The sequence below is a fragment of the Crassostrea angulata genome, chromosome 9, assembly GCF_025612915.1.
Source record: "Crassostrea angulata isolate pt1a10 chromosome 9, ASM2561291v2, whole genome shotgun sequence".
Taxonomy (NCBI): domain Eukaryota; kingdom Metazoa; phylum Mollusca; class Bivalvia; order Ostreida; family Ostreidae; genus Magallana; species Magallana angulata.
This window is the reverse complement of record NC_069119.1, coordinates 22,561,532-22,666,204: the sequence shown is the minus strand read 5'-3', so window position 1 is coordinate 22,666,204 and position 104,673 is coordinate 22,561,532. Positions and strand designations below refer to the sequence as shown.

Sequence of the window (104,673 nt, the reverse complement as noted above, 5' to 3'; positions counted from 1 at the left end):
AAAAAATCAACATTTTATGTCAAACCAATATCTTCCTTTTCCTAGCTGTGTTGTTACGCCTGATTATAAAAACCAAGAGTGTTACGTTAGAAGTCACATAACCCCGTTTTTAGTACATGTAATCAAATAATCATTTTCAAGTCGTTTACATTAAGGATAAAGAATCAATCCTCTTGTAATAAATGATTTTTCATCATTCTGAACAGAAATAATTGATAAATACACGGATAAACAAATAAAAGTTAGTGATAAATCAATATAAGTTCATAACACAGGAGTCGGATGTAACATGTGCAGTCATCACGGGGAATCGCCTCCATTACAACGCTCAAAACACTCAGATAATTGCATTTTAGCGACTTTATTTAAGTTAAGTAATTATAATTCGAAATCCTGTATCATGAAATATGGAATATATATATTTAATCGAATATGCATATTTCTATCACAAAATCATCGATATTTTAATAATTTTTCAAAACCTTACTCTCATGCTAAAAAGCAATGTCCTAGTATTCATTATTGCACTACACTGTCACCTTTTCTCGAAATAATTTTTTCTAACTAATGAGCAAGTTGGGGCGCAATGCTGCACCAGAATTTTATTTTTTAGGGATTCTTTAAACTATCATTTCTGAAACATTATTTTGTTGTTCAAAGAAGGATATATGCCATTCATTATTTTATACGATTTTCTTTGGTGTTTTTATGAGAAAGTAAAAAGTCTGTTGTGGGTGCAAGTAACACAATGTAGAGTTTAAAATTCAAATTTTCAATACAAAAATATTTTGCCAAATTGATTCAAATTCTTTTTTAAAAAATTATTGTCTTATATTTCTCTTTTACAAAACACGTCTCATTAAAAGATTTCATCCGTATGTTAGTAAAAAGCAGGAACAAAAGAGATTTTTAAAATTTCATTTTAATTTGACTTTATTGGACACCATATTCACACCAAATATAAATGTTATCCTTCTTTAAACAACGAAATGGTGTTGAAGAAATGATACTTTCACGATCCACGACACAAATTGTTGGCGTAGAACTCTACCTTAAATGATGTCATTTAATATTTTGTTTCATTGACCAATTCTGCGTCAAAACTCAGGAAACGCGTGTATTTTCAAAATGACCAATCAATTTGTTAGTTTAATTGACAGTGTTATCTCACATAGTTAAATTAAATGTAATTTTGATTTTACTAATTAAAATAAAACTCCAAGTATACATACAGACATAAAGATCGTATAGATTTCAATACTCTCAATACTTTACTTCATCATAGATAGCGTTTTGACGAAGTATCCCGTTGTGCAATATATTTGGTTACACGTCAATAAGCATTTAATGTAGAAGTTAAGAAAAGAAAATGGCGGCCAGTGTTAATCCCACCAAAATATCGAGGCATTGGTTTTATTTAAAAAATTGTTTATTTCTATTTCCTACTGACATTTTCCTCCAGTATTTTCATGGAAGTGAAAGCATGACTTCAAACAACATTTCAAGTTATTCACAATAATCATACTAGATAAAGAAAAGAAAAAAAATAATCTGAATAAAGCTATACGCATTTTATTATTTTGTCTTAATTTCTTTACACCTAAACGTTGCTAATTTTTAAGCAATAACAACAGTTGTGTTATAACAAAAATATTTTAAAATTTTTAGAGCATTGTTTATAATCAGATTCTCATAATAAACATTGAGTCAAAGACTTAATTCTTTGGAAGAGGGGTTCAATGGTAGGAACAATTGACTCAAAATTGTACAGACTTTTCCCATCAAATTGCATGATTAACGCTGAAACCTACGAAACTCAAAAGTTGAACTGTACCTTCTGAACATGTTCCATGCATCTTACTAAAAAGTTTGCTTGCATTGAATAGTAAAATGTATTGTGCATTGAATTTTGCTTTAAAATGCATGAATATAATCAATTTCCATTATTTATTCTTCAGAAAACCTTTGGCTCGAAAAGGAATTCATTGAATTGCTTGTTTACGAACGCCGATCCGTAGCAATGTTCGATAACTCTAAATTGTCCGGATTGGTTTTTTTTTTCGTATCATAAATCTGCCTGTCACATAGACAAATTCTATTAGCATTGAACTGTTGATATTGCGCAAATCTTTATAACATAAACTGATAGTTTCAAATTTTTTTACACAAATGGTAGACTGTCAAGCCAACATGTTGTCCTCACTAGCATCCTCCTGCATTATTTGGTACATGTGTTTTAATGAAAGGGGTACTTACATGTATGATTTATCAATATTCCAATATTGACAAGTTTATCTATGAAAAAACTTCCATGCTTTTTATTTGTTCTTATATATATATATATATATATATATATATATATATATATATATATATATATATATATATATATATATACAAAATTATTTTTATAATTGTATATGCCTCATAGTTCACACAACGTGGACCTTGTATTTTGTTCTTCCTTGTTCATGACCAAATTGCTTCTTAAACAACATTTGTGTATAAAAATACCTGATGTCAAGAGTGTTAATATGTATACATTACTTAATATCTCATCAAATGAATGAATTTTGTTGTCTCATATTGATTAGAACTGGTGCCATAACACGTTTTATAAAAAAAAAAAGCACGTGCAGCCCAATGAACTATGTGAATGGTAGACATAGAATCTTCACTAATTTAAAAGTGAACAGGTCTTTAAACATTTTAATCGATATTTACAAGACAATCTCAGGTTAACAAATAAAACGTTTTTTAAGCTTAAGGACACGCGCGACGTTCCTTAGATTACTTCTTCTTTAAGCCATCAAACCTGTTAATGCCCAAAAATATAGGTTGCATCACCATAATTTTTGGGGAGTTAGAATATTATAATATATTTTTTTTATAGCATGCAAAATTATATATTTTCATTGGAAACTACGGTATATATCCAAATAGAAAAAGATCATAATACATGAAATCATTAAGACAGTTTTAAGAAGATTTAAATATATATATACATTTCAATTGAAACTTTATATCAAAAGAGAAAATATTACATCATATTACATGAAAAAAAAAAGATATAAAAAAAATAGAACATGAACATATAATAAATAACATTAGAGGTTGATTTAATTAATGAAAAATATAGAAATTTAGGAACAGCTATTCTACCATGTCGTCCAACTGGCATTATTATTTCCGGAAAAAAGACTAAAGGACAACGACGTACAACGAACGATAAACCATAGAATATTGGTATGTGTATGAGTTAAGAAGTTATACGCTCATAGTAAAACTTCCTTTTAAGTTATTAATATTTTAAAGATGCTGGCGGGCTTAGTGGTAGACAAACAAGCTACCCTAAAATACACAGCAAGAAATTGTTCATTTCAAAGGAATATTTCTGGGTTTGTTTTGTTGTTAATTTGTCAGTGTGATTACAATGTTTTCGTATCCCAAATACTGCCACGCTGACTACGTAAGTGACGCCTTTGACATACAGTAAGATGTGCTTTTTTTGTCCGGTTAATGCATTTTGAAATATGTTCATAATTTTGAGATCTCAGTCAAATTTAGTTTTAAATTACACAATAAACAAAAAAGGTAGTTTATAATAAAAATAATCAAGGCGTTGACTAGAACACTCATCTGCACAACTTATAGTAAGTTTTCATCTAACCTTGAATTTAATGCAAATGAATATGAATGTAGAGTTATAAGATTCCATGGAATTTAAGCAATGCGGATATAACTGCAACAATTCTATATATAGAATATAATTGGTATCAGATTTGAAGATTTCTCATAAGAGTTGACAATGATCATTATATCGGTGGATTTCTCATTGAGCCTTTGAAAATAATCTTAGAGTATTAAAAGGTAGCAAGGGACAGTTTCGAATAATTTCGTCAATTTTTTTGTAAAATTGAGAGTTGCTGTACTTGAAGGCTTATGAGTGTTGCTAAAATTCATGAAATGATTTTTAATGATTATCATTAGTTAGAGGGGTGTCTCTTGTTGAAATTGATATGCAATATGTAGGCCCCTTATGTTAGGTACATGAGAATCAGAAGTAAAATGCGAAACCTGCGGCTATGACTGTCGTGCTTACTTTACACAGTGAAATTGCAAGTTACAGACGGGAGGTAAAATAACACGAAAAGTAGGTGGATGGGACATTGAAAACTATACACCGGTAAGTTTGTGACATGTGATAGTGCAACATGCACGCGGTACGGAAGGTCAACCCTCTGCAGGGAATTAGCTGGGGGAGGTCTAAAAAGCTGAAAAATCATGAAAAATTAGCAAAATATGAAAGGGTCAAAATCTCATAAAAACCAGTATGTAGAGAATTTTACAGGTTTTGATTAGTAATTTTTCTTCAGAAATTGGTGATTGGCCTTATAAAGAATTAAAGGTATTTGTGCTGAATGGGAACTGAGGAAATTCTAGTTACAGAGTTCCGAAGACATGCATCCCTTGGCTACAATGAATTGTATAAAAAAAACTGTCCCTTGCCAAAGATATTTGTATATTTTTAGTGAATAACAAAAATAAGGTCCGATTATTTGCTTCCTTACTTTATTTAAAGATATGACTGTCACATAAATTACGCTGTCAAAGTCAATCGTATAGCAAAGATAAACGAAATAAAAAAAAATTACGTGCCGTAAAAAATGCAAAAGATTTAAATAACCCCACATACAATGGGTCACGTGACATTCATCTCTGTCTATCAACAACATAAGCGACGACAAGAAAGAGGGATAGACCGTTAAGTGTGACAGGTTTGGCAAGGAAAGAAAAAAAAAGGTTGACAAGGGTAGGAACAATAGGGAGATAGACCACGTAGATTAATGGAATAGGTAATAATGCTGAATAGGACTTAAATTTTGTAATCTTTCAGTACATGGATCCCTCGGGGGAGGGTATCTACTCCGTTTATCGTGTTGATGATGCTAAAATCGTGTTTCACCTTTATTACGCATAATTTACAATTTAAATAGTTATTAATTCATGAATATCGGATTAATAACGATTCGAGTATCATCTGATATAAAAATTATCTAATTCAAGACATGGAAAACGTGATTCCAAGTTGTAAACAAACTGTTCTTCCATCGTGTTTTCAATGCTGGGTTTTCTTGCACTCGTGGGGTTATAAATGGCGGGTCACATTAATATTCATCAGACGTGTAGAAAAGTTTAGAGACTAATAACTAAAGACAGAACATGTTTTATGGGCCTAGAGTTGGTAAAACGCATCATTAAGAGAAGCACGATTTCGACTTTTCCATCGTCAACTTTCTTTACTTATGTAGCAATATACAATCATCACCTGCTTACGGGGTTTATGTCTCTAAGCTTATTCGTTATGTAAGAGCATGCTCTACATACGGACAGTTATTAAAAGAGTCATGCTACTTACCAAGCATGTTATACATACAAACAATTATTAAAAAGGGCATGGTACTTACTAACAAGTTGTTGGAACAGAAATATCAAGAACCTCGATTAAAATAATCTTTTCGCAAGTTTTATTGTCGACACAATGAACTTGCTGGTTCATTAGGACACATGCTTACTGACGTTTTTCATACTTGTTAGACCATTATTTTTACATCGGACTGATTACGGACAATGAGCACACGGCGGTTGCGACCTGTCGGCAGGGGTTGCTTACTCCTGCACCTGATCCCACCTCAATCTATTCAGACGTCCGTGTTGCTCTGCTTTAAATTTGTATTTCGCTTTATGGATTTTTGAGATGGTTGACAGTTTGTTATTGTCATTTTGCATCTATATTTTCACTCAGACTCATAACAAAAATCTTACCCGAATTACACCACATATACCATTAAAGATTGCATAAAAAACTATTCGTTTTTTTTTTCTTTTGTTAAGGAGACAGATGAGAGTTACATATGATACTTAATTTGGTTATCTATATCTAAATGCTCATCAAAATTAAACTGCCTGAACTTCTTAATAATATCATATTGAAATATACACTAAAACTGATTGAATTTGATGAACGGACAAAATTTTAAAACAAAAAAAGATGAAAAATATAAAGCATTTTGAATAAACATCTGCACGAAATTTAGGATAATAATGATAATTAAGAATGATAAATAAAGAGTAAAAGTGAATATAAAATATCTGATTGAATACAATTTTGATTTTTTTGAAGATTTGTTTGAAGAAATTATAATTTCCATTTATATTGACGCAATTCATTTCCTCACTTTTTTATAGGTATTTACATATAAAATATCTTTTCATGGCATGCTCTCTCTCTCTCTCTCTCTCTCTCTCTCTCTCTCTCTCTCTCTCTGCGTGCAGATTTTCAAAATCATATTATAAATCTTATCTTTACAATATAAGGAGCATGACTCATTCATATATGTTATGTCTAATTGCAGACAGTATGCTTACAAAACAAACCAGAATTTTAATATAAAAAAATATACTCTATTTTTGGATAAGAAATTGGAAGCCGATATCAAAGTTACGTCAGCTATTTCAAATGTAAACATCGATAACTTTTCCTTATGCGGAGGATTATCTCCAAATTTTTCAGCAATATAAAATATTTAATATATAAAACAGTGTTGTGAGAGGTTTGATTCTTTTTATACGACTTTCAAAAACAACAATCACTGGATTTCTGCAATTCAAATGTATACATATGTATCATGAAATATTTCCGTGTTCATTTTATACATATTTATGTAACAGTTAGTCATTTACAATTATAAAAAAGAGGCCCAGGGACCACATCGCTCACCTGAGCCTTAACTCTGATCAAATTACCATTACAGTATCGAAATCAAAATATCTTTACAATTAAGTACAGTAGATCTATTTTTTTTGGGAAAATCTGCCAATTTTTATCCACATCTTTTTTTAGTAAATACCAAGTCCCTTTTGTCGTTGTACCTCTAAGAAAATTTTTCTCTAAACCTATATACCCCCTCCCCATTTTGTGGCCCCACTTTTCTCTAGGGAATCATGGTTTCATCAAACTTAAATCTGCATAACCTGAGGTTTCAAACAAAGTACTGAGTTTTGGACTAAAAACTTTCCAAGAATATTTTAAAAGATTTTCTCTATAAATTCCTATGTAAAAATTCAACCCGCCATTGCCGCCCCGCCCTACCCCAAGGGACTATGATTTTGCAAACTTGAATTTATACACTACCCGAGGATGCCTCTACACAAGTCTAAGCTTTTCTGGCCAAATAGTTTTTAAAAAGAAGATTTCTAAAGATTTTCTCTATATATTCCTATGTAAAAATTCATCCCCCATTGTGGCCTCACTGTACCCCGGGACTATGATTTAAACAAACTTGAATCTATACGACCTTGAATGCTTTCACTCGAATTTGGACTTTCCTGGCCTAATAGTTTTCAGAAGAAGATGTTTAATGATTTTCTCTATATATAAACATTTATCCCCCATTGTGGCCCCGCCCTACCCCCAGGGACCATGATTTGAACAAACTTGAATCTACACTATCTAAGGATGCTTATCACCAATTTGGGCTTTCCTAGCCTAATAGTTTAAAAAAAATTTAAAAGATTTTCTCTATATATATTCCTGTATAAAAATTCATACCCCAATTGTGGTCTCACCCTACCCCCGTGGACCATGATTTGAACAAACTTGAATTTACATTATCTGAGGATGCTTCCAGCAAATTTGAGCTTTTCTGGCCAGATAGTTTTTGAGAAAAAGATTTATAAAGATTTTTTCTATATATTCCTATATAAAAATCCATTCCCCCATTGTGGCCCCACCATACCCCCGGGGACCATGATTTGAACAAACTTGACTCTTTACTACCTGAGGATGCTTCCACTCGTATTTGAGCTTTCCTGGCCTAAAGGTTTCTGAAAAGAAGATTTTTAAAGATATTCTCTATATATTCCTATGTAAAAATCCATTCCCCCATTGTGGCCCCGCCATACCCCAAGGGACTATGATTTGAACAAACTTGAATCTACTCTACCTGAGGATGCTTCCATTTTAATTTGAGCTTTTCTGGCCAGATAGTTTTTGAGAAGAAGATTTTTAAAGATTTTCTCTATATATTCCTATGTAAAACTTGATCCCCCTATTGTGGCCCCACCCTACCCCCGGGGCCCATGATTTGAACAACCAGGATTCTACACTTCCTGATGATGCTTCCATTTTAATTTGAGCTTTTCTGGCCTAATAGTTTTTGAGAAGAAGATTTTTTTAAAGATTTTATCTATATATTCCTATGTAAAACTTGATCCCCTTATTGTGGCCCCCCTACCCATGGGGACCATAATTTGAACAAACTTGAATCTACACTTCCTGAGGATGCTTCCATTTTAATTTGAGCTTTTCTGGCCTAATAGTTTTTGAGAAGAAGATTTTTAAAGATTTTATCTATATATTCCTGTGTAAAACTTGATCCCCTTATTGTGGCCCCCCCTACCCATGGGGACCATGATTTGAACAAACTTGAATCTACACTACCTGAGGATGCCTCCACACAAGTTAAAGCTTTTCTGGCCAAATAATTTTTGAGAAGAAGATTTTTGAAAACTACCAACAAATTTTCAATAATTCTCAAGTATCTCCCCTTTAAAGAGAGCGTGGTCCTTCCTTTGAAGAAACTTGAATTCCCTTCACCCAGTGATGCTTTGTGCCAAATTTGGTTGAAATCTGCCCAGTGGTTCTGGAGAAGAAGAAGAAAATGTGAAAAGTTTACAATGACAACGTCGCCAACGACAACGCCAACGCCAACGCCAACGCAAACGCTGACGACAGACAACGGACAAATTTTGATCAGAAAAGCTCACTTGAGCTTTCAGCTCAGGTGAGCTAAAAAAAATCACACAATAATACATGTACAACATACATGATTGAAATGTAAAATAAAATATGTGTAAATACAAAATTTCAGAAAACATATTTACTGTTACATATTAACACTTAATCATTTTATTTTTCAGATTTAGTTTTTGTCTTATTTAAAATATCCAGCATCGCAAAGTGTGTAGTTTAGATGGTATATGTAAAGTTTGATATAAAGATTTGAAATTAGATATTTGAATGGTGTACCAAGGTGCACAAATTACTTTAACTTAACTAACATATGCCTACTACATCTTCTAAAATTTAACTACTTATAATTTTATGAGATCAATGGATACTAAATATGTAATTCATGAAAATCAAACTCGTCAAACAACATTCTCTTGTATATCAACTGACGAATTTGTACATTCTGATGAATATGAAAACATAAATTCCTATGCATCTAGTACTTAAATTCCAAGCTAATTCTTCAGAAATTCTATTCATGTAAGTAAGTAAATTTAAGGGAATTTTCTTGTACTGTGCGAATCTACTTTTCGTCTTGTTTTCGCATGAGTTGCGTGTTGTAAAATTTAACTCAAATAACAAGAACTGTCAAGGATTTGTTTTACTTTTTTAAAATCATTTTCCATGGAAAAGAATCTTAAAATGCCAAAAAAAAACCTTAATTAAGTGAAGTTTGAAAAAGATATGTACTTTCTAAAAATAATGATAAGATAAAAATCTAATATCCAGATACTTGAGTTTGCATACATTTGCATCTAATCTCATTCATTGTTCTATTTGTAAATTGTGGAGACCTTATTTCCTCCTTCAATTATTACTCCTTGTCTTGTTTCCACACTGCAAAAAACAATTAAAAACAAATAAGTTATATATTATCACAACATAATGCAATTTAATTAAAAAAGCTCTTTTTCAGTTATTCAAAGTAAATGTTCTAAATTTTTGGAGTTTAAACATTATCTAATTCTAGCACTGGGTTCGACAGACAGACATATAGCTACACTGTAGCTAGCTAGATATCTATCTGTCTGTCTGTCGAACCCAGATAGATAGATAGATAGATAGATAGATAGATAGATAGATAGATAGATAGATAGATAGATAGATAGATAGATATCTCCTATAAACGGGTCTTTGCACATTTGTCTTATCAATTGGAATTAGAGTCTTTTTTATCTATCTTTTTAATAAGTTTAATACTTTCTATCCTGGTATTGTACTCGTCCATCTGTTCTTCCCTCACCGTCCTTGCTCTGTAGTCTGTGTCACATCTCGCCCCATTAGCACTCTCTGCCGACCCATCGAATGCTGAGAATTATAATTAAAAGCAACGTTTTATTCAGTGTGTGCTAGGAATATATCACATTAAGATGAAAATAAATTGACTTTACCATATCAATTTGTCGAATAAATATCTTAACTTTTCTCATTCTCCAAGCAGAGAACAAAATGTTTTAAAAAGTAAAAAGTGAAGCAGTACTCGTTTAAAAAATAAATATTACCCCTTTCATGTGTTGTGAAGTCTATCAAGGAGTATGGATGCACTGGTAGTATCGAATTAAAAAACTGCCTTTTGAGTTGAGCTTAAACAAAACGTGAATGAAGATGAACCTCAGAACAAACACATTTATAAATCATTAATTATTTCACAGAATAATTACATCTGATATTTTAGCAGGTACGTGTACAATGTAGTTCCAATTATTTTTTTTTCAAAAGATTTGATGTTTTTAGGTGTATATTGAAGCAACTACAATGAAATTCAAAATAATTAATAGTTCAGCTTACTGAATAAAAATCCATGCTGTATATATTGGATTTCTTCTGTAGTTATTTCTGTCTGACAAGCTTTCTCGGACGTCTCAGGGAATGGTGAATAGTTGTCTTAAAACCAAAATAAACAAGTCAATTTAATGTAATGTGCACATGATTCAATAATATTCATAATTTTTTCTCCATGCAGCTGTTAAGAAAAGTTGCGCCTTCGAACTTTTTCAATACTTGATTCATTATATATATGGCCAAAATTTAAATTTTAAAAGTTATGAAAAGGATGAAAATATGTAAAAAATGTGAACCAAACCTCGACATTGTTGTTGTAATAATCATTGTAATCAGCATACAGAGACAAAATACTCACTTAATCCAGGTCTTTTATATAAAGCTGAGAGATCTAAAGGATATCTAACAATATAAGACAGATACAGCATGATTTGCTTTCATAGTTCTAACTTATTTATAATAATTATTATCATTATGGAACATATAAAAGATTTCCTTGAAAATGGTAATTTTTTGGTAAACCTTGGTAAACCAGCACCCCCTGTAAACCAGACGTTTCACTGTACACCTTTTGTTCTAGTCAAAGTAATTGTATTTCAACAAAAATCGTTTAAAATAAAGCATAAACAACAGACCGCTTGCCTAAATTTGATTAATCGCATTCTGATATAATTGCAAAATAGAAAATACAGCTGATTGTAAATTGTAAAAAAGCAGGTATGTGGTTAAGCTATTTAACAAAATAAATCTACTGTTTCTTTAGTTAATTTGGAAATATTTGTAAAATATTGTGAATATACATGTAGTATAAAACTTTAACATCCTGTATTATACGGTCATATTTATAACATTTAAATCTGATATTTATTTACTGTATACAGGGTTAATTTCGTCCCGTGTAATTTTCGCATGATTACACTTGCAAACAGTTTCGCCCCGTCTTGAATTTGCCCAGACATAGTTGTGTTTAAAGAAAAATAATTGAAGACATCGGAATTCGCCCAGTCTTAAATTCGCCCGCTAACAACGAGGGTGAATGGGGGCGAAAATAAAACGGGAGCGAATATTTCCCCGTATAAAATACTTATAAATTACTGCATGTAGGAAATTTCAACATGTTTCATTCGCCAATCTCGGTTTTTAAATTCTGGATCGTTGAGTATGGAAATGTAGTTGATTTTTATTCACAATTGCATGCATAAATATATTTTTCATTTTTTAAATTTGCAACAACAGCTTATGAGTTTAAAAAAAAAGCCGATGACATTTTTTGTAGGGTATTAATATCTTTAATTCAGTTGATCGGGAATTCCCAAGTAATTTCATTGAGGCAATAGTGAAAACAAATTAAAAATGATTTTAGCGTGACCTTAATAAACTTACTGCTGCTGTAGACTCAAACCGTCTTGTTGAACAGAGGCAGTGGAACCACGATATCTTGGACTCTTGCTTGCTCCGGATTGGGTCTTCATTCTAAAGACATTTGATGTAATAACACTATCAGCAAATTATCATGTACACAAAATATTAATTAAATGATGGTTAGAAGTAGTTGATCCCTAAATAGTTCCTTTTGTTAGTGATTTTTCCATTCATAAATTGGGTATCAAATTTGTCATTAGATTAAGAAAAGAAACGTTGACAAATTTTTGCTTTTGTTTTAAACATACAGATCGACAGGTTTACATATATATTTGAAATTCACGTTAAATAGTTATTTTTCCTTTTTTGGTAAAACATTTCCACAATAAATTACAATGATATTTGACTATGTTCGATTTATATAAGTCGATCTGAGAATTTAATGCAACGGTTTTTGAAACATACATGTAATACCAAAATTCAGATAAAAAAATAGGCTAAATGAAATTATATGATTAGACATTTGACATTACCTTTTCACTTGATTTCTGAAGGCCTTAGAATAAGGGTTACTGCTGATTTTTAGACCAACTACTTCTCTATTGTTATAAGCGGTCACTGCAATAAAAGACGTCGAATGGAGAGGGAATTGGGTCGTTGACACAGTGTTTTCTTTGTCATATTTGACAATGGAGATCTGAACCACGTACATCTGATACGAATGCAGTGAGAACTATTAAATACAAAAAGAGTACTATAGTATATTAGACCAACATTCCTCCAACTGGCCAAATTTAGGCTAAAATTAGAATGATTGGATTGTCGAGTCCATTTTTAGACTATATTGAAGAGGTTTGTTTAGATCTGTAAGAAACTGTTCAAAATTTACAGCTAACATATTAATATATCAAATTTTTCTTTACAAAAAGTAGTTTAAAATAATAAACTAAAATTAATAACAATTTATCTGATAGCTAGTTTGTTGAACACTAGCCTCCTTGAGGTAATGTGTTATTTATGTGACTTACGGTTCCAGCTTTGGAATCAGGCTTATTTGTCAGCCTTATTTTCTGGAAGGAGATTTTCCTCGTCATCCAATCACACCCCATGCTGGGAGAGTCGGGATGCTTAAAGGGGCGATTGGTGAATTCATGTCCCTTAATGCCAAATGGAATCCACTTGTGTTTTATAAATCTGAAACAGCTATTGCTTGCTGGAATGATGTCAAAAACAACGTCATACATTCCAATTGGATCCATTCCTCGCAAGAAAAATTCGACGTATGGAAACATTCTCCTAAAATATGTATTAAACTTCTATAAAATGATGAAACGAATATCACTATTTTTTTGTTTGATTGTAAAATATTTGATGTTATTTGATATATTGAAAAATAAATTGAAAAAAACCACACACACAAAACCCCCCCAAAACTTCGGACCTTTACAACGGCAAGTAGGAATTTTCGTGAAACTTTATAGGTACAGGCGTATTTAAGTCATACCTCCCCTTCCGACTAATTATCATTTCTGTGCCGGTCTCCAAAAACCTGTTCCAAAGCCTTGCTCCAGTCAACGCCAGGATCAAGTCACCATTCTTCTCCGATAAACAGTCGTCATCAACTGAATCTTCTTTTGACCTTGTGTTTTCTGACGTACTACTATCCGAAAATCCGGATGTACTTGAGCCAGAGAACGCCTGAAACTCCCCATCAACAGAACAAGACTCCCTTTCTGAAGTGGATAATGAGGAAGTACTGGTTGCATTCGTTTTTATATGACTCTGGTTCATTGCTTTATGTATCGAGTGTAGGTTAGGCTTCCTATCTGCTTGATCCATCCGCTCTGTACAATCGTTTTAACACTTTCTACAATCAACAATGAACGTATCTAGTAAAGGAGTTAACTTACTTTGCAAAAAAAAAAAACAGACAAATTACAATAACTATACTAGCGTGCGACTAGTTATCGCCGAGTACCATTTCTCGCCAGCGCATGGATTGTTACGTCATTTTTCATATAATAATTAAACTGGGTCACATTATTTTAAGGGTCGAATTCAACCAGTGTGTACTTCGCAAAAGAAAATATTTACATTTGCAAATCAGATGCTTCCTTATATGAACCTATACAATATCGAAAACGTTCCATCATTAATCAGAAGCTTAGCATGACATAAGGTATAATAATAGAAGGTTTTTTTTTCTAACAAAATGATGTTTGGCATGATACGATACTCGAAAAATACAAATTAATTGCAAGAGATTGCAAACCTTACCTTAATAATTCTAAACGGTTTGTATTTCTCAAACGTAAATATAAAAAAATAAACAGCAATATTATCTTTTGAGAAGCCAGGATTTGATCACGTGACCAAACAAGTTTATATCCCTGTGAACTTTTTAACTTGGTGTTTATTTTTAATCAAACTTTTCACTATTCTTTCATTTCTACAGCACTCAATGATCGGGGTCTTATTTCAGATAGGCGTGGGTTTTTTTTAAAGCTAAGATACTTTTTCCATGATTGAATTCGCAACATTAAATAAATTCATTTTTATTTTCAAAAAAAAATCTACCAACAACCAGTTGAAATTTTATTTGATTCTTTTCCTCTTATTAAATACATGTTAGTAGGGACTTCCTATGATTTATGATAACATTCGGTAATTGAAATTTAGACTTACTGTTTTTTTCCTGTCCTTTCCTTGAAATAAAGATCCAGTATCTTCTTACTGCGACGATTTCGTTCACTAGTTTAAGCTACTTTAAATAGTCTTTCTTGATATTCTTTTCCTTTAAAAACTTGATTTTCATATTAGAACTGTCTACATCTTGTAAATTCAAAATGAAAGAAAATTTCTGTCTTATATATAACGATTTCGGGGAAAGGTAAGCAATGCGTAATTTCTTATTATCGGAAAACAGAAAACTGATTAATGATTTGCTAATTCAAAGTATTTTATTAAAAGCGATAACTCCCATTATCACAGCCGTTGTTTCAACATATACACCCGTTCAAACGTCTATTAAAAGACACGACCAATCAATTGAGGTGGCACAAACTATTGGCTGCAATACTACAGCTATTTAAGATATTTGTTGCTTTTTAATAAAAATGAAATGACCTTTCTGAAACCTTTGGAAATAGAATCACCATCTTAACATTGCTCCTGTTTATTTTGTTTCATTTCAATGAGCAAAATTTAATTTATAATGATAATGCCTGTGAAACATATTACCTCCAAGAAATGGCTTTATGAAATAAATTTATTTTATTATCTTATTATTGTCTCGTGAAGTACGTATATAACCCATCTTACATAACCCATATATACCAGCCATCTCTGTTTTACACGTGTTCAAAAACTGACGACATCAATATGAGCGTCTGACAAGTCACAAACACATGGTGTGCATTATAAGTGACAAACGTATTAATTGTACGATAATGATAAGATATCAAAGTATATTCTTTATGATATTTGTTCATTATAGAATTTTTACAGTAATTGCCAGAAGTCATTTGCTTCAATATAAATAGAAAAACAGAAAGAAAGGAAACACAGAATAATTTCAGAAAAGAATAGCATTAATGAAAAATGTTTACTTATAAACAATGTTTGTCGCACAACTGATACGCACATAGCCCACACATTGTTACAATTGCTCTAAATGAACACAAGGGTAAGTAATATTGTTCTTTCATGTGGTTGTTGACATCGTAATCTTGCAATGGTAAACGTGAGTAAAACATAATTAACAATAAAGTAGAAAATTAAATATAAGTGACAGCTCAATTTTCGTGAATGTTGTGAGCACTGCTTGTCTGCCTTTCACTTCTTTGTTTCAAAATTCAATTTATAGTGTCTGTGAAACATATCACTCAAAAAATGGTTTTATGAATTAAAACCCAATAAATTCTTACACCCAATATTTTTTTTACGCCATTTTGCATTGTTTGATTAACTATAAAATTTTAGGGTATTCTGATTTATGTAATACTGCATAATATCTTCTTTACTTCATATTTTGATAAAGAAGATATTGTCTTGTTTTCAGTTCTCAGAGCAAAATACGTTCATTGGATCGGATAATATTCAATTGATTGTTAATTCATGTCAATTATTCGAAACTATATATATCTTAAATAAATATTCTTTTTCCTATCCAGTTGATATTTATTTAATAAATTTAGTTTTGAAAAATGGTTACATTAAAATCTAAAACATATCCATAATAACGCCATGCGCATTTGTAAAGAAAATATGACTACACAATCCACATCAAGTTTCCTCGAGAAGTACAAGCCATCTCTATTTTACACGTGTTCAACACCTGACGACCTCAATATGAGCGGCTGACAATTCACAAACACATTGAGTGATTTATAATTAAAAAAGGTGTTAAATGTAAAAATATTTACTTAAAAATGAACAAAACTTGTCGCACAACAGATATGCGTATAGGCCACACAATATTACAATTTCACTAAATGAACGTGGGTAAGTGATGTTTTTTTCATGTGGTTATTCACATCTTAATCTTCCCACGTTAAATGTTACTAAGAACATGATTTTACGGATTCTTCATTATTTACATTTGGAAATATGTTCCCTTATATAAACCTACACGGGTACAGAATAGCGAAAAAGTACAATTCTCTGTGAACTTTTTCATGACGTCACAATGATCACAGCATGCGCTTATCGGTTGTTGGTTGGATACATTAACATAAAACCTTCGGGCTTCACAGGATTAACATGCAACATTAAAAGGACCCCCTCGAATTTTTTTAAAACAATTTAACACTGGTTAAAGGGCTCCACGTTATAATGCCAACATTTCTATCTAATAAGTATATAATTATGCATAGCAAATTAATGGTACTAAGCGGGCTGGTTGGTCGCTGCAATATTCAGTTCGTATTTATCTTTGAGAAGAAGAGCTCTATTTACAAATATAAGACAACAATCACATTTTTAACCAAGCATATTAGGATTTTGACTAAATACAGCACAACTTCATGTATATACTATAGATAAGATTTTTAATCCAGACCTGATGGACAATTTGTTGACCAACTTTAACTTAAGAAAAACAACTTTCTGTTTAACAAATATTTTTTCGCGTGTACTAGTATGATGGACTGAGTGTCAAAACAACAAATTTACAGTTTAATTATCTGTTTATAACATAATCTAAAATGATATCATTTTTTCGTCCTGATCGGCAGATACTTTTATATCATAGAATAATATTCAATTCAATTGATTATCAATTCATATCGATTTTTTTTACTTTACTACGAATTCTTGTTTAAAACTAAAACTCAATTTTCATTTGATAAAGATTTGTTTTTGAAAAGAAAATAATTGTTCAGTCATTCTGATTTATAAAATCCCGGCTTCTCCATTATGCGTCACTGTTTTGCACGTGTTCAACACCTTTCAGGTAGTAAACGACATTTGATAAAGATTTGTTTTTGAAAAGAAAATAATTGTTCAGCCATTCTGATTAATAAAATCCCGGCTTCTCCATTATGTGTCACTGTTTTTCACGTATTCAACACCTTTCAGGTAGTAGACGACATTTAATATCTTGAGCGACTGGTATTTAATTAATTTCATGGAGACAACTAATAGAACAAGGAGTGTTTATTATTAAAACATGATAATTGTTATTTCAAAGATAAATTATCGGAGGTGATAGTAAATTAGGTGCATTTACTGTAACTAAAAGGTCATTTTTTTTTAGAGAGAGAGATAGAGAGAGAGAGACAGACAGACAGACAGACTGACAGACAATAATGTTCACCTTTAAAAGAACATAGTTGTCGCCTGATCAAATCAAAAGATGTCCGCGAATTTTAAAAGAATTGTCCACGTTCCAGCCTAGTTCATTATTAGTTTTTTGTATAAACATATCTGTAAACTTTTATTTCACCTTGGGTGTTTATTGTCATAGACAAGAAAGAGTGATCGATTGCATACATGATCGAAATAAATGCAGTATATCTAATCTAATCTAATAAGCACAAAGTTTTCGTGAATTCCATTTCAAAATTATCTACATGTACATAGAGGGAAATTTAGATAAAGGAGACAGATATCCAGCCTCTATCAAACCCTCATTCCACTAAATACATGTAATAGAAGATTTCACTGTTACATCATACACATTAGTTTATATTAGCATACATTTATTTGATGATGTTCATTATTTACAGTGAAGCAGTCAATATAACTTCTTGCTAATTTGAAGAACAAATAGTTTTTTTTCAATTTTTTGCAAAAAATGCAAATATGCTGAACTTACTAGTATATAAAACTTGTTCAAGTACATAAAAAGATGTCATACTAAAGGAAATAGTTTATATAAGGAACGTTTCCCGTTACCCAAGTATTTTTTCTTTTTTTCAACATGGAGTTATCGAACATTGATTAGAAGTTTAGTTTAAAATAAAGCAAGAGCAGAAAAAATGAATTAAAGAGTCGAAACCGAGGATAAAAAAATGTTTAATTAAACATAAGCAATGATTGTCGAATTGTGCCAATACGACCGTTACAAGTCAACTATAAATGTAACATCTACATTATGATAGGTTACACATAGTGTAATAAGAGTGTAAAATCTATAGGCATTCAGACAAAGCAGAGATGACAAATCCCTTCAAAACTGTATCATTAACGATTTGAACAACAGGTACATGCATTATAACGTGATGGTCAAATATGTTTTAGTGCATTCGAATTCTTATTGAACAAATATGGTCATGAGTTCTTAGACTATGCAAATAATTATAAGGACTTGAGAGAAAGAGCAAATCAGAAATGAAATCTAACATGATACGAATAGTAATTTGGTGTTTACACAAACAAAATGTGATAAGTAAATAAACTTTATTTCTTTAAAGGAAGTGAACATGAAAAAAATAATTGTTGCTTATTAAATTATAAAAGCCTTTTGAAACTTAAAAATGAGGTCTGTTACCTATTTGTTTATTTCTATCAAGAGATTTTATCAATTTAACACTCTCAGTGAAAGGTTTATGGAGGTAATCCATTATTCCCCAGCATGCATCTGTTCTCTGACGTAGATAAGCCACATTGCTGCTGGTGACTGGGTCAATGTTGGAACTAGGCCAGTGTTTATGTACAGAGTTGATAAAAGTTGAGGAGAAAAATTATGCCTTGATGTGAAAAAAAATGTTGTGTACTGTCACGAGAAGACAAGGATTTAGTACATTTCTATAAATGAACCTCAGATAACTACATGTATTTATGATTTGTACAAAAAATGAATATAGATAAATTAATTTGTGAAATATAAGACCATCACATTCCAGATGTTTGTACGCAGATGCATGTGGCAGTCAGTGTTTACATAAATAAAATGCTGTTTTTAGATTTCAAATTAAATTAATATAAAATTGTAATTCCATTTTCCATGTGGGGTTTCTTACCGTTACTTTTTATTTAAATGCCCTGGAAATTTTTCTGATTTTTTTTTTTATACATAAGATCTTGATGATATGTACGCCGGTTCTGTTTATGCTGTCAGAAGAATAACAGGACTAAGACACTTTTTTAAAAGTCAGGATGCTGTGCAATGCACCTTGTGTGCTCATTTATGTAGCACACATAATGTTCAAACTCATAAACAAGAAATTCCCGAGTGCAAGAAAAAATAGGTCACAATAACACTGATCCACGGACATTCCATTCTAGTTACATGTCACATTAACTGCTGGTGGGAATGCATCATTCTGAGATCCAAAATCTTCCTCCATAAACACTGTTTAAAATGACAACTCTTTACATTCCTTTCAAGTTTCCATTCACATTTTGATGATGGCATTTTATCCCTGTTACTACACGTGTGTAAAAATGCAATGTGTCTCACTGACGGCAGCATCAGTGCTGCCCTCTCTTAGATGCTTAGAGATAACCCAGCAGGGAGGTAATGATTTCAACAATATGGCAGCGCTCATGGATTGCAAGAATTAGTTATTCTAAGTGGTATATCTTTTTACTGAGGAAAGCTCTGTCTAAACGGTTTTCAGATATCATTATACACATCAAACAGACAAATTTGAGCCCTTGATAATTTTTTCATGTTCACTTCCTTTAAAAAAAAAAACAAGATTTTTAACATAATTGTTGATCGACTTAATTTTCAAATGTGAAAACTTGGCAAAATTTGGCAAACTATACACCACTGAATTCTACATTGAATGTAGTTAAATTGAAAGTACACAAATTTAATTTTGTAGACTTATAATGATTTATGCGTTTACACGGTTGTTATTCTAAATAAATATTATTATAATGGTTTAGAATGGAAAAAATGGTGAACATACACGAAACATATAGTTATATTCTTCCTAACAAAAGAGTTTACATGTAAATAAGGTATTTACTTATTACCCAAGTATTTTTTTTTTCGATTTTCCAGCATGAAGTTATCGAACATTGGTTGGAGTTTTAGTTTAAGTAACACATGAAAAACAAAATTTATAGGTTTTTTTTTTTCATATTGACAAGGTTCCTTTACTAAGAATTCTGAGTCAAAATCAGTGGGAAGAAAATTATTGAAAAGATTACAAATGTAAAATCTGCATAATGATAAGTTCCACGTAATGTAGTTATCAACAAATCAACAGTGTTAAATCCAATGGCATTTGGTGCATAATACAGGTGACAAAACAGTACAGAAAAGGTATAATAAACAGTTTAATTAAGCGATCCATACATACTACGGGATGGTCAGGTGTAATAAGTAAAGTCGACCTTTTCATTGAGGGTAAACAAATATGGCCATAACTTCTTATTAATAAGGTAGAGGTTTTCATACACATTCTTTAGCTGCACTCAGATTGCCTACTAGATACCCAGAAGAGAAGCCGATTTTTAAATAATTCATGCATTTTCACGTTATGACGCAGGACCCACACCCGGTTGTGATATAGGCCTCCCCGGTCACATTTATTTTAGAGTTTGAGAGTTATGTCGATTTTCTTTCAAAAATAGCTCGTGTGTATAATATCATACCTCAGTTATTGATTAACTGTATATGTAATATATACAGTATTCATCTATTGATAAACTGTATAAACAGCATCCAGTTATTGAACAACTGTAAATGCAAAACTTTAAACATTAACTGCTTATGCAATATTCAGTTATTGACTTAATGAATATACAGTATTTAATCATTGATAAACTGTATATACTGTATTTAGTTATTGACTAACTGTATATACATTATTCAGTCATTGATTAACTGTTTTTACAATATTTAGTTATTGACTAACTTAAATACAGTATTGAATCATTGATTAACTGTATATACAATAATCAGATTTGAATAACTGCATATACAGTATTCATTATTGATTAATTGTAAATACAGTATTCAGTTATTGACTAACTGTTTATAAATATTCAGTTATTGACTAAATGTATATTCAGTATTTTGTCATTAATAAACTGTATATACAATATTCAGTTATGGGTTAACTATATTCAAAGTTTTTAGTTCTTAAGTAACTGTTTATACAATATCCAGTCATTAATTAACTGTATATACAGTATTCAGTTATTGATAAACTGTAAATACATTATTCAGTCATTGATTAAATCTTTATACAATATTCAGTCATTGACTAACTATATATATTTATATATATATATATATATATATATATATATATATATATATATATATATATATATATATATATATATATATATATATATATATATATATATATATATATATAGTTTTTAATCATTGATATACTGTATATACTGTATTTAGTTATTGATTAACTGTTTATACAATATGCAGTTATTGACTAACTGTATAAACATTATTCATTCATTGATTAAAAGTTTATACTGTATTGTTATTGATTGAGTGTAATGTATATACAGTATTCAGTCATTGATTCACTGTGTATACAATATTCAGATATTGAATAACTACATATACAGTATTCATTAATGATAAACTGTAGATACAGTATCAAGTTATTGACTAACTGTATATACAGTATTCAGTTATTAATTAACTGTTTATAAAATATTAAGTCATTGGTTAACTGTACTTAGAGTATTTAGTTCTTTAATAACTATTTATACAATTTATTTTTATGTATAAACAGTATTCAGTCATTAGATAACTGTATATACAATATTCAGTGATTGATTTCCTGTATATACTTACTCATTATTTAACTGTTTATACAATATTAAGTTATTGACTAACTGTATATACAGTATTTAGTTATTGATAAACTGTATATACTGTATCAAATCATTGATTAACTCTTTATACAGTATTTAGTTATTGATCAAATGTATATACAGTTTTCAGCAATTGATTAACTGCTTATACAATAGTATGTTATTGATTTAATATATATACAGTATTCTGTCATTTATTAACTGTATATACAAAATTCAGAAATTGAAAAACTGTTTATACAGTATTCAATTATTTATAAACTGTATATACAGTATTCAGTCATTGAATATCTGTTGATACAGTATTTAGTGGTGATTAACTGTGCATACAGTATCCAGTTATTGATTAAATGTACATTCAGTATCCAGTTATTGATTAACTGTGCATACAGTATCCAGTTATTGATTAACTGTGCATACATTATCCAGTTATTGATTAACTGTGCATACAGTATCCAGTTATTGATTAAATGTACATTCAGTATCCAGTTATTGATTATCTGTACATTCAGTATACAGCCATTGATTGACTGTATATACAGTATCTAGTTATTGATTAACTGTACATTCAGTATCCAGTTATTGATTAACTGTACATTCAGTATCCAGTTATTGATTAACTGTACATTCAGTATACAGCCATTGATTGACTGTACATTCAGTATTCAGTTATACTGATAACACACTATTCGCTCATTGTTGTAATATAACATATTATTTATTCACTGGTTACTAATATATCTCATTATTCAGCCGATGACTTAGTAATACATTAAATGGGCATGGTCACGATTTTGTTCAAATTTTATTTTCCTTCTTTTATTGATTACAATGCTTCATTAGTTATGCATTTCGATAGATCAAACAATATTTGAGTGTTAGTTGTTGAGTTAAAAGCAAGATTCAGAGCTTACAACTCTTTTATACTTATTTAAACAAGGCGCCACGACTTTGTTTACATTAATTCAATCTACAGGTATGAGTTGTTTTAAAATAGATTCTTTATTACTTATATCTTTATAATTTTCAGCAAGTGTACGGTTAGATATTGAACTAGTCACTGGTGAAAGCAGAGAAAGACACTAGAAAAAGTAAATACACTTTAAAAGAAGTTAGAATTCATATTGGTACATTTGCTTCTATGGTCAGAATTATTCATACCAATGGAAGAATATTTAGTCATGATTTATATAACTTCTCTGTAAAAGAAAACGAGACAAAAACTCATCTTCCTTTCTTGCCTAGGATTAGGAAGAAAATCGTAATTCACTTTGTATTTTGAAATGATGCATGATGAAGTCGATAGTGTACTTAAATTTATGCAACACATTTTTCTAGATATAGTTTTCAAGGATAAGGTTTATCATTAGCAAGTTTATATGAATATTATACATGGAAATTCCCTGAATTGCTTCTGTGCATGCATCGGTTGATGTTTTTGATGATTACTTTTTTTTTTAACTTATTTTATTTTTCTGCTCATTTTGAAATGTTTTTATGATCTTGTTTTTTTTTATATCTAATAATGATAAAAAAAAATCAAAAGTATTTTTTCTTGATTATTTTAGAAATCAAATCATGTAATTGCTTGTATTGATACATTGCCTTGTCGTACTATTTCTTTTTTATACTACATGAGTTGTACTAGTAATTCGAGCAATTTTGTTCTTGCAATTAGAATAAGATTTACATAATATAAATATTGCTAAATTTCTCTGACATTTCTATAAATGTGATAAAAAAATCTCATAACGAAGGGGACTAGTAATTTGTATTTGTAAAATCCTAAACTGTGTTTGACTTTGGTTTACTTTGCAGTGACGTAGCTAGAACAGAAACGAAGTGCATGCTTAAAATGGCAGGGTCTGGGGGCCGCCAAGAGGCCCCCAGTGGGTCCAGGGCGAAGCCTGGTGGGGCCCCAGCGGGCGAAGGCTCCGGAAGCTCATGGAATCTGACGATTTTTAGCACTTAAAATCATTGCAGAAATTGAAAGGAATGCTCACCATTTAAGCATATTTTTAGGCAGTTAAAATTATTTCGGTTATGTAGTTTAGGCATAAAATAAAATCACAAAAATTATAAAAAACTAAAAGAAGAAAAAACTTTTGACGTTTGTGTTTGACCCACTCAAAGTTTTTATTCTAAAGTTCATTTTCACCTAGTTTATGGCAATGGATATCTGAATAAAGCTGTGATATTCCACTGGAGAAATTTAAAATGATGTTCAAAACTGTGTTCAAATGCAAAATAAATCTTTGCTTTATTAGGTACATGCATTGTGTACTGTTTCATAAATATGGTACTGTAAGACCACATTGCGTGTCTATATTAAGACGTTTTTGTTTAACATTGATAAATTTGTCGATGACCGCTGGGATATCGATACAAAGATTCCGGATAAAGGAGGATCGGGTGACGGAAACGGGTTGATGGAATAACTAAGTATGGATTTTAATACTTTAAATCTTTTTTTCTTTTTTTTTCTTTATTTAATTTTTTACTTAGTTTCTTCCTTTTTTCCCCAAATAATGTGCATGCTCAAGCATGTTAGCATACATGGTAGCTACGCCACTGCTTGGTGCTGTTATTTTGTCATTTTGTCAGTTGGAGTAGATACATAATTTTGTTGCTGTCTTGGCAATAAAACCAGCATAGGAGTGAAGGAATACATTGACTGTATAACATGACAAACACAAGCTGTTATTGTTTCTATAGCTAGTACCGCTGCTTAATGCTGTAGAGGAAGTGAACATCCCGCCTTAGCCTCATTTAACTATCTGCAATTCAATACAATTCGTTTTAACTGCCTTTAGTTATTTTACCTGCAGGGTCTTGATTTTATTAATGAATCTGTAATGAATATGGTATGAATTAGAATATGACCTCGGCGTTTCTTTGTTGTTTTCAAGTTTTCAAACCACTGTCAGGTCTGCTAGTATAGCCGCTTGTGACGAGTACTGCCACAATGCTAAATCGACGCTAGCACTGCCACAATGCTGAAAACTTGACGTGTTAAAACGAAAGGGGTCCGTCCACTTGCAAAAATAATTGAGTTCTGGTTACAAGCATATTTTAAGGTTAACAAGGACACTGCCATGCAGAGCACTACTACGCTAAATTACTAGATCGCAACATTAAGATGTCCTCTACATAATATATTATTTTTGCAGCCACTTCTTTGCCTTGCAAGGGAGGTACTCATATTTTGTTATAAATTAATCAATTTTCTACCATTTTGAGTTTTTTTAATGACATTTTCAATTTCCTGAAGTAGTGATCAATGGGTGATAGAATTTATTTGCAAATAACTTTAAATATTATATAATGATATATTCTGATTTTGTAACATCTTCATTTCTTTATTTCAAAACAAAAAAAAATTCCATCAACGTACGTACTTTTGATTAAGAATTCTATAATATCAGTCACGTATTCAACAAAAGCCATGTGATAAAAAAAAAGTCACGTGAACAACTTCCTGTCTCACTCTTATACACTAATAAACGATGCCATATCCCCTTACCCCTGGCAAAAAGGGTGTTACCAATTCCTATTAGGCATGAAATAGATTACATTTACATGCCCAAAAGGAAAAAAATAACAGAATTGAGCATGTTGGCAAAATTACTTTGTTTTTGTTTGGACTGAATAATATAAAATTTACTGGACAGCATCAGATATATCCGCCTCCTACACATTAGACTGATTTATTTCAGAAAGTGTCACAGTTTGACAAACCTTTATCACCTGGGTCCTGTAAGTAGTTCACGTACTGGAGTATCTACATTATTTTGTTAACCTTTTCTAACCTTCATTTGTGATTGGTAATTCTTTATTCAGTGTGATGAACTCGTTTTGTAGGAGCTTTGACTGACTTATCCATGATATTAGTCATCTTTAATCGGTCATCTTGCAAATCAATCTGGAGCGAACTTCTAATATGTTTATATCAATTAAACAAATAGCCACAAGGAAACACAACAGCGATAGCCGAGTAAAGTGGGGAATTTGTCAGACATATACCCCACAACGACTGTTAGGTGAGGCAGATAGCCAACAATTTTCCGGAAAGCTGTCATACAAATGACGTGTAACATCTAAATCATTTTGCTTATTCATGTTTTCCGTAAAAACACGTTAATATATCTTATTAAACGCCCTAACGTTTGATACATGAAATTGGGTTAAAACATTTTTTATCCATATGATTCCATACTTCTATTATGTTTGTCTCAGAGTTGTTTTTGTACATGACTACTATAAGCTTAAGTTAATAAGCTAGAAAAATACAGATTTTATTTCATGTGAAAATTAATCTTGACACACAAATTCCATTTACTGATTTAAAGAAGAGACTGGATTATGCAACATCTATAGACAACCAACTATTAGTTGCGTTAACTGCAAGCTGTCAGTTTTAACTCCTAAATATCAGTTTGTCTCCCGTCTTCTTGTTTTTGCGCATGTAAAAATCCCATTCAAATCAAGGCAACAGCTTTAGGATTAAAACAATGAGGATGTATCAGAAATAGTTGTATATATAAGTTTCATGTGCATGTATTTAAATTACTTTCAACATTAAAATCAACACACATTTTTATTAATGGGCAATAGTTACGGGATTAAAAGTTGAATCGAATAAAAACCCCGTTCAATTTAAATAAGTACAATAGAAGGAAAATGAGAGGTTTGATACCCACTACCGAGTTTTAGTAAAAGAAGCGTTTGCAAATTCATGAAAACAAATCTAAAATAATAAAACGATAAGAACTTTTTTCTCTAAGGCAGATCTCTGTATAACAGTTCTTAATTAATTTTTATGGCATTTTTAGGCATCTTCGCACCTTGTAGAACAACCATAGATATGGAAGTAAGCACATTTTACTCAGTAAGCGGGGACATTTTACAGTTGGCTGTCGTAACATTCATTATCAATACAGGTCAAATTACTTGATACAATTAAATTCACACTTCTTCGTTGACTTGCATCTTATAACGGAGATGGAACTCCAGGCCATAAGCAAATTTAATATAATATTTTGCGTGGTAGAATTCTCCAAAGGTTTTTATCAAAGAAGTTTTTTTTATCAATATGTGATAGCTTTGTACAAGCATCGATGTATTTTTAGCCGGGCTCTGCTAAAAGCAGAGTTCTGGCTGTAGGCGGGCAAATCGCCAGTGTTACTATAAATACATGTAGCACAACTTCAAAAGTAAACAAAAAACCAAACAGCGTCAAACTAAAAGCTTCCGCTACACCAAATAGTTATACAAAGAACTATGGTTTGTCAAAAGTGTTAGCATTTTGTTTCTTTTTTTAATTTCAAGAGAATTGTAGAGAGAGAGAGAGAGAGAGAGAGAGAGAGAGAGAGAGAGAGAGAGAGAGAGAGAGAGAGAGAGAGAGAGAGAGATATTTTCAGTCTTTACTACACAATATACATAAAGACACACAAAAAGAGCCCAGCTTTCAGTACTTTGATATATGATATTTCTTCAACTTTGTTCAAAAGTAACGCCCAAATCCCGAAGTGCTTAACAAAGGAATATATTTGGTTAATTCTTTTCAAGAAGTATCTGCTGCTTCTATTTGTAGCAGCAATGTCCTAATATTTCATTTAATATTTCTAAACCTTAACCTTATTTTCAATAAAGAGGCCTCATGAATGATCAAATATTCTAAAGTAAATTAATTGGAAAAATGTGTATGATGTATTTTCTTTAAAAAAAAAAAACAACGTTGCCGAAATTTGTGATAGTACTAATTTTATATAACATTTCGGCGTGAGCAGTACAGTGCAGCTTTCAACATTACAGTATACGAAGGGGTGTATTTATTTTAATTAAAAAATAGCAAAATATTTATCTTGGCTACAATTTGCTACTTATACTAAAGTTGGCATCCTAATATACTGTGTATACATGTATTTTAAGTTATTCATATAATGATGGGGCGATGTGAAGGGTTCTTAAGAACATCAAGAATTATTTTTAGAATTATTTCAAATGACAAAAATGTATATATTAGATTCAAACTTATGTACTATCGTGTGTATGATAAAGAATGAAGACGTTAAACCGTTACTCCCAGAGGCAAGGTGCTGCCACAATTGAAGATTCAAAGCTTTATATGGCATTTATTACTAAATTTTGTTACTGATTGTCTCAATAATATGTAGGGTTGTTGGAGATAAAAAAAAACGATGTTTTGTACAGTTTGTTAAAAAAAGAAAAACAATGAAAAAGACCATATATTTTGCTGCCCGTCGTCCAAAGAATATAAAAGGGCAACCAAGTTACGCGTTTATCTAATGCAGTGCGTTTTTCTATTCCAAGACAAAAATTTGTTGGCGGTGAGGTATATTGCTTATATTACTACTCTTTAATTGTTATTAGTATATTCGTCTTCCTAATTCGTTGAATGAAGAAGTAGTTTTAAAAACAAAGACACATTCACAAATAAATGAAAATCAAAGTGAAGAAAACTTTAATCTTAATCTGTTACATTCGTAAAATGAAGAAGCAATTTTCAAACCTAGGGGACCCGACTATAGAACAACGAAATGAAGACAAAATTAACTCCAATGACTTATCAAGAAGAATTCATAATGCGCTTTCGTCACTGGTTAACCCAGTGGCTACCTAAGGCAAGAAAAAAATGGACATTATTCTCTACAAAGACAGTGATTATCCATAAATTATGCCTTTTCCTTAAGAAAAGAGAACATTAGTTCCCTCTTTATATTTTTGGTTTGCCATATGTAAAAACAAAATAAATTTCGTCAAAAAGTTTACTTATTCATGCATTGTATTCCGCTTTCATCATTCACTCACATCTTTAAATACAGCGCTAGAGGCTGAATATATTTTAGAACGGTTCAACCCGTCTGTAGTTCTTCTTAATCATTAATGTGTATCAAAAATATCGTTTTGTTAACGGTAAACCAGTGCTTTAATATTCAAGACTCATTTGTTAACTATTTGCTTTATACCCTCACCCTTTTACGTTGACTTGATAGAAGCATTGATAGTTTATAATTGACGAATTTTAAATGAAATGTATTACTGATCAAAAGACTGAATATACAGAAGTTTAAGATAGGAACATAATCATTTTCAGCACTTGTGTGTATAAGTTTTTACAGCATTCAAGTATAAAGCGATTTTTAAAATAAATTTATTATCCACAGAAAATGAGTTAAATAAACATGGGTTATTCTACAAAAATTATATTCAAATGTATGAAGATGCTAAAGAATTACACTAAGTGCCATAAAATTCTTTGTAGTTAATGAATATTTAGTTGACAGACATTGTTACGTGATATGTCTTGAGTGTTATTTTTTTGTAAATTAAGTTTTATGTTTATAGTTTGGGGTGTTGTGGACAGGGATAGATAAGGGGGGCTGTGAGGCCTTTTTTCAGCCCGTCGTCTTTCATTTTACTCTTTCTGGATAGTTTCTAGATATGCAGTCGATCATGCTTGACCGCGAATGAGAATGGGATTATCATTCAATAATACTCATCAAAAGGACAAGGATAAGCTCGAGTTTTTCTAACAACAACCCTATTGGATTGGACCAAACACAACGGCATGGTGCCACAAAGACTGTTTGGAGTCAACAACTCGTGAAAAGCGATAATGCACAAAATAATGACTTTATAAATATAATCGATATATAGCTTTCGGTCATACTGATAACCTCAAGATAATCACCAAGGTGTTTTCTATGTGCTTTACAAATTGTCAAATGATAAGTGTACCTACACTCCGTCCTGCTCCGTTACTTGCACTGTCCGTTTTCAAATATCTTTATCATGTCTCTGTTGCAGTTTATTGTTCATGAAAAGCATCCGAACTTTTTAACATGCTGCCATTGGTAATTTTTCATAATCATAAGAATATTCATTATGATATAAAACTTACTCAGTTTTAATATTTTATTACTTCCTTCATGTGTCTTCTACGTTAGCCTTATTTTTCTAAAGCAAATCTTAACTATGTAAACTTAAACCGATATTGCAGCTTAAATTTTCTCAGTTTTAGAAGTAAATCTTTTATTCTGTCTGTATATAATAAAAATGTTTTACGGCAGTTGTGCATTACTTTATCTTTTACTCACACAGATAATAAATATTGAAGATCTGCTCTGCTCAAATTATACAGGGCCACCATCATAAAAATCACAAAAAGATATGATAGCTTTATTATTTTCAACCAAATTATCGAACGTCGGTAAGTTTGATTTCCGAGAATTTTGTGCATTATTCAAAACGTGTATGAAATATGAAAGGTTGTGCTGTTTATACTGCTATCAGAGATGTAATGAAACGGAATTGAGATAGGCAATGGCCTTTGGCTACTGAGCCAGAACAGTGCTGTCTGCTATGCAAAGAGAACAGAGCGGGAAAAACCACAACCTCTGACGACGTGGACGGTGACTTACTAAGTTATAGAATACCATTGATGCTTTTAACCTAAATCTTGCAAACCACTTTTTTAAGAAAAAAGGTCATAATGATATGTTCACTGGTTCGTTTTGGACTGACGTCATTAGCTGTTTTCGGGACATTACAATTGGCGAGTGGACACCTATGTAATCTTTATGACGTCACAAGCAGTCACTTGACCTCACTAACGACCTTGACGACCTCAGAGTGCGGCTTTAACTGCGGAGTGACTTCCGGGTGCATGAATTTTGGTGTGTGCCATGACTCATCTTCTGATAATTGTACATTTTACAAAACGGTTTCCAAGACGAGCTGTGGACCTTCATCTTCTGTTCTCTGTTTTCTTTTTACCAAGGTAAGTTTAAAACATTACATGTTCTTTGTCATTTTTAATATGCTTTTGTCTGCTTTCTTGTTTCTGTACAACCTAACTGTATATTTTTTCCTTATATAATTCTGCTTGTTTTTGTTTTACGTACATATTTCTTAATTTTTTTTAAAGATATTTGTGTCATTCGCAGATAAATAAATGCCATTATACAAGTAAATAAAAACTGGCTTTCTGGTCCTTTTTTTTTATAAACATTAAAATCATAATATAGTCATCTATTTGACAATGGTTTGTTTTGTAATGGCACGTTTCAGGATATGTGTGAATCATCGCCCTGCACAACGGTGGCACAAATCTCTACCGCTGTAACAGAAGGGGCTGTTACAACAACAACAACAACAACCACCCCAGCTCCAACAACCACTGCATCTCCCACAACAACAACTGTAGCTCCTACAACAACAACTGTCGCTCCTACAACAACAACTGTAGCTCCTACAACAACAACTGTCGCTCCTACAACAACAACTGTAGCTCCTACAACAACAACTGCTTCTACCACAACAACAACAACTGAGGATCCCATATGTGTTGCAAACCCAGGTCTTTGTCAAAGAAAGTGAATAAATTTTCACCAAGAAAAAGACAATTATAGGAAAAAGTTCAGTACAATTAGTTTCATGTAAATGATGCAATCGCGACTTCTCGGGCATTTACGGCAGAGCTCGGAAAAAGATCTCGAATGTATGACATAGGCACCCATGACAACCCCCTTTTTATAAAACTTGATATTTATACAACACATTTTACGATCTGTTGAGATGTGGGTTAGACTTCACTAAAGTCAATGATATACCCTAAAATATTCCAAAGAAAAGTTATGTCTAGCTGATACTAATTATAGTAGAAAGAGACTCCAGTTTGTATAAAATTCTACCATCCGGAAATGTTAATACATTCGATGCATTTTGCCGACCTCTGCCGGAAAGGCCCGAGAAGTTGCGATTGGTACATGATGTTATATTTATATCGATTTTTTTAAAACATAACTACATGTATTTAAAATAAAACAAAAAACTATTCATTTTCAGTTTTTGCAATGAAAAATGTGTTTTGTGCGTTCAAAATATGTTCAACAAAACAGTATAATAAACGTTTTGACTGATCGTCAATTTTGACTAGCTCCTGATCGTTGTTAGGTTACCGATGTTTAGTTTTATAGATAGCCGAGAATTCGTCTTATCTATTGAAATTTACATACTTGAAATATTGGACGCACATACAAATCGGAATCCGTTTCGTAGATTCAATAAATACATGCTAGATTGGAGAATAAAAAATGAAGCTCTTATGAACATAATTAAATTCAAACATGACCTTTGTAAAGTTTTTGTAAATTGATTTTGCTTGCAGGCATGACAACACTTTATATTTCTGTTGTTAACAGTTTGTCCAAAACTATTGTTGCATTCAATATTTTCAAGTTTTTCTGTACAGCAATTAATTGACAGATAATAAAATGTAATGTGCTGAAATATTAAATAAAAAAGAGGAACTGTTATAGCGTTAAAAAAAACGAAAGTGAATCTCAATTACTCATTTAAAAGCGTGTGTTTATTCAAAGTTCTGGCTTAATACCATTAATTCACGTTGAAATAAACTTAGAGGCTTTGCGGAATAAATGAATAACGAATTAAGGTGAAGCAAGGGTATATTCTTTTAATGCTCAAACGAAATAGAGTCATATTTACGTGAGATGCGAAACAAAAACGACAATCTCGGAAAACAAACATTAACTAAATCAAATAAAATCGCAGCATTATTAGTTTTGAAAACATGGAAAAAAGATAGGTGCCTTTAATCAAAATAATGACTATGTGCATTGATTTTTACTTGTAATTGATCCCTTAACAACCTCTGAAATTTTTCGATTGCCCATTAAATTGTGATAAGTACCGTAAATACTTCCTGCGTCCATTTGAGTGATAATTTCCCATTAAATTATCATCACAGTGTTATCTTGCGCCATTGATTGCAGTTCTTCAGTGTTAGAGGTACGATTGGCCTATGATCTCCAAGAGGAGCATTAAAATTGTCCTAGAACACAAGATGTAATTGATCTTGTGATGTGCCTGTCAACATCTGGTATTAAGATACGACACCAGCTATTACATTAAAATGAGAGATTAGTTCATCTCGAGTTAAAACCTATCAAGCAACGATTATTTTAACCGTTTTTATTGGAATATAAATTGGATTATGTCATGAATTGATTGCTAAGTTTCAGCAATGCGTGTTAAATTACAACGTGAATTACATAATATAAGTGCGCTCTGAGCATTTTAAAAGAACTGATTTGTTGGAAGAAAGGGTTTTAATAAGACACTACGAAGAACACTACAGTCAAAATCATTGCAGAATTCAAATCAAACCATCATCTAATTTTGTCGCTATAAATGATTAAGAGTTTAACTTACGATATGCAGTTGATAAAAAAGGTGGTGCGACAATTATTTATTGTCTATTATTTCCTTCGTCATATCCATATTTTTGTATATTTTAGTAAATCAATAGGCCCGTGGGCCTTATCAGTCACCAGAGTAACGGCAGTGTGGCTTTTGCAATGTATTGTAGAGTTTTGGTTTTTATCTTTAAATAGGTCAAAATATGTGTTTTGACACTTCCCCTCCTCCTGTATCTTTTGCCATGTGAATTTGTGTGAATAGTGTTTATAAAATGATTATAATTAGATTACATATACAGGTGAATCTCGATAACTCGAACTTCAGGGAACCAGGATTTAAACTTCGAGAGATCGAAAGTTCGAGTATGTGATCTGGAAGAGTTGAATCCTATATTTAGGGTTGGTACAAAATCACTTGTTATTCATGCATTATTGTTATAAATTGTTACCGTGTTTACAGAACAGAGGAAATTCGAAATCATATTATGTTATACGTTTTCAGCCTATGTGTTTGTTTTTTCAAAGGCTATTTATGTACTTACGGGGTTGTAATTAAACTCTAACTCAGTTCGTTTAATATGAAAAATTCTGAGAGATCTAAATCTCAACATGTTGTGCAGTTTTGATGTATCTATTTCGTAAATGTCTGACGAAATATACAATGTCAACCCGTTCACGCACGGGTCAAAGTCTAGTTAAATTTGAAACAAGCAGCCGAATTTCGTGAAAATTTTTGACAACAATCGCAAATATACCATCAGAAATCTGATACTTTGGGATGACATACGACGTGCCAACTCCATCAGAGCACACTGCAGATCGCTAGATCTTTAACTACGTTTCATTATGAAATATTAATTTGCTTACTTACACGAATCGTTTATGTACAACCACGTAATTGTAACCCCCCTCCCTCCTTCCCAATGTTTTCACCAAGAAGCTTGGGGATAAAGATAAAATAGATGTTATGAATTTAAATATGAATAAGTGTCATATTTACTCTGATCTAGGTTATCTGTATAAATGCTTAATATATGCCCCAAATTTCCACAAATCAATTAGGTCTCCTCAATTACATGTACATGAATATAATAAAATAATTCATTTCAGTTGTGTAGCAAGGTATTGGTCCGCTTAGCGATGCCCTTTGTTTTACTAGCTTCATATTTTGTCTGTTAAAAACGGTAGAAGATGAGCAAAAATTGTGACAAAAAAGAACTTTTGATGACGTGGGTGCAAAATGGCCCATAAATGAACACCATCGTTTTACATTCATTCTTTGTTTTCTTTGTTAAAATATACAGGTGATGTTTTTTTATTTTCATTTTCCAAATGCAATTCAGAAATATGATATCGCAAAGTTGTCCATTTCCCGCTATCTTTGCTTTTTTTTTTTATCATAAGACGCTGTTTTTAAACAGTTTTTCTTTCATTGAGCGCATGCTTTAACAAACAAAACATTTTCACCAGAGACGTATCTATCCAAGACTTAGAAGTGACAAAGTTATTCCATGTCTATAGTGTTGATTTATTATTTTCCATTCAAAATAAGATTTTTATTTTTATTGAATTATAAAAAAAAGCGTCACTTCTGACATCATATACTGCAAATAAGTGAATAGGTGAAAAAGATATTTAATATCAATTCTTTTAAAAAATAACATAATAATTTTATGTTCCTGAAACACTTCAAAAGGCATATATAATTATTGGGTCCAATTGCAAATTTGACTCACATTATATAAATAGGGCCTGTTTAGGAGGGTGACAATTGAAATTGACACCCCGAGAAAACCATTGTCCACCGACGCGAAGCGGAGGTTGACAATGGTTTTCTCGGGGTGTCAATTTCAACTGTTATCCTCCCAAACAGGCACTATCTATTTTATTATACTGAATGTCTTCATTTTAGAGAAAATTTTACTGCTTTTGTATAGAAATGACGTGAATTCTACGGCGAACCGTACGTGCATGATTTACGCGTAGTAACACTTCGTTGTGTTACCCAATGCCAAGTGTGTTGCTAACGCTGAGGGTAATAGAACCGATTGTCAACTGCGTCTAAACCAGTCAGAATTGAGTATTTAACATAAAAGAATTATAACATATATTGTTCTTGACAGTTATTAAATTTTTTATTACATTTACAGGTATTTGATTATCAGAAAAGGAATTAACACAGTGTTATATAGTTTACATGTAATTTGAATGATAAAAAAGAAACAGAGAAAAAAATGTACATGTAGTTTAATTTAGAATGGTACGGTTTCGCTTCATTAAAGTTTGCAATTGAAAAAAATCGCTATCTATCATGGCGTATCCAAACCTTGTTTCGGTCAAATAATTAATTCATTCCACGAATGACCCCCACCGCCTGTTTTGTCGTACGTACGCGTTTTCCTGTGAAAGCAATAATTCCATAAAATCTCCGTAATGGTAAAAACCACTTGGTTTATCTCTTTTGATTTTCAATACAATTCTCTACATGAAAATATTCTTAATAATCCTTTGTATGAGACTGCATTTATTCTTCACAGTAGTTACACCATTATAATAGCAAAGCTTTATCAACGGTATAGAATTGTGAGAATTGGGTTATCATTTTTTTTTTTTATGAAAAGCCAATAATTGTAAGTATTATAGGTTAACAAAACATAACTTCTGTTTTGTGACCCTTGTAAACCAATAAACTGTACATAATTGTCAAAGTTTGAAGAGATTATATTTATCTGATTGATAATACAAAGGCTTATCTTTATGACATTTAATTGTAGTTGTACAAGTAGCATTCGATTGGTACATTAATATTGTTGAATCTGATCACTCTATTTGTAATACACGCCTAGATCTAGATCTGAAGGTAATTTAGAAGATTGTTTTGACGGACAATTGCTTCGAAAAAGGGTAAAAACTAAAAATGATATTAACTTTTTATAAGCGATTTCTATAAATTACATATAAAAAAGAATATATCACATTTGTATGCGATATGATTTCTTTGGGGCAAAAAGCTTTTATGGGGGGAGATTTTTGATGGAAAAATTAGATTCAGTTGAGATAACAATTAACCTGCACTCAGCCACACATAGGTCGTTTTACTTATGTATCTCCCACTCAGCCACAGTTAGGTCGTTTTACTTATGTACACATAGGTCGTATTACTTATGTATCACCCACGCCGACGTCCAGGATAATAGGGTCACGACACCCTGAATTTGGAGTGCATGTACGTTCTGGCATATAAGTTCAACTGTTAAAAAACAAAACAAAGAACATATTAATTTTTCGGTCCTTTCCGGAACTGCTCGGAAAAAAAGTCTTAATTTCACTTACCAGATCTTAGAATACTATACAAAATCGAGTTCCTTCCCAACAGAAATGCTTTGGCAGCATCTGACTTATCCTTTGCAGAGCGTATCTTATGTACATGTATATAAATAAATTTGAAGAAAAAGATCAAATCTCAACAGATAAATCTCTGCATTTTATAATATATCTTATGTTTTGATAAAAATGTGTGATCGACATTGGGTCGTCATGGTCTTAAAGGTTGTTTTTCCGCTTGTCAGAAATACCCGAAAAGTCGCTTCTGTTAAGAAAGCGTAAAACAAAACTGAACAAAGACGAACCAATATTCAACCAATTCAAAATAAATATTATAATAATTAACAGTAAATATTTTTTTTATTTACCTAAATATCTCACTAGAATCTTATGGTAAAAATGTGTTCTTACCGCAACACTTAAGTTTGAATTAAAATAAATTTTATTTATTTATTGATCCTCTTTCATTAATACACACCAAATAAAAAAGAACGTACAGCTGTAAATTGAGCGAGCGCGACAGTGACCGTAGGTATCACGTGTTCTATGCGCAATCGGTGTCGTGCACCACAACAGCAACCACATGGAACTATGATGCCTTGTTTGCGAAAAAAAAACAACAAAGGACAACATAGCCTAATATACAGGCGACTGTAGATTTGTTTATCAAAGTCTTTAAATAACCATATTAAAACATGATTCCAGAAGATCAAATTGTTTTAACCTTTCGTCAACATTGACATTTTGAGGATGACATAAAAGTGAAGAATAGCTCAGTCCATCTCTGGTTTTAATGAATGCCTGCTTTTGGCCTTAGAACCAGTGCACCAAATTAAGAGAGCAGAATTTTCACATGTTTTTGGGTTGTATTTTATCTAAGAGGCATTTTTCAAACGATTGCATTTCATTGAATTAATGCAAAGTATTTATGTATATTTTTTCTGCACCTAGGATAGTTTTTCTTTCGTCTAACTCAGTGCAAACGCACCTGGCATACAGTGCATTTATCTTTATTTCCGATTTTCTCATGCACAATAAAATGACATGGACATATTTTAAATTAAATAACTATTGATTTAAACAAAAGTACAGGATAATCCATAAATTCTGATAATATTTTGAATGTCAGTTTCACTTTGGAACAGCGAAATAAGATTAAATTACACATACTGTAAATTCCTAATTAAACGCGAGGAATTAATATCCACGTAAAATCGCGAGAAGCCCGTTTCGCAAATTCTAAAATCTCGCTTTTAATTTTCGGACACCTGTAAACTACATGAAACTATGATAAAATTTCGGCATTAGCGATTTTATGTTCTCGCGATTTGATGGAAAATCGTTGAATCGCGGAATTAAGTACTCGCAACCTACAATCTACAGTACATGTATCAGATGAATACTAGTATACAAGGAGCACTGTTTAATAAGTTTGTTGGTAAAGTGACATTTGCCTGTCTGAAGGTGTGGTCACACGATGCGATTTTGCAAAGCAGAGCATGGAAACTAAACATTTACATCACATATACATGTATATACATAATCTACCGTACATCTATGGTTAATTTGACGTTTTTCTTTTTGAAGTAAAAATATGATTATGAATGCTTTGGGATTGCATTTTGTCACTTTTGTTTGGTAACTTTCTATATTTTAAGGTAGATCGCAGGATTGCTTTTGTCATCAAGTTCTGTACACAACTTAGATTGAGTGACCGTTTTGTGCACATTTGTTTATGCCGTCATAACGGAGACATTTTTCACTCTCTACTGTATTCGAAATTATAATAAAATTATCATTTATCTATCTACTTCCTTCTTCATGAGTCGTGGTGATTTGTGATCCCCTTTACATTTTTGCTGCATGCGGATACTAAGCCTTATTGGTATCTTAGGCCATCCATCTACTGTAGTGAAACACCCTATAAAGTACAGATAATGTCAGTTTTATTAGGTAGCGATTAGACCGATACAGGAAATATGCAAACGGCCCAACGTCATGCGGCCATGTTTGAATACCCAGCGAGCAATTAAAGGATTTGTACATAATGAAACGCATTAACAGTGAAATGTAAATTGTTTGTTTTATTTAATATCTAGCAGTAAAACCTTGGACTTTTATCCTCCAAGGATATAGCCTTTTCTGTACACCCACAACGTGTAGAAAATTGCAAATCATTAAAGAGAACATTAAAACAAGTTGGAATGGTAGAAATGTACTTGTAAAATGTCTATAGGTTGAAATATGTTTTTTGAAGAGTCTTTAATATGTTCAAGGTCCGCATTCATAAAAATGAAAAGCCACTGTTTGCAAAACAAATCTCATTTTATTGTGAAAGCCTCTTTAATTGAATTAAGGATGAACTTTTACTTATACAAAAAATAAAAATATCTTTAAGCATCAAAGTACTACAATTCATAATAAAAACATTATAAAATAGTTTCTGTAAATATCCTTTTGTTGAACGAACTTCTGGCTTCCGCATTTGCATAAGTTAAATCGCTGTACTTTGTTTTGTTCCGGATATCCTCTTTACTTCAGTTTTTTTAATGAAGAAAATTCAATATTAAACGAACGTACGTCGGCGTCTTGAATAGGTTTGTCTCGAGGTCTACTGAATTTCTACCTACAGAAATAAGCACTATTTTACACCAAGAAAGTTGCATAACTATGATCTTAAAATACAGAGAGGCCTATTAAATCCCAGTGCTCCAGCTGACTAAGATTTACATGATTGTGATATATCTTGGTGGGTTTCAAACATTTTGTGTGGGTGTTGCTAGCTGATATTGTGTAATAATTACATGTTCTAATAGAAAAATAATCGAAAGCTTCAATTCTTTTGTCTAAAATGTGAAAAGAAAAATCTTGCACATTTTAACGTAAAAATTTTTTAAACTGGAAAAGCATATTGATTGAAATCACAAACCATGTATTAATAAAGTTTAAAAACAATACACGCTATCCCATTCTTTTTTTCCCTTTTATTGTTTCTATTCATTGATAACTCTTAGTTGGATTATTAAGTTTATGAACAAAAACAACATTGTATGAAAAATAAAAAAGCCAAGTGTACTTTGTCACACAGTAATTAAGAACGATATATGAACAGATTGCGTGTTATAGTAAAATACGAACGTGAAATGGTAGTAAAACAAAACTACGGGCGTCGAGTTTTGGGGTGTGTCTTTCTCATTTTCATTATTTTTAATAACTGATATCTCATTTTATAAACATTATATACTAGTGCGTTATGAAGCGAAAAATCTAACACAAAGTTATTCTGTGCATAAGGATTCACGATTTAAAATAAAATGAAAACTCATTAGTTAATTACCTTATTGCGTGTAAATTGTTAGAACTGCTCTTTCTGACCTTATTACCATGATAACTAATTACAGGGAATGGGGGAGGACTAATATCAGTTATAACAATGAGATGAGGTCATAATGATCCCATTATAAAAATCTGTCCATCATAATATTTCATAACTTTAAAGAATTCGATTTCTGGCGAAGAATACATAAAACCATACGAACAATGCCTTAGTGGAGGAACAACTGCACCCAAAAATGATAAATCACACGTATCAGCATTTAATTAAAGGGTTGCCCCCGTGAAATCCGATTGAATACGACTGCATCAAAATATGCACACACAGATAAAGAGTTTTTTGTGTTTTTAGAGAAAAATGCAGTGGACGACCTTAACAATGACTTTTTGAAACGTTATTTGATGTTTTAACACATTCAACCCCATCCGGTGATATCCAATGCTAGTCTCAGTAATCACATGTATTGTTTTCTTCACTTATTCCATCAGAACGAGCATCGACTGGGCTTTTTTGTTTACTTGAAAAAATATTCCACTTTCACATCTGGCCAGTGGTTAAAGGGGGTTCGTGTTTTCCAAGTATAACTGAATTTAAAAACTTGATCTAAATAACTTCAGTTGCTCTCAAAAACGTGTTGAAAATATAGATTCGTTTATTTAACCAGTAAGCTTTTCGCTAGTTTTGTGTACATTTTTCTTATGTACATTTAAATTTTAATATCACAAATCTTGAAATCTGTAAAACTTTGATAAGATAGAGACAATTAATTAAGGATAATAACTTATTATATTTAATGAAGTTGCGAATTGACTTTCATATTATTATTACACATCAGATGAAACGTCCATTGTCTTTAAGACCTTGTTTACTTTCGTATTTTTTAGTGCAAGAAAAAAGTGAAAGCAATATGAGCTGTATTTCTTAGAATTTTATTTTGCTGCAAAACCCTGCTAGAATGCTAAGTCTGCATGTAACTTACACTTTTATGAAAAATAAGATTTTAAAAAATCATTTATTTTTGTCAGAAGAAAGATTTCTCTTTTAAGGAATATGTAGCAGTTCAATTTTTGTACAGGACGTCAATAATTCAAGTTTTCTTCAATTAAGGCATCATAACAGCTTTTCTAACAAAAATAAGACTTATGGAAATTAAAAAATCATGATATCTTTTGTCATTTTAGTACAAAATAACATTTTTGTGAGAAAAAAAATTCAGTATAAAAATTGCAGCTCATATTGCTTGAAATAAAAGAAAAAGATGAAATTATTACGAATATATAGTCAACGTAACAGATATTATCAATAAACTTAAGGTTTGATTTTTCGGGGAAAATAAATGGCAGACGAGTAAATGAATAATCAAAGAATAATAATGATTAAATGAGACAAAATCACAGTTTAGCACACAAGATTCAATTTAATTTAAAAAATTATTGTTTATAGCCTCGCTGAAGCAAAAGTAATTGAAAGAGAGTGTTCTAAAATGCATATATATGAATTTTCCTAAATTCCTAATATTTGAAGTATTAAAAGACTCCTTCCTTAAGATTAGCTGGGATACTACGAGAGTACTACGATATACCTTGTCAAATTTACTGTTACAATAGTTATTAGCATAATGTTATAAATTAGAATGGACAGTCAAGAGCATACCTTTCAACACTCGGAGATGAGGTTATACAGGTTTTTTTATTAAATGACGAGTGTTTGCAAATCGTTTCCGACGAAAGAGTTTGTAGAGAACGTTTGAAATGAGTCTTACACTTTATCAAAAAGTGTTGTGAAATGAAACCTTACGTTTGCATTTCTGGTGGTCTTTTTGCGTTTATTTTTACATGTGCTTGTATATAGAAAACACACTGGTTCTATCCCTGTAAGACTTCACGATCTCTTTGAAAACTAATTAATAACCTGTTTTGGGTGAAATGCGTTTAAGGAGGCTGGGGGGTCAAAATATAATATAATATAAAACCATCAGATTTATTTGAAAATTTTATGTATGTATTTTAAATATGCGATTTCTAAAGCTATCAACTACTATTTGATAAAGAAAAATTTCCTATATTTTAATATAAAATTTCATAACTTCCCATTATCTTTATATGGAGCTCTTCTTTTAAATGAGATCAATATTGTCTAAAATGGCAGCCACCCCCAGCCCCCTTAAATCCCTGCTATGTGCACAGACCGGTCAATCTAGTAGCAAACAATCAATAAGGACAGTACTTGTTTAAAATTGCATTACTTATACATATGCTTTTTTTTTCTTTTCAAGAAAATACAATAAGTTCATGTATTACAAATATAATACTCTTTATTAAAACAACTCTATCTACAACAAAGTAATCTCTATGTATCACAGTTTCATAAGATGTCTTTACAGTTCTGTACTTTGAGAGGCAAGAACAAGAATAATCACAAATACAATTTATAAACAATTTGCTCTAAATTTTTGTAGTTGAATATTTCGTCTAAGTCTACTAAGTTGTCACATGGAAAAGATCAACAGTTTTTAGCGTTTAGACAAGTTAAATTTCTATCTGAATAATCAAAACTAAAAATTTAAGACAATTTAGTGTTCTGTCGATTTTTAACATTGTACGGTGTAATGTCTTGGAATTCTTAACCTTCAACTTATCGAAGAATCAACGCCCATTGACGGTGAACAGCAATAATCTAGACCTTGCTAAATGTCTAGATGAAACGTCAATATCTGATCATAGCTTTAGTCAACTTAAAAATTATGATCTTCCACTGTTCAATTTTGCGACAGAACAAAGGACCAGACAAAAAACGAATCGCCTTGGTGGTCACGCAAAAGTTTCTATGACGTCTGGCCTGACGTCATTTATTCACGTACGTTGGCATAATTCGTCCGGTATATGTCCCGGGCAACCATTTGTTGTGGAAGACTTTTCTGCGGTCGTTGATTCTACATTAGTTGATGAGTGAGCAATTGGTGTCGTGTTTGAAACGTCAGACGTGGTGAAATCATTTTGCAAGGAAGATGGGGAACTGAGGCCTAACGTTTGGGCTAAGATGGTAGCACCTGTGGTTTTCTCTAAAGGTAATTCAGAAGTAGCAGTGGTAATGTTTTCGCTAGCATCTGTTGTTGGTTCTTGAGAGGTTGTTTCCGTCCGTTCGTCTGTTCTTGATGACGTTACCGGATATGTCGTTATGGACGTTGTTGTGATTGTTTTAAGGATTGTGGTCGTCGTCTTGGTTATCGGTGATGCAATCAAACTTTCAGACTGAACTGATTGCAAGATTTCGTCGGAATCTGAAGGAACTGTTTTCTGTAATGGCAAAATATGTGGTCAATAATATGAATAACTCTGTCTTGCTTTGTAATTTCAACAAATTATGCATAACAAATATTATATAGGAAAAAAACAGTTAATTACCTGTACAAAATATGAGCAGAGGACTCCTTCCTGGCCACACGTTTCTTTGGAAGAAATCTTGTAGATGGTGCAGGTTTTGGAGTAAGCTAGGTCACAGGTAATGAATGTTAAGCACCCAGCCTTGGTTCCACATTTAGTTCCACACTCACCAGAAGTGATGACCCGAGAAGGTCCAGTGGTTATGTCTGTGAGATAACACAACTTAGAGATTGGCAACATGGCGATTTGGCTTACACAGAATGCAAGTACGCTGCAAATGATGTTTGATATACAAGACATCTTCATATTTGTGTGAAATTCGATGGATTATCTTGAATCTTGAGCTTCTCTTCCTCTGTAGACTTTTCAAGCTGTTAAGTTTTTTTTCCCTTGGTCAGTGTCCCTTTCAATTCATCTGGTTTTGACAGCAAGGTCCTTATTTCGTCCAAAGGAAAATACTATCAGGTTATTGTGTCACTTTCCCCTCTCGTCGTATCAGCGTCGGTATCCGAGATCCAATTATTTGACTGAGTATGCTGCTTGCGAGCCTGGTATTTATAGTGATAAGACCAGTGTGGGAAACTATCAGTCATGGCCGTGGGCCAATGCTGCCAAACGAGGAATCGACCATTAAAGAGGATTAGGAAATCGTTTTGATCTCATCCTAGATGCAAATTTCATTCCTCGGATATTATCAGTTATTTTCAGATTTGTACTTATCAATGTAGCAGACCCTCTCTTTTAAAGGTCAGACCCTGGTTTTGTGGGTCATCTGAGGTGGTTACAGATATTATAGGGGTCAGTGAGGTGTATACTTAGTTAAACTTTCACCGTGGATGAATCTTCTTGTTTTTGTAGATGAATAACTATAATAGCTTTAAAGTTGCAACATATATCTATGCTAATTATCAGTTGACTTTTAAGACATGAATAAGTATTGAAACTTTTATCTTCAAATGCAGCAATGGATGTAAAATACTTATAATCACATTATACTGATTTAACTTAATTAAAACCATAAAACTTGTGATAAGAAATATATATATATATATATATATATATATATATATATATATATATATATATATATATATATATATATATATATATATATATATATATATATATTTTACATACATTCAGATAATAATGATAATGTTTACGCTAAAAGTTTGTTTTATGTGTCCTCTCTAAATGTAAGTAATGGTTGAATTTGCATGTCACAAAACTAATTGTTAGTCTCTATTGGTATCCACTAATGAAATGAGGTTGCACTAGTGATTTTATAATATAATTTTATTTAAAAAGTACCTAGCCTTCAATTAATGACACATTTTCATCGTAATACAACTAGTGGTCAAAATTTATACCAACTATTGATATAATGTAAAACGCAAAAACATATCGTTAACCACTAAATACAATGCCTTATTTTGTGGGGTTTTTTTTATATCAACGGTGGACGTAGATTTTGATCATTATTAAATAATGAATAATTTTGATATAAAAAATGGGTTGGTAGTTGTACGTTAATGCCGGCATAATGAATTCTTTATTATTTGTCAGGATTCTGACCACGAGAGTAGCTTTATATCATAGGTAGATACTGCGTCATTACAGGTTACTACAAAGCAAAATATCTAAGAGTGATAGAAAATTGAAGACAATTAAACAATATAATAAAAGTCGGTCGTCGTTGCAATGTTTTTTTGTTGTTTTGGTTTTGAACCTTTGTTTATTCTAAGCTATGTCTGCACAATTTTAATGACATCTAATAAACCGACACAAGAATTTCTTTTATCTTCAAACAAAACTCTTGTTTAACATAAGCAAAGTGGCCTTGGGATCAGCAATAATTAACCGCATTTCATTTAAACAAAATAATTGTACCAATTTTCTAATTATTCAAATGAATTAGAACGTTTCCATTGGCCATTTTCCTATGTATTTTCATATTATTGATAGCTAAGCAAGTTTCCAGCAGATGTTTGATATAATGTGTAATTGTCGACCAATATATCGTTTTCATGATGAACGACTTCAATTTTATTGGTTAATAATACTTTGTATATTTAGGATAGGATCCCTATAACTATGTGCCATTTGTCCTTTGTGACATCATAATTGGTTTATACCCGGATACTCACATTGAAAGTTTCAAATGCACCCTTGTAAGTGTATCAATCCTGTTATAGTTTTGTATAATTATTATGCAGCAATTTGGTTTCTAAACGGTTAATGGGTGTATATGACCTTAATGCAACGGTAAACTTCTAGGTTTTTCCAAAAAACCCAAAAATTAATATTTATACACATTAATGATGGATAAGATCATTATCAACTTTATCTAAAATCTTGGCCTGCTTCAAATCTTTTTAAATCTCACAAGGGAGTAAGGCTTTAACCTACTACTCTAACTAACTAAATAAAATGCACTTCAATAAAAAGCAACTCTTCGTCGCTCTTAGACTTGAAACCCCCATTATAAACGGAAATTTTTTTCTTTTCACAATGAAATGAAAGAATTGTATTTTCAGTAAATTTTCTGTCGACAGAATTACCAAGATTTAACCATTTAAATGCAAAATAAGTAAATTTTTTAAAAGTTTAAATATATATAATGATTTGTATACTTATAAATTGCTAATTAATTTCAGTGAATAGTTCTGAGTTAACGCTTAAAGAAAAACTGTAAAATTACATAATGATCATATGTCATTTATTTAACGTATAAATATTAAATATTAGGGTTAGGGGGAGAAGTTGTTAAAAAGTCCGTACATGTCATTTTAACTTTGAATTATTCACTGAAATTATTTACCAAATAATAAGTATACAGGTAGATTAAAATATTTATAAAATAAAAGTTAGGAGAAATTGTATCTGGCAATTATAAGGTGAACGCAATACTACGTCATTCAGTCAACTTAAAGTTAACTGACAAGAAAACCTTGAAAAGTGACTGAATGATAATTATTTGATATATTAATTACCTTTTCAGTCATATTTCAGTTAAAAAAATGACAGATATTTATCCTGTGTTGTCATTGTAAAAAGAAAAAAGAAAGAAATTTTATATTTTCTTTCAAACTTCATGTTAAACTAAACCCAATTGAGACCAAACCAGAAGCTATTGTGTCATTTCTCCGAATTGAATACACTCAGTCATGTAAATTTTATGAATTGCTGTTAATTTTAGTACTGTATTTAATATCAAGGTATATGAGCTGTTGTCACGTAATAATGTAACTAATAAAATAGGTTTAACAAACATTTAGTTTCTAAGCTACATTTAAAGATAGAAAGTTGATGAATCATATTCTTCTGAATTAGATTCTTAACTCATACTTTTGTTTTAGTTCATGGGTTTTATTGCATTAATGCTGCCATTTTGTAATGTTAATGTTAAAACGCCGGTGCATATTGGACCTAATGTTTTAGAATGCTGGAGAAAACGTACCCTGGAGAAAACGTACCCAGGAGAAAACGTACCCAATTTATAGGGTACGTTTTCTCCAGGAGAAAACGTACCCAGGTACCCTAGAGATTGGGTACGTTTTCTCCTGGGTACGTTTTCTCTTGGGTACGTTTTCTCCTGGGTACGTTTTCTCTTGGGTACGTTTTCTCCTGATACCATGTTTTACTATTAAAAAATGTATGACATAAACTGAATGATTTGAATTTGTATTACTGAGCATTCTAATATTAATAAAAGAAAAGTGCATTTTTTTTACAAGCAAGTCTGACTAAACCATTTCTAAATATATATCTAAAATGTGTCTTGGTTTTTTTTTTTTTTAAATACATTCCCCCCTGGTCAAATGAATAATTAAATCTGCAAGTGAATTAGAAGTGGCACCTTAGACTTGTAAAAAATAAAACAATTGGCGAAAGAATACAACATCATTTTGTAGAAAAATGTACCATCCTAACACCATTACAAATCTTGGAAGCAAAGCCAAACCGGAAGTGACGTATCCCGTAAATCAGAATCGACCCTTAGCGCGTTTCCTTTATTATACTCTGGAGTCCATTACTAGAAAAAAGTTACACATTTATCCGAACATCGAGTGCCGTCTTTCATCAAGACAAATGAATGTGTTTCCGCTGGACGCTCCTTTGGGCTCTGTCAAATGTCCTTGAAATGGCGCTTAGTGTTTAGAGTACGGATACTTTGTTCCGCAGATTGTATTTATCTTATAAACATCTTGTTAACACTTTGCTTTTTGTATTTTATTTTTGAAATTTTGTGCCATTTCAAGTTGAAACATTTTTTGTCGTTCGGAAAATGATATAGAATTATGTGTGACCCTGAATTGTGCATGTTCTATACTTATTGAACTTAATGACACGTCATTCGTTCTCTGAGTCCCGTTGTTGCCTTGTTAATTGAATGTGCATGCAATATTCATGTCACAATGGTGGGTGTTGATCAGTGCCGTAGAGGAGTTTAAATTAAGCCATTGAAAGCTTATTTTTTCTGGACATTTTAAGAAACAAAAGGACCAATACTATGTAAAAAATAATTAATATATCATTACATATGATAACTACAAGTAATTAATTTATTATCAATAATAATATAAACCCCTATGATGATAATATATAGAAACCGTAGCTCTACCGTGAATACGGAAAACCTCCACCTTGATTCATATCAGCTCTAATGTTTGTCATTAAATGTAGATATTTATACTTTGAATGAGTATAATGATTTTTTTAATAAAATTAATAAATCTTTCGAATACATTTTTTTGAATTCCCGCCAAAAATTTTGACGGGGGCACTTTGCATAGGTGTCCGAGGGAGTAATAAACGACAACTCTGCATAGAATATTGGTACTGTATGTCACCACAATATTTTTTACTTCCGTTGCAGTCACTGAAGTCGTAGAAGAAAAAATAACAATGATTATCACTTTCTCGACAGACGTTACAAATGAGCATGGTTTTTTTTTTAAATTATTAGATAGTGATGAATACATTGCTAAACATCATTTGTTGTGAGATAACATTTTTGTTCTGAAATGCGTAATGTAATAAGAAATTCTAAGTTACGAAAATGGCATGCATATTTTTTTTTCCTTTTTTGGTTAGGGCAATAAATGATCTGTTTTTAATCGACCCAAGGATCCTTCTGTTCATACGCACCTATTATTTAAACACGCTCTAAGAGATAAATATATGGCATTGCTTTATTTCTTCAGTAAATGATATGAACTACAAACAGGTAAACAGTTTATAAGGCATTTATACTTTCAAATTGTTATTTGATATGTTTGAATGTTAGTGACGTCTCTTCATTCCAATTATTTCTGACAAAGTTCTGGATGATGTTCACAAGACGAAGAACCCGTGACGTCATTTAATACAGGTGTCAGTGTGGTCTCCCGGGTTGAATATGACGTCAGCGGCATTGTCTCGGAGGGCTTTGAAGTGAAAGTCGGTGGTTGTATCGATACGTTGGTTGACAGCATCTGAACATTAAGACAGACATGTTAGATAGAGGATGAAACAACAACCGTGTTATGAATAAAAGTCATGGTCTGATGTATCTTCTGTATCTTCGCTTTTTGATTAATTTATTATCTTATAGAGTGGCTCTTGTTCTGTGTTGTCTATCTTTTCCTCGTGTTATCGCCTTTTAATATTGAAAACGTTTACTGTTCTGATTTATCATTATTCCTAAGTTCATGAATGATGTTAGTCTACTTACACTAGTCTATTAAATAACATTTTTTGGTATGCCACCTACATTTAAATTAATCTATTAATAATGATTTATAATCAAAATTAGTCACATATTTAAACCCAATTTAAGAAACAGTAAAAAGCATTATTCAAAATAAAGAAGAAAAGCGATTTTGCCTATAGCTAATTCATAATGTAATATATCAGTATGCAGCATCACATTTGCATGTTACTCCAAGATGTGTCATTATCTTATCAAGTTACTTTTTTTATATTGAAATTAAAATGAAAATATGTTCAGGAACATATCAGCATTTAAAACAGAGTAACCATAGGGCAAACAACACTCGGCAGCTCAGAAAACAACTAGTCCATGTTTTGTTTAACGTAAGCTGAATGCTAATTAAGTTCATCGGTCTATTGTTTCATAAATCATCAATAATAGCTCTTATCAACACTGGATGCCGTCATACAATTTTAGTTATGAAATCTGCATGACATTTTTTTTAAATAACAAAGTATGAAAGAAATGCCCTTCCAATTTCGATCATAACTCTCAACAATTTAATATCTTCCCCTTCTATACATTTTCAAACACTTAATTGCTTTCAATTTGTACATGATGTTTTACTGTAACCCATTACTTTACCTTTGAAAAATTCACGGATTGCATCATTGAAGATTGGTTTGCGCATGCGTTGTGTTGAAACTTCGTATACGTTACGCAGTACATAAACTCTTTGTTTCTACAAAAGGTAAAATCACGACATGGAGAAAGAAACTCGCAGAGGACGGCACATTCCGGAACACTCCGAACCAGGCGTGGGAGAGACCCGGACAAAACGCAGTATCTCCTCCCGTCCACAAAATAACAACAGACGAACAAAATGGTCACCCGCCACATCCTATCTCTACAGAGTCAGTGAATACCTTCCTTTGAAGTCTTTAACGGGCTAGCAATGGTGTAATCTTCCATAATTACCGGTGTATCAAAATACTGACATTCAAGTGCTGCCCCCTGTAGCCATTTTTGCATCTAGTCCATGGCTGTGATACTGTATTTAAACTATTATCTAGTTCTAAGCCATCAAAAATTGCCAACCTTTACTCTATTGATAGTTGAGGACAGTTCTTTCGAGAAAAGAGTTTGAATTGACGTAATATTTCAGACGCATATATTTATAACTAACATGATATAATATTGAATTTCTGTGTAAGACAAGGTTAAATTCAATTGTTTTTAAACCCCATAGCATCGTTTTTGAAAGTTGTTTTAAGCACGTTTCTTTTTCATAAAAGAATCCTTGACGGGTTCTTTCTACTAGAAGTCATGTTTTCAATCGTCTTCACACTCCTCAAGGCGCTAGAAACTTGGTCAGCGATAATAACAATATCTCAAACAATATTAGTACCTTAATGTATCATATTATAATAATATACGCTACAGGCAAACTGGCAACAGAGTTAATTTTGACGATTCCCATATACGGCGAAAAATAATACATAGAAAGTGATTACCAAGTTTGTCCTGAATGGAGTGGATATCAAGACGATAACAGTACTATTTAGATCCTTTAATCGATTAATACTTAGAAACGAATAAAATTGCACCCACATAACTTTGTAATAGCTTGGCTTTAAAGATTAAGAATTTCTATGAATGGATGTATATTATGATTTATGATTACACTGCCACATTTCTGTAGAGATTTCATTGACTGAATGTCAGTTTGGGAAAAAGCCTTAAAATACAAGTTTTTGCTTTTCTTAATATCCTTTAGGGTTTTTGTCAAAAGTTGGCATATTTACAGGAACATATTTTTTTTATCAATGAAGTCTAAAACCCCAACAGAACATACAGATTAACGTAATGCCTTATTTTACCGAGCTTTCCATAGAGGGTATGCACAGTAAAGTGACAGTTACAGCCTTAAGGGGGCTAGTTGGCCGTGGTAAGTTTTGGACTATATGAATTTCCTTACGAAGAAGAGCTTAGTATAAAGATAAAGCGAAAAAGTTCAAACTTTAAAGTTAAAACATATTGAATTTTACTTTACTTGATAAAATGTCAGGATTATTTTTTAAAAAATCATTTTGAAGATCTTCAGGTAAAGATGAGAGTTACCCAGTTTACTTTATAAATCTGTATTTTTTAAATTTTGTTCTTTGTTTGTAAAACTCGGTATGATATTTTTTTTCCACCTGATTGCTTCATTAAGTATATTTTAAATAAAAGGATTACTGATGCACCTGCGTGTTTAATTGTCAATAATTTTGCGCCCCGAAAGATAACACAATTTCCATGATGTCATTTCAAAGATAATATTATTCGAACAAACTGTTCAATGGCTGTTTTGTTTTATCAGAATTTAATTCCTTGGGTAGTTAAGTGCAGATTCTCTGTCTGCACCAATCTCAACACGAGTTTCTGTAATCATGACTTAATTGCAGCACGTTTTTAAACAAGCTTATCAACAGTTAGATGTTTATTCCTCATACAATAAAATCTGTCATCTATACGTCTAGTCATCTTGATGAAAAATAAAATATTGTTGTTCGAGTTTCATTGGAAGTTTTGTATTAAAACTTTGTTGACGTCATTAAATTAAAGTAATTTGAATTATCAGATCGCGTGTCTTTAATACGAGATTGTAACGCATATTTGTTAGATATTACATCATTTGTTTGGTGATTAGTTTTGGTGTCCCTAAGTGTAATTACCAATGATTACCTTTACCACGTGACGTCACTTCAAACGTATGAATAGGTAAAACAAAACATGCTATAAAACAGTCCATGTTTTATGAATGGAGGACTTTTTATTGCTCTTAATTACTTTTCAAAAATAGTGCTTATTTACTTTTTTTCAAAATGGAGATTATTTGGATATCTTTTCAACTTAACACTGAGAGATGATTGTCTGACAAAAGTTTCATTTCTTATTCAAAATTCTTCGTTTGAAAAATCAGTACATATTTTTGTGAAATGAAGCACGAAATCTATTTCAGCTCTCATTTATTATGTAACCTAATCCATAGGCTGTCTGGTCATACTTTTAGAAGAAATTACATACAGCGTAGATGCAGAAAAGCACATCTGTTGATCAATAAAACGAAAAAGAAAAGATCACAAACCCACTCTTACGTGTACATCGTTTGACAATGGTTATGTGCGCATTACATACAACAAATACATGTAATCAAAAGGGGTGTTAACAATAACACCCTGAAAATAATGGAATTAAGATTCGAGAAGATGAGAGTGGTGGAGGGGGAGGGGAGGGGGTCAGAGCATTTGGGCAGACAAAACAGGATTTGCCTGGGACAAAGTTATAAGTTCAAATATGAATATGAGGAAAACTTAAGAATTTCCTGGAAATTTTATAAACCTTCTTAGTATAACTTAGATATGTACCTTTCAGTTCTACCCATTTTATTATTATCTAATTTATCACACCATAAACTAATATTAAGTAAAGAAATATTCCAAATATTTTAGCTGTTTATATTTTCATATATATCTTCAGTTTATACAAAGCTCTCCTTTTAAAGGAAATTAATATAGTCCACATGTAAAAGGCCCACAACCATCAAACTCTCTTAATATACAACGTTTAAGAGAAGTCGGGGCGACAAACAGGTTTAGAAGTCAATTTTACTTGAAAGTTTGAAAGGTTAACATCTTCCAAAAATATCGAATAGGAACTTTCTTTGAATAGATTCGGTGGAGAAAATCTATCGTCAATGGTGTATTTTCAAAATTTCAAAACTGTAAGAGCACTTTTTATTTTATCTGGTGAAACAAAGTTATTGGAATTAATTAATCGTATTGACAATGAAAATAATCTTAAACACAGGTGCCAAGTTAATTTTGTTAATATCAGGAATTAAATGGTCTTGTATCATTTATTCATTTGTTTTAAGTGGGCTCTTTTAAAAAGCAAAGCAAACAGAATGGCACTTGAATGTCAAATATTTTTCAGTATTACTTACGAAATTTCAGTATAGTCTGTGTACTCGGGCAGTTATTTAATTTTAGGAATGATGATATCTTAGAAATGATATAAAGTTGAAAAACCTTGCCATACGGTTTATAGCGAAATTATATAGTTCAGGTTCTGTAGTAGGTTTAATGGTGGCTCTGACCTTTTCATTTCCGGTGGAACTGCCCCAGTACTGGGAGCATTGTTCTTAGTTACCCATAAATCATATTCCACCTTCAACTTATTTTGATCGGGAAACCCAAGCTAACATGATAATTCTGATTCTTGTTCGTTAAAGAAAATGTCACCTGATGAAAATCATAAGACTTTCATTAAATATCGTATTACTGAAATAACAACTTTTAATCTTAATGTCCTAAATTTTAATACAAATGTAGGCCTGTTTTCATAAACCTGACATTTTCTGAACAGTATGATTAAGAACGTTTGCTCTATTTATGGTAACAACAATTTCTCTTACGCTTAACTTTAAATATGTTAGCTATATAAAAATTGATAGACGATCAGTTTTACCACATTTCGTATGAACCGAAAGAAGTATAAACGTTCTTGATGCTAGAAGGTTTTTATTTTGGAAATCGGAAAATAAATACAATGAGTAGCATATATTGTATTCATTAAATTTTGGCCCTGAATTTTGTTTCAATGAATTACACTTTCTTACAATTATCATACCATAGTTCATTTTATGAAAACGAACACCCCCCCCCCCCCCCCCCCCACACACACACACACTCACAAATCCAAAAACAAAGACCTTGGCACTTGACCTACAAACATCAAGCTTTGAACATTGGCACTCTGTGAGCCAGATTGGACCAAGGGGAGAGAAGATAGTATATACTAGGCTTCGGACAAAAATTTTCACATAATTCTGCTATGACCTATGAATATGACATATTCTGCAAAGACCTAGAAACATGGTTCAAGGTCACTGCACATCATTTACCCAAAGACACTCTGTGGGTGAAGTATGAGCCAGATTGTGCCATGGGGAGAGGAGATATACTTCGGACTAGAGATCTCGGAAGAAGATTGACGAAATGACGGATGGACGAACGGACAGACTGATCACTATAGAGCCCCCGCAGAGCGGGCCCCTTATGATAATTATAGATGTCAAACACCCAAGGGGTTTTTCTTGTTTTGAGTGAAAAACTTGAAGTTTATGTCCTTCTATTTCCAAAACAGATAAATGCGATAAAAAAAATATTGGAAAGGCAGTTAAAGCAAACTTAAAGCTTCGTTCCTTACATATTAAATAATCCATTTACTATAATGACATGATTATTTTTTCTTTAACCATTGTGTAAATCATGTGACTTGCCATTAACATGTAAGAATTTCTGCATGTACCCCAACCGACGTCCGTTTAGACCTTCGGGTTTTTTTTAAATAATTTATATGGGAACTAATCACAACATTGATGATGATGTTAAAGCTAACAAAATAATTAAGGAATTCGAATCACAATTTTTGGATGATAAGCATCTGTGTATATGCATAATAGTCTAATAGCGCTTTCCTAACACAAAGAACAAACAATAGTGAACCTGTCACTCTGATTATTACACCCGTCGTGTTAAAGAAAATAATAGAATTCGATTAACGTATTAAACGCTCCTCACTTAGAATTGATGGCAATTTACGGTTTCCTTGGATAGCCTCGGCTGTATCACATTTCCATACATCTAGCGATCATTACACCGTGCAGCGTCTAATACAGCTTTCCTTTCGGGCATACTCTTTCTATTGACTGCATAATTTTTCTTTTGAGCTGGAAAAAAACCTTAATTCAATTAAATGTCCGATTGTAGTTACAACCATTAAACAGCAGATACTGTTACTGTATTAATTGAAAGTCTACGTTTGATTTTAATTGTATAATTTGCAGAAACTTTATAACTTTTGTACATAGCTTAATTGAAAAACGCAAACATTTCTTTCTTTTAAAGAAGATGGGGGAACAAGATAGCGCAAATGCCCATTTGGCTTTGTCGTAAAAACAATTTGAAATTAATTTTTTTCTAACTAAATATACTAGATGATGTTATATTACAAGTTTACAAAAGCACAATTTCTAACAAATAAGCAATATTCAGTTTTGAATATTTTAATAAAAAAGATAAGAAAAAGGAATAAATTCTAAAGTTTTGGTGGGATCGAACCCACAACCTGAAAACCCTAGCTCTATAATGTTACCAAATGTCTGGTGCTCTAACCACTTAGCCATTTCAGTCACAACAAGCTTCATTGTTGAATGCTAAATGCAACTTCAACCACGAATTTACGGACTTGTTGTATTTCTCTAAAACGTTCAATTGTTGGGATACAAAATGACATTTTTAAACTATAGTTGGTCATCTCTTCACGTTTTTGTTGACTAAAATCGGTTTGATTTCCTATAAACCTTATATAGACTATGAAAAAAATATGGAGTCTAGCTAGCCCACTCTATAAAAGAAAAGGCATTGATGTTCTAAAAATGACACTATTAGGAGGTTTTGACACGCATACGCCAGTTTAAATCAACCTGCAGTTCCAAATATTTAACATAATTAAAGGTTATAAATCGATGTTATGGTAAATATACATTGTTTTCAATAATTTAGAAATTATGAGATTTGTTCATGTTTCAATTTTATGGTATCTTATCTATCCTCATATAGGCAGTTTACACGCCTTATTCACCCTTTTTTTTCATTCCAAACGCAATATATACCTTTGAAGTTTCTTATTCTTCATCGAAATGATTGAAAACAATTTTACATTTTGTATCAATGGTAAAATTGGTTGAACGAAAATGTACTAGTTTGCCTATATAACTATACAAGATAGTGATTAATGTTAATCGAATTTGTTTAAAATCATTCTCGGTCTTGATATTTGCTTTTATGTAGACTGAGGTTCTGTTTTTATAATAATAATATTATACAAATCGCATCTGGTGATTTTGCTCAGCATTTTAGGGAGAAGAAGCCACGTGCATTCGAGCAACATCGCGATCAGTGAACAAAGATCCTTTCAACATACCTTTGAGAAAACTTTTACAAAAGCCTCTAGAAGTCAAGTATTTTTAAGCTATACTCTGTTCCGGTTTTTTTGCTTCCACCACTTTTTGCTTGATATTTCGATAATCATAAACACCTTTGTGCTCAAACTACATTCATCCACTAATATGAAAAATGTCCAGATTATGTTTTGAAACGCCCCCTCTACCGCTTCAGGTTCCTATATACATCCCAAAATAGAAAGTCTACGAGGATTCTGCATTGTATCAGCCATTAGAAAGCCCGGATAATAACACTGAAAAATTGCGCGAGGTGTTCCGAGTACTTTCGAATGGAGAAAAGATGTAAACATTTCCCATTATAAATCTCCGTAAGAAATTTGTTTTGGTTCCTGTAAACTTTTATGAGTGTAAAGGGATAATTTGTCAATGAAGATATCTTGGATATTTTCCCTTTCATCGATTTCAACTGTATTTCTTTCACAGGTATGGGTATTTTTATTAAAAATCATCAAAAAGTGATGAAAGCAATAACTTGGGACAGACTATGATAAAAATTTGAATAAATCATTGAAAATGATCAAATAAAAGATAGTTTTCCTGAGTACAACAGAAAATGGTATAGGTTAACCATTGGTTCATTTTATTTGATTACTTACAAAAGAGTTCAATTGAAAAAGATATAAATTGTGTATATGAAAATATTTATTTTTGTGTACAATAGAAAATAGGTTGTTCCGATGATATTAGTATACAATGTTTTATATTTTCTTATACATCTTATTTCCGCGATTTTTTAAATATCGGAGTTAGTGAAAGGAAAGACAACTCGAGTGCATTAGAAACGAATCTTTCAATGCATGCATCAGAAGTACAGAAAATGAACATAACAATGAAAATATTTTATTTGTAAAAAACAAATATAAAATAAAGAAAGGATTTGGCATTCTTAAATCTACGAATACTGAGAGAGTTCAACGGTTCCAGGTAATTAGTTGCATCTATATATAAAAAAAAATTGAGAAAAGAAAAACATGAGCAATCATAACAAATCTTGAACAGTTGCACCAATGTTTAATGTATATCATAGAGTATCTAATACAGAGTGTTGAAATAAATGAGGGTCCCTGATATTAGGTGCTATAGATTCATCTATGTTTGGCACTTTATAAGTAAAACCTGTCACAAAATCATATGATTTTATTTTTCTAAATCCGTCCTTATTCCTTTTCTTTTAAGGGCGGTGAATTTACAATGTTTGTCTTTTTATTCTAGAAGTTGGCCTCGATCAGTCGACAGCTGTTGTCCTGCACTGGTCTAAAATTGCCGTACCTGGAGATCCGCTCCCCGTGTTTGTTTAACAGTAAAAACAGGAGTCGATGAGACTGCAAAATAAAATGGCGTTCGCAAAATTAGTAAAAGTATGAAGTAGAGACAATTCTTTGGTTGTTTTACAAGAAGATATCGCCAATTTATTCGTGTGGTACCATTTTCGTCGAGCTTTATAATCATTGAAAATAATAAACTTGTGATACGTTATGATAAATTTAGTGCCTTTTCAAATGTGTTACGTCCAGTCACAGAGGCATCGTATCCGCTCTACACTCTACGACATATAAATAATTATACATAGAGTGTAGAACGTATACGATGCCCCGGTGGTCCAGTCTCAAAGTTTCAATTTTCGTTTTTTTTAATCAAACAATATTTATGTTATATATAATGAATTTATTAATCGCTTTAAATTATATACCACGAGCAAGTATAACAAGGTTAATTGACTAGCTTGACTGGCTGTTTCCATAAGATTCTTTGATGCGTACCTTTCTAGTGATGGTTCTGTGTTGCTTCAGGATGATCCACCTGGTGTTGAATTCACACGGAGGGGTGGTCTTAGTACCGTAGTAAGTGTAGAACTCCCTGTTGTAGGGTAGCACTCCGGACAGGTCGATCAAAGCCTGCACCCCCTCGTCTGTCAAAATTATAAAATCCAAAATCGTGTCACTAAAACGTTTGGTCTTCTAACATAAGCCTTTTTTTTTAAGTTCAACCAATTACGAGGGTTGATCCAAAATTTCAACTGTTATCCTCCCAAACAGGCACTATTTATTTTGTTATACTGAATGTCTTTTTTAAAATTTTAAAGAAAATTTTACTGCTTTTATATAGGAATAACGTGAATTCTACAGCGAACCGTACGCGCATAATTTTCGCGCATGTAACATTTTTCAATGTTACCCGTTGCCAAGTGCGTTGCTAACGCTGAGGGTAATAGTAAATATTATTAACTGCGTCTTAACCAATCAGATTTCAGTATTTAACATGAAAGTATAACAAATGCTTTTATCAGATATTGGAACCACGTTACGGGAACCCTGTTCACTCGCTCTTAATTTTAGGTTGATATATCAATTCCAGTGTATCTTCTAGTGATTTCTATTCATCAAAGCAAAAAATGCTTCTTATCACTATTCGCATGTCCAACCTTTTTATTCCCTGGTCTGGAGTCAAAAAGCATTGTGTAGAAATCCGAAATGGACGGTAACGTTCCCTATTTTTTTTTAAAACAGTTAGAAAGTGTGTATGGTATATCTGTTTCAAAATATTGTGTAGTTTAGGTCTTTTCAAATTTTGAAATTATGTTATTTATACACAAATACAAACCCTAAAAAAGACGTAAATTCATAACGCGGCGATGTCACGTACATGTATATACATGTATCAGGCTATAAACATCAATATCTTGTTAAGTGTTCAACGAAATTTATTCAAAATTTTACTCCAAATTAGAATTTTGATAAGAAAAATCTTGATCAATCATTTTATACAATACAGCGCCAGTGTTAAACGCGGTGCATATTGTGACATTACTTTTGGATCAACCCTTGTACGTATGAGATATCGCAAATGCGATTTGATTAAATTCATTTTGAAAAGAATATAAAGAGGGGGAAATCAAATCATGAATTGTTTTGCTATTCACAAAGAACTTACGACTTGGATTTCGAACTTTAGGGACGTAGTTTTGTATAAATGTGTCTACCTCTCCTGGTCCATTGTGTCCTATCTAAAATTATGAAGAAAAAAAAATTACAAAATCAAGACGATCTTCGCTCTCTGTTTGATATGATTTAAAATGAAAATGACAGTTTAAACGTGTAGAAAGTTTTACAAAGTGACATTGAAAGGTGAACATATTACGTAACCAAATCATGAGATCATCAAACAAGTTGAATGTCGACCTTATGAATCAGACTACAAATTAATTACAAGGCCATTAATTGAGATACCTCAAACAGAATGGACAAGGCCACCGTCCCGTCCATGTATTTCGATGCGTTTTTTGCGTCTCCATATTTTGCGTTGTAATGCACCATATGCAACTGTTCACAAAGAAAGAAGAAAACAGATATTACGAAATCATGTTGGACCTGAAGATAGGAAACGGTGCTAGATTGTTCAAATTTAACATTAAAATAGGTAGAGCAGATGGAAATTATATTGGGCATTACCAAATTGCGAAACAATAACACACCGTAACCTTATCGAAGGCCAAATGAAATTGGAGACTTTAGGTTTTTTTGTATCATTTGTAGTGCTTTCCTGTTGCTGTTTTTATGGATTTCGATATGTATCTGAATATTTTCATTTTACAAAAAAATAAATGTATTGATTGCCAAGGACATTTCCGCATACTTAATCCATGATGATTACATGTTTGTTTAGAAAAAAAAGAATCTCTAGAATTGCTTTGTACTCACTTAACTATATAATTACTTATAATCATGCAATGCACAACAATTACATTTTATATGCTTCTTTTTTCCGAATTTTAAAAATCTCATAAAAACAGCTAACGATCCCAATAGTTACCACATTCCGTCCCACATCAATGGTTTAATTGATATGTACTCACCTCAATGGGGAAGAATTTGCCGTCCATGGAGTGTTCGGAGCCGTGCTCAAGGTCATTGCCAAAGTGAAAGTGGATCTGATCAAAGACGTAGATGTCTTTCTCGTGGTGGGGCACTCCGTACAGCACGCGTAGTTTCTTGTCGGGGTAGAACGCACAGGAATGGCCTGAAAGAGGCAACCATTGCAGCATGCAACAAATGAGTCATGCATCCCATGGGGATTTAATTTTAGAGAGAAATAAACAAAAATACATTAACGTTGTCCTTTATGAATAAGGACTAGACTATTTTAGTTGCAAATCTAATATAGGAATAAATACATGTGTGATGAATCAACGTATAACGTCATTCTGAAACTATTTTCTTGAAGTCTTTTTCTTGTATATTATGTAATACGTCCTGACAATAATTCAGTATAATCAATGTAATTAATTGACAATAGACTTCATGAAAAAGCAAAAACACAGTGAAAAGTCGTGACTGAATATAATGTCTTCGTCATGGTTATTGTCTGGCCTCTCGATGATTTGTTTAATAAATGTAAATCATTTTATCCCTATCATTCACCTTACAAATAAATCTCTTAATTCCACTGTAACTATCTTAAATACATTTTAAGTTAAAACTATGATGGTCATAAAAATGTGTAAAATACTTTATAGTTTTTTTAATACATTGGAATTGCATCCAGTTGATATGCAACGCATAAAATAGAACCGAGTCTTAGAGGGTAGTTTATGACTTGCGCAATGTTACACAACTTTATCTTCTCATGGGAATTATATGCAAATGGAAAACATAGTGCCGAAATATTAACAGGCTTTATTTTACATATTTCTTATCAAAAAATTATTAAACAATTTACTTAAAAGTGTTTTAGTTTTTTTTTTTATTATTATACCTGTATTTCTACATTTACTTTTAAACAGTGTAAAGGTTTACTGAATTTAACTTTTACATGATGTAGATTTCAGTGGATCGACTTGTAGACCATCCAGCCACCTTAAAGATTAAGGATCTTTAATTTAACACTGAAGGGTTTATGTGTAAGCAATAATTTGTAATTCATATATTCTTGAAAAAATTGATCAATATATTTTGTAACTAAGTACTTAGTTAGAATGTATTTTTAACTTTTGCGAAAGCAAGATATTTCTGTTTAGCATTAATTGTAGTATTTTTGCTTACATTTCTTGAAGAGAAAAGGCGTGAACCTTTTATTGAAAATGATTTTTTGTTACTCATCATGTACTTCTTTTATTACGACATCATTTCATCTAGACCAAATATACATTGCAAAGAGCATTCTAAAGATTAATTATGATTCTGTTCATAAAGCATCATAAATAGAAATAGAAGTGTACCATTATTGACAAACGTGCCGCTGGTTCTGATGTTCTCTAGGTTATAATGGATGGTGTAGCCCATTTTATGGAGAACACTCTGTGTGTTTATGTTTATCGGAGATTGTCCTCGGGCTCGGCATTCCTTCCACAAATAGTTCCACATAATAGGACCTGTAGTGAAAAAAACTTCATTTAACGCTGATTCTAGCATCATTTCTTGTGGAATAGACAATTTTTAGTAATCGTTTTTGGTCTAAAAATAAGCATTTGATTGGTGAAATACTTTGTAGGTGTAAAACCTTGTGAAGAATTGTCTACATACAATTTCAACTATTCTTTTGTCCTACATAAAACAAAATTAGTTCAAACGATCATCAAACATAACCTATTTAAATAAACCTATAAGTACACTATGTGTAGTAAGTAAGACATTCCGTATCAAAGACATGCAAATAAATGCAATTTACTCTGAGGCAAACGTTTTCTTTCAGCAAAAATAAACCCAGCAAAAGGCGCAGCGAAAGAAGCAGTTCGGATTATTCTTGGTTAATACATACGACCTATAAAACTTGAACATTTCGTAAAAAATAAGGTTAAAATCTTCTTTTTTGAGGAATATAAATCTTTATGCCAACTGATCTTCATATATTTTTTTTTCATTCAAAACGACGAACGGTGAATTCCTCACAAAAAAATTCAGTTCCTCGTTTAGCAAAAAAATAAATAATATTAACATTTTATGTTAGAATTATGATCATAAAAACTGTCGGATTTGCAAAGTAATGATTTAAAATGATCGTCTTTAAGTACCATTGAGGAAATGTTATGTATCAAGTAAAATCTTATCGAGTGCTAATTAAAGGTCCTTTAAACGATAGGTCTAAAGAAAATTTGCTCGAAATCGATGATTTAGCAAGAAACACAATAAGCTGACGCCTTGCCTTGGAAAGTGGGACGTTACTTGATGTTTCAGCTCCTTTTAACACAGTAATTACTGTGTCAGCGAAGGTGTTCCTGGCCGATTAATAGAGTTGTATATGTGTATTTAGATAAAAGGTGCAATCAAATTTAGTGACTTTGTATTTGATTGCATGTACACGTATTTAGACTTATGTCTTGGTAGTTGTTTGAATAAAGAAACTCTGAAATTTCAAATGCACCTAATCGTTTTTTACAGCTTATATTATTTTCGATATATAGTCTTTCGCCCTATTGGATGCAATTTATAAATTTCGTAGCTCGAAAAGTTTGTCTTGAGTTTAAAATTATTTGCTTTTGAATGAATGTTTAGATTCCATTTTCTGCATTTCATAAATTTATTAAATGTTGAAAAAAAAATTCCTTGAATTTAAATGATAATCTATATTTTATGGAAATATTGTTTTAAAAAATCGTTTTATATGCAATAAAATAGAGGAACACAATACCCGTAGGTTTTAGAATTTTTTTCATTGCATTTTTAACCGATTTATCAGAAATTTTTGTCACCAAATAATACCAAAAAACTTCTCATTTATCAATCGAGGGTTTTGTATTTGAAAAGTAGAATTTGAATAATTAGGTAAACATCTGTAATAATGTAAATGTCATTCAATAAATTTGACAGTATTAATGAAAATGGGACGAAATTACACGTTTGCAAAGGTTGTTTTACAAGTTACACACAATCAGTGCCCATGAAAAGGACTTTTAAAGGACTTACCCCTCATGGAGTTAGGGTTGTAGTTAAACTGTGAGTTCGACTCAATTTCAGCCATCCCGGGGTCCTCCTCTCGGATCAGGGTGCTTCCCTTGACCGGAACTAACTGAAACAAAATCAGCAGCCAATGTATTCTACAGGTCAGAAACATTTTGCCGTTGACATTTGTGAGCAGGGATAACATTTTTGTAGGGGGAAAAATTATTTGTCTTAGAAAATGGCTGTAGCCCTATGATCCACTAGGAGGAGGGGCGTTTTGGCTCCGATCTGACTATTGTGGACAAGGTTCGGTAGTTTTCTCTCTGATTTATAGACTTTACAAACAACTTCCGGTACAGTTGCGTGTTTATGTCAGCGCGGTGATGTTGGCGGTGTAACCGAGTGTTGAAAGTTGTTCACATTTGACACCTTGCTCAGATCGACATCGACTCTTTCACGTCCAGTGTGTTGCTTTCTGGGATTTCGTGAGGTTTACGGATCGTGTTTATTTAGTTGTTAATTTCCAGCGCTCACTAATTCCTCCATGTAGTTTTATGTTCGGTGTTAATGATTCTACATTTTACCGAGACCCTCCATGTCGTGTAATACATGAACAAAAAATCTTCAAAACATGGTTTACATCATCTTCAACAATTGAGGCAAACCATTTTGTTTACATTTTGATAAATGCATTTTTGTCAACAAATACAAGTCATGTACATAAGCCCGTGAAAACCACGTGACTGATAAACCGTTTACTTTCTCAAATTTCGGACACTTTTTTGCAAATATATTAGACATTGTACACAATGACATGTACCAGAAATCATGCATACCATCACTGCGTATCTAAAATCTGCTTTATCTTGTAATGACGTGTACATTTTAACTAAAGAATACAACATGCAAAACAAAACTTATCAAGTTGGTGTGCGATGGTTGTAATGGTGATATCAATGCAGAAAATGTTAAAAGTTGTCAATTTAAGAAGCCATCATCGCAAGCATGCACGTACACTATGACTCATTAAAATTAAACACGACCATGTCCTCACTTCCTGTATATTTTCGATGACCTCTGAACCTTTGCGCCTTCCTGTGTTGCATAATCAAACCTCAAATAGGTCGTCATTTTAGTACTTTGTCGGGAATGAATAGTAGTCAGTTCCATATTTATCTACTGAAAGCCAAAAATAACAAATAAATCTGTTTTCGTACACTACAGGGAGCGTTTGCGATAATTTGTAGTATGTTTGGCTACCAATTTAACGCCTAATGTCTTAACGATAACTCTGCGCGGTTTTTCACGATGTGCACATTTTGTTGAACATTAATTATGTGCATAGTGTACACGTGTGTGTATGAAATTTAGAAATTTCATTAAACTGGTTTCTTCCGAAGTCTAAAATTTAGCGCAAGAAAAAAATTGATGATTTAATAAAAAAAAAAAAAACAGGGTTTGTAATGATGAAGTGCGCAAAGTACACATAATAAACCTCTTCTAGAAGAATTTAATACTGACAAATAAAGGTATTGATAAACGATGGAAAACTCAACAGTAAATTAAAGACAGCACGTTGAAACTGTTAAAGAAGAATATGAGGGTTCTTATTAAGAATATATACACGTGTAGATAGGACCAAGCGATATACTAAGTGAAAAAATACAACAGAATCTCAAAATTCAAAAAAAAGAGATCATGTTTCATTTGAAGAATAAAAAGGGAGTAAATTTAAAAAAAACAATTGTTATTTTATTGTTCTTCAAAGGAAGCTATTGCAATCAATTAATTTTGAAAATAAGTTACATTCTATAAAACGGATAGGGCTCAATTTTATTTACGAATGGTTTAGTTATTTACGAATTTATTTACGAATGGTTCAGTATATCGTCAAAGGATCAGGTAAACTTTTCTGATCCAAATCTGTCAGGCCTCTGTCATCCTTGCTGTCGGTCTTTGTAAACTTCTGACATACCCATCGTTTTCTTTGGAACCACTGGACCAATGGCACATAATACTCATGCATGGGTAAAAGGATTTCAAGTTTATTCAATAAAGAGCCAGATTTCCTTGAAAATGGAAAATATATTTTAAACTTTCCTTAAAAAAAAAATCGTCATCATGAAATCTAATATCTTTGAGAAGCCTTTCAAAATGTAGATTCACATTTATTCGAACCATTACCTCCAGATCAATAATGGGGCTCGAATTCAACGTAAGCATATACAGGAGATTTCTTGAAAAGATTTTCTCAAGCTTAAGATCCATAATGCTTTAATCTATGAATGTTCACTGCAGGCATATCCAGAATCAAGTTGTTTCCCGTTTTAACATCCTTTACTGATTAGATAAAAGTTTCTTCAACATATGTATGTTAGAGGAAATTTTAATTCCAATGGCTACATTTCTACATTTTTATGTAACCATCATGGCGCAGGCTTCCTGATCTATTGCATATATTTAAAGTTGAACTTCTTAAATTCTCAGCACTAGTGTTCTTTTAGTTATGAATGTAGTTCTAACACATTAAAACAGTACAATATTGTACATATTGTAACGTTTATCTCTCAAAAGTTATAAAAAAAATAAAGGTTATTATTGAAAGAAGATTTCGTTAAGAAAGTAGCAAAGCATTAGAAAGGCACGGATATATTCAAAATTGCACTTTATAAGCTATAAGATGTGAAACTTTGATCTAAATTTAGAAAAAGTTCCAGATGTCACACATCTAAACGTCTCACTATTTTGGTGTTCCATCTTGTCATCTGTCAACCTCCCTTGTTTCCCAGAATGCATCTTGATAAATGTAGAGGAAACAAAATCAAAACACTAGCAGCCTGTCAACACTACATCAAGGGTGCTTTATTTCCGATATCAAAACAATATTTTTATGTAAATTATTATTCAAGTACGTATTGTGCTTACACAGAAAAAAAAATAATTTTTAGTCATTTAATTTTAATTTTATCCATTCAAAGTACGACTCAAAGGTGAATCCACTGGATTGAAGGACATTTTAAATGAACACAATCTTTTTTTTTAAATTGGAGGGTAAAGTTTTTGTTTTCTCAAAATTGTTTCGATTTTCATTTTCAATGCATAAGCAGAATTAAAAAAAAAATGTTACATTGTTTCATTGAAATGTAATACAAACTTAAAATTTGGAACAATAAATCATATAAATTAGTTGCTCCAACAACCATGGCAATTCTTATGTTGAATTCAAAATCTGAAATGTCATAAAAATTCAAGTTCCTCATTAGTTTATACAAAAAGTTTATAGAATGAGGAGGTTTTTGGGACATAGAATGGCATTTAAGATCTATATTTATTTACTAAAACTCTTTCTTTTTGTATAGAAATAGGATAAGAAAATTATACAAAAACAGTCCCCTACAATTTTAAAGTGATTTCCTTTGAATTTTTTGGAATTTTCTGATGATTTATTTTGCTGAAAATATGAATATTTTAAAGAATAAAAATGCAATAATAATACTCTGTAGATTAAATAATTGGATTTCATTAGAAATGTTAGATTTTTGTTATTTTATTCATAACTTGATTCAAATTCCATCATAAAAAGAGGTAAGAATTCTGATTAATTTAAAAGATTCATTAACATCAAGTAGCATGGCTCGAAACAGAATGTTGACAGAGATACCAGGAGAGAGGGGTAATCTAGGGACATCGCAGAGGGATAAAACACGTGACCCCAACACAGAAAACAGGCTTAAGTCGGTCCGAGAAAGAAAGAACAGGAAAAGACTACAGTCACAGAGTCTAAATAGCGAAGCGCCGAGTCATTCTGATGAAATAGTTCTACAAACAATCTCTCTCTCTCTCTCTCTCTCTCTCTCTCTCTCTCTCTCTCTCTTTCTCTCTCTCTCTCTCTCAAGGTATGTACTGAGAGACATAAACTATGAAACTGCATTTTTAGTCTAAAATATCTTGCCTATCAAAAACGACTTTTTGGGTTAAATTGTGTCTATGTAAAAATATAAGAATTAAATAAACATGTAATTAGGTTGTATTTATTTTAATTCCTTTATTTGTATGCAAAAGTCATTTTTAAATTCGAAAAAATATTCTCAATGGATAAAAAGATATAAATAACACACAAGAAAATAAAACTAAATTAAAAAAATTCCTTTTCAAACAAAAAAATATACTATTTCAGGGATTTTTTGGCATTCCCTTTCCAAAAATATCTGCAAATATCAATTACATGTACATTATGTAGCAATGATGTTCCAATAGGACAGAATTATCTGCAAGATAGTTTAAAATTGAAATTTGTCTTACATTTTTTATGTACATGAATTTTTTGAAAATACATGAACATGGGTGATATCGTATTAGATCTAATTTATTAAAGACAAAATAAAAAGCGACAAAAACCCATAATAAAACTTCCATGTTTTCCACGGTTAAAAGTGAAAGAAAGTTAAAATACAACAAACCATCAAAAGAAGAGAGACAAAAGCCGATTGAATTTTTACTTTGAACTAGTGATGATTCGTAAGGATTGAGACTCCTAGATGTTCAATGTAAGCATTCAACATATCATCCTGTTTGAGAAAAGTATGCTTTATCGTATGTTTAATTTTTAACTGCATGTTTAACTAATAAAGACTGAGAGGGCAAATGAATAAACTGTGTCAAAAAAAAATTGTTCAAATGTCAATTACTTGCACTATTCGTTAGGAAATCTCGTGAATAAAGTTCATTTATCGTGGAAAAAACCATGTCAGTTAGCAAATTACTGATGTTGTGAGACGTTGAACAGTTCCAATTCATTTGTAGCACCTGTCCAGGAAATGAAAAATGGAGAGAGAGTGCAAGTTAGGTCAGGTAAATGTGTCAGAAGCCATAAATCAAGTCCTGTGAGGACATCGAACGTCCTACAATGTAGGTCGTGTTTATGTTACTGCTCTGAAATCATCGCTCGCCGACATAAGATCTGTTACAGTATGTACCTACATGTCTGCAGAGAATAATCATATCGACAAGCAATCTCTCTCTCTCTCTCTCTCTCTCTCTCTCTCTCTCTCTGCACAATAATTGTTCAACTCTCTCTCTCTCTCTCTCTCTCTCTCTCTCTCTCTCTCTCTCTCTCTCTCTCTCTGTAAAACTTGCTGAAGTGGTACCGTTAGAAAGTTGAATTTACCAACAGAATAAATCAAGAAAACTGGAAACATAATAAATTAGCAGGAATTTTTTTTAACGATCTATCATCATGAAAATGAGACATATATTTAAGGCCAAATCTGCTTGATTAAAATCCATGACAATGCAATACCATTTATTAGCTTCTTGATATGTTTTAAAAATAAATAGTACATTTCTATTTGCACTCAGGTACCCATATTAAATTATCGATATTTTCATAGCAAACCCCCACTTCCCCTTCCCGAAAACCCAAAGTTCTTTAATTCCTTTTACAAGAAAGATAACTCTTTAAAACTTATCACAAATGAAGAAAATAAGTGCCAGAAACCAATGTATTAAAATTATATAAAATAATAAAACACGAAGCAAATGATGTTAAAATCGTTGATTATATTCATTTATAGAGGGATCTCGTTTGAACATGTATATGAGTGTTTTAAGAAGTGGGATGGACAGATTCTCGGATCAACAAAAAGGGAACAGGTCACAGATAACTCTGAATGTCAGCCCATCACCAACCAAGACGATTCGGTTATAAGACACTAACAAAGTTGAATTTAATGTAACACCACTCTATACATTGCATGTTTTCTAATATATTGGGACACGTTTTTCTATATGTAAAGACAAGTTGATATTAATGGTCTTTCGGTTAAACATTTTTTAGTTCAGTTATGAGTTCTACTTTTTTCCTGGAAGACATATTTTTCTAGAAGGATTTAATATCTCTCTCTCTCTCTCTCTTCTCTCAAATTAGAAGTTAGGGAAGCAACGTCTCTCAACATATTCAAGAAAAACATTACTGAAAGTATTCCTCAACCTCCAAAATATTTTTCATTTGGTAAACGCACTATTAATATTTTACATACCAAGTTGAGACACAACTGTATTTTGAATTATGATCTGTATAGAAGAAACATTATTGAATCACCCAATTGTATTTGTGGTCAAAAGGAAGATGTTTATCACTTTTTCTTTGTATGCAAGAATTATGTAAATGCAAGAAACAATCTTTTTGAATTACTTTTTAATAGGCTTGATGAAACAATTTTAATTAACTCACATTTGCTTCTTTGGGGTAGTGACAATTTGTCTTACAATACAAACTGCTTTATTTTTTCAGCAGTTCAAAAGTTTATTAATGAGTCTGGAAGATTTAATAATTAAATTCCTTTTTGCTTTTGCTTTCTATACTGTACATTAACGTTATCTACTATATATTTGCAATTACTTTGTAAATGTATGTCTATGAATTTAATTATTATAAAGTCAATAACTATAAGTAACATGTAATATTACATGTACTATGACAATTGTATATATTGTATGTATTATCATTAGGAGAGGAACTTGTAAGTTGCAAGAACTTGTTTCCGATCCTTTTGTGTTATTTACACAATAAAATATGTTCAAATCAAATCTCTCTCTCTCTCTCTCTCTCTCTCTCTCTCTCTCTCTCTCTCTCTCTCTCTCTCTCTCTCTCTCTCTCTCTCTGTGCACAATAAATGTTTGATAAACTTCAGCCAAAATCTCATCATTAACAAATCAAATATTAATCAAAAGTTTAAGCACTCAAAGTTGACTAGAGAAATCTGTATATATTTTATTTGTATAGAGAGCACTAAAACGAACTTAATTCGATTCACCGGAGAAAGAAGAACTCTTTTGAAAGCACTCTTAGATCTACCGCAAAAGAAAAAAAAATCCACTATGGATTTGATATTGGAAAATTGAGAGCTGTCAAAAGAAATAATTAGTTTGTTTATTGAAGCGTCGGGTTGTAATTGAGGTTTGAGAGCTATACATTTGACAGCTCTATTTAAATAATCCGTTCTTAGCGCAAAAATTAACTACTAAATTTGGAGGAAAAAAACTTCAGAAAATCATTTAGATGTCAAGATTTGTATAAAAGTGGTTCTCATTAAGGGAAAGTTGTCAATATGTTTTGTTATGTTCTGTGACACAATATTTTTTTTCTTCCTTGCACATATTCTTCTACTAGCTGAAATCAATATATATCTAAATAATTATGAGAAAAACAGAGCAAAGCACTTTTTTAAAATCATTAACTTAAAAAGGACGTAAAACAACGATTATTGATTTTTTTAATATGAAAGCGTTTGAGAGAGAGAGAGAGAGAGAGAGAGAGAGATTTTAAACAGGTCATCTGTAAACCTCTGCATGCACATCGTGAAATAAGACATGCAAAAAGAACTCTAACTGTATGTCCATACATGTATTATCAATACTCATGCAGCTGTAAATCAACGTAAATGTATTCATTTGTTGACAAAAAGTATGCCCGATCCCTCTGATAATATCAAAGCGTTCCGCCTTTATGCACCCATTTACATGTAGATTTTTTTTTAGATCAAACACTTACATGTAAGAATGGTCATGCTATTATAGAACGACATACTTGGTACCTTTCGTAGTTACAGCTGATGTAGTCAGAACATACTCATTTCTAGCAGAATAATGCTATTTAAGGAAATAACCCAGAGACATATTTATATCGCATACCAGAAATCGGACCCGTTCTTTATACCGGTACAATTCGACCCCCCCCCCCCCCCCTCAGCAGGGGAGGACGTTATTAATTTCCTATTCAGAAACATGTCCACGCATCCAATATTTGCAATCGAATTATACCCCTATCGTGTTCTTCGCCAACTGGATGCACATTAGAAGCACACAGATAATATATATCCTCGGCATTTGAAAGAAAAATATTTAAAGACCAAATTTCAGCTCTTCATTCGTAATGATTAAATATCCGAAAGAATCGTGCATGCTCACGAATACCATAGTTACTACATGTTTTCAGTTTATTAAGTTTTCATTTCAAAAAACTACATGAAAAACAACATTTGAAATTTTAGGTACATTTGTAATTTATATGCAATGTTAATAAATTTTGATTTCACATGTGGATTTTTTGCTAGCACATGGATCACGTAGATCTCCTTTTTGATGGATATTTTCAGTTTGTTTGTTTGTTTGTTGATGTAAAGGTTTCTCCTTTTATGATGGATGTTATTCCAGTTATGTAACTCACAAAGTAAAGACATTTTTAAAAGTACAATGGAGGGAGGTAATAAACATGTTTACATGTACGCTGTTATGTCCTCGTGTTTTTCTCTTACATCCTTCAGTGGACAAGATCTTGACACCTGATATTTTATATTTAAAATTTCTTAATAGAAAGCTCTTTTTCTAACGGAGATTCATAAAGTCAAAAAATGGTCATGGCCAGCCAGCCCTATTAATGGAATAGATCTAGACACCTTCCGGTCCCGTGACCCCTCTAGTAGCCCTTCATTCCACCTGCCCGCAGGTCTACTTCTAAAAGAGATTTAAATTGTTTAAATTGACATAAATAGCTCACACACGACTAGCGCGGCTTCTCCAATAGTTTAAATATGTTTAAAACGCACATCAAATGAATTGTTTATAGAAAAAATTGACAGCTTGTATTTTACAATCAACAAGCATTTAAGACTGAAGGCCGCGTGTATTGAGTGGGAAATCGCGTTCAAAAAATAATTAGAAGTTAAAGCGATTAAATGGTAGTGAATTTGATCCACAATTTCTCTTAATTTTTTGGAGATAAATACCGAAAAAATTGGGTCATAATTAAAGGAACTTTTGCCAGGACTTATGCGGAGTTGCCAACATTTTCCGAGGACAACAACGCCACGGAGTGAATGGACAGCGAATTCAATACACAAGTCTATGAAAACAGAGCCGTCTTGAGGGGGAATGGAGGAGTTTTAATAATGGATAATTACCTACAACGTCAGTTTAAAGTGCCTCCTCGCTCCCCACTGCTATCCCAGTGCCTGCTATGAAAACACGTGCAGGAGAAGGTAGGTAGCTATATAGTCTATTATCTATACCATCAATTGTTTTATAATTATACATACAGTTTAGTTTATAGTCTTTGAATAATTTATTGTCCTCTTCTAATTTTAAATCTAAAGTTAAAATTAACACAGGACTAACAATTTCTCATAGAATGATTTTAAACTTCAAATTGAACATAAATAAAAGTCAACATTGTACTTGTATGTGTTGCTGGGGTATTTAGATTAAATTTAGTTAATATCTGCTTAATTTTGCTGAGATTGTTCTTCTTGACGAGAGACAAAAAGAGCATATTTTATATACATGTATAGCGCATGTTTACATATTTTGAATTATTTCTTGGAATATTTTTTCAAATGCATATATATAAAGATATACATGTACAATTCATATAAAGAATTGACTGATACACGTACATGGGTATTGTATGTATAATTAAATACACTATTCTATATATGACATTTTAAAAAAAACCAACCTTAAATAGAGCTTTAGTCATTATTAATTAATTCATTGCACGGACTATACTACATATACCCAAGAACCAAAGGATGGGAGGGGATGTATGTATACGCAACAGAAATCGACTTATGACACACGTAACCTGATTAGATCTGTTTTTCCTTGAAAAATCAAAGATAGGTAGAGATTCTGAAACTATGATACCTTTTTGGACTCGGTGATAATCTGTTGAAACATTAACCTATTTGGGCTTCCTGTACAATACACTGTATATATTCATATATCGCGATAGCTTCTTCTGGGAATAAAAGGGTTCATATCCAGTGTCGTTTAGTAGATTCTTGGAAGTTGATTGATTTAGATCGTCATTTTACAAGGTTTAGGACATCAGAGATACCAATAGCTATATAATTAGCATTCTTTCAAAGACATCTGAACACCGCAAGTCGCTAATTTTGCAATCATAAACAATAGGTAAGAACACGTTTGAAATCTATAGAAGTTTATCGTAGATTTTGCTATACAAATGAAGATCTTTTACAGGCTTATTGAATTCAGACGTAAAATATTGTGCAATCTGCCTCATATGTATATATATATAATGAGTTTAACATAAATCATAGATCACAGGTATTAAACTTTACAAACATGGCAAGTTTTAGCCGATGTTTAAGATAAATAACCTTTACATTCAATGTGGTATGGGGCATCTCCATATTGTGATGTACTTCCTACTGTAAAACCCATAAAAATTAACTATTGTAATCTTATAATATTTTCCATCCCAAAATTATCATGTGACAACGTTGAGCAATAGGTAAGAGCGTAAACTACGAATCTGTAAGTCATACGCTAGAAACCCGCTTGGACTTTCATTATTTTTACCACTCCAAATTTTGAAAGTATTTTGATAATAAATGTAATCCACGTTAATATCGACAGGGGTCTAATACTACCTTAAAATCAACCATGTGTAGTTATTGATTTATTTTCATTTTTTCCCCTGGGGTTTCAGATTTTTTACAAATTTACGCATAATTGTGGTTGATCAATCCGTCATTTGGCCAGACTTCCTCACATATACAATGTAGACCCTATCTTACAGTCTATATAAGTCATTCACGGATACACAATTATTACCCAATTAATAGTTACAGCTATTAGTCGGCATCAGCTCTAATCTCACGTTTGTCTGGGTTTTATCTTTATAACGTAATACATATTTTTCATTTGTATTTATGTCATTTTTGGTTAACACTCTCGCTACTAGATTTGTGAAGTTGTTAACTCATACCCCAAGTCCTGTTAGTAGCAGAAAGAAAAAAGATTAACAATGGGTAACTCTGATCTCTCAGAAATTAACATATCTTTAATTTTCTTTATTTTTTTTCTTTAATTCATTTTTTGAATCAAGATCTGTAACGTGTACTTGTTGACTTTTTGCGTCCGGCAAAATAAGACTTTCTCTGATAGAAAACCAATGAGAGAGCTTAAAGGAATTTACATTCAGTTGAATGATATCTAAAATTCTTAAATGATACCCAAGTAAAAAATTCAACTTGTTCAACACTTGCTCACAATCCATGTAGGCATATTGTCAAATTGGTAGCAAAAAGTGATCGCAAAGAAAATTAAACTATGCATATTTTTTTATCATTGACGAAGCGTTTTGCCTTCAAATTGCACACCATAAAAAGTCGCTGTTTTAAATCTCAACAAGTCAAACAATTGACACTTGCAATATCTATTGTTCGGCAAGGAGAAGGAAAATCGATTTAATTACACTTCATAGTTACCGGGAACTGAAGCAAAACTCTCACAGCCTTGAGTAGAAGGAACTAAACTACCAGAGAAACAAAAAGATTTATAATTTGTTCTGCGTTTGGTTAAAAGCCAAACATGCAAAAAAACTGAAGCACGTTACGTTTTGTGAGTTTCTCATAAAATAAAGAAAGCAAATATATAAATGTGACGAAGTTTTTTTCTTTTACTTAAGACGAATATGATAGGTACCTAAATGGGCTGTGTCATCTTTCCAAAACTTGATTCAAAACTGAAAATGTAACTTTCTTTGGAATGGGTCTTTCTGTGATAAAAAAAATAAGAGTCTCTTCCAGATCGTATTCTGTTTTGAGAAAACTTTTAAAAGCTGGATACAAGATTAGTTAATGGTCCGAGTCCCGTTACAGACGGGGTAGTGTGCTTTTAACTATCATGGTCCACAAAATTCGAAGGTGAAAAAACATCTTACAGATTTACATTTAAATGCCGATAATTTTACAGCCTTGTTTATAACCGCCGGGGGAAAAACGAAAATTCTTTTGAGCAGGGTGATTGAATCTGTAAGATAAAGCATCGATTTAAAGGGACATTCCTCTTTTTCCGACCAAATATACATAGTTTTGTTGCAAGGAAGTCTTCAATTTGTACAGATAAAAATTGATTAACGGCGTAAAGCTTATTGGCTAACAATGAAGAAATAGAATTACACAACACCACTTTCTTGATCGACACCTGGATATAAATGTTTGTACTAAAATCAGAAAGGACCCCTTTCAGTAAACTTTTGATAAAACTTGAGCAAAAAAGTCAAATGCCTTGCACATGGAAAAACAATTATCCCAGTCATTTGTCCCCATTGTCCCAGTTATCTTTAAATTAAAAAAAAAAAAGAAATCTAACGTATTGATGAAAATATTGCCTTTGTATTCCCATCCTTTGCTTCGTCTTACGGACAAATGTGAAATCTTATCAGTAGTTGGAACTTCTGGTGGCCCTTAAATGTCCAAACCCTTTGATGATTAGAAGAAACCCGTCATGATTTAAAAATTCATCGACCTACACACTTTATTCTCTCCAAACATTCATTTATGAAGTCTTGTTTAAAATCCACAAATTACAACAATGGCCGTTTCTATTTGTTTAAGTTTTACCGTGTTTTCAATTATATCAGCTTTTAAACAGAGAGAGAATACCCTTTTAATAAGACAGCTATGAATTGGGCGGTAAGGCCGCCTAGAGGTGTTTAGTACGTAAATAAATAAAACAAAAAGAGGCCACCGCTTCTGTTTCAGTCAGAACTGTTTGGCAAAGAGGACATACCGCGAGCTCTCTGCCAGAAAATCTACCCATACAGGTGTGTCTCCGCCGTCTTCATAAATTTACCTGTATATGAATCTAATAAAATCGTCATTGCGTTTCAACTCATGAAGTGAATATATAAAAAAAGAGCTCGACATCGTCTTGTTCTTTTGATGTATGCTACATCCCTACCGCTCCCAGGTGATTATAACGGAACTCTTTAATAATCGAAGGTAAAATCAATCTAAAGGTCTATCACAGACGGCTCAGTGTATCAATGGAAGCAGTGAAAACGCTGACGGCGGGTGTTCGCCCATAACACCGCGGCCGCATGGCTGTGAAAAGAAAGGATTAATAGTAAAATCGATAATCCGAGGCTCGAGACCTAATAATCAGTTTTGTCAGTGGATTATCCAGGGTTTTAATGAGATTCATTCGCGTGTGTGTCTTCAGAAAAGACTAGGGTATTATGTTCACTGTTACAGTGTGAAAACTCTGATCTATAGAGAAGTTGAGATCTCTACCCCGTCATGTCCTGGGCTTGTATGTGTGAAGAAGACTCTACAGTCTATTCCTTAGATAGGAATTATTTACCAAATACATTTATCAAACGGATAAACTTTTGTTGACATAACAGGTTACCTTTTTTAAAAATTACTTGTAAAGGTAAGTCGTCATATTAAATCTTGCATCAATATAATTATGTGACTGGACCTAAATGGTCCGCATGTAAGGAAACCATGCTAAAGTGCCATCATATTGTTTTCATCTGAAATCAATATGTTCAATTTGTAGTTTACCATCCCAGGTTGTATTGGATTGTTTTAATTGCCACGTTGCGTGTGTAGAAGCTTTAGACAATGTTAACCCTCTATTTAACCATTTTATTCTGTTACAGAGGGATCTCGTGGACAATGACCACAACGATCATGACATCTCGAATCACCGCCTCCCTAACGGTGCCTCCAGGGGACGCACGCTCCTCCAGGGCCTACAAGAGAAACCAGGTCGTGTATCCACAATGGATGCGGACTTTGGAGGAGAAGTACAAGCGGCTTCACATGAAGATACGGAAGTCGACGTCATCAATGACTTATATGTATAACTCAAGTCTGGGACGGAATATAACGGAACAGAAGACGACGCGTGCGTCGGGTGTCAGCAGCAGAAACGAGGCTCCGAACAAATCATTAACTTACTCTAATCAAAGTGCTCTAAAGCAGAACCCATCAACCAATCCTAGGCCCACTCCGTGTTCTTCCGCGACGAAAATTAGGATCGCTGCCACGGAAATTTCGGACGGCCCTGAAATTGCTAGGGACGTTTTTGATAAGGAAATGGTGAACCCGTGTTCGTGCTCTTGTGAAAAGGATTTGGAGACCAGGTCTCTAGATTCAAACGGCAATTTTAATAACTCATGTGTTCATGAATGTAATTGTAAAAGCGGGAGCGATCCAATAGAACCGTCTCATACTTTATTGGAACCATGTGATGACAATATGAACAATGTGAATGGAGTATACCTTGAAAAGGTTGGATTGAAAACCAAATGTAAAAAGGTCAATATAGCACCGGTTGAGCAGGTGGAAAATCAAACATCGATCGAAGTTGACGATTGTGACGGCCTTATCAGTGGCAAAACTAGCAGTCCTTTCATTACTCAAATTGGTCCTCGAAAATTTGCTCCTCGAACCAAGACCTCTGTTAGCAGAAGAAGCACCGTCACCCAAAAGACATCCAAATCCTGTCCTCCGGCGATGGAGCTTGATGTCACAACTCCTGGCCATGTTAACCAAAAAGCAGTTCCAACCTTGCGGGCAAAAAGTGCGTATACTGGTAAACCAAAAACGTTTCGATCCTCCAAAGTGTTTTCGAGAATGTCGCAAGAGGCTCAACACGCCATGAGTGAGACGATGAGAGAACGCCAGGGTCTCAATACGCCAAACAATGACGTCAAAACTCAACAATGGATCGAAAAGAATTTTTGTAACCAGGTGGACGTGAATAAAACCAACGCTCAAGATAACTCATATGTAAAGCAAAGTGGTTCAGGTGTCGAAAGACAACGCAATAACTTGTGTTTGGATGAGGACGTCTACGATACGAATTTTAATTTGAATGACTCACTTCCGGACGATTCCGGCTCAGACTCCGATATGTCGGTCACCACTAGACGGCGCCCCATCACTGCCGCAACCAATAAAACGCGACTTCCGTCCATCCCATCGGATTCAACAGTAGGGGAAGTTTGTACATTGGGTCAACTCAAACACTTAAACTTAAGACTACCGGGCATTGGGCGATACGAAATTGCGACGTTGAGAGAAAAAACTTTTGAAATAACACCACCCGGATTTGACATTAGGTATAATGATATCGCAGTATTCGAAGAAGGAGAACGCGAAAATGAACTTCCGTCAGAAGATATTCGCGAAAGAGCGGTACAAAAGTGTCAGGATTGGTTAGCAAGATACAGTCCTCAAAAAGAAATGACGTCATGAATTTATCTTTTATCATGCAAGTGAAAATGCGTTGTGTTAAATTCGTCAATCTTTTTCTGGCATCAAATTAGTATATACGCCTTCAGTACATTATAATAGATATTTGTTTTAAACAAAACATATCCTCGAAGTTTTCAATGGCTACCCTGTATGAGTCCGCCCAATGGTCTGTTTACATGGTTCTGTGTGTACAGGGTATATATTCCGTCCATTATTTATTAACATAGAATATTTATACACTTAACACAGTATTGATATGTCTGGGTTATTTACAGCTGGTATTTATTTCTACATTATATTTTTTTTTACCTTGAAATGTATAACATTTGTTTTAAGACTTAGTTTATTGACAACATTTTATCTTGGGCTTCGACTTAAAGGTCAATATTAATAGGAAAATTTGTCATTATGGAATTTAATATATAAATCGCTCTATATGTGCTCAACAAGATATTTATTTTCATGATCCATTTTATTTGAATATACAATCTTTAATATAACAATGGTGGTAAATTGTTTGCATTTAGTTTTTTTAGTTGTATTTATTGTCATATTAATTCATTTTTGTGAGTTTCCACTGCAATATTTGTATGTTTGTATGTCATCAATCATAGCATTACTATGATGCAAATATGTAAGTATTAATTTATTTATGTTTTGTATTCTTTAAGTTGGAATTTGTTAAAGTTCTCGTTATATATAGCAGCTTAGTCATACGATGGCTAACACAGTGAATTAAACACTTTAAACTAGCCTTTGTTTTACTGTATGATTCATTCTGGCAGAAAAAAATGCCAAACCGGGAAATTCCGAAATTTCGAGAGCTTTGTTGGTTCAATTTTAGGTCAACTGTTGAGGACCGCGTTATTACATTATGAACAGAAAAACAAGTGTAATATGTAAGATTTCAAAACAGAAATTTTTTTTTAACTAAATCTAAAATTTTACAAAAAGCATCAATTTGGTTTAATACAGTTTCCTACCATCTTACTAACTGCAGAGAAAAAAGAAAGAAAAAACACTTTAAACTTTACACGACATTTAATTCAATCAAGTAAAATTATACTTTTGTTTTGTGTTATTATTATCATGCTTCAATAATCTTATTCGAGATTAATTTGTTTTCATTTTCCTAAGAGCTTAACTTATATACATATGCGTTTGAATGTATAACTATGTTAATCTGATATTATTTTACGATTAAATGTAGACAACCTGTCCAGAAAGTGTTTCCGATCCACTCGCTTCTAATCAAAGATTCAAAGTTGTCTTCAACCTCTTTTGTCTAAGTTATTAACGTATAGGCGTAATCATACATTTTCTCGATCATATAACTTGCAACAACAACTTGCACAAAGCAGTGCAACATTTTTAGCTGGAATTTGTTCAAAACAAAAAAGAATTTTAATCTACCCAAAAAAGATTAGTGCCAGTGGTGGTATAGAGGCTTCCCCGCCTCTCCTTGTAATCTCGACTTGGCACTGTTTATCGTCACTTAATCCAGATTCCACTTACATTCTAATTTTGACCTCTCTAAATCTTACTAAGCTCTTTAAAATCAACATGGATCGTCGGGCTTTTTGTGTAATGATATCTCTCTCTCTCTCTCTCTCTATTTGATAGGATGAAGTGGTATACATATGGAAATGAAACGCATCCGGTTTTTTCTTGTGCGGGAAAAAAAGACAAATAATAAATAAAAGCCAAAATATATGGCATATAATGAACGCATCAATTTTTTTCTGACAGCTATTATGTAACATTCATATCGATCTGCCTTAAAATATTACATATTCAATTTAATAAATATGCATAGCATGAAAAAAAAACATTTACAATTAATTACTGTTTACTTCCAGTTAAATTTATTTGCTAAATATGGAAATTCGTTTGAATATGTGATATTATTTATTTAAAAGTTGACCGTGTGAAAATATATATAGACTTAAATATCTAAAGAATATCTTTTGTACATGTATTCTTTAATTTGATAGAATATTTATTTTGATGAAAAAAAAATAAGTTCCAACACATTAAATTTCTCTACAAAGCCTTTTGAATTAACAATTTAAAATTCTGGCTAGTAATTATATAGGATACAGAAGATCTCTGTATTATTTCTAAACCAACAATTTTTAAAATATATTTCTAATAGACAACCCTCAGAATGTTTTTTTTTCAATAAAATTCTCACAAAAATACCCCATTATATTCCTTATTCTCATGAGGAGAATGACAATCTTAGTCACCCAGCCCCCGTGAATATTTTGTTTTTCGGACAAAATGTCTCTATCGTTTTTGGCTACAGACCTCCTTTAGTTTGTCAAAGCTTCTCATATAAAGATATTATACGTATTTCTAAAACATAAATGTAAACACGTTATAATGCACCATACAAAAGGACAGAGGCACTTCCAATGCTTTTTGTAAACAGAAACACCGGCCCACTTCAACTCTGAAAAAAAAACCTTGAAATTGGCGGAGTTATTTAAAGACAAGTAAAATATTTATTTTGTATTTCATGAACAGGTCTTTGGAAATTCTTAAAGGCAAATACCTGTCGGTTTTCTATCGGTCCTAATTGGGAACATGCGTCTAATATTTAAACTTGTTGATTTTCGTCTGTGTTATAAGAAGTGCTAATTATTTAAGAATCGTTTAAGTCCTCACTTTTTCGGACGAAAGTCAGTCCCATTCATAATAGAAATACTACAGTGAGGCGCAAGCCAGCAAGTCTGCCCTTCTTGGTTTGCTGGATTTTGAAAGAGGCGTTGCTTCTTTAAGGGGTTGGGGAGTGGAGGGAGGGGAGGGGGTAATTTTAGATGACTTGTCATTATTCATGTAAGCACGCGCAAAGAAAGTGACTTCTTTATGTTCTAGCCTTCCCGATTGCACACGAAGGTCAGTTAGATTCATTGACACAATAGGGAAGCACGGGGGGGGGGGGGGGGGGGTGTCAGTAATCTGTACATTTGTATTTACTTTGGGTTTTTTTATCTTTTTATAGATGACATGTCATTTGGGGAGATGTCTTTTTGCCATAACCTCTTTGTTCTCTTATTGAATATTCATGTACAATGTTTACGCGTATTCATTTTCTGTCGTGAACCAAGACAGAGTCATATGTTTTTTTTACGTAAGGAGGCCAAAATGCTAAATAACGAATTGTCCCGGTAGATTTGTGTTAAATTTCAAATTTCAGTGTACGAATTTTATTTTTGTTTTAAAGATTAAGTTTAATTTTGTTTTTCTCAAGTTTAACAAAAAGTGTTAAGGAGACTGGATGGTCAACAAGTTAACCATTAGATCTGCCTAAAATTTTCAAATATGATTTATTTAGCTATAAACTATTATTAAGTAAAGATAAAACATATATTTCATGTTCTGAATGTGGGTACGTTCCTACTTTTTATATAGAGCTCATCTTGTAGAGGAGATCAATACAGTCTAAACATGGCGACGACAATCGAGCACTCTCAAAAGGGCGGCTATATTTAGACCATATTAATCTCTTTTTGACAAGAGTTCTGTTTAAACATATATGAAAACATTAAAATTTTTAATCTAATAAAAGTATTTTTTTCTACACGAAATAATAGTTAATGGTAAAAAAAGCATAATACTTAATTAAAATTTTCATCAAATTGATGAGTGACTTGTGACCAGCCTCCTTAATGTCTGTAAAAAAAACTTTGTATTTTTCTCCATTTGTGTCGTAAACTTTCCTAACTGCTGGTCAATACATTTTGATACAAAAGATGTTTTATTGGTGAGAATGGTGTTTTTCAATACAGCTGCTCTCCTCAGATACTTCTAAACGTTTCAGTATAAATACGTAAGCAGAAAAATTGAATTTCAGAAGTAATTGCTCAATGAAAGAAAAAAACACCTTCTTGACTACAAAGTACATAATATCAGTTTCAAAATGTTAAAAAAATGCAGTTGTTTAAATCTGCGGTATTGAATATGCAGGTTCATGCAAACCCTTTGTTTTAAACGCAAACAACTGTGATTGTATGCACCTAGCAGGTGCTTGCCGACCCGTGGAGACCCGCTAGTTTATGTGTTGCTGTTGTGTCGCAGGATAAGTTCATATTTCACATGTCGTCACCCGGAAAATTGGGGGCATCCATTGTTCTTACACGCGTCATCGACAACGCCATTGTTAGCAATTAGCGATTCTGCAGTTATACCGATCCCGAAGATAAAATAACGCAGGTATCTGATCGAACAAGGGTATTATTTACGACGTCTGAAAGTTGAAGACCATGCATACAATGAAGGTTCTTTTCATGTTTGAAGTTACTATATCGACGTTGATATAATTATCCATAAAGCAAAGTTTTATGAATATTCAATGATATTATGTATAACATATTTATAAGCATTAAATGTGATGTTTTCCATAATGTACATCATTTATTGCTCATAATATGACAATGACTGTCGACTCTCCTGATTGACAATGGTTTTTTAACGCATTGGATTTCGATATGTAAAGTCACTTTCTTAATCACAGCAAGGTCATTTAAAGGCAAACGAAGTCGTTTTTCTCGTTATCAGACGTTGTCGATTACAAAACATCGTTATCGAATTAACGACGACGTCAAGAATATAAATGACTCTCCATTATCAACAAACGGTTACTGGGGAAATCGACCGGAAGTACTGTAGATTGTAATAATGCAGGGCGGGGTACCAGCTTAGTCACCACTATTAATGAATACACAGTAACTGGGGACTTTTTTAAAAGGTTTATTGTTTAAACGTTTCATTCATCGAGCTTTTACAATAAACTCATGTCAAATGTAAAATCCCTTCCATTTTGTTTTCTTTTGAGGTTATCTTTAATCTAAAAACTGAGACCCAACCCCAGGTTTTAATCTCTCAGTATGTACAACCAACATAGTTTATTCCACAAATTTTGACCCTGTCCTTGAGCCATGAGTTAGCGTTTTTACATGCCGAAATCTATTCTTTAAAAACAATTTTATGATGAAAGCGTCAATGATCAATTTAGTTTATGTTTACGACATTCTGGAAATCAACATGTAAACGAAATCATAGCAAGCCTACATGATGGTTTTTTTTAATTAGATCTTTCTTGAAAGCAGTTTGGGTTAATATAACAGCTGTAAGTGATGACTACTGATTTTGTAAAGCTATTTTGTCACATACAGATATCATAATAAACCATTTAGTAATGACATCAAGATGATTACATGTTCATGTTAAATGTTAGAATAAGTGGAACTTGATACTGGAGTAACTATAGGGAAAATGGAAAAGACATTCATATTTCATTATGGACGCTTTACCGTTAGCGCAGTTTGATCGCAGCAGAATCCTACATATTTTATGAACAAGACTGGTATGCTTCAGAAATGGACCTCTATCACGAGCTCGCGCCTTTGATCGTTTGTTTCACTCTTACTCAATGACATCGGGATCGATATTCTGGCTTTAAAAATTAATTCTGATGAACTTGGAGGATGATCGACATCGTCTAAAACGGCTCACTTTATTTGAACTTAATAGAAAAATCGCATGTTGAGTTTCCATCCTATCAATTTCTAGAAATAGATGTATGGTAAAGGATATATGGAATGAATAATGCAGTGTTACTGAACGAATAGAACCAGCATTTCTGTGTACAATAGTCAGTGATAAATCTTGATAACGTAAACTTTGGAAAGTATCGATTTCGTGAAAGTGAAATTATTACAATGAAAACCATACAAAGGACATTGTTAATTCCACGATTTACAATGTTGTTTATTTAAAAAACGGACGAATACTTTAAAACCAACAACACACTAAGTCTTGTGAAAATAATACTAATTTTTTTTTAAATTAATAGTTATGTACTTTGTTGTTGATGCGTTTTGAATTTTACATGAGACTAACGTATATGCAATATGATGCTGTCAAAATTTTTAAAAAGTTAAAGATGTTTTTCTTTTTCGTTGGTAATGATATTTGGAATGATTTGTTTTTTTGGTGGGTTTTTTTTTTACATTTTCCCTTTAAATGAGTGTATGCATACAAGATTTTCGCCAGTTCATATTGCTTGTTGATGATACTTTACTAGTTTTCAAATGCAATATGAAGTAATAGATAAGATTTCTTAAGTGATTTTTTTATGTTTAAGCATATGCTTTATGCTTATGTTAGGTAGGTAATTATTTTGTCGTAAAAAGGTGAGTGAAACCCGAATGGAAGCAGTTTTAATCTAAAAAGATTTGAAGTTTTATGAATTCGATATCTTAACTTCAGTCGAAAAAGATCAAAAGTCGTTTTTTGTTTTCTCTCTCTAAAAATCTCAAACAATCGTTTTATCTTAGAGTGTTCCATTAGAAATGAAATTCGTTGGTCTACTTTAATAAAAGTCTCTAAGTATCAAAACTAGCCGATCTTATTCAATTATCTCTTAAGTAATGCCTAATATCTCACAATCTCATTGCATCCTTTCTCGTACACTTGGAAAGATCAATGCATTGAGTGAGTCCTTATTTATCTACTCGAGAAACGCACGATCTCGCCCTCCAAAATTAAAAGAGTTTCACAACAAAAGAACTTCATTTTCCCTTTCCTGCAACTCATAAACTACGATTTGCAGTGACGTCATGTTGAAAACAAATTTTGGACGTCCATTCATTTATGATATAGTATTATGAATTGTCTACGTTGAATGGCTTTTCATCAGCTTTTCTGCTTAGTAAGAATAATACAATAGCTGCTTAAAATTCAGGATGTCAGATCGTATTCAAAGGATACTCAATCAATGCATTGATAAAAGTGGTCTGTCATTACGTGACCTCTGATACGACAAAGTAATGAGTAATCTATGTGAATATAGATGAATAAGCCTCTATGATAATCTATATTCCTATTGCCTTCCATTCATTCAATTTGGTCCTGTTATAAGACGTGTAATTGTAGAGGAACTGTCAATGCGTTATGATTATAAAAATAAATGGTTATTATTAGAAGCGAATTCTGAACAAGAACATTAACATACAGCATAACAAAGTGATTCATAAATGTACGAGATGGGCTAGTTGATATGTTTTACAAAAGGAGCAGGAGCAACGTGCTATGAAAATGAATTAAAAAATGCAAGTCGCACTCCATTTAATATGCACTCGAATTACACTTTGTCACGTAATACTGAACAGTGCATTGATATCGCAATACACATACATGAAGCACTGATAGATAGCCTAAAACTGTTGTTAAGGGGAGGGAGGGGGGTCTACTTCCTGGGAAGGGGGGGGGGGCGGGGCACTCGAATTATGGTGAATAATAATTAGTCATAATTCGTCAAAGATATTATGGAAAATTTGAAACCAATTATCCATTTTTATAATGAAAATGGGGGGTACAGTTATAATGGCCCTCTTAGTTTCATGGCATTGTTGTCTGGTTGACAGGTTGAAGGACAACAATTTTTAAAAACAGGTTTATTTTCCTAAACTTAACTAGTTTAGTTTTAATTAGCGCCAATATAAACTACAATAAGTTGCCATAACTGAATATGAATTGAGGTACAGTGTCATCATTGTTTACTGGTTTTAAGTACATTCAAAAACTACTTTCAAAATCATTGCAATCCTATCAACTAAAAGCACATTTTCAGACACGGGTAAACATGAGTTAAGGGTTTGTGTAGAGTATCATTTTTTGCTTATAATAAATGAGTTAAAGGTTTTTGCAGAGGTATCAGTTTTTGGTGATTTGGTGACTACGCCGAATTTTTATGTCCCTTTTTGTGTCAGTGTGTCAATGGCGGCCTTCATACTCCCGCAGTAAATCATAAAAAAATCCATAAGGTCGCATATTCACGTATTAGATGATGATGTTCTAACCGTAAAACAGTCGGTGTTGACGGGGCCCTCGCGCTAAGGACGATACGGAATTAGAAAAGAGGGTTACATTTGTATGGAACATATGTTTCCGATTTCCTTTTTTAACCAATGTTTTATCTTATAATGTTTTTCAAGATTATTTTAGATAATTCTTCCTCTTAAATTTAATATGATGAAATGTTTTATTTAAAATTGAGGTAAAAGACACTAATCACTAATGAGAAGAATGTTTTAAGGTAATCAAAACCTCAAGATTAATTTTGATAATAGATAAACATTTTGATAATAGATAAACATTTTAAAAGAATTTCTAACATTGCAACAAGACTGCGAAAATGAATATTAATGAAATAGTAGCACCTGTACCCTGTACTTTTAAAAGAAAAGCATTCATACATGTCTCATGCATTTAATCTTACTTGAATATAAAATAATAAAATCATATAATTATCTATATATTAACTTACGTCGTTTATTGAACATCCGGGTCCTATCAGATTCAGTACATTTTGATAGGAGGGCTTTATAGACGTCAGTAACTGGGCCTCTGTCATCTTCTGTCTATGAGTGGACTTTGAGACCGGGGTCACTCTTCTCTGACTGTTGGTACTTGGTCGTCTTCGTACTAACGGTAAAAAAGTCTTAAATCGGGGATTATATGATGTTCTGGCTCGAGTTGACACCAACGGGGTTTTCTTCTTACTGTTTGCAAATGATTGTCTTTTCAAAATTGATTCAGATATCTTCCTGTTTGTAATACTTCCTTTAAGTTTCGAAGCTTGAAATTTATTTGAAACAAATTTTACCGATTTCCCAGTCATTCCTAGTTGTAGTATTTTGGATATCCTGCCCATCTTCATACCGGGTAATAACCTTCGGAAATTATTAGATGTCATTTCATTCTTTCTTGCTGCTTTCTTTTTACTTGAGTTCGATAAGTATTTACCCCTTTTGGTAATAGCAGGTGATATTTTCTGTTTAAGGTTAAGTTGCACAACTGAGCCTAACGGTACACGCTTTCTTCCACGGCGTGGGAAAGATATTTTTTGGTTCTGTAGAGTATGAAAAATATTTGGCGTTTTGTTTTTTGATTTTCCACGTTTTCTTTTCAAAGAATTCGTTTTCTTATTGTTAGCATGAAGTCTCATTATTTTATTCAGAACACTTCTGGAAGGTGTCTGCTGGAACAAGGTTTTTTTCACTGGATGCTTTGATGTCATAACTATCTTTTCGTTTATCAATTTATTACTTTTAATAACAGTTTTATCGCTTAATTTATGAGCTCGTAAAGATACCATATTTGAAAATCCCGCCGATGACGTCATGCTGTCCTGGCGATGATGCCGAATCAATACAGCAGATTTCTTTAATGCTAAAACGTTCTTTTTATGTTTAGCTGCATAAGCATTAACGTCGTTTTGGAGGTAGCCGGAGACCAGAAACACAGCCAGAAGATAGATCACGTGGAACTGCATTACGATTATTTACAGTAGACGCTCATATACAAAAACTGCAGTAAAGTATACTTTTGAATACCTGTAGAAAAAATCGGAATTTCTGCACCTTTTAACTTGCAAATTTCATTCACAAACTTTCGTCAGAATATTAATTCCAAAAAACACTGACAGCTCAAAACCTGAAAAAAGTCGTGTGTTTCAGATCAAGGCACCGAAAAAAGAACAAAAACTTTCATGCGTTTTTCTTTCTATTAACAGGTGCTTGTCCCCTCCGTTTTCTCTTTCTCCCAGCCTAGCTGGCCCAGATGTCTTCTGGCTGACCACGGGCCTGGCTCCCCTTACCCCCACTCTCGTCCAACTGTCTGACTAGTACTAAAGTACATAATAAGACCAGATGTCAGTTCTTTATAGTGAGTTGGGAAACTCTATTTTAGGACACAGCAGTTATAAGAAAAAATGAGTCTCTCGTTCATACATTTGTTAGGCCAAACACATTAAACCATTAGAAAATTGAATGGTCAACAACAGTGTTCTTATTATCTTCCCGAATTAAAAATGACTTGATATGCAAAGAACAATATATTAACCATTTTGCTACGGTTTGATATACTTTTATACCTTAAATTCAGAACTGTTTGAATAAAAAAGGTGCATTTTTGTAAAATATAAGCTGACATAAAAAAAAATAAAGAGTTATGAAGTAACGGATTTCTGTACTTTATTTTAAAAAAAACCACATAAAACAGCGGCTATCACTGGAGCTCTTATCATCACATACGAAAGTGAACATTGCATCTATACATGTATATGTAGTACTAGTGCGCAGTAAACAGATGGACGAATTGGTGTTGCCTAATGAAAGGATTTGATTGACAGACTGGTTAACCTATAGCCGTCACAGTCAAGGGGAGACAGGAAGATGACTGTTAGTAGCTGTGTCGGGACTGTCACGTGACTGACCACTACTGCTAGATAGATGGACAGTGAGTCAGAGTAGTGATTGACCAAGTCTTAAAGTCACCACACTGTTTACTCTCAATATCAAAGTCTTATCCTGTTGAATTTTGAAATTCTTTCGACAGTACAATAAAAAATAAATTTTGATTGGTTCACAAACTTTGAAAATTATTTGATAGTAGATGTAAGTTTTGTTCTTATGTACAAGTAGATCATTTTATGTAAATTTTATCGCTTAGGAAAGGAATTGATTGGTAACTTATTGCCCACCTAAGTTCTCTAATTGTTGATTTTTTTTTTTTACATTCTGACTAATTTGTTAATAGTACATAAAGCTCAGATTGTGGTATTCACATCTAACTTACCAAAACGTCGAGTCTCTTTTATGGTCCTGGTATCAGCTATGCTGTACATCTGCTATTTAGTTTTTTCATTGCTCACAATGAATAAATGTAATTACACTTACGTTTACTTGTGATTGCTTTTAACAACTTTATTTGGCCCCAATGTTCCAGAATAGTTCACAATTTTTTATACCATGGTTCAATTTATTATAATAAAATAAGTAATTTTTGTTTTCTTTTGTTCCTCTGATATTCTTTAGGCTATTCTTGAGTTTTTTTTACGTTGCACCTTTTAAAATCTCATATCGAAATCGTGCACCTATTTACATATATTTTATTAATATTTGAGTTCATAATATTCATAATATTAAAAAGAATTTAAATTTCATTTATCATTTTTTTTTAAAAATCCAATCTACCCTTCAGATGTTAACATATTAAAAGATAAAAAGGATTCTCATAAAAAATTACTACAGGTTTTAATTACTACTTACAAGTACTGTCTATGATGTTTTGATAAGTTCGGTTTGATATAAAATAAAATATTACTACATTGTTTAAATATAAACTAGTTTACGTTGACATCATTTTTGTTCTACATAAAATAATCCTAATCAAATCTTTATCGAATCCGTAAGATATCCTGGTTAAAAACATTTGCTGTTCATAAGGTTTGATATACATGTAATTATATTCTTTCATTAGTTCTTTTTAAAAAAAAAAAGTTCAGTAATTTTTCCTAATGAATAGAAGAAATAACTTTTTAAAAGTTTTAATTCGCCAACATGGTGGAAAGAAAGAGACATAGGATTTAATGTTATAATTAGTTGTTATTCTCTTCTTTGCCCAATTAAAGGGATAAGACACAGAAATGCTACCAGTATAATGAAAGAAAAAACTGTTAACTGTATTAACATGCAAACGGTTTTTAATAAAATCACTACAGTATTAACTGATTTGTAATTGAATAGAGTTCGTATTAAAAAAAAAATAAGGACAATGATTTTGGTTAAGTGTCCATAGCTGTCCCACGGAGTAAATGTTCAAGACAGATAAAAAATTAGAATAACTAAGGAATGTGGTTTCATCCTACAAATGAATAGCAAATCATAATGTAAATGTACATGTAACTTGATTAAGAAATGAGCAGGTTTAAACAACTGCACCCATCAGGCCATTTAACACTTGCTCTACAGATATTTTATCATCAGGGTTTTTTTCACCAATGTAAGACAAATCAATCTGACCATCAACAACGAGATAGCGAATAAATCCTGTGATACCTCCCTTTCTCTCACTTATCTTACGTTAATTAAATGTGCACAACAAACCGATACCATTGCAAGATGGATAACTCTGGCAGATCGATGCACAACAGTATGTGTTTGACCTTATTTTAAAACTTAAAGTAAATTGTCTACTACTGTTACAGTCGATATAATCTCTGAATACCATGTATACACATGTATACTATGCTCTGTTATCTGATGTTTTTCTGCTTCTGTTAAGTAAATATTGTCACTTCAATCCGTTTACTCGCCAGTGTACTCATAATTCTTACTTTGATATAAAATTCCTCATTACAATGGCGACAAACATTAAAATTGTTTTGGTTGTTTTGTGTGAACTGCCATATATCTTTTATTAGCAGAACTATGACACATGTGCTCTATTTCTTATCTTCGACACTGTCGGAGTTGTAATAATCCTCGGTGCACTTTAGGCAACTTTATATTCCATGAAACAAAAGTTAACTCTAATTGGCAAAATTTGGCTCAGGAATCATTAAACAGTCCTTAATTTCAATTTTTATCTATATAAATAGTTGAAGTAAATTGTTACATTTTGATCTAAAGATATTGAAATTGTAGACCATCTACAATACTTCCATATGTTTGACAATATACGGCGCAATTTTTTATATTTTCTCTTTTTTTTCCCATTTATCTACAGTTCCACATATCAACCAATTTCAGCATACATGTATATTGTTGCACAGATTAGGTCAACCACCAGGGTACCTGTTTTATATACCAATCAACGACTGAACTAATTTGATGATGTTTTATAAGATTGTCATTTGAATCAGAGCTAATTATCAGAGCTTAATGTACACACACAATTCAAACAAATACAGCAAACTTTACCCTCATTCCATAATCTTATCTAGATTAAACCTTATTTTAATTTTAGGTATCCTGATGGAAACCACAAGTTATTCGTGTCAAAGTTACTTTCTTTTATTTTCAAATCTCTCTACATATAGTAAGCTTAAAGTGTACGAACTGGCATTTGGATGACCCAACCATTGGTTATAAAACCAAGAAAATGCTGTTTTGTAGGTGTATAGGGATAATGTTTTCAGTTATTGCAAAATTATGAAGAGGTTTAGATGGTCGTGGCCAGTTTAAACTCTTTATAATTATCTTCTTAAAGGAAGAGCTCTGTATAAGAAAAAATGAAAGCTAGAATAATTTTTTTCTATACTAAATAATAGTTTATAGCGCAAAATTATGATATTTAAAAATTAAAAACCCAGAGCTAATTTGTGACGACCTACTAGCCTCCCCAATTAAATGGTCGGATTAGTGGGGGGGGGGGGGGGGGGGGGGTTCTCTCTCGTCATTGACCTATAATATCCATTTTGATAAAACTCTGTAATCCAGTAGAGTCAAATAGGATGCTTTGTAGAGTTGTAAAATCTTGGTTTTGTTATATCACACACACTTCAAATGTTGTACATACCTGAACGTTATACTGTAAAACATTTGTTGTTGGTGTCTGTGTCAAAGTTTAAATGAAACCACAACCACTTACATGTAAACAATCTGCTGTAACAGTTGTTTGTCTTAAATTGTTACTTCACCTTTTGATATTTTTTAAATATCACATTTAATCATTGGTTTCATGTGCTACTTATCTCTAAAAGGGGTCATAAATCCTTTAGGCTGGATGTCTTCTACACCAAACATAAATTCAAGCTATTCAAGAAGCATTTTTATTATGCAAAATACACTTGAGATAATACATTTGTCATCCAATATACCAAAGAATCGTTAAGTCATACATATAACTATATTATCATTCTTTGAAAATGAAAGCGTTCCAGCTTATCAGTGCTAACAAAGGCGAACTTTTCCTGGCTAACAATAATATAAAGATTAAGCAGAGAATAAATGCATAAGCAAAAGAAAAACAAAATATCAAAGTCCCTCTTCCTCGAATCCGTTTGGATGAATACCATGTGATTTTAATGGCCAGGCCTAGGAATAAACATCTCCGGATTTTTCGTTAAATCTTCAACAGAACACGACTTCGGGGGTTTACAATCAATGCTGTTTGATGTGCTATTCGCAATAATTCTCAGAGGACTGTATGGGCCGTCGTACTGCAGACGTACATTGTCGCCGATTCCAACGCTGGGGTCTTCTGGGAAGTAATTAAACGGAAGTAAGTAGAAACTAACTTCCGTTCCGGGCGTAGTCATAATGGGGATGTCCTCCTGACGGGGGATGTGATGTAACCCTACTGTAACCCAAGCTACCAAATCCTAAAACAAAACAAAACAAATTTTAAAACAAGAGTTCTCTGGTCATTACTAGAGCCCACTACTTTGATATTAAGATAGTATTTGAAAAGTGGGATTTTTTTTAATAAGAAAGAAGATAATTTAAACGAAATTCAAACCTCATTAATGATATTTTCGTTTCCTATGAATCCTTCGAAGTCGACCGTCGGGTTTTCTCCGTCATAGGTGACGTACTTTGTTGAGCTGTACGGTTCGTTTTCCTTGCGCTTTGTTACGGCCATTTGATACCTTGTCCAAGAGCACCCTGGTTCATTTCCAACACCCTCAGGTAATACTTGTTTTGCGAAGCCTGTTGGAAGTAATCTGTAAGCCCTAACATTTCCAAATTCGTCGAGATTATCCTCATTGTAAAATATGTGATACTTTGGGATGTTGAAGTCAAACTTAAAAGCTGCATCTCTCTCGGTCGTGTAATCAACTTTTACTATTTTTTCTTGAAACCAGTTTGATGCAGGAGTAGCTTTTGAGAAGGGATTTGGTACCTCATCTACTTCTATGTTGTAAGTTGAATATCTATTTCGAGTTCCTCCAATATCAAGGTCTACTTTAAAATTGAAGAAGTGATTATGTACGGTTCCTAGGGCTTGTTCATTAACCTGGAATCCATATTTTGAACCAGCGGTTTTAAAGGATGAGACAATAATTCCCGATGATGTTACTTTAGTTTCAAAGGCTCCGTTTTGGTAGAATATGAAATCAAATATATAGTCATAATTGACAAGAGTTCCAATCATTCTGAGAATAAGAACTACATTTGGCGCGCCCTCAAAATAACCGGATGGAAACTCATTAGCAGCATAATGACGTCTAAGTGGAATACCAGTATTGTGTTCAAATACACAAATAGCTTTTTTGCTAGTGAATGGTTTATTTGATGTTTCTGACATCCATGTGGCGTCTATAAATGTGGCATGAGAGGGACAATCAACCCCAGGGACCAGGGTTCTCATATTACGACCAATCATCACAATACTGTCAAAGTAATTGGCAAACCTTCCGAATGGTTCCGAGGAAGAGTAAAAAACACATATTTCTTGAAGACCCAATTCATAAACTATCAAATCACCCTTATACCTTATATCATACAACTGTGGACCGTGAGTAGGAGATATCCCAAAACTGAATTTCCAGTGATCTGATGTCACTGTCTGATCTTTGATCGAGTAACGTTTGCCATCGGGTTCGACTTCTATTGGAGGTCGTTGATAATTTTTGTCAATAGTATCGTCAATTATGCGCATCTGAGGAAATTCTATATTTAGCGGGGTGACCTGGTTATTATCCCACTTATCCCTGAAGTCATCAAGTGATTCAAACAGTTGACCGTTGTACCAAACACAATCAGTCTGAGGAGTAGAGGTTCCATCAACTGTAGCTAAAACTACGAAGTCTACCGGATGTAGATTTCTTGGCTCCATTAACTGCAAAAACGGGACCCATAATCCTCGATAGTTTTGTCCTTCAACGCCAGCAATAACGGCTGCAAAAGGACTGACATTTTCCACGCCCAGACAGGTCTTCCCACAGTTTAAAATCGTCGCATGGAAACTTTGTTCCAAAATATCGCCAACGGTACTTTCAGCTTCATTAAATACCACGTTCAATATATCGTTAAATTCGGGTACTGTTGATGGTCGGAAACTAAACTGGATGGAACGAGGAGGTCCACAAAACTGAGGTGGGGAAGATAACTCTACACAATACTCGTTCACTATCGGAGGCGTCTTTGCTCCCTCAAAAACTGTAACTAAGGCTCGTCTGGTCGGGGTCGACTGGAAATCTTCTTTCTTTTCCGGAAGAATAAGTTCCATTGAAAATATGTAGTTTGAAGCAAGAACAGCGTCGCTAGGTTTTACAATATTGAGGGTTTCTTGCGCATACATGAAATTAAATATTTTCTTGATTTCTAGTTTTGTTAGATCGTGAAAGCAAGGGGGGTGTGAAGGTTCACTGAGGTCAATTGTTCTTCCCTTTTTGCATTCTTGTAACTTAGGCATGTTTTTACATTCTCTCTCTTTGTGTTTGTTTTGGTGTCTTTTGTGGTTTGATGGATTTTTTTTGTATCCCTCCGTCTGTGGCAATTTTTGGCTTCCATTCATAGAAGGGTGATTTTGATATCCTTTAATTGAAAGAACATTTTTGTTCTTTTGCATTCCAGACATCTTTGTATATCCGTTTCTTTGCTTAGCCGATACAGTAGCAACCAAGCAAATGATGCATATGCATATAAACGCCCATTGCAAACACTTTTGGTCGTAGAAGAGTTTACGGATGCCATTGGAATTTCCATGTAAATGTATTATTCCTGAAAGTATATTTCATAGTTTCCAAATAAAATTAAGAACAGAGAATATAAATTTTTTCTGCATATTACAGTACCGCTATATATATATATATATATATATATATATATATATATATATATATATATATATATATAAAACACTGTGCCGGATAATTATGCCAGTGCAAAGGTGGCATTTTTGCACCCGCTTAAGATACAGTTTCGGAATTTTAAAATTAATATCCCATCAGAAAATGATAATTCCCATAGGAGAATTGATTCTCCTACAGGAAATATTGACAACCCTATAGGATTTTTTAAAAGTCCTACAGGAATTATATTTCCTATAGGAAAATGGTAATTCCTGTAGGAATTTGATTCAGACATGTAGTTTTCCTGTAGGATATAAGGTGTTCCTATAGGATTTTATCAAATCCTATCGGAATTGAAATTCCTATAGGAAGTTCTTGTATTCCGATAGGAAATTTCAAATTACCTAAGGGAATATTGTTTTTCCTATGGGAAAAATTATTTTCCTATAGGAATTTATTTTTGAAAGGTAAATATCTCACCTGACAGGTGAGATACAATGATAACAAAGGTGGTTGTTAACTCTTTAAGCAATGGTCTATCATATGGCATATTTGAATTTTTCGATATATGCAGTTTTAGCGGGTGCAAAAATGCCACCTTGGCACTGGCATAATTATCCGGCACAGTGATATATATATATATATATATATATATATATATATATATATATATATATATATATATATATATATATATATATATATATATATATATATATCGGAAGAGTATTGTCTTTTGTATTATATATTTTAAACATCATTGGTACTTGAAGTTAACCAATTTGTTTTGTTTTGTTTTCAATCAAGCTTTGCTTATTAATAATCAACGAAAACTCCTCGAAAAATTTCGAAAATCATCTGGATTTTTTGGATTTTACAATCTTGCGCATGTGCAGTACTTTCACGCTAAATCATGGGAGGCTCTTAAGCTTATGTTTCTACAATATCAAAATAATTTTGCTAGGTAAACTCAGAAGCGATAATACAAACACATGTAATTTTCATTAGAAATTTGCTATATATTCGGAGATAACTTTTACACATTGTATTTACTATGAAAAATCCTGAGAGTTCCGAATGTCAACATTGTGTGTAAATTTGAAGAGAGTAAAAAACGTTGGTGAAAAAGTGTTGAATTCTTCAAAAATATGAATTAAATATTTAGACGAAAGGTATTTATATACAGTCTCAAAATGGTTTGTAATGAATAATTTGACTGTCAGTTAAAATGCAACTTCATAAATTTTCTCCGAAATCGTTTCGGAGCGATTCTGCAATTTTCTGCTACATACGAGTCTATGGGAGACATTTTAACTGTGGTGGAGGCCTGTGCCGAGACACAGTTAAATTATTGTAACTAAGCAGAGTGTAGTGCAATTGATAGCATTAATGTATGCTTAAAGCTTGGTTATGTAAATGTCAACAATACGGTGTGCCAATGTATATTTCGTAAATGTCCGATATGCAATGTCACACTGAATGCGTTCACGCATGGGTCAAAGTCTGATATATATATATATATATATATATATATATATATATATATATATATATATATATATATATATATATATATATATATAACATTGAAATCCAAAATGGTCGGTGATTTACAGATTAAAATTTAAAAAAGAAAACACGAAAAACGTCAATATTGAACGTTTTTCGTGTTTTCATTTTTAACTTTAATATCTATCTATCTGTGTACATGTATAGGCGTTTTATTATAGTTTGTTACTAATTTGCTGGTGAATTATTCCGCACTCAATTTTGGAATAGGATTGTAACCTGTTTCTGTAACTAAAAATGTTGGAATGTTCAGTCGTAAAAACAATTTGGTATTTGGTATACGTATCTAATAAAAAAAAAAAAAGACTTAAAAAAATTTCCCGATCAGGTTTAGTATTTATGTACTACTCATGAATGTATTAACTTTCAGAAAATTACAAAGTTCTCCATGAAATAAATCTAATTATTTCATTAAAATTAATAATTACGTATAACCTATCATAGATGTATACATCGCACGTGTTTTAGGTTTCAGCCTTCTATACTATTAAGCATGCGTAGTTAATGTAAACAAAACACATGCAGGACTCGCGAAGATTCTCCTGGACATGTTTGTTGATAAAAATATGTCTTTTTTGCTTCTTTCAGGTAATAATTGTTCAAAGTTTTTAAAATAACCACAATTATTATTTTGTAAGCATGTATTTTTGGTGTTTATCGTAGTTGCTACAATTTTTGCAAATGAGGCCCCTTGAGGGGTTATTTGACATTTTTATGTCTGTTCATTTTAAAATGAACCGAAATTGGTAAACCATTTATAAATTATCGAGTAAGTGAGGATGTGTTCCGTTTAGAGAGTCCCTTAACCTGATGACCATGATGAACGTAGTCGGACGAAGATCTCGTAGTTTTCAGCTTCGATGACATGTTCAAAAGGCGTCTAACAAAACAGACTGACATCTAAATCGAGTAGCTTATTTTCATGATGAACGTAGTCGGACGTAGATCTCGTAGTTTTCAGCACGTGTCAATTACTGTCAATCAAAGTCCACGTGGTACAAATAAACGATATAAGATTATTCTGGTTTGTACGACCCTTAAATTTCCGGAAGCTCATAATTACGTTAATTAAGTATGTGATAGGGATTTTAATGAATTTCAACTATTACAATCAATGTTATTTCTTATTTCCTAACGATACATCTGAAGTTATTCACATCACATCTGAAGTTATTCACATCACATCTGAAGTTATTCACACATATGTTTTCAGCTGTACTGTCTCTTTAATATTTGTCTTCTGGCAATGTACATAAAAGACAATTTATTCTAACGTTTACTTTAAGCTTTGACAATAGCTAACTTAGGTTGCAATCAATGGACAATGAACTAAAAATCAAACTTTTCTTAAAATTCATTCTGATTGTAACCAAAACCGCTTTTTGCATCATGTAATTGCGTAAAACTTTCTTCGTGCAAAAAGTTTAAACTTTACATTAATTTTGAGGACCACATAATTAACGTGCGTCTTTTTTTAATTTAGCATTTTGTATATTACTAAAACTAGCTGCATGTAGATGTCCAAAATACAATGTTGATAAACAACAGTAAAGAAAAAAAAACGAAAAAGAAAAATTGATTTAATATATTGTGTTTAAAAAAAACGCAACAGTAGAGAATACGAAAATTAAACACTTACCCATATTGAAAGCACGAAAAGAGCCGACTGGTGAACAAAGGATCCCAAAGCCTTTTTATAGATGTTAAGATTTCGTCAATTTTTGCTGATTTTTTCGTTGATAAAATTATTGAAACATATACGCATTGTAAATTAATTTAAATTTTTAAATTTACGTGCTTTGATGGTGTTTTAGCTTGATAACACAATCTAAACCCCAGAGGAATATTTTTTTTTACAAAGCACGTAATTTTAAAAGTTTATTCCAGGAAGTCAAAAAAGTGATTTTTTCACAATAAGTTCCTAAATTTCATTCATTACACTAAAATATTTCTTTGATAAAAATAAAATCTTTGTTATAATTATTTCATTCTTTGTTTTTAATTCATAGTAACAAGCAGCGATTATCTTTGAACATTGAAGCGATGAATTGAAACATCATATTTATTAAAATACTCTGGTTCTAATTTTTATTCCTGTTAAGGCACCATACACACCCCTGCGAATGTTATTTGTCTTTTTTTTTTTTTTTTTTTTTTTTTTTTTTTTTTACAAATTTGAGGGTGTTGTAATTGGTTAATTCACGAATTAGGTAAAGTAACAAATGTGATTACACCATGTGCAGAACAAATCACAAAAAGAAATATCTTTTTCCAGTTGTGAAATTTGTTGTGGTCCCTGAAAATAATAAACAAGCTATCTTATAAATATTATCCAACAATGTAACTTTCCGTTCTATACTCCTTGCATCACCGGTAAGTTTCATTTACTTTCACAAAATTTAAGCCATATCTTAAAAGTTGATATATTGACCAAGTTATGAAAACATCACTTTTTTGGAATTGTTGTTTGCAGACAATCCGATCCGTGCAGGGTCAGTCATGGTTCTACAATAGCTGATTTAAACTTATTATATATATTATGTATGAAAATATGACAATAACAAACCGTGAACCATCTCTTAAATCCATTAAACGAAATACAAATTCAAAGCAGAGCAACACGGACCTCCAAATAGATAGAGGGAGGATCAGGTGGTGCCTAGGAGGAGTGAGCATCCTCTGCCGACCGGTGTCGTATAATTTAAGGTCCGCCCTGTAAAATGGTCCGGGGCGGACCATTAATGTTAACATTTAAGGTCCGCCATTGCTCTAGAAGGGTCCGGCCCGTATAAGAAAAGGTCCGCCTAACATAAAAGGTCCGGGGTATATTTTTCATGTGTATTCATTATCAATTTCGAGTATTTTTATTAAAATAAGTGGTGTTATTTTGTAATTTTTTTTAAAGGAGTACTTACCCAAATTGAGTTCGTAAATATCCAGCACAGAGTGTAAATAAAAATACATAACTTTACATGTAGTTAGGACACAAATAAACAGTTTAAAACTTTTTTTATTTCGACTTTAATTTTGCAAGTCGATCTTATGTAAACAGGAATTGAAACTGGTTGGTGTCATTAATTAAACAATGGCTTGAATCAGGTGTTATATACACAAACCACCCTACAGGTGTGAAGGGTTCACACATTCAGTTGTTTGACTATTTGAAATGATAATGTAAACAATGGACATTTTATATACGCACATCTTACAAATATGATATACGCTGAAAAACGTGACCCATTTCAAAATCAAATATTCTTTACAATTATAATAACGATACATGCAAGCGGTACGTATCATTGCTATATTTTTTTTTTCACTACGGCACATGTGAAAGTTATGCTAATTATTATAAATTGTTCAGTTCTTCGATCCTTCTATAATTATATTTTTGTATCGAACCTTTGCCTTTGCTATAATCAAAGAAGGAAATTATCAAATATATTAATTTGTTTATAAGAAAATCAGTAAGATTAGTAAAGAGCCTTATTCCTTCGGCTGTCTTAGCATTTTGTATTTTAAGGTCAATATCTAGTAAATATTATTCCAGACTGTCTTTTTGGAGCTAGAACCTTTACGACGTCATAACTGACTTGATGAATCTTTTCCTGTTTTTTCACGGCTTTAAAGGAATTATGTAGAAAATAAAACAATATTTTGACATTCTATATTTAATCAGGGGAAAAGTAATCCCGGTACCTATATTCATTTTGACATCATTTTATAGAGGACGTCAAGGGCTTGTTTAATGCCTTTCTGGAGAGACTGTAGGCATTCTAGATATATTTCATTAGTCTAAAACGATGTTTCATAGAAAATGGTTGTTTAAAACATGATTTTTCATTGTGTTTACCAAAAATTTAAGCCCCGGTACACCTTATGAAACAAAGATATTGTTATGAAGCATCATTAAAAGAATTTGTATCTTGAATTTCATAAACCTGTAGGCATATATGAATATTAATTACCTTCATCAAGTATTTCAATAGGCGGACCTTTTCTTTTGTCATAATATTAGATCCTACTCCTAAACTAAAATATATTTTTTTTTCTGCATCCAGTATATCAACAGGCGGACTTTTCTTAGGCCATAATATTATGTCCTATCCCTATATTAAAAGATTTTCGGGATAAATCAAAGCAAGTATCAGTATGAATTTAATTATCTCCATTCAGTATTACAAAGAGGCGGACCTTTTCTTGAAATATAATAGTGGGTCCTACCCACTGAAACAAAATATCATCATTAAATGAAAGTTACACAAGTGTCAATTTGATTAACTTTTTCCTATTTAGCAATGATACCAGTATTTCATCGGGGCAGATCTTATCTTGGGATGTGAAATTAGGCCCCTCTCCGACATTGAAGTCAGAGAGAGAGAGAGAGAGAGAGAGAGAGAGAGAGAGAGAGAGAGAGATGGGCTCTTGTCACACCCTTTTACATGTAGTTACCACAGTTACGTTTGTACACTATATTGTCAACGTATATCCCTTTGTTCAGGTAATCCACATATGCGGCCTCTTATTATTTATCTTAAACTAATGATAAATGTATCCAGAGACGTATAAATTATTAGCATATTATCATACGTTCCAGAACTACTGAAGTTGAAATCTCTTTGTTTGAAAAAAAAATTGTTATGGATAAAGTTTAACAACAAAATCTCGTTCAGATTAATGTATATTGATAAAACAAGAGCACTTTGAAGGGATGTTAAGGGCTACAGGTCACGGTTTAAATCTACTGATAACAGTTTCATTCACTGAATTCTAAATATATGGGCACGATTAATGACTGGTTTTACAAAGGCAACATGCACAGGAGAATATATAATTGGGTATGCTGCTTACGAAATATGAGCATAATGGGGGGGGGGGGTTAAATCAGAAGGGAGAACATTTTAATTAGGTTATAACTTTGTTATGTCCTTTGTTATTTTTTAACTTTTATATAGGACACAATACTTGTAAACTGAAAACAGTCTAAGAATAATCTGTAGGTTTTCATTATTGATTTAAAAATAAAGATTTCATTATTTATGAATGTTTTAAACGCATAAGAACGAAGACTAAGAAAACATGGCATTATAAAACATATTCTTGACTTATTTAAAAGTTAAAAATAAACTTTCTATCATCTTTTCTGAAAAAGTTCAAGACGAAGACTTTCTAAATCTTCTCCATACCATGGAAAAAAAGTTTCTGCATCCGAGTTTGTCCTGGTTATCTTCAATTTGGTGGTTCGAACGTTGTCAAAGGATTTTGTTATTCATCTTAAGATTTAGCTATTTTCTTTCTTTTCTTTCTTCAATGACAATTTTTAAAAGCAGACACAAAAATACGAATAATTTCTCTGTTCTCTCATGCAGACAACAGCCATATTACGATGTACGTGCAGTTGTCGATTTCTATTACTTTGCATTAGCAACAAAATCACCGTTTACGGTCGGTTTCAATGAGAGCACTAGTCCTGCTTTACCACATTTCGATATTTAATTTAATACGTTACATAAGACCCACAAATAGTAGAGACGTGCTTCGATGACATGTTCAAAAGGCGTCTAACAAAACAGACTGACATCTAAATCGAGTAGCTTATTTTCTGTAATTCCCGAGTTATTTTCCTTTGATTTTTTATTATTCAATTGATTTTGTCAATAATGATGAATAAGTCAGATAAGTATTTTTATACAGTAATTATAGATATAAACTTGTAAATTAATGTATTTAGGTATTATAAGTTTGGTTAAGGGTGTATAGGTATGTTACTTTTGTTACTTTAAGGCGATTAGTATTTACGCTTTACGCTTTATGTCATAGAACAAAAACTATTACGCAACAGAAAAGTTTTGTAACAGCGCAAGGCATGATAAATTAAAGCATTGAGTGTTCTCAAATATGGGACAGTTTGATATGTGCCAATTCCTGAACAAGAATGACAATTTACCTTTTTAAAACTGATTTAGAAATTGTATTTTAATTAAGCAAACATTTTACTGACTTTTGATACAAAGCTGAGCAATAAAACAATATTTAATGACAGCAATAAACTAATTTACAGGATTACAACACCTTCAAACGAAACAGGAATATTGTAGTACATTGCATAATAAAAGGGACCCGTCCAGTGGTTCTCTATGCACTATAATTGGGTTCATTATGAAAATATTGGTTACTTTGTAATAAAATATGCATACCCAACGATACATAGTATATTTCATAGTAATTTTAACTAACAAAAATGCGTGATTGCTGGTTGTAAGTCACTATCGTTATCCTACATTTTTATAAAATAAAAAAATGGTGATTATTTACCAGCTAATTTTTTTTATTAAGCATAACAAAAATATTTTATTTGCGGAATGATTAAATTTCCAATATTTTTTATATACAGGGTTGATCCAAGAGTAATGTCACAGTATGCACCGCCCTTCTCACCGGCGCTTTCTTGTAAAAAATGATACATTAAAATTTTCCTTATCAAAATTCAAATTCAAATTCTGGTTAAAATTCGTTGAACACCAAACAAGATATTGATGTTTACAGCATGATATATACGTGGCATTGCGGCGTCATGAATTTAAGTCTTTTTAAGGTTTGTATTTATGAATATATTATATGCTTCAAAATTGAAAAAGCCCGAAACAACGCAATTATTTTGAAACAAATATATTATAAACTAAGTTGTTTTAAAGAATTAGGGACAGTTACCGTCCATTTCAGATATCTACGCAATGCCTTTTGTCTCTAGATCAAGGAATAAAAAGGCTGGACATGCATATAGTGATGCGATGCATTCTTTTGCTTCGATGGATAAAAATCACTAGAAATTGTACTTGAATTGATATATCAACCTAAAATTAAGAGCGAGTGAACAGAGTACCCTTAACGTGGTTCCAATATCTAATAAAAGCATATATGTTAATAGATAAATTAGAAAGACAGAAGACATACGCTCTGAAGGAAAGTTAAAGCTGGTTTGTTACGTCAATGGCTATATCATAAAGCTACGTTCATGACTTTAATTTGACGATTCCTCGACAAACTGATCGCACATTAAATATTCCAAAATACTACTTCATAGATTACAAAAAGTGTAATTACATGTAGTTTAATTATGAAAAAAAAATGTTTAAAAAATGTAAAAAGAGGATCGTGGCCAATTTGTAGAGTACTAAATTATGAAATTCCACCAGAAGGCCAATGACCTAGAATTGACTTTGCTAGCTGGCGGCGACTATCCTTACCTCACGCTCTACAAAATATATTATCTTCAGAAATATTTATAATAGTACATCAGATCTGAATTGAACTAAGTAGATATCTCAAGGCACGAATGAATTTTTGTCACTTTACGCGGATTTTTCACGATTTTATCGCATCTGTGACATTACTTTTGGATCAACCCTCTTAAAACCGACTTTAAAGATTGTTTGATTAATTAGAAATGTATTTACATGCTCGACAGCATTAAGTTTAAATATGTTCTTTTTAATAAATAATATGAGCACATCCTAACAATAAACATACATTAGCTGGAAAGATTTATTTTTTTCATTTGTTATTTTTTTGTTTACAAATTATATAGACATATAAAAGATTAAACACATTGCTATTTCAAGAAAGTGGGGATACTAGCTTGTCTTACATGTACAATACCATTTTGATTTTCGTCTAAGCTTTGATACATTACCAGTTTAAAATGAAGGATTTCTTAACTTAACTACATGTACAATGTAGGTTATAGATTTAACAAGTACCAGTTGCAATAAGAGCAACGTTTTCGCTATTACGTATATTTTCCACCACATTCTGCAGAGACATTAACTCTTCTTTCTTTACTCCTTGCTTCACCTGCAAGCTTTATTTGCTCTTCAAAATCAAACAAGAAGAAATATACAAAAGACATTTCCGCAAAGTTGATATCTTTGAGCTTATTTTTGGAATTGGTGTCCGATCGGCAGTCAATCCGACCGTCCAGGGTTCGTTATAATGGTTTATAAACTATATTTAATGTTATTTGCTCTTTCTTCGATTGATGTCTACAAAAACCGATCCAAATTTTTTTTTGTATATTTTCATTTTGATGCCCCACTTCGAAGAATTGAGGGCATATTGCTTTACTGCTGTCTGTCGGTCGATTGGTCGGTCCACCAACAGTTCCGTTCATATTCTTCGCAAAGGATGAACATATTGAAAGAAATTTGGTATACAGGTTTATCATTATGATATCTAGGTGAAGTTCGATATTGGGTACGATC

General features: G+C 32.3%; 6 protein-coding genes across 8 annotated transcripts; 2 read left to right on the top strand and 4 right to left on the bottom strand.

Annotated features, from left to right (window-relative positions):
- Nucleotides 1-6,612: 6,612 nt before the first annotated feature.
- Nucleotides 6,613-14,131, bottom strand: LOC128162086 (putative T-box protein 7). Its single transcript, XM_052825281.1, has 9 exons — nucleotides 13,503-14,131; nucleotides 13,027-13,294; nucleotides 12,532-12,731; nucleotides 12,020-12,109; nucleotides 10,995-11,038; nucleotides 10,643-10,738; nucleotides 10,357-10,437; nucleotides 10,055-10,162; nucleotides 6,613-9,691 (listed from the first exon to the last, which is right to left on the bottom strand). Exons 1-9 carry the CDS (start codon nucleotides 13,835-13,837, stop codon nucleotides 9,669-9,671), a joined length of 1,245 nt encoding a protein of 414 aa, XP_052681241.1. The 5' UTR covers nucleotides 13,838-14,131; the 3' UTR covers nucleotides 6,613-9,668.
- Nucleotides 14,132-30,319: 16,188 nt separating this feature from the next.
- On the top strand, nucleotides 30,320-32,110 carry LOC128163888 (integumentary mucin C.1-like). Its single transcript, XM_052827569.1, has 2 exons — nucleotides 30,320-31,049; nucleotides 31,340-32,110. The coding sequence occupies exons 1-2, from the start codon at nucleotides 30,762-30,764 to the stop codon at nucleotides 31,646-31,648; spliced, it is 597 nt and encodes a 198-aa protein (XP_052683529.1). The 5' UTR covers nucleotides 30,320-30,761; the 3' UTR covers nucleotides 31,649-32,110.
- A 10,353-nt stretch (nucleotides 32,111-42,463) lies between these two features.
- On the bottom strand, nucleotides 42,464-44,035 carry LOC128163985 (location of vulva defective 1-like). Its single transcript, XM_052827693.1, has 2 exons — nucleotides 43,552-44,035; nucleotides 42,464-43,443 (listed from the first exon to the last, which is right to left on the bottom strand). The coding sequence occupies exons 1-2, from the start codon at nucleotides 43,834-43,836 to the stop codon at nucleotides 43,000-43,002; spliced, it is 729 nt and encodes a 242-aa protein (XP_052683653.1). The 5' UTR covers nucleotides 43,837-44,035; the 3' UTR covers nucleotides 42,464-42,999.
- Nucleotides 44,036-57,020: 12,985 nt separating this feature from the next.
- LOC128163325 (carbonic anhydrase 3-like) lies at nucleotides 57,021-87,595 on the bottom strand. 2 transcript variants are annotated; one of them, XM_052826893.1, is made up of 8 exons: nucleotides 86,588-87,595; nucleotides 63,197-63,299; nucleotides 61,513-61,665; nucleotides 60,151-60,314; nucleotides 59,525-59,617; nucleotides 59,229-59,301; nucleotides 58,058-58,206; nucleotides 57,021-57,619 (listed from the first exon to the last, which is right to left on the bottom strand). In XM_052826893.1, the coding sequence occupies exons 1-8, from the start codon at nucleotides 87,593-87,595 to the stop codon at nucleotides 57,506-57,508; spliced, it is 1,857 nt and encodes a 618-aa protein (XP_052682853.1). In that variant the 3' UTR covers nucleotides 57,021-57,505. The 2 variants fall into 2 exon arrangements, with proteins under 2 accessions (XP_052682853.1, XP_052682854.1); XM_052826894.1 differs by lacking the exon at nucleotides 86,588-87,595 and having other exon boundaries at nucleotides 63,197-63,686.
- Nucleotides 71,746-79,005, top strand: LOC128163326 (uncharacterized). Of its 2 annotated transcripts, none has more exons than XM_052826895.1 (2): nucleotides 71,746-72,210; nucleotides 76,650-79,005. In XM_052826895.1, exon 2 carries the CDS (start codon nucleotides 76,666-76,668, stop codon nucleotides 78,250-78,252), a length of 1,587 nt encoding a protein of 528 aa, XP_052682855.1. In that variant the 5' UTR covers nucleotides 71,746-72,210; nucleotides 76,650-76,665; the 3' UTR covers nucleotides 78,253-79,005. The 2 variants fall into 2 exon arrangements, with proteins under 2 accessions (XP_052682855.1, XP_052682856.1); XM_052826896.1 differs by lacking the exon at nucleotides 71,746-72,210 and adding an exon at nucleotides 74,911-76,417.
- Nucleotides 87,596-91,862: 4,267 nt separating the features above from the next.
- On the bottom strand, nucleotides 91,863-94,757 carry LOC128163845 (putative amine oxidase [copper-containing]). The gene is made up of 2 exons (XM_052827513.1): nucleotides 92,566-94,757; nucleotides 91,863-92,428 (listed from the first exon to the last, which is right to left on the bottom strand). The coding sequence occupies exons 1-2, from the start codon at nucleotides 94,627-94,629 to the stop codon at nucleotides 92,129-92,131; spliced, it is 2,364 nt and encodes a 787-aa protein (XP_052683473.1). The 5' UTR covers nucleotides 94,630-94,757; the 3' UTR covers nucleotides 91,863-92,128.
- Between the last annotated feature and the right edge of the window lie 9,916 nt (nucleotides 94,758-104,673).

Excerpts from the sequence above, each read along its gene's own strand:
- LOC128163845 (XM_052827513.1), bottom strand. The coding sequence starts at position 94,629 with ATGTCTGGAATGCAAAAGAACAAAAATGTTCTTTCAATTAAAGGATAT. Across the intron at positions 92,429-92,565 it reads ACGAAAATATCATTAATGAG|GATTTGGTAGCTTGGGTTAC; the intron begins GTTTGAATTTCG and ends GTTTTGTTTTAG.
- LOC128163325 (XM_052826893.1), bottom strand. The coding sequence starts at position 87,595 with ATGCAGTTCCACGTGATCTATCTTCTGGCTGTGTTTCTGGTCTCCGGC. Across the intron at positions 59,302-59,524 it reads CCTTGTCCATTCTGTTTGAG|ATAGGACACAATGGACCAGG; the intron begins GTATCTCAATTA and ends TCATAATTTTAG. Across the intron at positions 57,620-58,057 it reads ACAGAACCATCACTAGAAAG|TCTCATCGACTCCTGTTTTT; the intron begins GTACGCATCAAA and ends TTTATTTTGCAG.
- LOC128163888 (XM_052827569.1), top strand. The coding sequence starts at position 30,762 with ATGATATGTTCACTGGTTCGTTTTGGACTGACGTCATTAGCTGTTTTC. Across the intron at positions 31,050-31,339 it reads TCTGTTTTCTTTTTACCAAG|GATATGTGTGAATCATCGCC; the intron begins GTAAGTTTAAAA and ends GGCACGTTTCAG.
- LOC128163985 (XM_052827693.1), bottom strand. The coding sequence starts at position 43,836 with ATGAAGATGTCTTGTATATCAAACATCATTTGCAGCGTACTTGCATTC. Across the intron at positions 43,444-43,551 it reads TCTGCTCATATTTTGTACAG|AAAACAGTTCCTTCAGATTC; the intron begins GTAATTAACTGT and ends TTGCCATTACAG.
- LOC128162086 (XM_052825281.1), bottom strand. The coding sequence starts at position 13,837 with ATGGATCAAGCAGATAGGAAGCCTAACCTACACTCGATACATAAAGCA. Across the intron at positions 10,163-10,356 it reads CTTCACAACACATGAAAGGG|CATTCGATGGGTCGGCAGAG; the intron begins GTAATATTTATT and ends TATAATTCTCAG. Across the intron at positions 9,692-10,054 it reads GTACAATACCAGGATAGAAA|TGTGGAAACAAGACAAGGAG; the intron begins GTATTAAACTTA and ends TGTTTTTTGCAG.
- LOC128163326 (XM_052826895.1), top strand. The coding sequence starts at position 76,666 with ATGACCACAACGATCATGACATCTCGAATCACCGCCTCCCTAACGGTG.